This window comes from Olea europaea, chromosome 6, assembly GCF_002742605.1.
Source record: "Olea europaea var. sylvestris chromosome 6, O_europaea_v1, whole genome shotgun sequence".
In the NCBI taxonomy this organism is placed as follows: Eukaryota; Viridiplantae; Streptophyta; class Magnoliopsida; order Lamiales; family Oleaceae; genus Olea; species Olea europaea.
In genome coordinates, this window is record NC_036242.1 from 17,039,914 (window position 1) to 17,184,092 (window position 144,179).

General features: G+C 33.8%; 7 protein-coding genes and 2 pseudogenes across 7 annotated transcripts; 5 read left to right on the forward strand and 4 right to left on the reverse strand.

Annotated features, from left to right (window-relative positions):
- Positions 1-3,538: 3,538 nt before the first annotated feature.
- On the forward strand, positions 3,539-5,042 carry LOC111396022. The gene has a single exon (XM_023022266.1). The coding sequence runs from the start codon at positions 3,702-3,704 to the stop codon at positions 4,803-4,805; it is 1,104 nt and encodes a 367-aa protein (XP_022878034.1). The 5' UTR covers positions 3,539-3,701; the 3' UTR covers positions 4,806-5,042.
- Positions 5,043-6,140: 1,098 nt separating this feature from the next.
- On the forward strand, positions 6,141-7,020 carry LOC111396023. Its single transcript, XM_023022267.1, has 2 exons — positions 6,141-6,687; positions 6,770-7,020. Exons 1-2 carry the CDS (start codon positions 6,240-6,242, stop codon positions 6,826-6,828), a joined length of 507 nt encoding a protein of 168 aa, XP_022878035.1. The 5' UTR covers positions 6,141-6,239; the 3' UTR covers positions 6,829-7,020.
- A 14,177-nt stretch (positions 7,021-21,197) lies between these two features.
- On the forward strand, positions 21,198-24,318 carry LOC111396024 (shikimate O-hydroxycinnamoyltransferase-like). Its single transcript, XM_023022268.1, has 2 exons — positions 21,198-21,724; positions 23,222-24,318. Exons 1-2 carry the CDS (start codon positions 21,311-21,313, stop codon positions 24,215-24,217), a joined length of 1,410 nt encoding a protein of 469 aa, XP_022878036.1. The 5' UTR covers positions 21,198-21,310; the 3' UTR covers positions 24,218-24,318.
- Positions 24,319-33,953: 9,635 nt separating this feature from the next.
- LOC111396025 lies at positions 33,954-49,306 on the reverse strand (annotated as a pseudogene).
- Positions 49,307-51,529: 2,223 nt separating this feature from the next.
- On the reverse strand, positions 51,530-53,668 carry LOC111395226. Its single transcript, XM_023021218.1, has 4 exons — positions 52,699-53,668; positions 52,530-52,617; positions 51,668-52,439; positions 51,530-51,564 (listed from the first exon to the last, which is right to left on the reverse strand). The coding sequence occupies exons 1-4, from the start codon at positions 52,899-52,901 to the stop codon at positions 51,530-51,532; spliced, it is 1,098 nt and encodes a 365-aa protein (XP_022876986.1). The 5' UTR covers positions 52,902-53,668.
- A 1,940-nt stretch (positions 53,669-55,608) lies between these two features.
- On the forward strand, positions 55,609-57,472 carry LOC111395227 (pre-mRNA-processing factor 39-like). The gene is made up of 3 exons (XM_023021219.1): positions 55,609-55,834; positions 56,364-56,531; positions 57,319-57,472. Exons 1-3 carry the CDS (start codon positions 55,773-55,775, stop codon positions 57,470-57,472), a joined length of 384 nt encoding a protein of 127 aa, XP_022876987.1. The 5' UTR covers positions 55,609-55,772.
- Positions 57,473-62,625: 5,153 nt separating this feature from the next.
- Positions 62,626-63,696, forward strand: LOC111396520. The gene is made up of 3 exons (XM_023022935.1): positions 62,626-62,821; positions 63,113-63,217; positions 63,314-63,696. Exons 1-3 carry the CDS (start codon positions 62,744-62,746, stop codon positions 63,665-63,667), a joined length of 537 nt encoding a protein of 178 aa, XP_022878703.1. The 5' UTR covers positions 62,626-62,743; the 3' UTR covers positions 63,668-63,696.
- Positions 63,697-113,898: 50,202 nt separating this feature from the next.
- On the reverse strand, positions 113,899-114,977 carry LOC111395228 (annotated as a pseudogene).
- Positions 114,978-126,799: 11,822 nt separating this feature from the next.
- Positions 126,800-128,176, reverse strand: LOC111395229. Its single transcript, XM_023021221.1, has 3 exons — positions 127,859-128,176; positions 127,358-127,750; positions 126,800-127,207 (listed from the first exon to the last, which is right to left on the reverse strand). The coding sequence occupies exons 1-3, from the start codon at positions 128,174-128,176 to the stop codon at positions 126,800-126,802; spliced, it is 1,119 nt and encodes a 372-aa protein (XP_022876989.1).
- Between the last annotated feature and the right edge of the window lie 16,003 nt (positions 128,177-144,179).

Consider the following 144,179-nt stretch of genomic DNA (forward strand, 5'->3'; position numbering starts at 1 on the left):
TTCAAAGGCCATGTATTATTTATAGAGTTATACTTTTTCAGAACAATAAACTATTTGTAATTGACAGATATAAGCGTACTAAATTCATAAATCATACTTTTATCAAAAAGAACATAAACAAGATAATTAATCAAACAGGAAACATAAAGCAAAAGAAATCAAGTTTGATATGAACTAAAGTATGAATTAATGTGTACATATAATATTTTAGACCATTAATTGCGATATAATTCATGACAACACATGGACAGGTTTCGGTGAGCTTATTACAGAGAAAATATTTTGGAACATGGACAGCACTAATTACAAAACTTACAATTGCGAAACTCACATGCATGTATTCCCAAAAACTTTTAAGTATCACATTGATAAAGAAACATGACATGAATTGACTTGAAAAATTAACGAATGCTGCAAGATGTGTAAGTATACAAGGCACGAAATGATTTTTTTTTTTTCAATGATTTCTACAAAGAAAAATGTGAGAATTTTTTTTGGGGGAATTGTTTCTATAGCAACGTATGTATAGAAAAATTCACATGTTACCAAATTAATTTTGGTACACATTATAGATGATTATAATTTAAAATTACTTTATCTATAGTATGAAGAATTAAGTTTCATGTTAATAACGTGTTACGAAAAAAGAGAAGAAAAAATAAAAGATAATGTACTTGTGTGTGTTTTATTAGGAATTAAAGCTTCATATTTATAGAGAAGAATTATGGATACAATGATAATAATTTCTAAGGTTGTAGGGGTATAATTGTCATTCATGAATAAGTTTAACATTTACTATACAAATTAAAATGTACCTAATTTTTTAACTTGATTATGGCCCAAGGCTTGGCCACTCCCGTAAATGGAGGAAATTAGGCTCAATACGATTCAAAAGTTACAAAATTGAATAATACCATTTAAAACTAATTAAACAATTTAAAACATAATTAATGCTCTAAAAATCTCAAACCTCAAAACGTAAAGAGAGAAACATGGTGGCATTTTTTCAACCTTTTCCCATTTTCATGATTGTAACCGGTAGAAAATAGCAGACATGGATCGTGGAGCTCAACTGATAGACACCTTGATGTTAAGGACGGCGCCACTATTGTATTCCGGCCAGCATAGCATATATCGGCACGTCTCTTCACTTTTGTCGAGCACTAGAGCTTTCTCACAAGTTTATGGCAACTCCACCATTTGTCACAACTCCTCCCCAGCCGCAATCACCTCTGGGCGGATCGGCTTTGCCAACTTCCAAGAACCGCGGAGACCGACCTCATAGTTCCAGCAAGAAATAGCTTTACCAATTTTGTGAATTCCTAGATATGTATCAAGTATAACTTAAATTCTTTGCATGGGAAATGTTCGAGAAAATGACATTGGAATTTTTATGTTTGGTTAGTGATAATATCTGCGTATTTTAAGAAAGGTTATATCGACACAAAAGGGATATTTGATCTGATAAGTTTGAGGAACTTGATTATTTGGAATTCATTGATTTCTAGGTATATGCTAAGGTTTGAGAAATTAAGGTAGCGGTTGGTTTGGATTTTCATTTTCAAAACGATTTTTAGTTTTCCCTGAAAACGATCCATTTTTCACGTTTTGAGCGTTTTTGCAATTTATAACTGAAAACGCTCAAAATGATAAAAAGTCGTTTTGCGTTTTCAGTTATAAATTTTAACTCGTTTTCAAAAATTCGTTTTCGAAAACGACGGACCAAACGCGTTTTTCACGTTTTCGAAAACAAAAAACGGAAAATGGCTCAAAAACGGCAAACCCACCGCACCCTAAGGTTTCTATATATTTCTATTTCTTCATTTTATAATCTGGAATTTTTATCAGTGATGTGAAGGAAGAGGTTAGGATCTATGAGCTTAAGAAAGATGATTTCCCTATAAAATTGACCAAATTTTTTGTGCTAGAATCTTATCTGTTATTCTTCTGAACAGTAATGGAGAATTTTTTGGTCCATTTTTTTCAGATGTTCCTGCAAATTCCATTTCCTCATTGATTTTAAATCAATAATGTTTCAAATAATCTATATCTATAATCTCATTGCAGATCAGTTCAATTTTTATGTTGCTCACTCTTTTCAATTGCTTCAGTTGTAAGTTGAATAACAAATTGTTTTAGATATCCAATTTGTGATGCTTGTAGAGACAACTAAACTCAAGAGTTTCAACACTCGGATGCTTTTGTGGTGCCCAAGAGATTGTTCATGGAGAGGTACGCAAATGTGGTTTTTGGTCTCCATTTTATTTTGGCTGGTATAATCGATTTCACTACTAATTATTATTATTATTATTATTATTATTATTATTATTATAGGAGCAGTTGAACATTGTTGGAGTAGCAATGATTATTATAGCAACCAAACAAGCATCAAGGGCTGGTGACACAATTTTACACATTATAACCATTAATTCCTTTTCAAGCCATAATATTTGAATTGAATCGTACTCTTTTCATCGGGATAATTGAACTCAACAACACCAATGGAATATGCTCCTTGTTTTTCTCAACAAAGATTGTATGTATTAGTGAAGTATATATGTTATGCAATTTGAATAACTTGGTTTTTATGTTGGATGGGAACTTATGTCAACGTCTTCAATAGTTTATTGAAATTTAAGATGTCGAGTTTTGATTATGTCACTTTTTTTTAGTGTTCGACACTTTTTTGAATTTTCATCACTTACAACTTACAAATTCTTGTGTTCATATTGTAATTGATGTGCTTGTGATTTAACTACCAATGTTCGTCATATATTGAAATTGTGTCAATATACTGAAATTTTGTGTCAATTTATTGATAAGTTGGCTATATTGAAATTTGTGGATTATGATTTGTCGCTTTTTTATTTTCTGCCACCTTTTTTTTTTGTTGGAATTTTGTCATTTTTGAGTGTCACTTTTTTAATCCGTGTAACTTTTTTTTTTTTTTTTAAATTTGTTTAACTTTTTTGAACTTGTCATTTTTTTTTTAAAATTTCTATCACTTTTTTGAATTTTTGTCACTTTTTTTTAGTATTTGTTACTTTTTTCAGTCACCTTTTTTATTTCTATCACTTTTTTTAGTGACAAATATAATTTTTTTAAATAAAAGTGACATTGTCTTAAATTTTTTAATAAAAAAGTGATACTAAATTTTGAAAAGTGACGTTGTAACCCAATGTCACTACACAATTTTTATAAAAAAAAAGTGACATTGTGTCACTTTTTAATTTTACACAGTATTTTTTTACTTCCAAAAAAATGTTTCATATAATTTTTTAAAACACTTTTAATTTTAAAGGTATTTTTGTAAGTTGCCCTGTACATGTAGTGTACCACCCATCACCTGTGAGGTCGGCCCATTCCAATGCGTCGGCCCAGAACAAAAGAGTCCGAGTCTTAAAAAATTAAGTTAATCAACTGTCATAATCAATATTCAATAGACGAAAAAACCAGTTGGGGCCTAGGGCACGTGCACTTGTACCAATATTTCCATTACGTTATCCTTTCATAATTCATTTTAGAATCATAGGATCACCGTTTGTTTCTCATTATTGGATAAGAATCAGATGGCTAGGATTTTAACATAATACTACAAAATTCTCTTAACATTCCCCCCTTCCATTCTTGAAATTGCTCACTGCAAATGGTATGAATTTGATATCAGATTGTACAATTTCCCAGCTTGATTGTGTTGTATAATGGCTTTCTATGGCTACAATGGTGATGTCGGTGAGTGCAATTGGACTCCCTATGATACTTCCTCTGATTATGAATTTTATAATTCTTCTTCGTATTATGATTCTTCGGTAACTCGAGCACAAGTGAATTACTCTATTTATGATAAACACGAGCCTGATTTGATCCAATATGAGTCGATTCAGTATTATGAAAACAAGCCTGATTTGATCTCGTATGAGCCGATTCAGTATTATGATTCTTCCAATGGCAATTACTATGATGCTTTTGAATCTCGATTTGATACAAATTACTCCGTCTATAGTTACAGTGAGCCTAAACTTGTTCAGTATGAGCCTCATCCTTATGCTAGGGTTTATTTTTCATCTGCGACAAAATCCCAAGTCTATAATTCTACTGAAGAATTCAATGAAATTGATGAATTTGATGAATATGATCCAACTCCTTACGGTGGTGGTTATGATCCTTCGGCAACTTATGGCAGCCCTCTTCCTCCGTCCGATCAAAACTGTTATCCTCGTTCAACTCCACAATCAGAAGGTGCAGCTTTGGACGGTTTCTCATATAGCTCAATTCCTTCACCTTATGGGGGAAACGATAAACAAATTGCAATCAAAACTGATCCACAGCCCCAAGGTGAAAGTGTAGATAAGATTGCCTTAGATGGTGTGGGCAATGAAAAAGTTAAAGAATTACCTGATCCACCACCCCAAGGTGCCATTGATGGTGTGGGCAGTGAAATTGGAGAATTAGGCGTGAACCGAGGCGATGAATTGCCTCTATACAATCATGATAATGGATTTGAGAATGGGCAATTTGGGAGACAAATTCCATATGGTTCTGGTTTGGAATGTTTGGATCTTTGTGACAGTTTTTTTGGATACTGGCCTTGCCTAGCCAAAGGAGATCAGAAAATGAATGAAATTTGCCCAGTTTGTGGTCATGGAGGAAGAAGGAATCCATGGGAAAGTGCTGCAGATTATCTTTTTGGGACACCATTAGCTTATGATGAGAGGAATGATGGAAGATACCAGGATACTGTGTATAACTATGGAGGTTATTATCATGTGCAGCAGCCTCAATATGAAAGTTCATGGCTGCATTAAGTTCATTCAACACATTTTCAAAGTTTTATGTCTATATATTTCTTTGTTACCATGCTTCATCTGGATAAATTCCTCATTGTTTTGTCACGAGTTAACTTTGTCAATTTTTTTATGCATAATCGGCACCAAATCCTGATAAATGAGGATTACCGTATGTTTGTAGGTTGTGTTTGTGAAGAATTTAGTTGTATTGGACTTTTGAGTACGACAAAATGTAAGGATACAATTAAGGATTCACGTGACCAACGTGTAGTTTGTTGTCATCAGTCTCACACGTGATATACAATTGAACTAATGAAAACCCACCTCGTTGGTGAAAGTCGCAAGTTAATAACCTGATTCTACAACATTCTTGATTTATACAAAAAGGTAAATTTAATTACAATGAAAATAAAATAATTAATGCAGAATGAAGTGAAGAGGAAGATCAATGTTAGGACAGACACAATACATTATTAGAGAAAGTCTAAAAAGTCTTAAAGAGAAAGAAAGTGGTTAAGTAGAATATAATTATGAATCATATCTCCATTTTAATTAATTTATAATATAATCTTAAATGCTTTTTGATTTATTCAACATACTCTTCTTTGTCGCCTTGTCCAAGATTTATGCCAGTTTATGGAGCCTCTTATTTTAAATTTGACCCAACCTTGCTTCTGACCCTGTAATATAAATGCATGCATGTTTAGGCTAAAATGATTGTCAATATGTAGACATCAAAAGAAAGATATTATGCAAATTCTCATATTTAAATCGAAGAATAATGTTAGTTGTACAAAATTTAGTTCACAGAATTTTTACAGATATACACTTAACGATTTTTCATTTGTTCATGACAAAAAACACACGCAAAAAAAAGAAATAAAAATAGATTCAATCAAAAACTTCCAATGCAGAATCTGGAACACTTCTGTAAGGCACTTTTTTTTTTTTTTTTTACATATGATTTTTTCCTAAATCGAATTAATTTCAATATGTGAAGAAGAAGAAAGTCATAAAAAGTAGGTGTAACCTCGTACTCTCCGTCAAAGCATATGCAGGAAAAAAAATGTGAAGCTTCTTCTGAGTACTGACACCATCCTATGTTTTTCATGCACAGCCAACCTTTTGGCTTAAGCCAAATGTAAGGCGTTTGGTAAACTTGAATACTGTAGTACCAAGATTGCCCTTTCCTTCTTAATCATTTTTATCTATCTCTAATCAATTATAATTAGGTAAAATCACCTCTGGCAAGACAATGCTGCAGCTATTTCATTGAGTTGTCTACAAATAAGTTTGTTCAGCTCTCTGTATTCTTCAATAATAAGCCACCCCACTCTTACCCCACCTCTTAATTATGCATACAAGGTTAATTTAGTAAATATACATGTACACTCCACCTTTCATACCAAAAATCATGTTAAAATCTCTTGCAGCTTTCTCATTTTCACTACCATGGCTACTCTTCTCACCCTCTTCAAGCCCACCATGATACATACAGTAATTCTGAATCTACTGCTTCTCCATCCTTTAGCCACCACTTCAAGCTCCATTCATGAACTTCTCAGAAGCAAAGGATTGCCAGCAGGGCTTTTCCCCAAGAATGGAGTGGAGTCCTATGAACTTGATGAAAATGATCAACTTCAAGTGTACTTGGAGTCACCATGTGTGGCTAAGTTTGAGACCAGGGTGTTCTTTGACAGTATTGTGAGGGCTAATCTAAGCTATGGTGGACTCACTGGAGTGGAGGGTCTGTCTCAAGAAGAACTTTTTTTATGGTTACCTGTGAAGGATATAATTGTTTCTGATCCTTCCTCTGGGATTATTTTGATTGACATTGGATTGGCTCTTAAGAAGTTGTCTCTTTCTCTCTTTGAAGAACCCCCTATTTGCAATCCTCAAGGTAAACTCTCTCTCTCTCTCTCTATGAAGTAAACACGATTTGATTGTTCATTCTAGATTTTAAAATTGATTTTGCAACGCAGATGTGCTAATGGAAAAAAATCTGGCTAGGAGGAGCTCCAGTTGGAAGTTTGAGAAGTAAAAGAATAATCAATCCTCTTTATCAGTTCTAATTTGCTCTAGTTTTGTTCAAGGCATTCTTAGATTTGCCTTTGCTGTGAAACTTGAAGAACATAAATGGAATGATTTCCTCATCTAATGCTTTTAGGATCGGGAAAATCTGGAGACTAACTGTAGAACTTTGGAATGAAAAAAGAATATTTTGAAGTTGCAACTCCTGTTCATTTAAGAATCAACCTTATTTGCTTTATACAAATCACATAGATGTTTTCATTTTTCAACACTTTTTAAGTATAAAGCACGGCAATTTAGATGAAGTTCGTGAAATTCAATTAATTCTGCATACAACTCAAAAATCTCAAAATAAGATAGTCTATCGAATTTAAATATGTAGAAAGGAAGCTGGAAAACTAGGATAATGTCATCTCAGGCACGAGATTCTCTGCTTCGTCTGGTGATTCGGATGTAGCAGAAAATGGCAGCTACTGAAACAATGGCTAGTCCAACAAGAATCACATCTCCACCAGCGACAGACGAATTGTGTGTCCTAATTAGTGGGATTCCTGGACCTCCATTGGACACCCAATTAATCCCGTTTTCTGATGGCGCTGGTGCTGGACTTGAAACTGCTACTTGCATAGGCCCGAAGGCACATGAAGTTCTCAACGCAATGCCTTTCCCCATATAACCGAATAGTACAGCTAGTATAATGTAAAGAAATAGAAATCTAGCCATAATAAAAATCGAGTCCTGTAAGGGCCAAGAACTTAGTTGACTAAATGCAGGTCTGGAGTTGTGTTATATGGTAGAGAATAGACTGAGTCTTTTTGCCAGAAGATGGAGAAACTGAGTCTTAGATTCAAATCTTTGAAACACATTAGTCTTTCTTTAAGATTCTGAACAATAAAAAATTGCACTTTTTAAAAAGTATCCATGTGGTATGCATTTGAATCTGCAGCTAATGAAGGAAGGTGTTTCTTAGGAAAAGCTTATCTGGGTGGTTGATGGAATCACAAAAGCTGAAACTTTCGATTCTTCCCGAAATTTTCGAGCTGCATAACTTTCTTTACTTGGTATAAACTGCATTTTCAGGTTGATTTCTAATCTTTCTGAAAAACTTGCGACCGCCAAATATTATATATATTTTTTCACTTTTCTATGTTTATATTTAATTTTACAGAGCGTGTCAAGAGTCCACATTAAGGTTGGACTTGAAGTTGATACTCTAATTTAGTTATAGCTCTATTGTCAGTGCAAGGTACTAATCATGCAAGATATCATATTCACAATTGATTTAACCAAAGAATTTATGCTCATACTGTTCTTGTAACAATTTTCATTTCTTTCGACTCACGCTGGATTCTTCATCAATAAGTAAATATTGATCACTTGCTTGAAGCTGTTTAAACAATGCTAAAAAATCCTTTAAAAGAATACACTCGTAAAAGCAAGAATCGCATTATAATCATCTTTATTAGTTTGTAGATCAATCGTTACTCCTTTAAATTCTCTTGATGAACTGGGATAAAAATTCTTTGAGCTGATCAACATCAGGTAGGCCACCTTGGGTTCCCCGAAATTTAGTGTGAAAAGAAGTTTATAAACCTTAGTCTTTCTATATACTGCTGTGACAAAAATATTATTCTGTACTAAAGCTCAGTATCTGGTGTACTCGCATAGATGTACAAGGATTGTACCATGTAATCTACTATGAGAAAACAATATCATTTCGAGTAAACAGATGAGCAGACAAATTGTACCAAGTGACTTATTATTTATTAAAAGAATCAAACTTTACCTCCACACAGGAAGAAAACAAGAATTGCTCCTTTGGACGTGGCGACATTGATACAGTAAGATCAAATCCAAGCACACTCATGGCCTCCATTATTTTGGTAAATCTGCCTTTCGTTTTCTGATAGACGATCTTTATCCATACTTTAGTCCCATCAATGGAAGTCCCCTGAACTTGTGGCTGTTGACAGCAATAGAAAAAGAATTTGTCATGAACGATAAAAATAAAGGGAACAAACAAAGTGTAAATAGGACTATGCTACATGTACTGAATTTGTTTACCTAATCCCTTACTGACTACTCACAATAGAAGGGTGGAGACCACATTTTGGGATTTTTTCTTTTTATTCACCGGGGTCCTGCGTGCATGTGATAGGAGTAAACAATTTATTTTACCTTTGGGTATACAAATAGAATTATTCAAGAATAAAAACTTCATAGTTTATAATTAACAATCGTAGTACTTCTATCCCCCATATCGTCATCTCTTCTGCTGAATCAATCTCTTCAATTTTCGTCGTCTCTTCCTCCTTTACAAAAGTTGTATCCATTTTGAGTAGTTGGTTGCTAAGATCTTTTACATGTCTCCGTAGCTGTTCAATATAAGTGACAGCATCAGTCATTATGGTAGCTTTGTTCATCTAAAATTAATGCCAGAAGTTAAGTTAATATAATATCATGCACACATGAAAAGTACTGCTAATTAATATGATTAATCAATTTGGCAATGGAAAAGCTATTAAGATTTTGAGTCGTTGCATTTGTGATTATTGGGACTAATGAACGCAGTTCTAAGAGCCTGTCATTGAGTTTCTTGCGCAGCCTCCTCTCGGCTTCAAGGTTCTTGGACTTGTATTTATCGTCCTCATCATCTGAGTCAATGTGCTTCTTCTTCCCCATTCTGCCACCCTTTGTTTTTTCCTCATCACGTATAAACAAATCTTCAAACTCAGTTTTTACATATTCCATCGATAAGCAATCAAGAATCATTAATGGGGAGAAACAGGAGGAAGTGGCTAATTGATAATAAGAGTACAGGTGGAAAATTAGTCACTGCACTAATTTATGTTGATGTGAGGCAATGCCCTTATATAAGTGTGTTTCACAAGAGTGAAATACTGAAATTCCACGACGAAAGAGAGAGGAGAGAAAAAGAGGGGGGGATCTTCTTGTTGCAGTATCTTCTTGTTGCAGTTTGTTAGGCATCCATTCAACATACACAATTATCACAATGTTTATGGGTGTTGAGAGCTCATCTACCGCATGAGAGGGCGGGGGGCGGGGGGTTATGGAGGGTATGCCCCCAAGGTCATTGAATTAAATTTGAGAATTCTCATAATTGAAATCAAGAAAACTACTAAATGCACCCATGACTGCCCAAATGTGAAGTGTGAATGCCACAATGGGTATACGTAATACGTTCACATTACGTACTTGAAGGATAAAGATTTATGTAACAATTCTAGGCCATGTTTTCAATGATGTTTGGGTTTGTGCACTCGAGCCTTGATCCGTCATTTAGTTGAGTTCATTGTTAGATCTATTTGGAAATTCAAAGCAATTAAATCTCAAAAAATTGTGTAAGTGTTATGCCCTATATCAAATCAACTTTGGATATAAACACTTTTAATATATAATTGATGCAATTTTATGAAAGATCTATGATTTAATTAATATCCAATTATTAAATTATAAAGTCCGTGATTCAAATCCTATTAATTTGTTAATCATATTGTGAGATATAAATTACATATAACTGAATCCTAAATCATCCATGGTCGTAAATAATAATGAGATATAAATATTGTTGTTATCGATGGACCATCACATCAGTTTTTACTTGTGAAGTAAGTAGCTTATTTCAAAAGCTAAAGTGTAGTGATACTTAAATGAACATGTAGACGTTTTGTTATAGAAGAAAATATTAGAGACCTGTCGGGGAGATTTTACATGAATAATTATCTGAGTGTCAGTGGTTAATCTTTAACGCTCGGCAGTGGAATTGGTTCCTTGACTTGAGGTTATCATAGTGCTTTATGTTGACCTCGTGAATTAGACCTTCCACGTGGTCAACCGAGAGCTACTCTACGTATTTTTCCTTACGCACAACAGCAAATGGTCAGACGTACACGACCGGAACCAGCGGGGATGGTGGTGGCCGCATATACTCCGACGATCAAGTCAATGGATGGTGATCGGAACAGGGTCGGAATTGTGCAAGAAAGTGGAGAAGAGAATATATTTTATTGAAGTATGGAGTGCCAAGTATGAGAAAAATTCATTACTTTGTCTATTGACAAACCTTTGGTATTTATAGGCAAGGGGCACCGTTGAATGTGGGACACACGTATGCATCTAGCTGTGTGCGACGTCTGCTCGTAGACGTCAATTAGCCGCATCTAGAGGGAGTGGGTAATTAATTCTTCTGAGTTGTGAGTTGACATAAAGTTAAGATGTAATATCAATCAATCTATGAAGATAAAAGATGATCCTGACACAAAGATACATCTCCGAAACTGGCGGCAGAGAAGCCTCTGTTGCAAAGTGTCTCAACACTCTTCACAGTTTGGTAAGGAGAGACGCCTCAGCAATTACTTCGATGATGCTTGTGCCTCACAGCACGTCAGTTTTAAGGTTCGAGCGAGGCTAGTATCACTTCGAAACCACCTCACTTGAGATGTGGCACCTTGCTGAGTAGTAGGCATGATGTGCCGAGGTGGATTAGTGAGGGGTGTAACAGTGGTCCCCTGAAGTTTATGGATGAATATATCATTCGTGAACTTTTGATCGGCTATGTATGCCTGCCATTTTGAGTGTAGGTTTTTGCCGTATCTATTGAAGCGCTAACCCATAGGGGACAACGCGGGAAAATGGCAGAAGCTTTTGTAGCCGATGTGCATTTTTTAACCAAGGCAATGGGGTAGGGGGTCCTCTGGGTTAGTAGTTTGTTGCCTTGTATAAAACAATGAATATTTAACTGATGCATAGGAGCGTTGTGAAGCTGGTTGTTGAGAGGCGTCTGCGACCGGAGCGCTTACCCCCAGCGAACAACGATTTGGAGATGGCTAGAAGCTTTTTAAAGCTTTTGCAACGCTGCGATCGAGGTGATAACTCACAGGGGACAACGCTTGGGAAATGGCTTGAAACTTTGTAAAACTTTTGCGATGCTGCAACTGAGACGATGACCCACAGGGGACTCCGCGTCTGGAGGGTTGAACCTTTTTAAAGTTGATAGAATAGCTCATCTGCGACCAATGTGCTGACCCACAAGGAACGACACTGGGGAGATGGCTTGAAACTTTGTAAAGCTTTTACAACACTGCAATCGAGGCGATGACCCACAGGGGACTTATCGTCAGGAAGGTTGAAGTTTTGTAAAGCTGATGGACGAGTTCATTTGCAACCAATGGGCTGACCCACAGGGGACAACGCTTGGGAGATGGCTTGAAGCTTTGTAAAGCTTTTGCGACGTTGCGATCGAGGCGATGTCTTATAGGGGACTTCGCGAAGGTAGAGCCGAAGCTTTGTAAAGTCGAAAGAAGAGCTCATCTGCACCAATGTACTGACCCACAGGGAACAACGCTTGGGAGATGGCTTGAAGTTTTATAAAGATTTTGCGACCCTGCAACCGAGGCGATGACCCACAGGGGACTTCACGTCGGGAGGGTTGAATCTTTGTAAAGATGGGGAGCCACAATTTGAAGTGTGCACTTTGTGATCTTGAATGATGTGACGGCCGTCGCATATTTCCAAGGAGACAGTTGGATGTGATGTCTATTCCCAGAAAAGGTTGCTGCGGCTAACTATGGCAAACGGCTGTTGAAGCTCAAGGTGACGCGTTTGGTGCTTGGTAAGAGGCACAGCTAGATCTTGGGCGTTGATCAAATTTGGCGTTTCGTTTCAACAGTCTAGTTTTGTGACACGATCAATGGTCTAGATTGATAGTATTTGAATTCAACGGTGTAGATCATTTGAGGCTTCTTATAAAAGGGTGCCTTGTTTCTATTTGTAAGTTTCTACTTTTGAAAATTCGAAACTTCCTTTGCTCTCAACTGTTCTAGCAATTTTCGACGACTTTCTTGCGATTTTAAGATTTTTCAACGACCTTCACAAGACGGTTTGGAGTTTTTCGGCAGTAGAACACTACTTTCCCTCGACTTTTGTAAGTATTTTCCTAAGTTTTTCGTCTTCTTCTTCTCAAAAAAATGGCTTCTAAGGATAGTGAGACCTTTTGGGAGGGACTTAGAAATAGTAAGGGTAGACGAGCCGAGGCTGGCCGCTTCGGCTGAGTTGTTCAAGGCTATATTAGGGGGAGAGAACATCTGGAGACGACCAAATAGCCTTGTAGACACTTCTGTGTATTGGGGGGTGTCTAACCACCCTTCAAAATTGAGATCTGTTGACTTGGATAGACTTAGGAAAGAATACATAATTCTAGATAACGTAGGTATGATATTACTAGAGCCAGATGAGCGAGCCTGTTACCCTAGGTCGGGGTGCATGGCTATTAGTGAGGTCATCCTTAGGGCAGGTCTTAGGTTGCCCATTCACCTTTTCTTTCACCTTGTTCTGATGAACTATGGCCTAACTCCGACCCAACTAAACCCGAACTCATGGAGCCAAAAGGTTGGGTCGTAGATGCTATGAAAGGAGGCCTCGTATGGGGTTGAAATGTGCTTTTCAGTTTTCCAGACCCTTTACATTCCCAAGATGGCAGCGGGGAATGATAAAACTAGGGAGTGATATTCTCTGACCTCATGGGGGCCCATACTCCATTCGTTCTCGACCTACCGAGCTCAATAAAGGATTGAAAGACTTCATGGTACTGGGCTTCTGGACGGTGGGATACGATGGAGGGAGACCCCCTGGGGCCCTTAACAGTCCCAACTAAATATTCAACACTTAGTGAGTACTGGAACATTTGCATTTATGTTTATTCACTTCAGTTCAGATTCTAACTGTTGTTTGGTTCTTGTAGGTGTTCTTCCTCAGGTGTGAGTTGTCCATCGAGGTGGAATGGCTCTCGGTTGGGCACTTGGAAGGTCCATTTCACGAGGTCAACACTTTATATGAAGACAGTCATATTTTGGTGATGGATGTTGCTCTGTTAATTTTTTAGGTATATTCTCAATGGACATTGTGGCTTTCTGATTTCACTAATAAAAGTAATTCCTTTTGAGATAGTAGATTTTGTTTAGGCAAATTTTTGAAAAAAAAAAAATCAAATCCAAAGCAAATTATAGATCCAAAGAAATAGGGGTAAGTGGCAACAACATGAAGAATGCTAAACTAGGGTAATTATTTATTTATTTATTTTTTCGAAAACTTTGAATTGACGGGTTGTAGGAACTTTAGAATTATTCAATCAGAAATTGGGAAAGAACATTATTTTTATGAAGGATTCTGATATTAGGATTAGGCTCTCATAACAATTATTGAATTTAACGATAATCGTGTTAAGAAACAAGAATCACAAAATTAGTTGATAAATCGAATTCATACTCATAGAAGACATTGTGGATATGAATAATAACAGTTAAATCTTCCATTCCTTGCTTCTTACAAACTATTAGCCATCAATAAGGCAAATTAATAAAACAATATGGAGAGAAATGGAGAGCTAGTATTTATATAGGAAATTATTGAGCCGTCCCATTATGACTTAAACTCTAACTAGGCTTTATATATATTTTCAGACCCACATACTTAAAATTACCACATCATATAAAATATATCTCATAAGGTGTAAAACGGTCAAATTGATCACTTAATATTTTTGGCTCAATTACAATATCATTATGAGCCAAACATCTAACCCGTAATTTTTACAATCAAACGTGAAGTCATCTTACGTAACATACATGTGGCGATTAGTGATTTGATACAATGATGTTGTAGTTTTTTTATTGCATTATGTATCAAATCATTAATTTCCACATTATGACACATAGGGCGATTATGGTAGTATAATTGTAATGATTGAGTTTTTAAAATAGAGAGCATCTTATGTTTAAAGTACAAGAGACTATTCAAAATAACATTTTCAAATAGAGAGTTATTTTGTTTCTCCAAATTTAAAGAGTCAAAATTCAATCTTTTATAATTAAGTGCATTCAAATTATTTTAATTTTCAAATAAGGAAAATAATATAATAATTTAGAGGAATGCTAATGAAAATAGAAATTAGAGAAAAATAATCAATATTTTTTAGAATAGTAAAATTAAGTGTGAAAGATAAATAGACTATGGACTTACTTAAGAAATTTTATTCTTTAAATTTATAGTTGCTCTCTAAATTGAAAACGTGCTACTAAAAACAGTCTCTTGGAGATATTTTTAGCCTCTCTAACTAATAGCTCAGACAAAGCGTTTTTTCTTGACAGCAAACGTGAAGTTGATCGCTTAATGCTTGCATTATTATCATTTATTTCTTTCCCTGCTCTAAAAATATTTTATTTAACTTTAGTTTATTAACTTTTTTCTTTTTTTAAACGGCTTTTATTTGACTTTAGTTTCATAGTTTTAGATGACTTCATCTATACAAAGTCAAAAACAACTTTATCTGATAAAGATTTAAATAAGATTTATATAATGGTAATTTTGAGACTTAACGTATTGTTGAAAACTTTATAAGTATGTACAAAGTTTCTATGAATCTATTAAACAGAATTTGTCTAGTTGAAAGTTGAAAAAATAAAAAAATGAAAAATAATATATATATATTGTATTTCAAAAATCTGAAATTGTATAATTGATTAATTGTAGAAATTATTAAGTAAATATAATATTTTATAATTTTGAATGCTTAGTATGTATTATTTTAATTATTAAATGATTTTTATAATGATTAAGTTTATAGAATATCATGAAAATGCTCTTAACCACTCTAGTTGATAGATTGATAAATATCTTGGCTAAACTTTGTAGTTAATTATATTGGACTTTATTTTTAATACAAACTTTGGAGCTAGTGATTCTTTAATTATTGAAATTCAACCTTACATTTCAAAGTTAAGCCATCCAATTTTGAGATAAAGGAGAAGGCTCTAAATTTTATATATTATTATAGGACAAGGGTCAACAAAAAATAAACTTTCTTGGATCAACAACTTGAATTTATTTCAAGGATAGGTCCAACTAATTTGAAAATAATTTTTGTGGGCACTTGAAATTATATAATAATAAAGTCTTGCAACAACCACCAAGAATAGGATAATAAATTGAATATACCCTAAAAATAGCCAAGAATAAATATATAGTGACAGGAAAAATGATGACATCTATAAATGACTAAGAAGGCATTCACGACATAATCAAAGCACGAAATATACTTAATGCTTGCATTCAAAGCTTATCCTATGATTAATAACTATATCAAATTGAATCATAGTGTAAAAGTTAATTTCAAGGAATCAACGTCCATTGACCTATAATGGAAATATCTGAAGAAATTACACCATGATGTAAAAGAAGAAAGGGAAACCATTTCTTAATGTTATCCACTACAAATTTATGGGACGATTGGGTTACAATGAAATCGAAGAAACAAATAGAGAATATGAAAAAGAATAAAAATAATAAAAAATTGTTTTCTACTTCTTATATTTTTGTTAGAATTATGAACTGAATGTAATTGAAATGGAAATAATAAATGAATGGTAATGAGTGCGTTTTGTGCATTTCTTGGGACTATATTACTAAACTTTTATGTTGTCAAATTATTAATTTTTACTTAATTTGAATTTATTTTATTTTGTTTTTAGTTATGGAGTCATTTGAAGCAATTGGAAAGTGAAGAAAGATAAATTGGCCATCGGATGAAAAGTTTGAGAGATCAAATTCCATACTTTGAAAATTGAAGGGATTAAATTAAATTGAAGAAGACATGTGTGTACAATTGAATGGGCTAAAAGACTAAATTGTATTATTTGGACAAAGTGAGGCGTCGATGAAAAATATTATTTTAATTGGGCCTTGGAATTGGGATGTTAATGAAATTCTAACTGGACCTGGAAATTAATTGGCATGAATTATGGAAGTTAGAAATTCTAAAGAGATTAGATTTCTTCTGGGGAAGAAAAGACAAAGACAGAGGGAAGAAAAGAGATTATATACACGCAGACACGCAGAAGCCAACATAAATAGGAAGAAGAATATATACATACGCAAAGGTTGAACCCAACCTTGAGGGGCCAGCCCAGCCCCGCCCTGTCCCGCCCCTCCCCTAAAGTTTTGTGAGGGAGGTAAATCGCGGGATATGTCCCAACAAGTGAGGGAACAAGAGTTGTCTGTACACTGCTTCTACAAGGAATCCAATTTCATAACTCAGGAATCAAACCCCCACACTGTGACTGTCAGCAAAACATGAGATAACCTCACCGCAGAGAAGAGCAGAGGATCATAATTGGAAAATAATTCCAGACTTTCGGGCAATAATTTGTGCAAAAATTTTGAAATTAATCGCCTTCTTTTAATTTTTTGATAATGTTGTTCAACTTTTATTTATTTTATTCGGACATTATACTAGGTTAGATTAATTTAATGTTAGGATTATGATGAACCTTTTATTATGAAACTTTGAATTTCGTATCTTATTTATTTTTGACATTCAAAGCATGTTTTCAATTATTGAATAATTGATATGAATTTATTTTTCTTTACAATTAATATGCGCAATAATTGTGTGAGTTTTGTGGATTTTTTACTTTCGAATGATTGAAAATTAGTTAGGCATAATGTCAATTGTCATAGAGTCCGACATGGGGGATATAAATATACGCGCTATGCTTTACGTGTTCTTTAAATATTCATAAATTTTTAATGCATTTTTATATATTTGCATTCTTATAGAAGAACAATGTTATATTTACCTACACATTTTTATTGAATCTTTTGCCTACACTCACAAAAGGAGGTGGGTCCCACAAGCTGTAATTTTTAAATACGTGGGGCCCACGCACATGTGAGAGCAGGGCACCAATTAAATAACCCATTTTTGTTACATATTTATTTATCCCCTTATAGAAATATAGTCGAATCAAGTATAATGATATGTTTAATTCTAATCGAAAGATATCGTTAAATTTCAGAATATTGATCTTTATAATTGAATCGTGTTGTCAAATTGTAAGATTTAGGGTTAAAGGGAATTGATATGATGTGATTCGGGATCCTTATAAGCTTTTCATTACCATATATTTATAAAACTTGTATTTAATTATAATATTGCATTGATTTTAATTAATTTGGTTCTGCATTCATACGTAATCTAAGTGGTTACATTTTAATTATAGAAAAAATCATAAATTTTCATTGTTTCGGTTAAAACTAAGTTAATTCGAATTTGAACTAGCTCAATCTCTGTGAGTACGATAATTAGACTAAAAATTCATTTCACTACTTTTCAATGAATTATATACTTGCAATAATTTCAAACGTATTTTTGTGAAAAATAGTAATTGATAGATTATGATAAACACATTTTGCATACAAATGAGAAGAGATGGCTAAGTGCCCACAGGGCATATCTCCCAGTGGCAAAGGGGTGGGCGGATAGGGCTCAGCGCGACAGTGTGCAGAGTTCGATTCCCCGCAAGGTGAAATTGGCTTTGTTGCAAGCGGGAGTTACCATATGAGTTAATAGCCTTGGCCTATCCATGTGCTCTCCACCCTAGCTCCTGGGAGGCACATCCTGCGATTTACCTCCTCTACAATAGCCCAAAACAGGGTCGGTGGGGGCCCCTAAGGTTGGGGTTCAACCTTTTTTGAGAAGAGATGGCTAAGTAGATTCAAATCATCTGCTACTCTTGTATTGTCCATTCGAATCCAGTCTACAGACTTGACCGGTATTTATGTACTTGTTAAGAAAATAACTAGTGGTTATAATCTTCTATCTTGTCATGTCAATACAGAAAATTTGAAGTTGTACTGAAACTTCAAAGTTGCCATTGCTTGCATTAAAAAAGGCCCTTAGAGTTTTGTGAAGAAGGTAAATAGTGGGATGTGTTCCAACAAATCAAGAAATAAGAGCTGTCTGTACATTACGCTTACAAGGAGTCCAATTTTATGTCTCAGAAACTAACTCCCACACTACAACTGTCAGCAAGACGTAAGATAACCTCACTCTCGTCCTTTGCACCACTGGACAACACTCGGGGCACCATTGCTTGCATTATATGAACTACAAAAAGATGCCTAAGTAGTTTTAGTCTACATCATCTACGTACTTATTTTAGTAAGCGCAGGTCTTTTATTACTTTTCATCATTTACTCCCATTTTCTTTAGTAAACGACAATCTTCTCCTATCTAGCAGGAAAAGAGACTGGTTGGCACCTACCAAATTTATCATTTTCCTCTCATGTTTTTGTATCGAATTTTATTTTTCTTTCTGTAATATTGTACTTATGTGCAATATCTCGAAAAATTCCATTCCTTGAATGGTCAACATGCATGCACACGTCTGAGGGTCCCGATATTTAATTCGTAGGAGTTTAGTTCCTATTTGATAGAGATTTTTTAAAACTAATTTTTTTTTTTAAACTCGTTTCCAATCACAGATTTTTCTAATAAAATATTTTTGCGCGTGGACATATAACTTCTTCGTATTTTTTTTATCACACATTCCAAAAAATATATTTTTTAAAAAATTTATTCTCAAAAAATCTACATCTAATAGGGTCTTAGAATTTTTCAGTAAAAATGGCGTAACACAACTCAACATGAACAAAGGGAAAACCCGTGAGCCGTTGTGAAATGCAGTCGAAAGTCCCAGTGTGATTTAATATTATATTCATCTCAAGGCTAAGGTGAAGTCAATCAAAGTTTTTAGTAAGACTAAGTCAATTCATTGCTTTAATCTGTTTTTCACACACACACACACACACATACACACACACACACACATATATATATATATATATATGTGTGTGTGTGTGTGTGTGTGTGTGAGAGAGAGAGAGAGATCGATAATTAAAATGTAAAGGGGTGTTCTCTTTGTATTTCAGTTTTGAGTTTTGAATTCATTTTGAATTTTGTGTTTTGAGTGTTTGTTTTGAAATTGTTGAAAATACGTTCTTTTTGTTAGTTTCTCAAAACAAAAAAAATGAAATTTTTTTTTTTTGAAATTTTGAGAATCACCACAACCCCACCTTAAAAAAAAAAGGTGTTTTCCGCGTTTTCAATTTTTTCAAGTTTTACACTGAAAACGCCTAAAACGACAAAAAAGTCGTTTTGTGTTTTCTTCACAAATTTTTTTTTTCGTTTTCGAAAACGGGAAAGAGAACACGTTTTCACCGTTTTGAAAAATCGAAAATAGAAAACGGCCCGAAAACGATAAAGAGAACATGGCCTAAACTTTCATGCAATAGCACCATAAAAATAGCATATCTGCTGCATATGCTTAAAAAGAGAAAAGTAAGTTTTATTAGTATAAAAATAATTTTTAGAATCGTCTTTGGAAGAATAACTTTAAAGTAATTTGTCTTACTTTTAAGCACAATTAAGTCTCTATTTGATGACAATTATTTGGAATTTTCAATATTTTTGAATAATGAATTTATGGAGAATGTACAGTTAAAAAGTAGAAAATTTTTTGGATTTATGTGTAAAATATTTTATTGTATGAATATATGATTGAAAATAAGTATGTAAGAAAAAAGAATTTTGAAATAAAGAATGTCAAACAGGTGCTTAACATGTTTTTTGTGTTAGTCGTAATCCCTCATGACCTGAACTTTTGGAAATAAGGTTAGGCCACGCATTCCATATCATGGATTGTCTACCTACACAAGCTTACTATAAAAATGTGTTTGATTGATTTTTTTTTTTAATATATAAAAAGGTCATTTTTTTCTCCAAAATTCTTAATTTTGGGATGTTTGATTGATAATTTTTTTCATGAAAAATATTTTTCAAATTTTGGTCTTGTGACTATATCTTCCTTAAAAATAAGAAAAAACATTTTTTTTTTAAAGAGAGTAATGGTTATTATTGTTTAGGTAATTATCTCTCTCATCTACCCACTTTCTCATAACTACCTACCAATAAAAAATGAACAAGTATAATATTTTCTATGTTAAAACTAAATCAATCAAACAAATTTAATTAATATTTTTCATACAAATTAGTTCTAGGCAATCAAATTGCCTGAAATTTATTTTCTCCAAGCTCACAATCAAATGCAACCTTAGAGTTAATTTTGTACCAATTCTTTATGTGTGTGTTATATATAAATAATTATTTCTTCTATTTGCTTGTGCACATTCATTATCATTCACATTCGACATTTATTATCGTTTCCACTTTATCTTGAAAGGAAAAAATATTGGCGTAGAATGGACGTGGTTGAGATGACTTTTGAAAATATCGAACCAAACCTTCACATTTCTTGCCATAGCTCGAAATAATGCAGTAGCAAAAGCCTAATTTTGGAATCAATAATTTCAATATTCGTTATATCACAACTTTGACTGTTTATAGAATAACTTAATTGATTTTGTACCCTTGTGACTATAATTTTCATTAAAGAGGACAAAGTGAAATACCCAATTTTAAGTAACTGGAGGTTATAAATAGACATAATGTCCTTCTATGGAAAACACCTCTCTCTACAAACTCTTCTTTGAGTTGTGACTTGTGACAACCACGCTTTTTCATTCTTAATTTAATCGAGTAGTAAAATCTACTTTGTTGAGAAAGTTAAGGAAAAAAGATGATACATGTAAAGAGAGATTTCGAGGTGAAGTTGAGCAAGAATGAGGTGGTGGCGCCAGTATTGCCTGTGCAAGAGAATAGGATGCCACTTTCCAATCTCGACTTGCTCTTGCCGCCGATGGATGTCGGTGTTTTCTTTTGTTATAAAAAACCCGAAAATTTTACGTTCGAATCAATGATGGTTGTTCTTAAGAAGGCCTTGGCACAAACTTTAGTATCATACTATGCATTTGTAGGCGAGCTTGTGAAGAACGAGGCTGGGGAGCCAGAAATTCTCTACAACAACCGGGGTGTCGACTTCGTCGAAGCCTTGGCTGACGTAGAAATCAAGGATCTTGATTTGTACAATCCAGATGCAACTGTGGAAGGGAAACTTGTACCAAAGAGAAAGAAAGGTCTGCTGGCCATTCAGGTGATTACTTTACTGAAAAATGCTCTTATGTTTGCATTTACATTTCCAATTTTAACAATTAATTCATGTTAATTGGCTCGAGCGAATTATCGCTTTTGCATAATCCTAAATGTATATTTTAAAAATGTGTCTTTCTATCTTCATACGTGCTTTTAGGTCTTGATAAAGATCTCAAGACCTGAATATTCATATTTTTTACAAAGCATTTGTTCTTACTAGAATTAAATTACTATAATATATTCATTCAACTCTTAAAACAAATTTATAGTACAATATTGTTTTACAAGTGGGATCAAATGTTGCAAGGCTGGCTGGAAAAAAAAATGTTTAGGATGGCAATTTTTGTTTTGTTTTAGGTTTGTATTGTTACAAATTGTGCTACGATTATATTAGATCAAAAAGTTACCATGTAACACCAAAACTGACCATATATAAATTATAAGAGTCGTGCTGTGCACAAATTATAAGAGTTACAGCCCCCTCACATCGGGGGTGGCACGGGCCCCACAGCACAGTGAGGAGGCTGTACAAACAGGTTCTTCCAACTTATAAATAAAAAGAATTAATTACTTTGTACGATAAAATAAAGTTCTACGCATTTACATGGTGGACAAACGAACAATATCAAGTTCATTTGATGTTGCTGAACAGTTAAGGTTATGTAAAACATCAATCATAAGAATCCTAATGGTCCTAAAAAATTTGAATATTTAGGGGCTATGTGATAAGAATAATTCTACTTTGAATAATTCTACTCCTACAAAGTTGGTGTACGAAAGTGGAGTGTCAAAGTGTGTTGGCAAAATCTGGACCCTTGATTTCAAATGATTTAAAAATCTATTTTTGAAATGATTTGTGTAGATTTAATTTTGTAATCTAATTTCGTAAACCCCCTTTATTATCGTAGCATAGCTCATGTGATAAAGTACTTAATAAAAGTTCAACAAAATTTTGAGAAAATTTGATGAAATTTGTAGATAAAAAGTTGATAAAAATTTTGAGTCTCATGAAATATAATTTTAAATTTGAAATTTGATTAATTAAAAAGTTAATAAAAGTTATGTTTTTTTTTTTTTTTTTTCAAATTTATCTCGAAAGCTTAGTATTTATTATTTGCACATACTCATAGGCCATAGCACATAAGAAGAATAAGAATTAATAAGTACTGAAATTTGTTGATTCATCTTAAAAAAATCAGACCATTTTAAATGTTTATTTATTGTATCTTTATTTGTACTAGATTTTTACTCTTAACGTAGATATAAAATGGTGGCTTATATGAGAACACCAATATCGATATTAGATTATTCCTTGGGGTTTAAACGTATCGTTTGTTCATTTGAACTGAATGCAAATCTGTTATATATTGTTTATTTTATTTCATTTTTATTTTACAGTTAAGTTTGTCTTAAGTTAAAATGTTTACTTATAGGTAAGAAAACTTATTTATAAAGAACTTACTTTTACAAAATTCTTATTATCTCATTTTGATGGCAGGCCACGCAACTGAAATGTGGCGGAATGGTGGTGGCGTGTACATTTTCTCATCGGATGGCAGACGCCTACTCCGCCAACATGTTTCTCGTTTCATGGGCAGAGATGGCTCTCTCCAAGCCATTAACTCAAATCCCATCCTTTTGCCGGTCAATTCTTTTCCCTCGCCGCCCCACCATTTACGACGTTTCGGTAGACAACATGTACGTTCCAATATCAACTCTGCCGCCGCCGCCGGAGGCGAACGATCAAGGTTCCGATGCCGATGATGATCAAATAGCAATAAGTCGAATATATTATATCCAATCTGATCGAATCAATGATCTCCAGTTATTGGCTAATGCTGATAATGGCAGTAGCAGTTCTAAGCGAAAAAGGACTAAATTGGAGGCGTTCAGTGCCTTCCTGTGGAAAATGATTGCTGCCGGAGAATTTAATCGAAATGATAAGTTTTGTAGACTGGGAATTGTGGTAGATGGGAGGACTAGATTGATCAATGGAGACGAAAATCAAGCGAAATTGATTGAACCATATTTTGGCAATGTTCTGTCAATCCCATTTGGGGAGAAGAAAATTGAAGAACTGAAGGAAAGGCCATTGAGTTGGATTGCAAATGAAATTCATGAGTTTTTAGAGTCTGCAGTCACAAAAGAACATTTCTTGGGGCTAATAGATTGGGTGGAGGCTCATCGTCCGGAGCCATGCCTGGCCAAAATATACTGTTCAGGGGCAAGTGAGGAGGAGCCGGCGGTGGTGGTGTCATCGGGGCAGCATTTTCCGGTGAAAAAGATGAATTTTGGGTGGGGAGAGCCTTGTTTTGGCTCGTACCATTTTCCATGGGGAGGAAAATCTGGTTATGTTATGCCAATGCCAAGCCCAAAGGGGAATGGAGATTGGATTGTTTACATGCACTTGTTGAAAGGGCAGTTGGAGTTGATAGAGACTAATGCAGCTAATGTGTTTAGTCCTTTGACTTGTCAATACCTTTGCTTAGACTGATTTTCATTGTGTATTCAACTTCCCACATTCCTGATAATTTGATAAGTTCATAAGAAGAAGAAAATAAAGCTGAAATCTTTAATAGTCTACTTTAATTTAAATCGTGTCAATTTACTCATAGCCAGTGTTCTAAATGACGACATTAAGACACAATGCATGGTGAAAACGTTAAGCCAAGCGACTTGGCGCCTTACATGTCGGTCAACGAAAATTGTTGACCGCTAAGGTACGCCTAGGCGCAATTATGCGCGTCTTGGCGCGTATTTTCATCCTTTTTTTATTTTTCAAATTTTGAGTTAAAAAATTATTAATGGTTATTTTCTTCATTTGCACTAATTTGAAATAACCATTTAGAGAGAGAGAGAGAGAGAGAGAGAGAGAGAGAGAGAGTAAATTTTGTAGAGAACAAATTTCTATTGCTAAATTCGCTCTACTTGATATGAAGGAAAGCCTTTCTTCTTATACAGAAGTCCGGACCTCAAACAATTTTTCATTATACCTGAGTCTTGAAACATCTTGAAGGAATCTTGAAAAACAGCACCCATTTGTCTTCTTTTGAATAATTAATCCATCTTTTGGAGAAGTAGAGAACAACATCTTGAACATTTCATCTTTTGACTAACTTTAAAAAGTAGAAGTTTTACTTTAATAAAGTTGATTTTGAAATGCACATCTTGAAAAGAATATCCTTTGATTGGTAACTCGAAAATTTCTGAATTCATCAAGAAAATTAGGTTTTTGTAGTCATTTGATTCTTACATTTTTTTTATGTGTAAGAAAATCATCATAACCTAAATTAATTAGGTCATTACCATTGTTTGTCTCTTGAGAATTTTGAGATTCTTGATCTGAGTCTTGGGTACTTGATTTTTTAGATCCATTTTTAGAAATCTGTTCATAAATTTCTAATAATTCTTTTGGATCTTTACACTTTGATAGCATTGAAATTATCTTTTGTTTTTCAGTCAAAAAATCTGCTTGATGATCTTGTTCTTTCTTTGAGAATTTTGAAACTCCCAAATTTCTTTGTTCTTGATCAATGATTGAACTGTTTTTGGACAACAATTTGTCTCTTTAAATTTGGACCACCATTTGACTTTGAATCTTCTGATAATTTTTTGAGTACAGAATTCATCATTGTGATTTTGAAGCAAAAAGAAATTCCAGCAAAAGATCCAGGAAACTTTCATATTGAATGAGAATTGAAACAAAACATTTTCATGAGGTTTTAAAAATATTTTTGCCTCTCTTTTGAAGTATTCATATCCTTGAAGAGTAAGACTGGGCAAAATTTTCTCTTCAAATCCATGATACACAAACCAAGTTTGAAACCATTTCGAAAAATGAGGACGACAATTTTGATTAAAAAGAATAAATCATGAATGAGTAACAGTTCTAAAGAAAAAGAATCTATACCAAGCATTCAAGTAATCAAAATAATTGAAAAATTCAAGAGTTGAAAAACTTGTTAAGGAGAGCTTGAGTCTCTTTTCTTTCCACGGGTCTTGTCCCCAGCCTTCGTAAGACAATACCCTAAGGATACTGATTTTTGAATACATCGTAACTTCTTTATTTTGAGGATCTGGAGTATGAGAAATTATGGCTGATCCAATTTTCAAGTGGATAGTTTCATAATATTCTCGGGATTTTTTTACATTTGAAGGCATGAACCAGAAATTTTTTGGAAAAATGTTTGGAAGACAATCTTCCAGGTTTGAGTATCTATTGAGCCAAGATATTTTCATATCAAGGCAATTTTCAAAGATACTTTTGGCAGAATATTGAAAATTTTGAGGTGGGTTAATTTGAAGAAGTTTTCCAAAACTTTGAACGGCTTTCTTGTAATTTGAAGGGGTAGTTTTTTTTTTTTAAGCTTATTTTGGTCAGGTTTCTTGATAAAGGTAGAGAGGGTATTTGAAGAGGATGAAGCTTCTTGAACTTCTTTTTCAGAATGATCTTTTGAGAGATCATTAATTGAGAAAAATGGAGTATAATTTTTCTTTCTACTTTGCTTCCTTTGAAATGTATTTTGATCTTCTTCTTTAAGTTGCTTCGCCCAACTCATTTTCACTCGTTTTATGAATGAACTCTTATATGAGGAAGTTTGCCAAGAAGTTTGTTTTTCCTTGTATATAAAGGATTTCAAAATCGAAACAAGACAAAATAGCCTGCTATCTTTCAAAGATTTGTTTAGAAATAAGATTTTTCACATCTTTTTTGTAAAACATCTTTTGAGACTTTGCAATCAGTTTTCAAAATATTTTTTTTTTGATAAAGTCGTCTTGAAATTTTAAAATACACAGTACTATTGAAAAAATTTCTTTTTTGATAGTATAGTAATTCTTTTGAGGGTCAGTCCACACACCACTGTGGTACCTAACTAACTGTTCTTGAGATGACTCTAGTGGGATTTGTTTTAAAACACCACCATATCCAATATCCGAGGCATTTGTCTCAATGATAATTGATGCTATTGGGTCAAGTATGGAAAGACAGGGAATATTTTTGATTGCTTTTTTGACTTTTTGTACAACAACTATCTGCTCGTGACTCCATGGGTCAGGATTGTTTTGTAATCTTTTGAATAATGGGGCACAGATTTGACGAATGCTTTTGACAAAATCAGCCACATAATTGACACAACCTAAAAAGCGTTGCAAACTTGTTTTATCTATGATTTCATTTGAAAATTTGTCAATGAAATTAAGACTTCTTTGAATTGGAGTTAAAGTACCAAAATGAATGTAATGTTCAAGAAAACGAATTTTTGTTTGAAATAAAACAATTTTACTAGCAGAAACTGTTAAACCTTTTTTTGACAATATGAATGAATGTATAAATATGCTTAAAATGTTTTTCTATACTTTCAGAAAATATAAGAACATCGTCAATATAAACAATAATGAAACTTGAAAAGGGATTGAAAATATCTTCATGATTTTTGAAATTCAGAGGGAGCATTTTTTAGACCGAATGACATAACTTTTCATTCGTACTGTCTTAAAGGAACATTGAAAGCAGTCTTGTATCTGTCTTTTTCTTTAATTTGAATTTGCCAGGAGCCTGACTTCATATCAAATTTTGAAAAGATGACAACTTTACAAAGACGATTTAAAAGATCTTTCTTTTGAGAAATAGAATATCTAATCCATTGAAGAGTAGAATTAAGAGGTTTATAATTGATAACTAAACGAGGAACTCCTCACTCAATTTCAGGAAAATTATTGACATAGAATGCTGAGCAACTCCAAGGAGACTTGCTTGGATGAATTAAACCTTTGTCAAATAAATCATTAATTTTCTTGATACAAAAGTCTAACAATTCTTTATTCATTTGAATAGGGCGGGATTTTGTAGGAATATTTGATTCATGAAAATCAGAATTGTAAGGAAAAGAAATTACATGTTTCTTTCTATCCCAAAAGGCATTTGGAATTGTTGGACAAATTTATTTTTCAATTCTATTTTGAAGTTTTGAAATTTTTTCTTAAAAAGAAGATTCTTGCAATCTTTTTTCTATTTTTTGAAATTGTATTTTTTTAAGAAATTGAATATGATTTCTTTTTGAATTAATATTATTGATAATTTTCAAAATTGCAGTTTCTTTTAAAGAATTGATATCTTTATAAGAAAGAGGATTTGTAAATTCAAAAATTATCTTTTGACAAAAAACTTTTGTAGTTAATCCTTTATAATCAGCTTTAAAATGATAAATTTGAACAATAAAAGGTGTACCAAGAATAACTTTTTGATCTAAATCTTTTACAAGATAAAAATTATTTTTGAAACAAATATTTGAATTACAAACTTGAGCTCTTGAAATTTTATGATTAATATTAAGCCTTTTACCATTAACACCATAAAGATACTCAGTAGTTTTTTCAGAATATTTTGTTGGAATCAAGCCTTCTTTGATACAATTTTGATCTGCTCCTGAATCAATAAGAATATGAGTGGTGAATTTGAATTCTTTATTGATAACAACGGCCATATTGCAGTACCATTTTTGGAGTTGAATTCGATTAATAACATTAACCGTTTATTCTTCAGATTTAAGAATTTTGAAATTAGAATCTAATGAATAATCAGATGATGAAGAATGTTTCGAAGATCGTTTGGAAGAAACTTTTGATTTTCCTTTGAATTTTGAATAAAATTCATCATTTAAATCTTTTGCTTTCATGCAAACAACTTCCATATGAATTTCTTTGACTTGATTTTCAAGAGATAAGATTTGAGTTTTCATACTCTTAATCTCTCCTTGAAGATCGGGAATAGAAGGTTTAGAACCCATTTGAGTTTTCATACTCTTAATCTCTCCTTGAAGATCGGGAATAGAAGGTTTAGAACCCATTTGAGTTTTCATACTCTTAATCTCTCCTTGAAGATCGGGAATAGAAGGTTTAGAACCCATTTGAGTTTTCATACTCTTAATCTCTCCTTGAAGATCGGGAATAGAAGGTTTAGAACCCATTTGAGTTTTCATACTCTTAATCTCTCCTTGAAGATCGGGAATAGAAGGTTTAGAACCCTTAGAAAATTCCTTCTGATCACGTTTGAGGATTTGATTGATATTAATATCATCAAAATCTTGTTTTGAAGTAGAAGGTAAAAGAGAGGAGAATTTTTTCTTGATATTAGGATTATCAATCCTATCAATAATATCTTGTGTAACTTCTTCTTCACGAGATAAAACATTTATAGTTTTACAACCACATATTTTTTTATCTGACTTTGAAGATGTATCAGAAGAATGAAGAGAAGGTTCATAATCAGAATCTTCTTGATTAAGAAAAAACTTGTTCTAATTCTGAGTTAGACTCATTATCAGAACTAGTTTCAAAAAGATTGAGAAGTTGGATTTTAGTATCTTCATCAATTTGAAGATTACTAATTTTATTTTTGAGTTGACATTTAATGGAATAATGACCAATCTTATTACATTTCCAGCAAGTAACACCTGAAGAATTTTTTGAAAATCTTCTTTTATCAAAAAATTGTTCAGAATAATTTTTTGAATATTTTCTTTTAGAAAATTTCCTATTTTGAGAAAAAAATTTGGATTTTGAAGAAGGAGGAATGACCTTTTCAAAACTATATTGTTCACAGAAAGACCCAAGTTCTTTACGACTTTTTAATTTTTCTGTTTTCAAATTGGCTTTGAGTTCTAAGTCATTACATAAACTTAAAGCTTCTTTATTGATATAATTGATAATTTCTCCATATGTAAGTGTTTGAAGATCATCAAATTCTTAAAAAATAGAACTTTTTACTCTTTCTGCAAAGAGTTTTGGAATACCTGAAATAAATTTTTCTTTCCAAAAAGATTGTTGACAATCTTCTCTAATCATGATACGAGATAAAACCATATCTTTGTACCATTGAAAATCTTGTAATTTTGGACATCTTAAATTTGTCAAAATGTCATTTTGCATTTGAACAATATTTTATGGAGTACCAATAAAATGTTTGATTATAGTTAAACGAAGAACGGTAAAACTATCACTAATTTCATTACTATTTTCATTATGAATAATATTATTATTTTCATCACGTTTGACAGCAGAAAAGATAATGTCTTTCTCAGTTTGAGAAAGATAATTATCCCACCATTGACCAAGCTATCCAGTAAATCCAAGAAAAATATTATTTGTAGCATCTCTTCTTGAAGTGCCTTTTGCAAGATAAGTTTTATAACACATGGTCATTTGTCCCATAAAATTGATGATTTGATATTCTGTAAGTCCATCAAGATTCCACTCGACACCAAAATTACCGTCATAAGTTCTTAGAAGATTAGCTTTTTCTTCAAAAAGCTGGTCTAGAAATGAAGGACGAGGATAAAATTTTGGAATATTTTGATAATCAGATTTTCTCAATTTATTAATTGAATCAAATTTTCCATCAATAAATTGAGATTCAATTTCATCAATAGTATTGATATTTTTGGAGACATGAAATTTTTTTAATTGAGTGGCAAGTTCATAAAGAATTTCACTTTTAGTTTGAAGAGTAGAAGATTTTCCAAATGGAGGAATAATATCATTGCTTTTGAAAATTGAAGAGGAAGAGGATGATGGTTTTGATGAATTCTTATCTTTACTATTACTTTCTTTAGATTCTTTAGAAGAATCTTTTTGAGAAGTAATATTCTAATATTTAGAATTTGATTCTATACCCGATTGAGCTGAGAACACATAGATTGAAGAACAACATTAGTATAATTGTTCTGAAATTGAATATTTTTGATATCCTTAGCAACAATCTGAGATTCATCAGATCATTCTTTAGGAATCCTTTTGAGGGGAGATGCAAGGATTTCAATTTTTCCATGGAGAATAACTATTTCTTGCATAGGAGGATGAATTGATTGGAAGGTATTTCCTTCTGGAGTTTTCCAAATATTGTCACAAGTTTTTGAAGTAAAAATTTTTGTTTTTTCTGGCTTTTTACCAAAAACTTTGAATTGAATCTAATCGTAGAAACTTAAATTAGTAGAAGATTTAAAATAATCTTCCCAATATGATTCTTTTTGTTTTGAAGAAAAACTTTCTCGAAAAAGTCTTCTAAAATTTTTGAAACAAATATCTTGATCATATTTGAATTCTTTTCTTCTATCAATTTCAGAAAAAATAACATTACATTGACTATAAAGGTTAGAAGGAGGAACCATATCAGAAAAAGTTGGTGATTCTAGTTTATCATCATCTTTTTCATATTCATTTTGATAATGAGGTTTTGAAATAATAGGAGTAAAATCTACTCCTTTATATGAAAATTGAAAAGATGATCTAGGTTTCTCTTCAGACCGAGTAGAAAAAGATTTAGCAGAATTAGATCTTTGAATCCTTGAGGAACAACCTTTGAATAGTATCTTAGCTTTTCCATCTAGAAAAGTAAGAATTTGATTTGGAGTTGTTTGAGATAAAGCAAGAACAGGTGCTTGAACATTATCAAAATTTCATTCAAGTCCACGAGATTGAAGATTTCATGGAATTCTTTTTGGAATTTCAACATTTGAATGAAAAGGATTAACTTCAACTAAAAGACTTTCATCTCTTGGCGAAGAATGAAGAGTGCCAATATTGAGTTGAGTATTCATAAGCTTATAATATACTCTGTATATTACAGCAAAAGCATCTGAACGATTGTCAAATTCAAGATTTTTAGCTTGAATATGAAGATTGAGAGAATTTAAAATTGCTCCATCAGTAAGTTTGATAGAAAAATCTGGATAACAATTTGAAAATACTGGACGACTTTCAAGAATTGATTCAAGAAGTGAAAGCATTGAATTTTCAAAATTGAGATGTCTCTTATCTCTAAGAGTAAAAAGAATTGGAACATCAAGACCAAGTCTAAACAAGGGCTCGACAGCTATTTGAACTAATCCAACATGAAGATATTTGACTTTCTTCTTATGAGATTCAATAGAATCTTTTGTAAACAAATTAATGAAAACATTTTGACTATTAATTGAAACAGTTTGTTCAATAGTTTTGATAACATAATTTGAGAAAAATCAAAATTTCCTATTTCATAGATGGCATGTTTATCCATCTTTGGAATAGTTCAATTTTGAAATCGTTGTTCAATTTGAGCAATATGAAGTTCATGAGCATTAAAATCATTTGACGCATATGATGATGTAGATGCATGATCAATTTCTTCTTCTGTTTGAAAAATATTTGTTCTAATCTCATTTGGATGCCAAACTTTTAAGAGGGGGGGGGGGGGGGGGGGGGGGGGGGGCGGGGGGTTCATGCCATATTTCATATATACTAATGGATGCCAAACTATAAGCTAGCTTGGCTTGGATTAGCTGATTTGTTATATATTTATTCATTCTCGATGTAATTTAATACAATAAAGATAATTTTACAACTAAAGTTTGATTTTTGAGAAGAATTTGTGCATTATTTTGATTCATTACTTGAGGCCATATTGTTCTTTCAGATTATTTTTGGTGTAGTAGGAATTTACAAGAAAAGGTTCCAAAATAATCTTGTCGCCAATTGAAGGTTTTTAATTAGTGTCTTGTTCCATTATATAATTTATCAATTATGCCCGTGGCTAACTGAAAAGTGAAGAAAAGTTTATATTTAAATTATTATTCTAAAAAGCGTAAAGTGTGACTAAGCGTAAGACTTGGTTTCAAACTTTACGAGCTTAGACAAGGCTTAGTGTTACTTATTTTTATTATCTTTTGAAATACTTAATCATTCTAAAAATTATTTAATTTAAAATAATACATACCAAACATGTAAAATTAGTAAATTCTATATTTACTTAATAATTCATACAATTAATCAATTATACGATTCCCAAGTTTTCAAATTGTAAAAGTTAAACTATTTTTTATAGTCATCTTTCAACTAGATAAGTCCTACTTGATAGATTTATAGAAATTTCATACACCCTATTGAAGTTTTCAAAAATATGATATATTTCAAAATCATAATTACATAATATAAATAGCACCGTAACTTAAATCTTATCTACATAAGTATGGGATGAAGTCATTTTAAGTTGATCGCTTAATTCACTCTTACTGTCAAAGCAAAGCGCCCTTTCCCACTTTTTAAAACACTACTTATAATCCATAGATTTTAATGTAAAATTTGCATAAGTTATTTGCTTGATTCATTCTTACCGTCAAGACAAAATGCTTTATCCCCGCTTCGGGTTTAGACGCGCACTGCTTATTACGTAATTCTAGGGGAGGGTGTCATGTTAACCTACTTGATTTCTCATGTTTTCAATGACTTAGCTATATTAATGCATCTAAATGTAAATTACTTTATTCAATTGTTTTGTACTGAGGGTGGCCCACAGTCTATAATCAGAGGTCACTCCAAGTACCAGGTCATACCGGTGGGGCCCGACATGTTGACATCTATTTTGGCCTAGTCTCCCGGCTCAAACGTTGTAATTGTCAATTAGTAAAAGTTGTAAAATCTGATTTTAATTTAAATCAAAGTCAAATAATTAATATTAAGCACATTTTTTATAGGTTCCATAATTTTTTAACTACAAATTTCAAAAATTTCTATTATAATCTACTAAAAAATCTAATTTTAATTACTACCAAACACTCTTGACCAACTTCTCTCTTATCGTAGGCATCGTTAGCCTAATCTTAATTTGGGAGGTGATATGCTTAATTTTCATATTCTATTATTTTTTCTATTTATTTTATGATTGAGGTTACATCATGATGACAACCTACAGAAAAGGTAGAGCAAAGCTACACTTATAGAAATGGCGGCTACAGAATTGATACAAAACACACACATGCGTCTGTAATCTTTTTGTGAAAAATTGTTCTGTACATCCAATTTTTTCCGAAAAGGTAGATGAAAGTAAGCAATTTAATAAGCAACTTCAAAGAAAGGAAAGTTTGTTTAATTCAGGTCTTCCTTTTACTGATTGGAGTTTGTTTAATTGAAAATGACTTATTTGCGCAATATTCTTTTGCAATTAAAAGGTCGAAATTCAATAGATAAATAGCAGAATTTAGTGCAGCAAGCAAGCAACTTCTTTACAAGGAAATTATGTTTGATTTTAATTTTATTCACTTATGAAGAACGTTCTAAATAGCATAAAGTGCAATTAGATGGTGATGCCATGTTTCAAAATTTTTACGAGCCTAAATGGGTCTAGGAGTAAAAAGATGTAAAGCATGACTAGAAGCATGACTAGACGACAAAATCAAACTTTGCGCAAAAATCAGATCTTCACAACAACAAACACATAAAGTCATTATAATTTTGGTCTAATGTTTCACAGTAATCTAAGTCATCATTGTTAATAACTTATTTCTTATTTGCTACCAACTTCACTTATTAAACTGACATAAATATTAATTACAATATTACATTTTTTTTCCTGTCATTTTTCCCCTCAGATGAAAGGTTGGAAACTATCAATACGTTTATCTGCATTTACCAAAAATCACATTCAGCATAATTTACCAAAAATCACTGCTGATTTTATCGTGCATCGGCTTCTGTAGGAGTGACATTATTCAAGGAACTATTCCTCTTTTGTCTCTGCTGAGAAGATCCCGTAAATGCGGTTTGCTTCGGCTCAGGAAGCTCGACAATTTCACTGCTAAGCATTGATAGAACGGCAGAAATATTTGGCCCATCTTTGGGACGTTCTTGGACACACAATAAGCCGATGTGTATGCATCTCATGATCTCTGCACGGTAGCTTGGACTCAATATTCTTGCATCTATTAAAGCGACAACATCGTCTTCGTTCCACAGCTTCCATGCCTGAAATTTTTATGTGTGAGTCTTGACAAAGAATCATATGGGGGTATTTTAGACATAATACTGACATATAAAAGAAAAAAAAATCTCAGTTAACAGATGTTTGTGTATGTGTGAATGCTAGTTTTGTTTGGTGGAGTGGGGAGAACTGGAAGATTAAAAAGGTAGTTGTGCAACATCGACCAACCAAAAAGATATTACTTTGACTGCGGACATGAGTAATCCACAATGAATAGTAATAAGAGCGTTGGTTATTCACACGAGATATACATTTGAGTTAATGTAGTTCGGGAATGCACAAAGATTTAAAAATTAATCTGAAAATCATAAGCTTTTCAATTGGAATTTCGTTGAAGATCAGCATAACAACTTGTTCCAAAGACTTGTCAGCAAAAGAAAAAGACCATGGAACTTCCAATGTTAAAATGTATCATCACACATCCATTACTGAATTCAAGCTCACGTGTTCATCGCAAGATCTGATCATTGCTAATGTGCAACTGAGGTGCTATGCAAATTAGTTATAACTATATTTATTCTTTGATGCCTTGCACATGTAATCTATTTTCCTTCATTTCTTGCTCACCACTCCAAAGTGGCTATAAATATTGTATCATACTCGGTGTAATTCATTCTGTGAGTGAAAATACAATTATACCTATTATTCTCACTACTACTATATCAGTTTGTAATTCAACAATATTCTCAATTTCAACTTGGTATTAGAGCCTGAATGGCTAACACCGAATCCAATGACAATACACATTTAGCCCAACCAACCTCAAGCACATTGATGCCTTCAATGTTGGGAGGAAATCAATTGCCTTCATTTGGGATAAGTCTCTCTCAAGTTCCGCCGGTGAAGCTTGACAGGAACAACTTTCTACCATGGAAGAACATGGTGATGCCCATCATCAAGGGGCACAATCTTAAGGGATTCATCGCAGGAACGAAATCCTATCCACTGGAATTTTTGGCTACTCAAACTACAGGAACTGCTAGTATCACTATCGAAATGACACCGAATAATGAGTATGCAAAATGGATGTCTACTGATCAACTATTGATGAGTTGGCTTTATTCATCAATGACTGTTGAGATTGCCATGAAAGTAATGGGAGCTACAAACTCTTGCAACCTCTGGAATGTTGTCCATGAAAGTTTTGGAGTAATGAACAAGTCCAGAGTACCTGAACACAATCAAACAATTAGCAAATAACTTTGAAATTGCTGGAAAAGGCATCCCTCACAATGATCTTGTTACACAAGTGCTGGCTGGACTAAATGAAGAATACACACCTATAGTGGTTCAAATCAACAGCGAAGAGTTCATCTGTTGGACTGAGTTGCAGTCTGTGCTAATGACCTTTGAGAGTCGAATTAAGCATCTTAATGCTCTAAAAACTGGCCTAGCTTATGTTAACTTGAGTCACACCACAGTTAATTTTGGGGCACAGATCAAATGCTAGAGGCAGATCCAACTATGGAGGAAGAAGCTATTACAATAAAGGAGAAAGAAGCAGAGGCAAAACCAGTAGACAAACCGAGAACAAAGGACCATGTCAAATATGTGGTTTGAGCAATCATTCTACAGAAAGATGTTTCAATCGGTATGATGAAAGATATATGGGGACAAGGCCTGGACATAACTATTAGAACAATTCCTCAAAATCAGCAGCTCTTATAGCTTCATCAAGCACACTCTCAGATCCTGCTTGGTTTACAAACTCAGGAGCCAGTCACCATGACACTACTGAGAAGAAGAACCTAGCTGAGGTACGTGAGTATGGTGCTTTAGGTAATGGTAATAAAGTCACTATCTCTCGTACAGGTAAAAATTGGCTGAATACACTCAATGACAAGTCACTAGCCCTTAACAATGTTTTACTAGTACCATCAATCAAGAAAATTTTGATAAGTGTATCTCAATTAACATCTGACAACAATGTATTTATGGAGTTTCACTCTGATTTCTGTGTTATTAAGGACAAGCAAATGAAGGAGGTGTTGCTGGAAGGAAAGCTTAAAGATGAGTTATATAAAGTTGAGCATCGAGACCTAGCCAAAAGAACGTTCAATTTGGAGTTACCCTTTCCAAATAAATTGAACCCCTCAACATTTGTTGTCAAAACCAAAGTATCTAAAAATACCACTGAATATGAGTCTAGATTAAAACAATGGCATATGAGACTTGGACATTCCACAACCTCTGTGACATCACAAGTGCTCAAAACTTGTAATAAAAAGTTCAATGCTAATGAAATTCTTCAGTTCTGTGATGCTTGCCAACTTGGTAAATCACACTCCTTACCATTCAAACTATCTGCTTGCACTAGCCCTACTCGATTTAATTCACATAGACGTATGGGGTCCTGTGCCTATCATTTCCACATTTGGTTTCAAGTACTATATTATCTTCATTGATGACTATAGTAGGTATACATGGATCTACCCCATGAACATTAAATTCGAGGCACTAAATTTGTTCATTCAATTCAAAACTATTGTTGAAAACAAATTTGATAGAAAGATTAAAACTCTCCAATCTAACTGGGGAGGTGAGTTTAGAGCCTTCACTGAGTTTGATCTATAATCTGGTATTGATATGAGTCTCTCGTCCCTACACCTCAACCCAAAATGGTAGAGCCGAGAGAAAACACGGACATATAACAGAAATTGGTTTAACTCTTCTTGCTCAAGCAAGCCCTTGCACTATCGGTGGGAATCTTTTCACACGGTCTCTTATATTATCAACAGAGCGCCTACACCAGTCCTCAACATGAAAGTACCTTATCAAATTCTGAACAAAGAACAAATTGAATATAAGTCACTGAAATTTTTTGGCTGTGCTTACTTTCCCTGTCTCAGGCCATATCAAAACCACAAGTTTAGCTTTCACTTCATAAAGTGTGTGTTTCTTGGTTTTAGTAACTCTCACAAAGGATGTCTCAGTCCAACAGGAAGAATATATATTTCCAGACATGTAGTTTACAATGAAAATGCCCTTTCAGTCTGGCTTCCTCAATAAAATAACTGAGTTACAAAAGTCTAAAACCATCATTCATTATCTACCCTTTCATGCACCTCTAAACAACAATCCAACCTGCTCAATTGATGAAGCTCATACTGATGCAACTCCAACAGCAACACCTTCAGAGTTTGAGCAACCAAAAATGCTTGAAAACGTGATGATCTTTGAGGAGAATGAAAATGAAAACATAGAGATTGATGTTGAAGGCACACAAATGGAAGGACAAGAGAAAATTGTAAATCCTCAATTATAACAAACTGGAATAGGTAATGAGCAAAACTTCAGTACGACGGATTAGGTGAATCGTTATAGAATATCCTATGATCACCAGAGGCAAAGCTAGTATAATTAAAGCAAAGGTGTACTCAACTCAGTGCCAGCAAGAAACAAAGTGAATTGGAACATAACAATGTAGCTGAAGCCTTGATAAACAAAGATTGGAGGGAAGCAATGAAAGATGAGTACAATGCACTGATGAGAAATGAAACTTGGGAACTAGTACCATATTTGATCTATCAAAAGGTAATAGGAAACAAGTGGGTTTTCAGACTCAAACGAGATGCTGATGGAAGAATATTGAAGCAAAAAACAAGACTTGTTGCCAAGGGATTCTTGCAAACACTAGGGGTAGATTATCGTGAAACCTTTAGCCCAGTCATAAAGGCATCTACTCTAAGGATAATCCTTACTCTTGCAATCTCAAAGAGCTGTAGCATCAGAAAAATCGACATCAACATTGCCTTCCTAAATGGGAAACTAACTGAGGAAGTTTATATGAGGCAGCCAGAGGGTTTTATTGCCAAAGCAAACCCCACATTTGTTTGCAAACTGAAGAGGTCTCTTTATGGACTCAAACAAGGATCTAGGGCTTGGTATGAAAAGCTGAAGGAAACTCTTCTCGATTGGAACTTTTTAAAGTCAAAGATAGATAGTTCATTATTCTTTTGCATGAATCAGAACCATGTAATTTTTACCTTAGTATATGTTGATGATATAGTGGCCACAGGCAATGATCAGAAGGTGTTGTAACGCTTTATTGAAAAGTTGAATACACAGTTTGCACTAAAAGATATGGGAGAACTACATCATTTCTTGGGAATTGAGGTAAAAAGAGATGAATCAGGTGTGTATCTCACTCAAACCAATTATACAAGGGACCTGCTAAGAATATTCAATTTTGAACATCTCAAACCTTGCTCAACGCCTATGACAGCAAGCAAGATTATCTCCAGAAGTGAAGGTGAAAAGATGTTTGACCCTTCATTGTATAGAAGTACAATTGGTGGACTTCAATACTTAGCACACACACGGCTCGACATAACCTTTGCTGTGAGTAAGATGAGTCAATTTTTGCAAATACCTCAAATGTTCATTGGATAGTAGCTAAGAGAATCTTCTGATATCTAAAAGGGACTATTGAGCAAGGATTATGGATTCAAAGAAGTTACAAAATATGCATTACTGGTTTTGCTGATGCAGATTGGGCATAATGCCCTGATGATAGGAGGTCAACAGCCAGTTATTGTATATACTTAGGGGTACATTGGTGGCTTGGTCTTCAAAGAAACAACATGTTGTGGCTATAGTGATGACAATTTACCTCGCCTCGCCTCGCCCCGCCCCGAATGGGGCTAAAAAACCCACCTTGTGAAACTTTTTTTTTAATTAAAAGGTTAGGGTTCAACTTGCTTCAAATAGAAGGATGTGACCTATTTTCTAGTATCCTCAATTGTACAAGTCTTATCAAACTTGACTAATTCATATATATCATTATGCTACTTTGTCAAATTGATATTATATTGATAAAAATAAATATAAAAAGATATAACATGTTCAACTAAACAAATTTGAAAATCTATATATTGTAATAAATTAAAGTGTGTAGGGTTACAACTTTTGTGACAATATCAAAGGAAAAACCACAAAAAATCTTGTTCATCCTAATAATCAATGTTGTGTACCAATAGCGACCATTATATTTAAGATTTATAGTATTTATTTTGGATATTAACTTTGTCAGCTTGAATGTTATCTTTATTTTATTGAACTCGAAATTTGAAAAAAAAAAAAAATAGGGCAAGAAATGGGGCAAGCCCATGCCCCGCCCCGTTGCCATCACTATGTGGCTAGGTCCAGCACATAATCAAAGTATAGAGTCTTAGCAGAAGCAACTGCTGAGATAACTTGGATTGAGTCACTACTTAAAGAAATCAACTTGCACTCAGTCTCACGTCCTGTACTGTGGTATGATAATCTTGGTGCTAGTGCCTTGGCTTCAAATCCTGTTTATCATGCTCGAACTAAGCATATTGAGTTGGATATACATTTTGTTAGAGACAAGGTTCTTGAAGGCAAACTGAGGATTCAATATGTTCCATCATTAGATCAGATTGCAGACATGTTAACTAAACCCCTCTCACAAACCAGATTCCTCATTCTTAAGGACAAGCTTGGAGTTAAAGAATGAACTCCAGTCTGAGGGAGGATGTTAAAATGTATCGTCACACGTCCATTGCTGAATTCAACCTCACGTGTTCATCGCAAGATCTGATCATTGCTAATGTGCACCTGAGGTGCTATGCAAATTAGTTATAACTGTATTTATTCTTTAGAGCCTTCCACATGTAATCTGTTTTCCTTCATTTCTTGCTCACCACTCCAAAGTGGCCATAAATATTGTATCATACTCGGTGTAATTCATTCTGTGAGTGAAAATACAATTATACCTATTATTCTCACTACTACTATATCAGTTTGTAATTCAACAATATTCTCAATTTCAACTTCCAAGATTTTTTACATTATCTAATTTTAAAGATACCAAAACGTTGGAATATCGAATTCAGAATCTTTAAAGCACCAGGGAATTGAACTACATGATGCCCATCCTGGAACAAAGTCAGTTGATAGGTATTCAAGTGCATTTTCCCAGCCCAAAAACAAAACTGAAATTCTGGAAAATACATGCACGCAATCCCGAACTTTCCAAACCCATTAACAAATCAAATTCACCTGAAGCCGATCAGGTTAAGTAGAAAACTAAAAATTCCATCGACAGATGCCCAAAATTACTTGCGCCTATTGGATATTATAGGCAAGAAAATAGGAGGCTTTTTTAAGTTCAGATAATCAGATTCAGAGTAAATTTATTGTCAGTCAGGTGCTGCTTGAGCATAACAGTTCTTTTTTGTCAGTCGAGTCGAGCATAGGCACAATGTAGCTTCATATAAAGCTTGTACTGGAGCTCTAGCCCCCACTTCGACTAACAACAAAAAACTATCTTAACTCCAAAAAAACAATAGAAAAAATGAAAAGGTAAAAGGAGAGACAATTCAAACGAAAAAATCTCGTGTCCTAAATACAAATTGGGGAAATTTAAGTTGACCATTTTCAGTCAAAATATCAAGCGATAAATTTAACTTACGTATCCCAGAAGGCCCAAAGAGCTCTCATGCTCATAGAAGCTCATGTTCTTTCTTCCACTAACAATCTCTAGCATCAAAACTCCAAAACTGAAGACATCAGATTTTTATGAAAATCTTCCTTCCATTGCATATTCAGGGGCCATGTATCCATTGAAACAATATCATGAAAAAATATTGAAATTACTTTTTAAGTTATTGCATTAATCATTCAAAGCTAAATGAAAACTCATGGCAGAAATAAATGAATATTGGCAACTCAAATTGACCAAAGGCAAATATATACTTACTATGTTCCTACCACTCTTACAGTGCTGGCATGATCTTGGTTGCCTTCAAAAATTCTTGCCATGCCAAAATCTGAAATTTTTGGGTTCCAATCATTATCCAGCAATATGTTACTTGGCTTCAGATCTCTATGAACTATCCGCAATCTAGAATCTCTGTGAAGATAAAGAGGCCTCGGCCTATACCTTCAATAATGTTGAAACGTAGTCTCCAATCTAAGATCTCTTGTGATGGATCTACATGGAGAACACCCAGAGGAAATGAATGCATTATCTATAAATTCTGAACCCACCCCATTTTAACATAAATCTATGTAGACTGTGTTGTAATCAAATTAATTTTGAAATTTCAGAGGAAGGGATGAATCTTGCGCTGACCAAAGAGATGTGCATCCAAGCTTTTATTAGGCATGTATTCATAGACCAGCATCTTCTCTCCCCTTTCAACACTGCATCCCAGCAGTCTAACGAGGTTCCGGTGTTTGAGTTTAGAAATCAACTTCACTTCATTCATAAATTCTATCATCCCTTGTGTAGATACTTTTGAGAGCCTCTTGATTGCAATTTCTCTACCATTTGCCAATTGTCCCTAAATAGAAGCAACAATTTTAGCACCTCTAAATTCCATGAACCGTGATACTTGAGATGGATAAGGAAGAAAAATAACCTTGTAAACTGGACCAAAACCGCCCTTTCCAAGCTTGTTAGCATCGTGGAAATTGTCTGTCACATTTGCAAGCAACTCAAATTTAAATAATGGTAACTCTTCGATGCTAGCATTGCTTATATCATCTTCACGAGAAACATCAACTGAATCAGATAGGCCTAATCGTGTCATTGTGTTGCCTGATTCAGGAGAAAAGTTATTAAGTGCAGCTGCATGTAAATGCCTTGTTGAGTGAAATTTCTAAACATTACCTCTTGGTTTAGTCATCAATTTCCAGGAAAAGAATATGATAGTGGATCTGGAAATCATACCAACAATAACCATAATTATTATGACTAACTTAAAGTCTTTCTTATGACCTGCAACAAAGAACAACCATCATGTTGAAGAATAAAATCTTAGTTGTTCTCAGCAGTAAAAGAAGAGTTAATTGTTCCAATGGTAACTAAACTTTGATTCATGTCTTTGATTAATTATTGAAGCTCACAATGTCGAGTTTTGATCACTGAACTTAAGTTAATATCTTCAATTGCTTGCTAAACTTGGGCTCATGTCTTAAATTGCTCACTGAAATTTAAAATGTCGAGTTTTGACCACTGAACTTTGGAATATGCCGTACGTTGAGTTTACAGTTAATAATGTATAGCATTTTTCAAAATTCAGTGAGTAATATATAATATTTTTCAAAATTCAGTGAGTAATATACAATATTTTTCAAAATTCAGTAGACAAAACTCAGCATTTTAAACTTTAGTGAACAATCGAAGACATGGACCTAAGTTCAATTACCAAAACTCGACATTTTAAATTTCTGTTGGGAAAACACCTCCCAAAGATAGCCCAAAGATCAAACAATGCTTGACAATTTGAAAAAAAATCCAAACCACTTGAAGAACAAGAAAATGAGGAAGAAATGATTTCAATGGAATATATGAAGAACAATGTATTTGGATTACTTGAACAAGCCTCAAGTTAACCCCCAAGAAAGAAAATAACTTTGAATTTATACCCAAGATGAACAACCTTCAATCTTGTAAAATTCTCTCCAAGTTTTCTCTCAATTTTCTCTCTAAAATCGGGCTCAAGGGTTATATCATAATGAAGAGGCAAAAAATTGGAAGTCTATATATATATACCGGGGCGCCTAGGCGCCACTTGAGCCCGATTTTAGAGAGAAAACTTGGAGAGAATTTTACAAGATTGAAGGTTGTTCATCTTGGGTATGAATTCAAAATTATTTTCTTTCTTGGGGGTTAACTGAGTGGCGCTTAGACGCCCAGTTTCTTCTTCGGCAGAAACTGGGCAGCGTCTCCAGCGCCTAGGCGCTGCTTCCTCTTCACAGCTTCTTCTTTAGCTTCTCTTTTCACAATTCTCCACCTCGTACATCATTTGATAGACCTCAAATTTTGGATGAACACAAGAAGGATAAGCAAGCACCAAAAATTCGGCTGCATCATTCAAACCATGATTGCCTACGTACCCAAAACTCGGGATCAAGCCTCTGTAGTTCACCTCCACCTTCATATACACTCCACCTCATTTCAATCCCGCCCCGAAGGGCCATGCCCTCTCGGACATATCAACACGGACTAATGTGAAGCAAGTCCAAGCAATGTTGAAACTTGCTACCCGTTACAACTTTGGTTAACATGTCAGCTGGGTTCTCATTTGTGTGTACCTTCGAGAGTGAAATATCACCTTCCTCTATGACATCACGCACAAAATGATACCCGACGTCGATATGCTTGGTTCGAGCATGATGAACCTGATTCTAGCCAAGTGAATTGCACTTTGGCTATCACACCACAAGTCCACACAATCCTGCTCAATCCCCAAATCATCTAGAAGACCCCATAACCACAATGCTTCCTTCACTCCCTCTGTCATGGCCATATACTCGGCCTCTGTAGTAGAAAGAGCAACTGTAGCCTGTAACATCGATCGCTAACTAACTGGGGCACCATGTATTCAAAACACATATCCAGTAGTAGATCGTCATCTATCAGATCACCTGCATAATCCAAGTCCACAAACCCACTTATATGACATGCATCTCCACCAAAACATAAACCCGTATCCGCGGTACCTTTTAAGTACCTCAGGATCCACTTCACAGCTTCCCAGTGTGCCTTCCCCGGATTCGCCATGAATCTACTGACCACACTCACTACCTGTGAAATATCTGGGCGTGTACACACCATGGCATACATCAAACTGCCAACTGCACTAGCATAAGGCACACGATCCATGCGTCCCTTTTCTTCCGCTGTAGTAGGAGACTGTTTACCAGAGAGCCTGAAATGTGGAGCCAATGGAGTCATCATCGACTTTGCACCTTGCAACCCGAACCTAGCAATAACCCGCTCAATGTAGCCTTTCTGACTCAAGAACATTCGCCGGTTCGTCCTCTCTCTTCTAATCTCCATACCCAGTATTTTCGTAGCAGCCCCCATATCCTTCATCTCAAACTCTTTACCAAGTTGAGATTTCAACCTATCTATCTCCACCTTGCTTTTGGAAGCGATAAGCATGTCATCCACATAAAATAGAAGATAGATATAGTTACCTCCTCGAAATTTCTGAATATAAACACAACAGTCATACTCACTTCTAGAGAAACCATGCTTTAGCATGAAGGAGTCAAATCGCTTGTACCACTGCCGAGGAGATTGCTTCAATCCATATAGTGATTTTCTCAAGCGACATACCTGACGTTTCTTATCCTCAACCTTGTAGCCCTCAAGTTGATGCATATAGATCTCCTCATCCAAGTCCCCGTGCAAGAAGGCGATTTTGACATCGAGTTGTTCCAGCTCAAGATCATGATAAGCAACAATACTCAATAGCACTCGAATGGAAGTGTGCTTAACCACCGGAGAAAAGATCTCATTGTAATCAACTCCCTCTCTTTGTGCAAACCCCTTAGCCACTAACCTTGCTTTGAATCTTGTACCACCAAGCTTGGTAGGATCCTCCTTCTTTTTATACAACCACTTGCAACCAATAGCTTTCTTACCTATGGGCAATGGGATAACCTCCCATGTTTGGTTCTTGTGAAGTGATTCCATCTCTTCTTCCATTGCCGCCAACCAACTCTCGCTATTGTTGTTTAAAATAGCTTCCTTGAAAGTGGTAGGCTCATCATCCTCCACCGAGAGTGCATACTCAACCAAATTTGTCTGCCCATAGTGCCTCAAAGGCTCGTCTGACTGCAACTTTAGAACTTACTTGTAAGTACGGCGTGGCCTAGAGGAAGCCAAGTTATCTGCAAGCTGCTGCTGTTGCTGTGCCTGTACATTCTCTTGCTGAACCGCCTCTTGTTCAAGCCCATCATCACTCTCATCTTGAGTGTCTATATGATGCTCCTCTTGAACATGCCAAGAATCAGGTTGATCTCTAGGTTCTATGTCAACAACTTGAGACATTGTAGTCTCAACCTCATCACCACCGGGCGCTGTAGATTTCAACGAAGCTATCATGGAGTTCTCATCAAAAGTAACATCTCTGTTGATTATGAACTTAGAATCCTCTACACACCAAAGGCGATAGCCTGTAACACCTGCCGCATATCCCAAGAATATAGCCTTCTTGGCCCTCACATCAAGCTTTCCCTCGTTGACATGATAGTAGGCTGTGCATCCGAATGTTCTGAGTTTCTCATAATCTGCATGTTCTCCTGTCAATACCCTATAAGGTACATCTCCATCTAACCTTGAATGTGCAGATTAGTTCACTATGTAGCAAGCATTTTCAACCAACTCTGCCCACCATTCTCTGCCCAAACCAGCATAGGATCGCATACACAACGATTTCTCTTGAAATGTGCGATTTAGTCTTTCCGCGACCCCATTCTATTACAGTGTATTTCTAATTGTCCAGTGTCTCACAATGCCTTCTTTACCACAGAACTCCTTGAAAGCACCATCTGTATACTCAGTACCGTTATCAGATCGCAGTGTCTTCAATTTCTTTCCTGTTCTGTTTTCAACCATTGCTTTCCACTTCTTGAAAGTGTCGAATACCTCATTCTTATGCTTCAAAAAATAAATCCAAGCATATCTAGAATAATCATCAACAAATGTAACAAAATACCTGGAACTGCCTTTGGAAGTGACAGAAGCCGGACCCTATACGTCCATGTGCACATAGTCAAGAATGCCTCTACTTCTATGTTTGCTTGGCTAGAACTAAACTCGGTGGGCTTTATCGTACACGCAATGCTCACAAAAATCCATGCAAGGCTTCTTCAAGTTCTTTAGCAAACCTTTCTTAACTAGCAAATCTAGCCCCTTTTCAGACATATGCCCAAGCCTCCTATGCCATAGCCGAGTGTACTCACATGGGTCTCTACCACTTCCACTTGTTCCAACTGCTACATCTTCAGTAACTGTAGTACCCTGAAGAGCATACAGATTTCCTTCATGAATACCCTTCATCACAATCAAAGAACCACGAACAACCTTCTTTACTCCATTCCATGTTACAATCTTGCAACCATCGAAGTCTAAGGCACCAACAGAGATAAGGTTCTTCCGCAAATCAAGAACATGTCTAACATCCATCAATGTTCTAACCACTCCATCATGCATCTTGATTCTAATTGAACCGAGCCCCACCATTTTACAAGAATGGTTATTACCCATCAACACGGTTCCACCATCAATGCTTCTATAGGCAGTAAACCACTTCCTATTTGGCCACATATGGTAAGAGCATCCAGAGTCAAGAATCCACTTACCGGAGGTTTCTTCATCACAAGAGATGGTGTAGCACTCATCGCTTTCCCCTCCCGAGGCATAGCTTACCTCTTGCTTGACTTGCACTTTTTCGTTGTTGTTGTTCTTGTTGTTCTTCTTCCAACCCTTTTTGTTATGATAATTCGCCTTGAAATGCCCAAGCTCGTCGCATTTGAAACAAGACCTTTCCGCAAGAGGTCTAGAACTCAATCTAGATTTTTCTCTCTTGCCCTTTGGTCGCACATTGCTTCTACCCCTTACAAAAAATCCTTGAACTTGCTCCTTGTTACCAATGGTAGACATGACACTAGTTGCAATCTTTCGAAGATCATCCGCTAGAAGTGACGTTCTAGTGTCCTCCATCACAAGTTTATCACCCACAAGCATCAATGTTTGTACTAGGTTCTCGTAAGACATTGGCAATGAAAGAAGTAGTAGAATTGCTTGATCCTCATCATCTACTTCCACATCAACGTCCTTCAAGTCCGATATGATCCTATCAAACTTGTTTACGTACTCCCGGATTGGTGTACCTTCATCCATCTTGCAAGTATACAATTTGGATTTCAAATAGATCCGATTTGTTAGAGTCTTCATCATGAAGTTCGCCTCCAACTTTGTCCACACCTCCGCCGCCGTTACCTCACTATCAACCAAGAAAGCAACATCTCTTTCAAGGCAAAGAATGATAGACGTTCGTGCCTCAAGATCTAGCTCTTCCCAATCCTCGTCCGACATATCAACGGGTTTCTTCTCCTTTCCCGCCAATGCCTTGTGCAACTTTTGAGAAATCAACAAATTTTTCATTTGCATTCTCCAATATGAAAAATCATTCTTCCTATTGAATTTCTCTATCTCATACTTTCCAATCTTCACCATTCCTCTAGTAGACATGATTTATTCACTTGTTTACCGAAAATAAACCACAAAAGTTCACTTGGAAATTTTCACAAACACCTTGTGTGCACAACAAAGTTCAAGCGACTCACCAAAAATCGAAGCTTAACCACCTTGATTTAGGAAGAAACTCTGATACCAAATTGTTGGGAAAATACCTCTCAAAGATAGCCCAAAGATCATACAATGCTTGACAATGTGAAAAAAAAATCCAAACCACTTGAAGAACAAAAAAATGAGGAAGAAATGATTTCAATGGAATATATGAAGAACAATGTATTTGGATTACTTGAACAAGCCTCAAGTTAATCCCCAAGAAAGAAAATAACTTTGAATTTATACCCAAGATGAACAACCTTCAATCTTGTAAAATTCTCTCCAAGTTTTCTCTCAATTTTCTATCTAAAATCAGGCTCAAGGGTTATATCATAATGAAGAGGCAAAAATTGGAAGTCTATATATATATACCAGGGCGCCTAGGCGCCAGGTTTCTACCGTGGCTCCTAGGCGCAGAAACTGGGCAGCGCCTAGGCGCTGCTTCCTCTTCACAGCTTCTTCTTCAGCTCCTCTTCTCACAATTTTAGTGACCAATAAAAAATATGGACCTAATTTCAATGACTATTGGAACAATTAACTCGTAAAATAACAATCAATAACCTCATAGGGACAAGAAGATGAGCACAAAATTTTATGCAACAATTACCAAATTCCGAAATTGCCAGTCGAATGAAAAGATCCGAGCCTTCAGAGAATTTCTGAATGTTAATTAAGCTTCCAGTCCAGAACAGACAGCCAATACCAACGTCGTGAACATAGGCTATGCAGGAACAATTCGTCATGCACAGACCTTCACATTCAGATTCCTGAACAGGCTCCCGATCTCCATTATCTGGAACATTCATCATTTCTAGCTTCAAAAACCTATCTTCTTTGCTCCCACTATTGGAGCTATTGTTTGTTTCACACTGCAAATGTATCCTCCTCACGCATCCACTTGTCCAGTTCTCTGCTTTCCATTCCCCATCGTCCTTCGGATAAAACCCTTTCAAACAGGTACAAATAGGTGAGTTTTGTGGGTCGCACATCCCAAATGGCCCACATGTGCCATTACCACAAGAAGTAGTAGCCTTCTCAACTATGGTAATACTGCGACTTATTTTCATTGCTGTCAAGAATGAGCCCCAAGGTTGCTTAAAACTTTCCCATATTTTAAGTCCACTCGAAGATTCTATCAAAACAAGATTTCCAGAATCCAATAGCTGGGCAGTCGTATTCATCTTAGTATTTTTAACATTTGATGACCAAAGAATTTCGTTGTCCCTATTCATAACCACAATATTCCCATCTTTATATATCTTCACAGTACCAGAAGAATCATTCAAAGCTTTATCCCTATTCGCTACCCACACCACAGAAGGTTCAGAAATATTTTGGTTATACCAAATACCTAAATAACGCCTGGAGTTATTAAAAGGACTGAAAAATCCCAATTTGAAGTGCTTACCCTTAGACACTAGAGTTTCAGGGTCTTTAATAACTAGATTTGCTGTAATGTTGTCTCTTGATGTGCAAAATCTTAAAGGGCAAGAGAAAAGCACAACAAGAATGCATAGAACAAGAGAATTCAGACTCTTACCCCTGATCATGATCAAGCCAATGATTCTTGATTCTTGCTCTGATGAATCGATTTCTGATTACCAAGAGCAGAGAAATTATCCACTATTCAGTTTTGAGGGTCTAGCAGAGTTAGATAAATTGGCAGAGTTTCTGTACAGAAAGAGGTAGTTATATATTTCTAAAACTCATTAACAATAAATTAAAAATAATGACACTAATAATAACTGAAGAATTACCTAAAGAAATAAAGGAACAAATATTAGAAAAATTAATAATAGAATCAATAAAAGAAAAATATATATATGAGAAAATTATTGATATATATTTAGATGAAGAAATTAATTTATATTATAAAGAAATAAAAGTACGAGTACAAGCGATAATACACATCAAAAATTAAATATATTACTTTTAAAAATGAATAATTTACAAGAAGAAATAGGAAATATAATGTTAATACTAGAAGGAATGAGAATACCAAATAATAGACAATTAGCAAGATTAAAATGTGAAAGACTAATACTTGAAAGCAGATATTTTACTATAGTAAAAGAAGAATTAGTTGATCCAGAGATAGTTGAGAAAAGATTTAGAAAAATAATAGATAAAAATGAAGATAAAAGATGCAAATTAACGTATGAGTTAGAAATAAGAAAAATTAAGATGTCAATAAGTGAATATATGGAAGAATTAAAATCATTAATAAAAATATTAATAAATGATGCACTACAACAAGTAATCGATTTCGCGACAAAAAAATGTTGTCTCAAAAAATGAGATTTTGTCACAAAAGTAATTTAGCGACGATAATACGTTTGTTGCAGATTTTGTGGCTCTATATGAGTCACGCAATGTGTTCTGCGACACCTTTCGATAGTTCATCGCATTAACAAAATCACTACACTATTTGTCTGACGCAGAAAATACGAAATGGCGTCACAATATTTGTAGCCATATTGTCGTCGTAATGTATATATGTCGCAAATAATTTAAAGGGCGACAAGTTAGTTTGTCACAACGAATATTCCAATAAAGTTTTTACGAGAAATATTTTTGTTGCGAATGTTGAGTCACCGAATATATTTTGAGACAACTTTCAATCATTCATCGCATTAACAAAATTGCAACATTACTCATTTGCTGCAGAAAATATGAAACAACAACATGATAGTTATAATTATAATATTGTCGCAATGCGTATATGTCGCGAAAAAATAAAAGGGCAACGTGATAGTTCGTTGCGATGATTATTCCAATAAAGTTTTTACGAGAAAAATATTTGTTGCAAATATTCTTTTAAATGTGTCACTTTTGCTACCTATTTTGTTTTGCAACACCACCTGCACGCAGTAATATATTTTCAATAACAAGTAATATTTATCGTGAAATATGTTTTACAATGTATTTGATATGTCGCAAAATGTATTTTAATATATTCAATATTTGTAGTACAATATTTTATGTAACAAGTGATTTATGTATTTAAATATATATTGCAACACAAATGGTCCGTTGGACCATCATTTGTACAATGAGTATAGTTGTTGCCAAACTTATTTCGTAATTATTCATATATGTCATATATTTTATTTAATGACATATAATATTATTACGCAAAGTATTTTGTGACAATGAACTATTTATATGTCAAGTTGTGCTCGTAGTTAAATTTAGTCAGCAACACAAAGGGTTTGTCGCTTCAACGATGTACAAATGTCGCCTAATTGATTTTATTTTTATTTATCTATGTCGGAGATTCTATTTTAAACACACAATTTTCGATTTCTTTCATCACAATGGAATCGTTATTGTTGTGCACATTTATATGAAAATATAACATAACTAGAAATAACTAGTGACTTTATGTAGAGCACACTTCAACATATAATTATTAAAATATAATTGATATAAAAAAAAGAAATAAAAAAAATCATATCACTATCAACCAAATAAATATAGATCAAGGTATTATCTACAAACTTGGTTACCTCCAAAATCAAAACAAATACAAATAAACTATAGTACTAGTAATTTGAAGGTCGAGCCACTTTCAATGATTTGACAAACTTGAAAATTAAAAAATAGAACTAGGAATGTGGAAGAAATAACAAAAAAACTCACGTGACACCCAAATAACATTCTTGACTCAATATACGCTTCCAACTCTCTTTGGTTAAATGAAAATTCCTGTAAAGAAAAGCTCCACAAATTTAGTCTAACAGGTACATATAGAAAGTAATTAATGAAATATTAGCTTCAAAAAAACATTTCAAATATCTTACATTGAATATTAGAACAAGATCAACAACCATCACAATAAGTAATCAATATATTTCAGTAGCTGACTACTCTAACCTTAAATGTGAATAAAATTATTTTCAACTCTCAGATGATACATCATCAGTACTCGAATCTATAGAGGGAAGGAAAAAATGTAGATAGTCATTAAGAAAAAGAAAAGAAAAACATTACGCCAAAAAAAAGGCTTATATATATATAAAGAATGTTTTACTTACCAATATCACTATCACCATCACCGTCATCATCTTTACCATCTATAGATTTCTCATCTTCACTGTAATATTCATTCAATGTATCATCTTCCTCTTCCGAAGTATCATATATAACATTATTCATATTTTTATTTATTGTTTCCACATCTATTTGTAATGCTTCATTTTCAATAATATCTAGATCAATATCTCCTCTATGGCACACTTGAGTGCCAAGATCTTCCTGCTGTATTGGCAAGACAATATTTGATGATTCATTTTCCTGAAATATTACTTGCTCACTACTGCCATCATTTTTTTCTGGAATGTCCCATATGCCTCTATGTTGTACCTTTTCCACTACCTTCCACTGTGGACCCAACAAAAGATCATCCATATAAAATATTTGTTGTGCTTGGATGCCAAGTATATAGGAATCATCCATGTACCATTTACGATTCACATTGATAGAAGTAAGATGGTAATCTATGATTGTTCTTTTTTGCTTTGGATTATTATCGTACCAATTACACTGGAACAAAGTGACGCGGTAGTCGAAAACGTATACCAACTCAATAACATCACACAGTATACCAAAAAAGTTGGTGTTATCATCTCTCGGAACCATTGCTCCACTATTTTGCGTTGTACGGCAATCATCTTGATCTTTAACAAGGAATCTTACCCCATTAACAATACAACCAGAATAAGAAAATATTCTAAAATCTGGTTTACATGCTAATGCATACAATTCTTTGCATACAACCGAATCTTTTTTATTATATAATCTCGTTATCTGTGTAATAAAAACATATTAATTAATATACCTTCTGATACGAATGTTATGTTGCATTAATAAATAGATAAGATATATATTATAACTTACATGTGAAGCAAACCATCCAGGAAACAATTCTTCTTGTTTTTTTTCCAAATTGTCATGATTTTGTTGTTCCAATAACTCCATGTGCTCACTACAAAAAGAACATGCAATTAAATACTATAACATATTAGTAATTAATAGCAAACATTTTAAAAGTTGATTAAGAACTTACTCTAAATATTGTCGAATTTCATCACAATTATTTAGGACATGCCAATGCGCTCTATCAATTTCTTGTTTTGAAAGTAACTTTGGTTCTGCATGACCTAATAGCCTAGTATTTTGAGAGAAGACTGACAAGCTTGTAGATGTAGTCCCACCATTGTCATTGCGCTCAGGTTGATTAAATCTTGTTTCAATGTTATTGAGATACATCGAGCAAAAATTTAAAGACTCGTTAACAATAGATGCTTCAGCAATTGATCCTTCGAGTCGAGCTTTATTCTTAACATAACTCTTATATCGACCTAATATTTTGTCATCAAATATTACATGAAAAGTTTTTGAAAACAATAATTCAATGAACAAGTATATATGCAAGAAATATTATCAATTACCTTTCAATTGGATACATCCATCTAAATGCAACGGGACCTCCAAGTTTTGCTTCTTCAGGTAGGTAAACAGCTAAATGAACCATTACATCAAAAAATGCCGGTGGGAAAATTCGTTCTAGTTTACATAAAATTATAACAGTCCCTTCTTCCAATTTCTCTAAATCATTTATATTCAATGTTCTTGAACATATTTGTTTAAAAAAACAACAAAGCTCTACAATTGCAGTACAAACCTCCTTTCGCAAAAATTTTCGAATAACAATGGGAAGAAGTTGTTGCAACAACACATGACAATTGTGAGTTTTCAAACCTAAAATTTTGCCTTCATTTTCTCGAACACATTTAGAAATATTTAATGCATATCCATCAGGAAACTTCACAGATTTCAAGAACTTACAAAAGATTTTTTTCCCCTAACGTTAATGTGTAAAAAGCATGAGGTTTCAAAAATCCATTACCATGTGGTTTTAAATGCAATTCTTTTCTAATGTTCATATCTTGCAAATCCAATCTAGCCTTATCTGTATCTTTTGTCTTCCCTTCAACATTCAACAATGTTCCAACAATATTATCGCACACATTCTTCTCAATATGTATTACATCTGAATTGTGTCTTAGTTTCAATTTAGACCAATACTCCAACTCGAAGAAAATGCTTTTTCTTGTCCAGTTTATCTCATTTGGAGTTCGTTTCCTTTTCCTATCTTTATTACTTGTGTGCTTTCCAGGTTTTCCACACCTCAGAGCCAGTAATTGCTTTAAAATATCATCTCCTGATAATTTTTTGGGTGGTGGTCGTAGTTCCCATTTAACATCATGTAATTTACTTTTTCTCCAGGGATGGTTTAGTGGCAAATAATGTCGATGACCCATAAAGCATATTTTAGTACGTAACCTATTCGAAGAAGTATTTTCATTACATATTGGACAAGCTTTGTATCCCATAGTGCTCTATCCCGATAGATTTCCACAAGCAGGCAAATCATTAATGGTCCACATTATAGCAGCACGCATAGAAAACATTTGACCACTATAAGCATCAAACGTGTCAACACCAACTTCCCATAATTCTTTCAACTCATATACTAGTGGTCTCAAATAAACATCAATATCTCTTCCTGGTGCATGTGGCCCTGGAATTAGCAATGACATCATAATAACAGGTTCTTTCATGCACTTCCACGGTGGCATATTGTATTGTACTAGAACAACAGGCCACATGCTGTAGGAATTATGCATGTTTCCAAATGGATTGAAGCCATCTGTTGCAAGACCTAACCTAACATTACGAGGATCTTGCATAAATTCTGGGTATAACTTGTCAAATTCTTTCCATGCCTCACCATCAGCGGGATGTCTTAAAACACCTTCTACTTCAACTCGGCCTTCTACATGCCATCTCATATCTTTAGCAGTATGTCTGGATATGAATAATCTCTGTAATCTTTTTTTCAATGGAAAATATCTCAATACATTTTGAGGCACCTTCTTTCCCTTTCCAAAATTAGGTTTGTATTGTGGTTCATCACATTTCGAGCACCTACTGGCAAATTCACGCTCTTTCCAAAATAATACACAATCATGCTTGCATGCATGAATAGTTTCATAACCCAATCCCAATTCACTTAACATTTTCTTGGCATCATATGTCGAAGTTGGTAATCCAATATCTTCTGGAAAAACCTTTTTTAGTAATTCCAATAACATGTTAAAAGATTTGTTACTCCACTAATTCAAAACTTTTATATGCATTAACTTCACCATAAAGTTCAATAATGACATTTCTGAGCTAGGAAACAAAGCTCGTTGGGCTTCAGTTATCATCTCCACAAATTGGTTGCTCTCTTCATTAGGCCTTCGAGGCGAAAAATTATGATTTCCACCATGTTCTTCCTCCTCCCAAGTTTGGTTAGCTTTAGATGACATGGGAGCACATAGATCGTCTAACATATCATTCATCTCATCAACATTTTCTTCTTCGTCCAATTCAAATGTATTTCTTACAACACCCTCTATATTATTCTCAAGTTCCTCTCCATGAAAAATCCATCTCTCATAACTTACAGAGATTCCAAAGTGGTATAAGTGAGATTCTACCACATCTAGTGACTAAAAGAATGCATTTTGACAATTTCGACATGGACAACGAACCTTATTGTTCTCATCCAGACATTGTTTTGCTACCTCCATAAATGAATTAATACCATCTAAATATTCTTCACTTAATCTATTACGAAGTCGCATCCAACTCCTATATCCATCATGTATATCACTTGCCTAGACCATAAAGGATATGTAGTTAATAATTTTTAGAAAAATAACAAATATACAACTCAGCAATAATAATAGCAGTTTGGCAGAAAAATAGCAAGTATTCAGGTTTCTGGAAGAAGTAGCATACCATATATCTTTAGGACAAACAATTATTGTAGATAAGTGAACAAAAAGAAGAGTAAGATGCTAGAAGTAATAGGAATCTAACTCCTGTTTGGAAAATGACTTACCTCTCTCCAATTTGCAGGCAAACATTTTGAAGATTTAAAAAGTTTATGATGCATTTTTAGCTGAATTTCCATTATGTTATGGTTATTGGAAGAAATATGCTGATCATGAGGCACGCCTTAGCTCGGTCGACAAAGTTGCAGAGGTTTATGAAAGAGCTGTTCAAGGAGTTACATACTCTGTTGACATGTGGTTGCACTACTGTGTTTTTGCCATTAGTACCTATGGGGATCCTGACACTATCAGAAGGTAATTCTCCTTGTTTGTTTTCTTATTTTTGGCCTTTGTGTGTGTGTTTGTCCTCTATTTCTTTATTTTAATAGCGTTGAAGTGATCTTATGTTTCTTTCTAACGCAATTAAACATTTAACAATAGTGATTACTGACATGTAAGGCGAAAAGGTTTGTTACAGAATTCAATTCAGACAGATAGTTGTATGATGTGAAAACCTTGGTTTTGGTGCTACTATATTAGTAGCCATCTGGGTTTATACACGGCCTCATCACCCCTTCAGTTGTACTTAGGGTTATGTTGTTCGTGTAATTTTTCATGAAGTTTTGCCTTTTTAACCATGGCACCTGAGGAGCATCAATAAATGATGGTCTGTAAGGATTCTGTAAGATTATGTTGAGGAAGGTAAATGCAGTGTATTGGTGCCTTTGTTTGGAATTGTTTGAGTCTATCTTTGAGATACTAGTCCTCTTGTATGCATTTATACATGACTGAATGACCTACATGCCTATTGGATTTCATAATCGTTAATCTGGCTGTTTTTCAGGCTATTTGAAAGAGGATTAGCTTATGTTGGAACTGATTACCAGTGCTTTCCACTTTGGGATAAATACATCGAGTATGAAATTTCTCAGCAAGATTGGCCATGTGTTGCCAAAATTTACACACGGTTATTGGAGATCCCGAATCAGCAACTAGATCGCTATTTTGAAGGGTAATTTTCTGGCTTAATTGTCAAAATTTTCATTGATGATCGTGCTTTCCTTTTTTCCTGCTTTTCAAATATCGTACTGGCTTGGTGGTTGCGGTTTGAAGGAAGATGATTTGCTTGTCAATTCATCTTTTTATTCCAGTCTGCATGTATGCCTTGGAGGCAGCAATTTATATTGTCTCGTGCCACTTTTAACTATACATTACTAGCAAGAGTAGGTCGGTATCTTTGGTAGTCTGATTTGAACTCTGTTGGATATGCCACTGGTATTTCCTTACTTAACCCATATTATTGTTCTGATGAACGAGGAATTTGTTGCTATGTGCTGTGATTCCAGTTCTAGGATGGGCATTAACCTTATAACACTTCTCTGTCAATCTATTCAGTTGTTCATTGTTTAAAGACAAAAACTTAAGAAGTCCATCTCACTATATCTGCAACTGCAAATGTTCTGAAGAAAATTTTTCGGTTTTGTTTCCCTTTGTTGTATTCCTACATTTAAGTTTTTGTCTCGCTGACCCAGAAGAAAAAAGGGAGAAATGGGTTGAGGGAAAGGGATAAATCCTCCATTTTTGTTGTTATTGAAGAGTGACCACTCATTGCATGTCTTGGCCACTACTCAACCATCTAGTTATGCTTTTATCTTCTCCTAGAACAGACTGCTTTAGTTGAATGATTTATTATTTGCGTAGTATACATCTAATTGGTATTAGTTTCTTTAAACCGTTATCTTGTTTATATGTCTTCTCATTTTAGATACATCATTTTAGTTTGTCACATATTGTTACAGATTTAAGGAGTTAGTAGCCAGTCGGCCTCTATCAGAGTTGCGACTCCTGAGGAAGCTGCTGCTACAAATTCAGAAGCTGATGATCAAAATGCTGAAGGAGAAGATCCTGCAAATGGTGCAGAACAGACTTCCTTTCAACACATCTTGTTACTAATTTTGCAAAACAATGTGGCTACAGTTCCTATTATTCATTCACCTTCAGAGGATGGATTATACTCGTAGCTACTACATCTAGCTGCTCTTTCCGCCGTACTAAAATGTAAGGAACATAATCACACAATCTTATATGTGTAGACTTAATATTTTTTGGTACCCTATATAGACTTAATATTTTTTAGTTATTGCCAGCACTTTCCAAATGCTAATTTCTGAAATCCCTGTTGGAATTTGGGTTCCCAGAATTGAAGAGCCAAATGTTCAACCATTGGCTGTGTTGAGGCTGAGTGCTTCCCTTAGTGATGCATTGAACTTGTTAACTCAAGGTGTACATTTAATTCATTGGAGAGTTGCATACCCAAATTCCTTTTCCAGAAATTCTTAATAACTGCCAGCATTTTCTTGTATTTGTTTACTATTATATTCCTAAATTCAATGCTCTCTGTGTACACCTATGTATTTATACAGTATTTATCCAAAATATGGTTAACTCATATTTATCTAACTATATGAAATTCAAGAATTCAGTTTCCTGAAACCTCAAGAATTCAATTTCTCGAAACCTCAGGAATTCAAGAATTTAATTTCCAATGTCAAGAATTTTAAATACGTTTGTTTTTGTTAAAATAATGTCCAAATCAAATTGATTCCATTCGAATTGGTCCAAGGCCCTTTAAAATAATGTTTGTTATTAAGGCCCAATTTTCTCAAATAATGCATTTTAATGCCGATGTTCATTTATGCTTTACAGTCTTGATCCTCTTCAAATACTAATTTGTAGAATTTAAACATAATGATTTTTTTTTAAATAGAAGTCAATTAGCGGTCATAAGTACATAATGATGAAAAATAAAATCAAATTGCTTGGAATGCCTATGTCCATAAGAAATTTCAGAGCTACTCGTTATGAGTAATAGAACTCTACACAAAGTTTTCCCCCATTATGAAAATGACGAAGAAACGTAACTTCAATTCTTTCAGAATCTTTAATCTATCCCATTTTTGACAAAGACAATTGGCATTTCATATGAAAGTGCAGCCCATTGCTACTCCTTTGTCCAGGCCTAGATAGAGTTTACATAAAATTAATTTTAATTCAAAATTACCCACCAAGTAAATGAAAATATAGAAAATATGGATATGTATATATCTATTTCCAATTCACAACTCCTCTCCTCACGTTTCCTTCTTGATGAGGTTCGTGTGGAAGAATAAGCACTTGCATATTTGGAACACTTGGATTGTCGGTGTTCGAAGAATTGAGCGTAACTTTTGCATATGGTGTCCATTTTGGGCCTATAAGTACTTTTCGGAAAGGTAGTGACCATTTTGAATTGAACTCATAGTTTTGCTATGATGTATAAGGGATTTTGGCCGTTTGAGATCGTTTGTTGGGTCAAAATCGCGTTTCATATTTATTAGTTCATTTTTTTTAATATTTCTTATTTTTGCGCTGTAGCCCAGCCCATTTAGGGGCTGTTGGCCAGTAGTTTACCTAATTCTTTTCATATTTAAACCCCCCCAAAAAAAATGTGCTTGTTTTCTTGGTTGTTGAAGAAATAAAAAAGTTATTGTTTCTTGCATCAATCCGTAATGTTGGCATAAGCTAAGCACGATGCTTAGTAGAAAAATTGTAAATATGTATAGTTATGTACTTTGTATCATAAAATATTGTTGCCCTAGTTTGGACTCTTCTAGCAATGCAAAACAAGGAATTCAAGCGATGGGCTTGAATTCCTACATCAACTCTAATCATGTTAAGGCTATACCTAGGCTCGAACAACGGAGTAGCAATTGGTTGTCAGTTTCGTATGAAATGTCAATTGTCCATGTCAAAATAGGATAGATTAAAGATTCTGAAAGACCTGAAGTTATATCTCTTTGTCATCTTTATCACGGGAGAAAACTTTGCACAGAGTTTGAGGGGACAATTTCTTGGTGGGTAATTTTCAAGTACAACTTCTTCGAGTGTACCGTTTGAGGGCATGATCTACATTTTTAAATTAATAGAGTATGTATTTTCATGAATCGAGAGTAGCCAAATTTTCATGTACAATTTCTTCGAGTGTACTGTTTGAGGGCATGATCTACATTAATTTTAAATTAACTAGACCTATTTAATAGGCCTTAAATTACTATAGGTTCGTTTGTCTAAAAATAATAATAATAATAATAACTGGAACCGTAAGCTGTGCCTATCAAAGCCAGCACATGACAAAGATTCGAAATCAATGGGCTTGAGCACGTACTCTTGCAAAACATTATACATATCCTTTTCTCATAATAAAAATGGAAAAAAAAAACAAAAAACAAAATTTAATTAAATATTATTCAATTCATATTTTTAGACGAAATAAGTAATTGCCATACAAGAGTCTATAAAGATCTTGAGTTTGAAATTTGGGTAACATATATACGCCATGAAAACACATAAAATCTAATTAATATTTATTGAAAGAAATAGTTTTGCCAAACGGATTGCACGGGTTTTGAATTAATTTCTATAACCATTATTATAAGTAAGGTAACATATGTACGCCATTGATTTCTAAACATAAAAAACTATTATTTTATATATTTATTCTTTGGTTACAAAATTTTATCTTGAAAAGTTTCCCATAATTAAATTCCAACAAAAAGTCCACCTACTTTTTTTTGTTCAAAACAGTTCTATTAGTTGTAGATGATTTTCTTAGGATATAATCTTCTAATATATTTCTTTTTCTTTTTTGGGGGAGAGAAATATTCTGTTCCAATTTTATAAATATCTTTTCAAATATATTTGGACTCTATAAGAATCCTTTTATATAAATTTTACTTTTCTTTCCTAAGGGTAGCTAAATTAGTTGTGTACAAGATTTTGTTTTCAATTTTGGCTCTTGTATTTGGAGGGAAATTTTCAAGTTCCCACTCTTTTTTTCCCCCACTTTTCGTCAACATCTTTATCTTTTTATAAGATGTGTTTCTCATTTTTTAACTCTACATTCTCATTTTTTAGTACTCTGTAGACAAGGTATTTTCATTCAATCTCCAATCTAATGATTCTTTTTGTGTGTTTTCATTTTTTTTATTTTTGGTTTTTGAATCTAATATATTTGCATTTCTTGATTTCATGTTGATTCATTTCAAATTTCCATTGGTCGTTTGTCAAGGATTGCTGATATACGTATTCACAACCTAGGTATGTTTATATCCCTTTTTTTTCATCTAATGTTTTACAGAAATTCGTAGTTTTTGCTTGTTGTGGAGATTGTATAAATCTTTTGGTGTTCCCTTTTTTTTTTCTATTACATGCTTGGTGTTTTGTTTGCAATATAATTTAATTTACTAGAAAAATAAATATGTGAACTGAATATGAAAAACATTTTTCAAAAGGAACATAAAATTTATCATCATTATTAGTCACATATGAAGAATGTTTTTCCGTGAGTTTCAGATCCTAAATCTTCCGAAAATCCGGTTACAACCCGTTCAATTATGGATTGACCCGACCATTTCCAACTGGAAAGAGGAAGTAAATAATGTTTGCCTCTTTTTCTATGGAACCTTATCGACAACTGCTTTCTTTGACCTGTATATTATGTTTATTATGACTGTTTTACTATATCAATCTTTATAGATTCATAAAATTTAAGTTGGTCGCAATGCTTTGTCACCAAAATGTTGCCAATAACCTCTTAGATGGGCCTATACCAGATAATCTTAGCTCTTGTACAAATCTGAATAGCCTGTAAGCATCTGATGTAGTCTTGTGTTCTATTTTCATTTTTTATGAAATTTCACCTTGCTGGATTACTTGCTGAATGATTTGATGACAGTAATGTGCATGGTAACAAATTGAATGGAACTATTCCCCTTGTATTTCAGAAGCTGGAGAGCATGACGTATCTGTGAGCTCCTCGCACATCTGTGTTTAAAAAAACTTCGTTTGCATGTATTCGTTGTTGTGTATCTGGAGATTGATGTTCTCCAAGTATAAATTTTGTATTTCTTGATGTTGTATAGGAATCTATCCTCCAATGATATTAAGGGCCCCATTCCAATTGAACTTGCACGAATTCGAAATTTAGATACTTTGTAAGTATCTAAATTCAGATACTTACAACTATAATAGTGACATTATAGTTGTGCAAAACAAATTCAGATCTACTTGTTTGGTCGGATGAATTTTAATAGAGGGGGAAATAATGTCACTTCAATCCTCGTAGAGAGAACATTTTATTCTCCAAATACCCAAAAAGTAGCAATCTGTTATCTATCTTCCCTCCCACCCCCACCCACTAAAATAAGCTATTATTATCAATTTTGTCTCTTGGTAGACAATGGCTTTTCAAACAAGAATTGGCAATAATGGAGACACACTTTTTTGGTTAAAAATGATCTTTCTCTCTCTCTTTTTGGTTTTCCTTTGTAGATAATGGCTTCTCAAACAAGAATTGGCAAGAAAAATAGAGTTTTTACTACATCTTATTAGCCATCATCGGAGGTCTTCTCGTTAAAGGCATCATGCAAGGGTCCATTAACCCAAACTACTCTTCAAGCTAATATCTCTTCCTCATTGTCTAAGACTAGTAATGTTCAAGTTCCTACTCCATTATCTCGACCTCTCCGAGTTCCTGTCCCATTTTCTCAGTCCCAGCCTCAACTTAATTCATCACAAGCAACCACATTGACACATGAGAACATCCTCAATTCCAACGGTAATAATTAATCTTTATGTTTATGGTATAAAATCATCCTAATGTATATATTTAATTGATAGGATCTCATTTTTTGTTTTATATATTCTCATCATTTGAGCAATTTATTTCATAGATTCTCATTCTTTGAAGTGGAAGGGACGTGGTCCTACAAGAGGCAAGGGCACTGATGAAATCGTGAGTGCAGCTGGAAAAATATCATTGGAAATTTCTAAAAAGATGGGAAGAGCTATTGGAAATCAGCAAGCACGTTTGTCTAGTGAGTGTGGCTACGTCGTTCGATCATTTGCTCCACTTTGTTACAAAAGGTAGATTGACATATCCAATGAAAAGAAAAATAAATTATATGATCGAGTTTTGGTAAGTCATAAATTTTGTAGAATAGTTATTAGTTTCCCGTACTTAAATAAATATTATACACATTTCATTTTTGGTAGGCAAAATTCAAGCTTGATTTGACAGTTCAGCATGTCCATAAATGTGTGAACGATACTTTAGCGAGAAGATATCATGATTATAGATGTAGACTCAAAGAGAAATATTTCAATGGAAAAACATTAGATGATGCAATGAAGAATTGTCCAACTGACATAAAGCAAGATGATTGGGACTGGTTGTGTCAATATTGGTCTACTCCTGAATTTCAGGTAACTTTTATTAAAAATACAGATACTTGTAAATATTTAGAATAACGTAATTTAGATGTTATCTTAATAGAATTAAAAATGATAAATTATAATAAGGAGTTAATTATATTTATATATAATTAATTGCAGGCACTATCTACATGCAATTTAGCTAGCCACTACTACATTAAATATAATCATCGTAGTGGATCAAAATCATTTGTTGCACGCCTTGACGAAAATGTGATATTTTCTTTTCTTTTATTAAAAAATAATAGATTTGTGTAACATGATATATATTATTTCAAACAGAGATCAATTACTAAAGACAACACACAAGGAGAAATAGAACTTTATTATGACACTCATTACAGTGAGAAGAAAGGGTGGGTAAACGATGAAGCACTAACAAGATATGTAAGTATATTAACAATTTATTCATTGTTATTGACATTTTATATATATTCTATTATTAACATATATTCCCTCTTCTTTCTCTTTACTCATATATAGGAGAGGATGCTTCAAATTAAAGAGCAACTTGTTCCAGAAGGATCTGAGGCCCCCACTGAACTTGAGATTTTGCAAGAAGTTTTAGGAAAATCTAGAGGTTACATTAGAGGACTTGGACATGGTCCAAAACCTGCCACAAGCTACTCTGCTCATTTGACATTGGTTGATATTGAATCAATAGCCCTTCGAGAGCAAATACAAAAGCAGGAGCAAGAACTATTGGATATGCGTGCCAGGCTTTCTCAAATTGAGGCACTAATGCATAAGTTCGTATCGAATCAAGTCGACATATCTCCACAACAAGCCGAACCAGCAACAATGTTTAGCATGCCAACGCCTACTAATAATATATGAACTATAATTTATTTATTTATTTGCTTTAATTGTTGAGACATTTATTTTTCTTTATGGATTGGTTCAGTCTAGTATTTCTATTTTTTATAAGTTATTATGTGATTGAAAGTTTAATAGTCTAATGCATTTTTCTTAAATTTTTTGGGAATAAATTTTTTTAGAAATTTTATACAGCTTTTATTATAAAAATTTTGTTCTTCATAAGAAATAATCAAAAAATTTAAAAATTTATATTACATATTAAAATTTAGCTAGACGAAAAAACAAACACTTATTACAAAAAAAGATAATAATAATAATAACAGTAGAAAAAAGTTACAAAATAAAATAAAAAAGACAGCAAGTAAATAATGTTACAAAATAAAATAAAATAAATGGATGAAGTACATCGTAAAAATTTTACAACAACGTATATTTGAGGATTTTTGCAGCATGCATTGCACGTTGCAGTATTCTTCAACTCTACGGAAATATTAGAGTCTACAATATATGGGTGAGCATTGTAAAAAATCAACTGCAATATCTTTTGTCTGTTGCAAAAAAATTATTTTCTTGTAGCCTTTTTTCCTCCAACTATAGAATTTTTAGCAACGAATATTTTTTTATCCCCAAAAGGAGACCCTATTGCATCACAAGCATTTTGTTGCAAGAAAGAAATGTTTGTTGCCATAAATTTCCCACCAAAAATATTTTGGCGCCTTACTTCCCTCATATTTTTGGCGACATTATTTATTATTTGTCGCAACTTCCCACATTTCACGACAACTTTTTATATCGTCTTATAATTTTTGATACTTATTTTTTTCATCACATTCTTTGTGACAAACTTTAAAAATGTGTCGCGTTAAATCACTTATTGCAAGAACTTTTTGTATGTCGCAAAAAAACTTATCGCGAAATCATAGTTTTGTTGTAGTGATGTAAAAGATTTGAGAAATGAAGTAAAAGAAATAAGAAACGATATAAATATATTAAAAATTGAGATTAGAGAATTAAAAGAAAATAATAAGAATAAAGATAAGAAAATAGATAAAAAAAACTTATAGAAAAAGAAATGACTCGGATAGGAAAGAAATATATAGAAAAAGAAAATATAGTAATAGAAACAGGAAGTATGGATGATGAATTTAGAAAATATATATTACCAAAGATATTAGAAAAAGAAGAAACTAGAGAAAAATCCTTAGGAAAATTAAATGTAGAAGAAAAAGAAGATAAATAAAGAGTTAGAATTGTTAATAGAAAATTTTGATCAATTAAGCTTAACTGATATAAGTGAATACCAAGTTTTAATGAATACTGGAGGAGGACTTAATCCAGCAGGAACCTCTAAACAGGAATTACATGATACAAATAAAAGTTATGCACCTATATATAATAAATCATATAGATAATTTTATGACAAAGTAAGAGATAGATAATCACCCAAAGGAAATAAATATCAGAATAGAATTGAACTAAATGATAATTATGATAAACCAATCAATCATGGAGGAACAAAACTAGATTTAAATTGCAAAATAGATACTAAAAAAGCCTTATTAACTTGGGTAGATTCGATGATATTATTCTTTTTATATAACAAAGATGATACATGGGAAAATACTGAAAGAAGAATAGATTTCTTAATAGCATCCTTTGAAGGAGATGTTAGAAATTGGTGGGAAGAAATAAGAAATGATACAAAAACATTAATAAAAAAAATGTACAAACAGAAATAATCAAATCAGATAGATAAGGTATAGAAAAATTAGTGGAATATATTTCAGATGAGTTTTTAGGAGAAAATTGGATAAGAAATGCTGACGAGGAATCAATAAGAGAAAAATATAATGCTAGAATAAAATTAATAAATTTAACAATATGTGATATGTGTAAAATTAAAGAATATACTTGTGAATTTAGAAATTACTATTATGTTCAATTTCATAGTAATGAGAATCAAGAAGTATACCAAGACATGTATTATAATAAGTTACCAGGTTCATGGGGAATATATTTTAAAATAAAATTTGAAAAATATGTTAGAGATAATACTGGAATACCTAGGACTTTAGGTTCAAGAATAAAATTTTTATTTGAAAGACTTGCATATATATGTCAACAATGGCAATTAATGAAAAAATCAGGAAAACTAACTAAAATATGTTGTGAAGATATGGAAAGTCCTGTGCAATGGAGATGTAATCTTGAAAAAAGAATTAATAAAAGAAAATATAAAAATAACAAATTTAGAAATTTTAATAAAAAATATATAAAACCTAAAAGAAGGTATTATAAAAGAAAAAATAACCCTTATAATCAACAGAAAAATAAGAATTATAAGAAAAATAAAAGCCAATGTAAATGTTGGAATTGTGGAGAGATAGATCATATAAGCCCTAATTGTGATAAAAAGAAAGTAAGAATATTACAAAAAGAATATTTAAAAATAAAAGATGAATTAAGTGAAATATCAAATATTGAAGAATATTATGATCAGTAAGTATATATAAGTGAAACAGAAAAAGATGGATCAGGATCCGAATAAAGAAATTGAAGAAATAGATGGTAATAATATAAATATACAAGAATATGAAAGAATAGAAAGATATGGATTAAAAGTCACTTTTGACAATAACGAGTTTAGAAAATTGCAAAAATTATCGTTAGACTTAAAAATAGGAAAATGAGAAGTCTTTGGTAGGATTTGGAAAAGAGAAAGAATAGCAATAAACGAATATCACAAAATAGAAAAAACCATAGATGTAAGAACAACTTATGGGCAACATAAATTAAATCTTTTAACAAGAAATACAATTGATGAACTATTAACAAAGATTAGTAAAAAACAAAGTGAAAAAATTCAATATGTTTATTTAGCAGGAATACAAATAATGTTTAAATCACTATTTAGAGAAGGGATAGACTCACCCTTAACTATAACTTTACATGATGGAAGAATAATAAATTTAAAAGATAGTCATTTAGGAACAATAGAAGGAAATTTAGCATATCAAAAAATTATGTTTACATGTTACCCAAAATATTGTGTATCATTGAAAGATAGAAACTTTAATTAAGTTTTAGGACTACATTTCAAGTTTCATAGAGATGATATTATGCAACCAGGTGATCAAATTATGACTATAGAATATAGAGTTTTATGCACATTTACTAATTCTAATTATGGGAATATTTATTCTAATAAACAATATATTGAAGTTCATAAAGAATGTAAAGATATTAGTAAAATAATAAAACCAAATAAACAAATAAGTTTAATTCCAGAAGAATATGAATTTAGCATAGCAAAAAATAAACCTGAAATAATAGAATTAAATGAAGGAGAATGTTCTAATAATATAACATTTAAAGATGGAAAATTAATCAAAAGATCAAAAAGTCTTAAAATGCCTAATAAAAACCAGTTAGAAGAAATCAAAAAAATAAAAGAAATAAAATTATATAGGAATGCTGGAAACATTAAAATAGAAGGAGAATATTATAATGGAAGAGAAAATATAAATGGACCAAATATATTAATAGATACAGGAGCCAGTGAATGTCATATAGCTTCGATTAGAAACAAATGACTAATAACTCATAAAATTGAACCATATAAGTATGTAAATTTTGATGGATAAGTACATATAACAGATTTAGAAGTTAAGGTACCAATAGAAATAGGAGGAATAGATCTCTTAGTACTATGTTATATAGATAGAAGTATGGATATAAACCCTCATATACTTTTAGGAATGAGTTTTCTAAATGGATTAGAAGATTATAGTATAAAAAGAGAAGGATTATATATTGTTCATAATGGACAGACTACATTATGTAAAAAATATTAGATGAATAATCAGATAAGTTTCCCATTAGCTGTGTATATACAAATTACTATTGCAAAAACAAATATAACAACTCGTGCTTTGATAGATACAGGAAGTGATATAACAATATTTAAATTTTTTTTAATAAAATCACGGAATAATAAATAGCAATATAAAAATAACTGGCGCTACTGGAGAAAGTACTCAAATAATTAATAGTGCTGATAAAGTTAATATAATTCTTGGAAGTAAACAAGTAATAATAAACAAAATTTATAAATACGATAAATTATAATGTGATATATTATTAGGAAATGATTTCATACAACAATTTCAATATTATAAACAGAATAATTATATGATAATGTTACAAACACTTTGTGGACACTTATTAAAAATTCCTAAAGAATTTAAACCTTATAGAGTTCAGTCAACCCAATGTGGTGATAAATGGGAGAAAAAATCAATTCTTAATAATGAAACAAAAAATAAAAGAATATTATATACGAAAGTTCTAAAGACAGGAATAGAAATGAATATAAAAAAAATCATTGAACAATTAGAAAAAGTTTATGGAGAAAATTCATTATTATTTTGGAAATCATATCACCCAAAAGTCAAAATAGAATTAACAGAAAACGTTATAATAAGAGTAAGACCAATGATTTATACAATAGAAGATACACAAGAGTTTAAAAAACAAATAAAAGAATTATTAGAACAAAAACTTATTAGACCTAGTAATGGACCTCATAGTAGTCCAGCCTTTATGTTATGAAACACTCTGAACAAATTAGAGGAAAAGCTAGAATGGTTATAAATTATAAAAAATTAAATAAATATACTAAATTTGATAGTTGCTTTCTACCAAATAAAGAAGTACTAATAAATATTGCAAGAGGAAAACAATACTATTTTAAATTTGATTGTAAATCAAGATTTTGGCAAGTAAAAATGGAAGAAGATAGTATACAATATACTGCATTTAGCACACCTCAAGGAAAATATGAATGGTTAGTTATGTCATTTGGTTTAAAAAATGCACCATAAATATATCAAAAAAAGATGGATAATATATTTAAAAAGTTTAATGAATTTCTAATAGTTTATATTGATGATATATTAATATGTTCTAATAATAAAGAACATAGAAATCATTTAATCCAATTTATTAATGAATGTAAAAAAGAAGGAATTGTACTATCTAAAAAGAAATCTATAATAGAAAAACAAGAGATAGACTCTCTTGTATTATCAATAGGTAAAAGAGGGATAAAATTACAAACTCATATATCCAAAAAGATAGAAAGTTTTTCAGATAAATTAGAATCCAAGGAACAAATTCAAAAATTCTTAGGATGTTTAAATTATGCAGAAGAATTCATTGAGAATCTTTCTAAGAAAAGACATAAAATCCAAGTTTTATTTAGAAAAACAAATACTAAGGGATAAAATGAAGAACATACAGAAATAGTTAGATCATTAAAAGAAAAATGCAAAAATCTACCAAAATTAAGATTATCAGATGAAAAAGATAATTTAATTATTAATACTGATGACTCAGATAAATATTGGACATCAATATTAAAAACAGATCTTAATGAAATTTGTAAATACTCGAGTGAAACTTTTAATCAAACAGAAATAAATTATACTACTCATGAAAGGAATTATTAGCGATTATTAGAGGAATAAAAAGTTCTCGTTGTTTTTATTATCCAAGAAATTTATTGTTGAACCTGATAATTCTCAAGTTGCAGGATTAGTCAGGAATAAGTTACCCTCAGAACCACAATATAGAAGGTTTCATAGATGACAAGCTTATTTAGCATTCTATAACTTCGATGTAATCCATATTAAAGGAGTTAATAATTTTCTTGCAGATTTTCTCAGTAGAAAGATAAAATTTGCTAATGGATAAAGTCAATGCCATGGAGTTATACTAATCCATTCTACATATATAAGAAAGGACAAACTTTCTTAAAAAAGAATCTGAAGATGTAAGTTCTGGAACAACCCAGATTTCAGAGATGTTCAACTCAAATATGAATATATTATTGAATATCATTGCTGAACATCATAAATATGCCATTGAACTTAAAAATCAAGTTGATGCTATTGCAGCACAACTGAAAAATATACTGTTTCAAACAGATATACCAAAGAGCTCAGAAATGAGTTTTTCAAATCAATACCAAACAGGGACAGCTGAAAATAGCAGTGGACCTAGACGTGATAACATACCAACTGATAATAAAGGAGATTCCATTTCTGTATCATCAACCAAGAAAGTTATGATACATGGAGATAAAAAAGATATCAAAACAATCAGTATCATAGATCAAGAAGATAAAATCCCTTTAGATCCAAACGAAGAAAAATATGCTGATGAAATAAAAATAAGTGATTCATATTTCATTTCTCCGGGAAATAATGTTTATCCCAAAATAACAGCCATGGAAGGAGGTGACTCTTCATTCATAAAAATCATGACAGACTATGGATTCATGTATTTGATTTATCCAGGAAAAGATTTTATTGAAATCTCAAAGTTCGATGAGATATTCATTAAAGAAGTTTCAAGATTTGCCAAAGGAAGGAAGATATTTTTAAAATTCTATTCAATCAGTCCAGAATATGATGGAGTTGTTTACTATCTAGTTGAACACATAATCTCAATTGGCTATGTTGCAGCCAATTTCCAAATTGATGTTACGGAGAATAACAGAAAAGTCCCAAAAGTAACAAAATCATGGATCAGACATAGAAGAGCATTTGGAATTAAAGCCATCTACAACATTGCCAAAAACTTGTTTGATAAAAAATTCTCATACCTATGCGAATATGAGAATTGGATGCTGGTATCCAATGGAGGATATGCAAAATCAGAAATTTTAAAAGACTATATTACAAGATTTGATATACATCAATTTTCAGGATGTCCTACCACTATAAAAGAATCCTGCCAGTTAAGGGAGTGCCCCAACTGCATGTGAAGAAATGTAAGAAGAGGACAAAGCACCTTTTGACAAAGGTGTATGAAGGGCAATAATACTACATGTGAAGACATTCAAGATAAGGAGCAATAATAGAAAAAGATGCTCTTTGGATAGAAAAGTTGGACCAACATGTGAAGATGTAGGCCCAAGGGGAAGAAAATAGAAAGGCAAATGTACCTTGCTGATGTATTCAATGATGTAATAGAGTTTCAAAAACTTGTATAAATAGAGACATTACCATAGAAGAAAAGCATCTCATTCTATCTTGAATTCTCGAGCTGTAAAGCAATAGCCTATTCTCAGTTTTATAAACCAGTTTTTTTGGAAACTCCTTGTGCCAAAATAAAAGTCTTGTATCAATCCTAATAGAAATAAAATTCCAATATCTTGATATCAATATGAGTTTCTAAATCTTTTTCCCATAGATTCTTGAAAGATCAAATAGAAATTTTCCTTCTTATTTTAGCAAAAAGAGAGTTTTCCTTAACAGAAGTCTAGAGTTTTATTCTTTAAAAGTTGATATAGTGAGAGCAAGTAGCTGAAACAGTTACAATTCCGTGAAGGTAGGAGGCCGTTGAAGAAAGCAATTTACAAATTTAGAGCTCGAAGGTCACTCGATTCTAAGAATACAGATCTAAATCAAACCTAAGGTAAAACTATTAAACTTTTGCTAAAATTACAATGAATCTTTTAAAGGTCTTAGAAGAATCGCACGGACAATTGCATGATGATTATTTTGATAAATGTCAGGATATACAATTGAAGGATTAGATAATTTATTAGAAATGATGTTAGAAGAAATAAAGAATATTATATCTCAATTAAAAAATCCAAATTTACCATTTGAAAAATATAGTGCTTTAATTAGAAAATATGAGATGAATGTTTCAGATTATTCTTATTTATTAGATCATAGAATGATTTTATATTCAAATATCCAAAATAGAGAAAACAAAGGATAAAATGTTTAAAAGATTTGGACATATGTTGCAATATAGAAAGAATCATTTCATTAAGGGTAATATAGACATTTCCATAAAAAAGAATAGTAATAGGCCAAATAGAAAAATGTCCCATTAGTTCGGTGCCTTAAAATTAATTAGAATTAAAATTCTCGTATTAATTACGTCTAATACATCGAAAGTCCAAAGAAGCCCACAAATTGATTTTGTCATTTTTATTTTTATTTTTTGCTTTTTGTGTTAATTTTGAGTTTTTTTGTCATTATTTTGAATATTTGTGACATTTTTAAATTTCTATCACTTTTCGTTTAATAATCTTTCTTTTCTTTTTTTTTGCAAGACTGAGTTAATTATAGCATAGAAATACTCGGTTCAAGAGCTATAACATGTCACTTTTTTACATGATACTTTTTTGCTTTGATATATCTTTCATCCTTCAAAAAAGTGACTGCCATGTAATCATTATGGCACTTTGTTGGATAAGGCATAACAAATTTCACAGTAATAACAAATTTCACAGTAAAGATAAGGGTATTAAATTAGTAGTTATCATTGAAAAACACAAAATTAACCATGGAGAAATCAAAATAAAATAAAAATTTCACCCCTATTTGAAGGGAATTAAAATCATATTTTTAGTAAATTTTGATAAAAGTTGATGTAATATATAATTGAAAAATTGTCGATCTTATAAAATGTGTTGTTAAAATTAATTATTGATTTTGGTTTAAATTAAAATATGAAAATTAATTTTCACATATTAGGGGCTTCATGAGAGAGAAGAAAAAAATGGAAAAGAATCCCTTTGCGATTCAAAGAGTTGTCGTTCTTATTGATGAACCCCACTAAACACTAATGATACATCCCTAAAAATTAGAATGAAAGATTCCTTGCTTTCTTCCCTTTGTTTAGAGTCTACGTAATTATTGATGCAAGTCCAGAACATCCATTTTTATGGCATAAAACTTATTCAGATTTCCTTTTACCCGTAATTAAAGCATGATTAATTATGATATTTCACAATTATCCAAATTTTGAGGGTACAAGTAGCAAGCACGTTCATTGCACGTCTTATATATCAGATGAATGATATGTATAATGATTTTGAAGCATTAATACTTTTTTTAAGGTAATTGATGTAATTGATATAAAGGAAAAATTAAAATTGTTAAAAACCAGCTATGAGTTGACTCCGAAAAATGTACCTTCATCGTTGCCAACAGATCCTACCTCCTATCACGTCCACATAGCTCCTTCCTGCACATTTGGAATGACACAAAGTGTGAGCTTTTATAGTAGATTAGGGTGAGTAAGAGCTATTGGATGAAGAGACACATAGCATTATCTTGGCGGCTGGAGCCTCTTGTTATAGGCATCAATCAGTCAAACTTAGGCTCAAGTGCATTTAATGTTATGATCACTTATAGTCCTAGGATTTGAAAGACTAGACTTGACTTGTTGATTGAGCTAAGCCGCCTATACAGCGAGTTGTCATATCACCCAAGATAAGTGTGTTTTTGCACATTTATTTAATACCTAAATATGCTTATAATTAACTAAATGAATGAAATTCTACATACAATTAAGTAATATTTGCTTTTGTGGGCTAAAAATCACCCATGTAAAGATAACAACGCAAAAGGGGGTGGAATGGACCAAAATTAATGCAAAATTGTAAAGTTGGGGACCAAAATGTACAAAGGTAGAAAGTGAAGGATTTAGGATGTAATTTATGGATGGCAAAATTGAAATGAAGTCAAAATCTGAGGACCAAATTGTACAAAATCAAAGTTGAGGGCCTTGAGGGTACAACTATCTCAGGGCTAAGCTGCAAATGATACTAAAATCTATTTTTTTGGGTTGTTGGATAGAGACTCGACACATAGGTGCAACTGTTCCAGTGCCTAGGCACTATCTTTAATTAAACCCCTGTTTGATGCCTATTACTTGAAAATGAAAATGGGGGGAATAGTATTTTTTAGAAAAATGAGTGATTGAAAAAAAAAAGTTTTCAATTTACGTGTAATATTATTTTATGGAAGATTGTGTGGTTGAAAATAGGAGAGAGAAAAATGAAATGTAATGTAATTTAATTTAATGGAGATCAAACAGGGGTTAAAAAAGGGTTGGGACCTTTTTGCACTTTTTTTAACTTCAGGGACTTGAGCTATAATTTATCTAGGGTTTTTAAAATAAAACCAAGTCTGCTGGACTTGTCTTCTACTTCTTCCTAGCCGGTTTCTGCTTCTTAAATTTATTTTCCTTTCTTTCTTTTTATTTTCTTTCTCTTTCTTTACATTTCATTTCTTTTTTTTTTTCTTTAATTTTTCTTGGCATTTTGAAAGTGAAATCAAGAGCACAAAGGGGAATACATCCAAGGATTTGGAGATATATTTGGAAAAGTCATAGCCAAGCTTTAAAAATGGTTGTATCTATAATTTTTAATTTTCTCAATTATTTTGCCATATTTGTAATGTGTTGTGTAAAATATTCTCATTTGATTGATTTATATAATATGGGCTAAGTAATTATGATAATATTTATGGTAGTAATTTAATCTAACTTTAATTAATTTCAACGTTCGCTCTTTAATGTTAAGTTATTTATTTTCATGTGCTTTTACTATTGTTATTATTGTATTTTCAATTATGTGGCCAATGAATGATTTTGTTTAGTGAATTGTACATCGTTCGAGAGAAGATTGTACACTTTAGATCAAATAGTAAAAATCTTAGGTTTGTTTAGAGGATAGATACATACCGCTAACCCTAGGTGATCCTTTGAGTTATTTTTTACAAATATTTAATAAGATTGTTTGATTTTAATCGACATAGAGATATAGTAGGTTAGACCAACCAATTAGGATTAATTTCGCTCGAAAGAGGTAATTAAGCCCTCGTTTGCCCCCTCCCCCCACATTAATTTTCAATCTATTACACTTTATTTTTTTCTCTCCCATTTTTAACTACACAATCTTTCACAAAATAATATTACATGTAAATCAAAAAAAATTTCTTCTTTTTCAACCACATTTAAAAAAAATATTATTCAACTCATTAATTTTTCCACGTAATGGGGGCCAAACAGGAGCTAACTAAAATTGAAAAATTGAGTATAATATCATAAATGAGTGGCTTGTTAATTGGCTTATGGAGAAATTAATTAGGCGACGGTTAAATGAAATCATGAATTCCAATCACGTTTTCTTCCGAAATTTCCAAGATTTTTATATTTTCTAATTTTCTAGATTTTTAGTTATTTTCCTAAACCAAATATTTATTGTGTGTTTATTTTATTATTAGAATTAAATTAATTAAAGTTGTGTAATAAAAAGTATGCGTTCATCAAGTGATCAATAACCTTGATTCAAAAAGTTTATTTTATTACTTGAACGCGACCCGTGCACTTGCGGTGTATGATTTTAGTGAACAAATTTTTAGCGTCGGTACTGGGTAATGTATTTACTTTGATTACCACTTTAGTTAATTTTAGTTTTAACAATTTCTTTTTATTTATTTTTAAGTGCTTTTTTTTTTCTATATTTTGGCTAACCCCTACAATTTTAATCTATCTTGTATTTGTATTTCCTACCTATACTTTTCAGATATTTGCATGATTCTAACTTGGTGAAACATCGAAACTTTTGCAATGGATAATATTTATTTTGACTATGGATATAAGCTTGGAGGTCTATGATATGAAATTTGACAAGCGATGCATTGTACAAGGCAATGCTTGTTTTCGTGCACCGATACCTCAATGTCTAAGCTTCTTTGGTTAAAATAATATTTGAAATGTCGAAAACTAGCACTGGACAATTTCAATGGTAGTTACATGCTCATTGGAGATTATGTACCTGATGATTGGGATGAGGACATCAAAGTTTCGAAAGATGGTCCTCCATGTTTGAACGAGGGGATACTTGCAAAGTATTACAATGAACTTGCCAAGTTGGATAAAGAAGACATGTTTGTGAGAGATTACAAATATTGGGATAGATTTCAAAAGTGGGGGTATAATCCACTCAACAGGGTTAATAGGAAAGACTTGCCATTGACCGTGGAGTTTGAAGGTGGACGGGGCATTCAATCCGATGAAATATCAACCATTGAAGGAGAGCTTGAGGAGAATGAAAAATCAGTCAGACTTAGGCTAAACGAAGATGTGGCAATCAATGAGGAGAAAACCGACTTACATACCTTTGACTTGGTTTATTGCCAAGATATTGATTTTGTGAATAAACCCGATGAGGAAGTAGAGATCTTCATAGGTAAATTTGAATTGGATGGAATGGGCAAGTCATATTATATTCTGGAGATCAAATGAAGAGTAAAGTAAAGCCAAAAGAAGAAAAATGGGCATGCCATATAAAGCCTTCTTTAGGTGCTAGTGATTTAATTGTCAAAGTCGAGTTAAAAACTATAAAAGGTGCTTGTTGGGAGACAACCAACTTTTTAATTTTAAATATTTTTATTTAATTTTATGCATTTTCTTAATTTTATTTGATTAGCTATACTTTTTTTTTTTTTTGTAGGTAATTTCTGAAGGCCCACATATTTGTGGCTTCTCATAAGTTTGGGGATAAATTGTGTACAGAAAGATCACTTGTCCATGCTCATTGAAAGCATTGTAAATCCAATTCAGGCGTTGGTACCTCTTCACAAATGTTTAATCGGAGAAGTCTCGTTAACCTCCCTCTTCTTTTTTATCTTGTTCTTTACACATTGAGGACAATGTGGGATTTAAGTTTGGAGGTGGTTGTGCTTAAATTGGTGATGTTGTGTCGACATGTTAGATAGCCTTGCCGACTTAGGATTTCTTGATGTTTGAAATTGTTATGGATTCATGAGCTATGCATGACCATATATGCTATTTTTGCCAAAAAAATTGCTTATCCATTATAAGATCTTGAATTTCTTTAAGCACAATAGTCATGATTAATTGTTATCTAGATGCAGAAATTTTTTTATTGATAGAGAGACTTTTGAATTGGTAAGAACTAGATTGTGAGTTGCTTGAAAATTTATATCAACCTATATCAATTTCTCTTTCACTTAACCATATTGTGAGATAAGTTTTTGGGTGGTCAAGCCAGTGAAGGAAAATATCTAGAAGTGTATGATTCCGTGCATGTTGAAAAATATTTGTATGGAGTGTCTTTTGCTAAGTATAAGCTAGGTAATGACCATATGCTAGGAATCTAAGCCCCATTTTTCTTGTACTTAAAACAAAAACAAAAAAAATAAATTGTTATTGCACTTGTTGAATCCTAGGCCTCACTTCGTATCCTTCTTTACTCGAGTTATTAAGTCCGTAGGGGTATCTTAAAATCTAGTACCCTTTGGCCTAAACAATCGAGAAATTATCGATCTAAAACTCGCTACAAGGGTTAAGAAGAAAGCTTAAGGGAGTGAGGTAAAACATGAGATTTGGCTAAAAAAGAATTGTTGCTGTGCAATTGTATTTGATATTTGAGCTTAGATAACTAGTGGGTTTGAATTACTTAGTATAAGCTTAAATGTCGAAGCACTCATGTAGTAGAGAATCATCACATTACTGGAGATTGATATTGCTGATTAGGCTCAACCGAAGAAGAGTAGGAAAAAAAGAGTGAGAACAACCTCTAGATTTACACCCGAGGAAAGAAAATGAAATATGAAAGAAAATGAAATATCTATTTTAGTGTGTGAATCTCACAAGTGAAAGGAAATATTTGACCACAAGGGTTCGGGTTGGAGCCAATTTGAAAAATTTTCCGCGTTGACAACTTTTTCCTAATTTAGATAATGATTGAAAATGACTTTGCACACACACATTGATCGAACATGGATAAGCTTAAATTTATTTTATTAGAATTATTTAGAGCATATTTGTGAATTGATTATACAATTTCACACTCATTGATATTTTTGGCAAGCTATCTAATGCGTTGATCTTTATCTTACGTTACACGATTGTGGTAGTTAATCTTGCTTGGGACAAGCAAGAGCTTAAGTTTGGGGATATTTGATATCTGTGTTTTTGTACATTTATTTAATACCTAAATATTCTTAAAATTGATTAAATGAATGGAATTCAACTCACAATTGGGTAAAAATAGTCTAAAAATCACCCAAGTAAAGAAAACAATGCAAAAGGGGTGAAAATGGACCAAAATTGTAAAGTTGGGGACTAAAATGCACAAGGCAAAAAGTGGAGGATTTGGGATGCAATTTATGGAGGGAAAAAGTGAAATGAAAGTCAAAATCTAAGGACCAAATTGTACAAAATCAAAATTGAGGAACCTGACGTGCAATTATTTCAAGCACTAAGTTGGAAATGATACTAAAATCTATTTTTTTTGGGTTGCTCGACAGAGACTCGGCGCCTAGGTGCCATTGTTCCGGCACTTAGGCCCCACTATTCTGACAACTAGGCACTACCTTTAATTAAAAAAAGCGTTGGGACCTTTTTGCACGTTTTTTGAAATTTCAGGGACTAGAGTTGCAATTTCTCTAGATTTTTTGAAAAATAAAACCTAGTCCGCTGGACTTGTCTTCTGCCTCTTCCCGGCCAATTTTTGCTTCTTAAATTTATTTTATTTTCATTCTTTTTATTTTCTTTACTCTTCATTTCTTTTTCTTCCTTTAATTTTTCTTGGCACTTTGAAATTGAAATCAAGAGCACAAATGGGAATACATCCAAGGATTTGAAGAAATATTTGGGAAAGTCATAGCCAAGCTTTAAAAGGGTTGTATCTATAACTTTGTATTTTTTTTTTCAATTATTTTGTTATATTTATAATGTGTTGTGTAAAATATTCTCCTTTTATTCATTTATATAATATGGGCTAAGTTATTGTTATGGGATTTATGGTAATAGCTTAATTTAACTTTAACTAATTTCAATGTTTTCTCTTTAATGTTAAGTTATTTATTTTCATGTGTTTTTACTATTGTTATTATTACATTTTCACTTATGTGGCCAATGAATGATTTTGTTTAGTTAATTGTACATCGTTCAAGAAAAGATTATGTACTTTAGACCAAATAGTAAAAATCCTAGGTATGTTTAGAGGATAGAGATATACTGTTAACCCTAGGTGATCCTTTGAGTTATTTTCACAAATATTTAATCTGATTGTTTGATTTTAATCGACATAGAGACAAGTAGATTAAACCAATCAATTAGGGTTAATTTAGCTCGAGAGAGGGGACTAAAATTGGAAAATAGTGTCTAATATCGCAAATGAGTGGCTTGTTAATTGGCTTGTGGAGAAATTAATTAGGTGACAATTAAGCGAAACCATGAATCCCAACCAAGTTTTCTTCCAAATTTTTTATATTTTCTAGATTTTTAGTTATTTTCCAAAACCAAATATTTAATGTTCGTTTATTTTTATTGTTATAATTAAATTAATTAAAGTAGTGTAATCTAAAGTATATATTCCTCGAGTGATCGACAACTCGAACTCAAAAGGTTCACTTTATTACTTGAACATGACCCGTGCACTTGCTATGTATGATTTTAGCAAACAACCCACTTGTTACAAAATCTTGTATTAAGATCTTCCCTAAAGATGCCTCTACTTTCCTCACCTAATTCATGGGAGCTTGGCTCCCCATTGGGGTTCAGTTAATAGGGGTCGACCATGGGTGCTCGGCTATGGGGGCTCTACTAAATTGATACACGTGCAGAATGATGTGGATTATGTGCCTAAGTTCTCTTGTAGTGCAGTTACCATTTGACAATGCTTGGAGTCTCATTGGAAAATGATGTGATCCAAGAATCAAGCTCGAAGAAGACCAGTGTGGAACATGACTCGTTGATAATCGGAGGCAGGCCGATGACGCGATCACGGGTAAAACAAGCGATGAGATTGTTTGTTCAAAAAACAATTGACAAAACATTGTTCAGGATGCAAAACGAGGCAACTTTCTTGTTGGGGTCGAGAGTCGAAATGAATTGGATCAACATGATACAAGGAACAAAAGTCGAAGACCAAAATAACAACTATGCGATCACATAGTTGGCGAGCAGTTTCCTTTTTTGGCACGAACTTTCCTTATTTCATTAGAATTCTATTACAGACAATATTCTTGTAATCTTTAATTTTGTTTTAACCTAGGATTAAAGTTTTATTCCTATTAGAATTAGTTTCTAGATTTTCAGTAGAGTTTTATCCCTATTAAAATTAGTTTCTAGATTTTCTACATATAAACAGGTTTATTTTCATTCTAAAACACTACACAACATTTTTTTTGGAGAGAATTCAATAAAGAGAGGCAATTTGCTTTGTTCAAATCGTTCTTCATTGAACAATTGGAACTTATCAAGAGTTACAATCTTGTGGCGTTCTACAATCCGGGTGGGGGTCTTAATCGTGTAATCAAGGGGTCTTTCAAGCTTTGATCTTGTTGGGTTTTTTTGTTTATTGATTCGAGTTCGAACTCTCAAACCTCTTAATTGGCTTTTCTAGGGTTTTAACAATATAGTTGTGGGTTTTCGTAGTCAATGTTGCTACGGGGTTTGCAACAGTTGGTATCAGAGCATAGCTCCAATTTAACAGATTATATCCTTAGTTTTCTTTGTTGAGTCTTTGTTATTTGTTTTTTCGCATTTTTGTTAGTTTTCATTCCGGTGTTCTTTGTTTCTTCGTCGTTCGAGTCTTCAATCCATAAAATTATCTTCAAATTTTGTCAAGGTTGTTTCGGGTTATTCTAGCGTCCAAAATCATCTTGTTTAATTTGTTGGTAGTTTAATTCATTGTTTTTGTTCCAAAAAAAAAAAAAAAGAAGAAGCTACTGTTCCAATACTGTTCCAGAAACTAAAAAAAAAGGTGGAAAAAAATTGTTCACGGTACTATTAAAAAAAAATTCTATTATTTTTTTTATTGTTCAATTTACTACCAACAATCTTTATTTGGTCGAGTCACATTAGTTTCTTTCATTCAATCAAAGTCGGGTCAATTTTATTAAAAATTCTTTGAGTCCTTTTGTTTCACAATCTTCGGTTCACATTTGGTTGGGAATTCCATGGGTTTAAAATTCTTTGAATTCATTTTGTTCTTTGAAGTTATTTTTTTTTTTCCAAAAAAAAAAAAAAAGAAGAAGCTACTGTTCCAATACTGTTCCAGAAACTAAAAAAAAAGGTGGAAAAAAATTGTTCACGGTACTATTAAAAAAAAATTCTATTATTTTTTTTATTGTTCAATTTACTACCAACAATCTTTATTTGGTCGAGTCACATTAGTTTCTTTCATTCAATCAAAGTCGGGTCAATTTTATTAAAAATTCTTTGAGTCCTTTTGTTTCACAATCTTCGGTTCACATTTGGTTGGGAATTCCATGGGTTTAAAATTCTTTGAATTCATTTTGTTCTTTGAAGCGCTTGGAAGAAAGCATTGAGTGGTAAAAGGCATAGTAGTGAGACTAACAGAGAAAAAAAGCCATATTGTGTGATTTCCAAGTGAATACTGATGAGGCTGATAAAATCTCTAGTTTTAGGATGTTTGAACTGCAACGGATGATTTTATACAGCAATTTGAAAGTACGTTTGGGGATGTGAGAGATAGGTTGGATACACAAGAAGTTTGGAGGATAAAACAGGAAGCTTGGATGACAAGGTTAGATATCTCGGTGGCTAACCTTAGTAGGGAACAACTAGTAGAGGTGTCGAATGCTTGGGGATTGGGTAAGCGATAACCTAGGAAGGTAAGGGTTGAGGAATATGATAATGATCTGGATGAGTATGAGGCTAATGACGTTGATTTCAACTGCCTCAATGCCCAATATGCTTTGTGCTCAAACTCCATTGGTAGGTGCTATACTTTTCCAAAGACTAGTCGGTATGTTGACATCCAATTGGCGTCTTGTACACGGTGCGATAGGCCCACAAGGCATCATCCAATTTTTTGGACCAATCTTTTTTAGATGAATTCATTGTGAGCTCCAAAATTCTTTTCAATTGTCGATTAGAAGTTTCAACCTGTCCACTTGTTTGAGGATGATATGGTATGGCTATTCGATGTTGTACCCCCTATTTATACAGTACTACCTGGAATAATCAATTGCGAAAGTAAGTTCTACCATCACTTATAATGGCCTTTGGTGATCCATAGCAGTTTTGCATCATTTGTAAGCAATACTTTGGCTTCCATCCATTTGGAGACGTAGTCCACTACTACTAAGATATACTAGTTGTCGTAAGAAGATGGAAAAGATCCCATAAAATCAACCCTTCAGAAATCAAATATTTCCACCTCCAGAATGTTTTTAAGTGGCATCTCATAACAGGTTGATAAGTTACCTATTCTTAGATACTTATTACATGATCTGTAGAAAAACTGTGGCAATCCTTAAACAGTATTGGCCAAAAGAACTAGCACTGAAGCACCTTTGCTATTGTTTGGTGGGGCCAAAAAGTCCTCCATATGCTAAAGCATGAAACATTGAAAGGATAGGTTTCATCTCATTCTCTGGTATACATCTTTTGATAATTTGGTCCGCATCTCTTCTGTATAAGTTTATGGCATCCCAATAATAGAATTTGGCTTCATTTAGCAGCTTTTTCTTCTGATGGTAGGTGAGGTCTAGATCCATATAGCCATTAGCTAAGTAATTGACAATGGCTACATACCATGGTGCTTTATCCACTTGCAATAACTGTTTGTTTGGAAATATCTCATTGATGATCATCTCATCTAACTTTTGTGATTGCTCTAACTTCGTTAAGCGATCTGCTACCTGATTTTTTGTTTACTTCTTATCACAAATCTCGATATCAAACTCTTGCAGTAACATAACCTATCGAATCAACCTAGGTTTCACATCATTCTTCTCAAACAAATGCTTCAAAGCAACATGGTCTTTATAAATTATCACATTTGAACCAATCGAATAAGAACAAATTTGTCAAACGCAAAAACCACTGCTAGCATTTCCTTTTCAGTTGTTGCATAGTTGATCTAAGCATCTGTCAATATTTTGCTGGCATAGTAGATAGCATACAATACTTTTCCCTTACGTTGCTCTAGCACTGCCCCACTGCAAAATCACTCGCATCACACATGAGCTCGAAAGGTAATTCCTAATCTGGTGCCACTATTATAGGTACTTATGTCAATTTTTCCTTCAAAGTGTTAAAAGCTTTTAAACACTCATTAGAAAAAATCAAATGGCACATCCTTCTACTGCAGGTTGCACAGCAATTTTGTAATCTTTGAAAACTCTTGAATAAATGTTTTGTAAAATCCTGCATGCTTCTAATGCCCTTTACTGAATTAGGTGGCTGTAATTTCTTAATCACATGTATCCTAGCTTTGTCCACCTCAATATCATCTACAGAAATTCTATGTCCTAATACTATTGCCTCTTTTAACATGAAATGACATTTTTCCCAATTTAGCATCAGGTTTTTCTCTTCACACCTTTGCATCACGAGAGCTAGCCAATCCAAATAGTCATTGAAGAAATCTCCAAATACTGAAAAATCATCCATGAATACCTCGATATACTTTTCCACCATGTCAGAAAATATGATCATCATGCACCGTTAAAAGGCTGCAGGTGCGTTGCATAAACTAAACTGCATCATTCAAAATCTCAAAGTGTTGTAGGGGCATGTGAAGGTTGTTTTCTCTTGGTCTTTTGAAGCAATAACTATCTGATTGTACCCTGAATACCCGTCCACAAAGTAGTAATGAGAATGACCTGCCAACCTCTCCAACATGTGATCAATGAAAGTCAATGAAAAATGTTCCTTTTTGTTGGCATTGTTTAGCTTCATATAATCTATACACACTCTTTACCCTATCACTAATCGTGTTGGTATCAGCTTGTTGTTCTCATTTTTCTCCATTGTGATTCTACTATTTTTAGGGTAAATTATTCATGCATCCAGCAATTCAGCACTTCTTTTCTCACCACTTCTTTCAAGGTTGGATTTAATCTGTGCTGTCCTTCCACCGATAGTTTAGACTTGTCCTCCATTAAAATTTTGTGCATGCAAAGAGTCGGAGTGATTCTTCTGATGTTAGCTTTTGTTCATCCAATTTCCATTTTATGCTTTATGAGTACCTCCAATAACTTATTCTCTTCTTTCTTTGTCATATCATTTGCTATAATTACAGAAAGTGTTGTAGAGTCTCTCAAATATGCATAACGGAGATGTGATGGCAATGGGTTTAATTCAAAAGTGGGAGCCTTTTTTACCGAAGGTGCCAGTGATGAAGGATTGTCACCAAGAGACTCATATTACTAATGTCTCATTCCTATTAGTTGTTTGGCCAAGTTTACATCACAGTTAGTTCTTTCTGTACTTGCTGCCTCCGATTGTGCAATATCTTCTTCACATAGAATTGTTTGATGTTAGTCTCAAATGTATGTACCACAATCTCTTCAAGAACATCCACTTGGAAACAGGTGTCTGAGAGTAATGGATGTTTCATCGCCTTGAGCACGTTGAAGGTGACTTGCTCATTGTCCACTTGAAGAATTATCTTTCCATTATAAACATCTATCAACGCTCTTTTGGTATCCAAGAGGGGACTTCCCAAGATCAGAGAGATGTTTGAGTGCTCCTCCGTACCCAAAATGATGAAGTCAGTTGGAAAATGAATTTTTATCAACTTTGACAAGCGAATCTTCAATAATCCCATGCGATCGTTTGATTGATCTGTCAGCTAGTTGCAAAGAGATTGTTGTAGGTTCTACTTCTCCCAATCCAAGAGACCTGTAAACAAAGAGAGGCATCAAATTAAAATTCGCACCTAATCACATAAAAAATGCTCAAAATATTTAGAACCAATGGTACAAAGTATTGTGAAACTCCCTGGGTCCTTTAACCTAGGAGGTAGCTTTTTCAAGAGAATTTCACTGTACTCCTTATTTTGGCATATAGTCTCACGTTTTTCCAATTTCCATTTGTTAGACAGGATCTCCTTCAAAAATTTTGCATACATGGACATTTGGGTTATTGAATCTACAAACGGGATATTTATGTGCAGGTTCTTGAATATTTCCACAAATTTAGCAAATTGCTTGTCTAACTTCTTTCTCTGTAGCCTTTGTGGAAAGAAAATTGGAGGTACGTAAGCTTTCATGGGGCTTGGTACTCTCACTATGGATGTTTCTTTCTATTCTTTCTCCTCATTAGTGTTTGGTACATACTCTTTTTCTTTATCGACTTCTTCAACCATTATCTTTCTGTCTTTTCTTTCTGATCTCTTTCCATGTATCTCTAGAAGTTGTACTCCACTTTTTGTTGTAATAACTTGCACTTGCTCTTTTGGCTTGACCACTGTGTTGCCTGGTAATGTTCCTTGTGGGCGTTCTGCAAGTTGTTGAGTTATCTGATCAATTTGTATTTTCAGATTCTTAATGGATGATTGTTGATTCTGAAAGTTAGTGTTAATTTGCTGGAACACCTTGATTGTCTTCTGCATATACTAGTTGAATAGTTTCCTAAACTTGATTTTTTTCTCATGTTGGGCATTGTTTGAATTGTTTCCTTGTTGATTATCGGACATTCTGAAGTTTGGGTGTTATCGCCATCCTGGGTTGTATGTTTGAGCAAATGGATTAAAATTACGAGAGCCATTCTAAATGAAGTTAACTTGTTTCTCTAGAAAGCTCATAGATGTGCAATTTTCTGTCAGATGATTAGCCCAACAGTTTTTGTGTGATGGCCCTACCATCACTGCATGTGCTCATTTTGTTTGTGACTTCACCAATAACTCTACTTATTTTGTCAATGTTGTGATCTACGCATTGGTGGATGCTGTGCTGTCTACTTCATACATTCCCCTTACATTTGGTGGTACCATTCTTTCTGATGAGAACATTGAATACGTGGCGACAATCAACTCAAACAAGTCCATGGTTTGTTGAACTGATTTTCCTATAATTGACCCACCAGCAGAGGCATCTGCTTGAGATTTTGACAGTGGTGTAAGTTCGGTGTAGAAGTACTACACCTGATCGCCTGTAGTAGTCCCATGGTTTGGATAATTTCTCATCAGCTCATTAAATCTATTCTATGCCTAGTGGTAGCTTTCTCCCTCTTTCTGTTGAAATGTTTGAATCTCCAATATGATTTTAGCTACTCTTCCCGGTGGGAAGAATTTGTTGCAATACTCCAATGTAGCATGAGGCTCAGCATCCAACACTGGTCAGTTTTCTGGTCAGTTTTTCCATGTAGTAATACTCCCATGAGGCTCAGCATCCAACACTCCAATGTAGCATCTCTAAGTGTAAATGGGAATAATCACAATTTAATAGCATCTTTATTAACTCTCGAAGCATGGAAGTTCTGACAGTTCCTAGGAAATCTGGAGATATGGGTGTTTCATAAGGTAACCCGTAGAATTGGAGAGTGTTGCTCATCAAGTTAATCCAATTGGCCTGATCTGAAAATTATTCATCCTAAAATCTGGATACACAATACTGGAGCACGTGGGTGTTGCTATAGGTGTCAGGAACATTGCGACTGGCAAATCTCCTTCATTTATTTCTTCTCACTCATGTTGCTATTCCTGTTGTGTTGCTATTCTTGCGGCCACTTGTCTAATTGGCTGAATAGGAATAGGAATATGTTGATCATTAGCCATTTGATGTCGCTATTTTTGTTTGTGGTCTTTGCGTTTTCATTTGAAAGTACATTTTATCTTCGAATCTAACGGTTCAAGATTGTCGTTTTTGGCACATACATGCAACGAACACAATTTTCTGTAAATAAAAGAAAATAAAAAAATAAATAACAATAAAAAAATAAAATAAATTAAGATTAAAAGTAATAGTTCTTGGTAATGGTGCCAAAAACTTATTATCGATTTTATTTCTGCAAGTGTACGGACTGTAAAAAGTGGACCTAAGAGTCCGGATTGTCGATCCCTCGAGGACTATACTGTAGCACTTAATTCAATTTTTCTTTAACCTCTATTTGATTAAAACAAATAAAGATTTTTATATTTGAGTTTTAATCTAAATACTAGAAAATAAATAGATGCATGAACGATTGGTTTAAAAATCAAATAATGAATGGATGTTAGGGCAGAATAATTTCACCTATTGATCATCTTTACATCATAAATTAAGACTTGTAGAAAATAGGGTTTTCGTCTGGACTCCAAAAAAGGCAAAAATTGCGCCATATTCTTTTTGTAGGCCGTGCCGTGGCACCTGGGATGCGGCACAGTAGCACTGCATCGAATTCGGGTGATACCAACTCACTTATGCTCCTTCGCGCTGCAGCGCCGTGAACCTGGTGCTGAGGCTCAGTTGTTTTGGACATCTCAGTGCCCTAAATGTGGCACCATAGTGCAAACACTCTGTTCCTCTTTTATATTTTGGGCATCTTGGTGCCACTATTTCGTTGCCGAGGCGCTACTCATCCAACATTTGTGCTTTTCCTCTTTTGCCCTTATATTACTAATTTCTTGTCGATCATGCCACTAACTTTATTTGATGAACTTTGTCGCGTGTTTCATCATCTCAACAATCCTACAAAACAACATTCACAACACGTCAAAACATTCAATGCTTGAAAAATCTAGCTTACAATCTATTGATAAATATTTCATTAATGAAATGATATGATAAAATATGACATGTATGGCCACCGGTACAAATGATATGATATGATATGAGCTCTTACCGGTTTAAAGATATGATATGACGGTACCATTTATTTTGATATATGAATGATAAATGTTATTCGGGATTGTACAAATATTTGTATCCTACTGAGTATTCCCCATACTCACCCTTTTTTCCGTACCTTACACGTTAGTATGGGTCGTGTCGGAGTGCGGCGGTTCAATGGTGTGTTTGTGCCTCATTTATGGAACAAAACTCTAAAATCTAGCACGTAACTTTGTTTATTTTATTTTAGTTGTCATGGACTTTTGTTTACAATTAAATTATCGTGAATATTTATTTTTATATGGACATGTTTAAATGGGCACTTTTAATTAGATGTTGTAATTAAATTGTTTGATTTCTCTTTAGCACTATTTTACATTGTTGATAACAAAATTTTATATGCCATTAATTATGTAGGACAGAAACGTAACTTATGCATGTAACATTTATTGCGAGAATGTGGTGAAATTGGCCATATACTATATTCCCAAAGCCTCTACTGTCCCTGCAATAATGGTCTAATTCATCATGCAAGTGATCCAACATTTTCTATGAATATATATGATTATGCCATCTACGTTTCGCATTAATTTTCATGATTAAGGAATAATTAGTCATATTATAACGGCAAATTCGTCCCCTTCTTATCAAATAAATTGTGCACATTAGTTTTCACGTTTCTGCATGGTTATATGGAGTAATTTAGCACTAAAGTTGAACTACATACAATCTAGATATTATACGGTAATTATACTTTAATTAAGGGATAACATTATTATAGACCCATTTTTTTAAAAGAAACGTTTGGTAGCGACTTAAATTTTATGAAAAGATTTGGGACGCTACATATGTGGCAGCCATTTTTAACCCTTTTGAATTAAAAAAAAAATTAACCTAAATGAAAAATTTATTAATAACAACTTTTTTAAAGTGCAATAACTTAGATTTCGTTTATCCGAATCAAATTTTTCTTGAGCCTAATAGGTGTAATTAATTATGAGCTTTCCATGAGCCCAATGTTGATATACTTATATTAGTCCTACCAAAATTTAATTATTTGACCCAAAAAAATATGAATTTAAAGCACATTTCATTTCATTCCTCAGTTTTTCAAAATATAAAAACAAATACATTTTCATTCTAAAATTTTCGGGACGTTACCATATGTGTTCACCATTGAAAGATGCGTCATTAGTTGAAAGGCTACTTTATAAAATATAGTAGCATTGTTTGAACAAAGACAGAGCACAGGACTATTACAGAAGCATGTATGTAGGCTATGTGGTTGAGGGCTTTGATTGGTAAAATTAGTAAAGACTTACAAATTTGTACTGCCTATTGTCATAGTCAAGATGTTATCTTTTTGACAAAGGATTAGATGTTTCACAGGAGGACAAAGTACATTGATATGAGGTATCACTTTGTGCGTAAAGTAATTGCTTATAGAGATATTATAGTAAGCAATTTTAATACCAAGGAGAATCTCGCTGATATAATGACAAAACAACTTCTTATTGCTAAGTTTGAGCACTATTTGAACTTAGTTGGTATTTGTTATTGATTTAGCCCTCGGGCCTTCTTGGGAAGAGGTGGAGTAGTTGTTTGGTAATTTATGGAAGAGAGTGGTACAGTTCTTTGCATTAGAGTTTGGTCCAAGGTAGAGAATTATTGAAGTGTGACCCAAATTCTACTAGGTATTGGTATTTTGGTTGAAGAAGACTTCAAGATGTCAAATTATGGACCAAGGAAAAAGTCTCAGCGTATTCTCACTCGCTAAGCAACTGTCTTCACCTCGAGCACTCAAAACAGAAGAGCTAGTACTCGCTTGGTGCCAACTTACTTCTCAAGTGATGGGTCATTTAGGCCAAGGCCTATTTCATCTTTTAATGCGATTTATAGAATTTTAATCATTCTATAACTCTATTTTTAGGGTTTATATGAAGCACTCACAGCTTGTAAACCTAACACAACATTGTTATAATCTTAAGAGAGCTTTAGATATTGATTGAGAGCATTGAGATCTAGTGTAAACAATGTTCATTATTGACTATAATGAAATACTCCTCCTCTACTGTGGTTTTTTTTGAGTCTTGGATTTCCATATAAAATATTGGTGTTCTTGTCTTGATTTATTTCATTATTGCCTTTTATCTTGCGCTTATTTCGTAATAGAATACTATAAAAAACTGATCTAAATATTGTTGAAAATCCTATCTTGAATGTTTTCATTAGAATGTCACATTACTTAATCTTGATAATATCCTAACCTTATGTCAATCTTGGAAAATATCATAGCTTCCTTCAATTGATCGAACAAATCTTCAATTCTTGAAAGACGATACTTGTTTTTGATGGTCAAATGATTTAACTCCGAATAATCTATGTACATCCTCATTGATCTTTCTTTTTTCTTCACAAAAATTATTGGAGCACCCCATAGAGAAATGCTTGGTTGGATAAAACCCATATCCAACAACTCTTCCAGTTATAGTTTCAACTTTTGCAATTCTCTTCGCGCCATTCTATAAAGAGTCTTGGATACTGGGCTTGCTCCTAGTACTCAATCAATTGGAAATCTAATTCCGAAAACTCTTGCTTGTTGACTAATTATAGGTCCCGTTTATCCAACTAGACTCATAAAGTTACAATTACGAAGTGGTCTCACCATTAAAAAATGTCCTAAAAGTCCATATTTAAATCCAAAGTTTCTGCTTCAATTTGTAAAAAGATTTTAAAGTGAATCTCCCTTGAAGGAAAGATAATGGGTTTGAATTCTGGGGGCTCAACAGAAATCCACAAGGGGTAAGATTGGCTAGGTTCTTCCAAAGTGGAAAGTACATATGATGTAAAGACTTGAGCACAAATGCTTGTGTCATTACAAAAAAGCACGTTTTTTGTAATGACTCAACCTCTATGTTCAAGTATTGGTACCAGGATTCAACTTAAGTCACTATTAAGAGAAAGGTCATAGGTTCGAATCCTAAGACACTATAGAAGGTTATGAGAGGTAAGATGGATTTAAACTCTCCAAAAGTGAATAGTATGCGAAAGGATGAATGACTTCTGCTATAGCAGTAGTGGATCACTTCACGAAATGAGCAAAAGTCGAATCCTTAGCAAAAATTATAGAGCAAAAGATCACTGAGTTCATCTGAAACTCTATCATTTGTAGGTTTGGTATACCCCATTTGATCATCACATACAACAATAAACAATTCAATAATTCAAGGAATAGGTCTTTTTGTAATGAGTTAAAAATAAGAAAATACTTCTCGACCTTAACCATCCCCCGGCCAATGGTCAAGTAAAGCAGTCAACAAAATAATTAAGCATATTTTGAAAGTTAGTCTAGACGAATTAAAAGGAGCATGGGCACCAAATAAACTTGGTTCATAAATGCTATTCCCCTTGGCTTTTGGAGTGGATACAAAGATCTCCATCGAGATAGAGGCCCCTTCATTTCGAACTATGTACCACATCAAAGAATGGAGACACGAGGCTTTACGAGTAGGATTGGATCTGCCTGAAGAAAGGAAGAATAACGTCGACCTAAACACTATTATATACAACCAAAAAAATGCCAGATATTACAACCAGAAAGTACACCAAGGAGAATTTGAAGTTGATGAACTTATGTTAAGACACGTGCTCCTTACCACTAGACGACCCAACTCTCGGTCATTAGGCCAAAATAGGGAATGCACATATAAAATAACCAAAATCCTCACAAAAGCTCGCACAAGCTTGTAGACATGCAAGGTAGGCTACTCATACATCCAAGGAATGGGAAATATCTTAAAAAATATTATTAGTAGATATCATGACAATGATCATGCATGATAACTATATTGTCTCCCTTTTAATGAAATATCAAAATCCTGATAACAATTAGCTAAAATTTGGAAAGGAATTCAAAAAATTAAACAAAGATTTCCTGATAAGGACTACTCACAAGTAGCTAGCCACAGTTTAGAAAAGGAATTCCAAAATAAGAACTATTCCAAAGTAGTCCAGAGCTGATGTCTATGTACTGCAACATTTGGCTGGTTTTTCAAAGGAAATTCAAAAGGGACCGTGAGTTTAACATATTAACTACATAGATCAAAACAGAAAAAAAATAGAGTAAGAGCTAGTCATAATCAACAAAAGGCAAAAGTAACTCAAGGAAAATGAAAATAACTTCATTTCATTAAAAAGATAATAAAGAAATAAATCATAAATAAATAAAATAAAGGGTATAATGAAAATACAACAATACTAGGTAAGTGGAAGATCTCCTTGAGTAAGAACAACGATATTGGGGTAAGGTTCGATGTTTGAAGTAGGCTCATCAGAGGTCTCAGTTGACATTTGGGCCAAAATTTTCTTCTAGTCAGCTAATGCTTCAAGGAGGAAACCAACGTCAAAACCCTGATCTCATCTTCTCTATATGTTTGAACATCTTGACCAGCTCAATTACATAGGCATCTTAGGCTAAATCATCAAATATTGTAGACTTCTTTCCACTCTTTGACCGTCGTGTCAGCTGACCACCTTTTTATCAGCTCATTTTTGTCTCCGAAGCCTTCTTTTTCTCTAATTTGGCATGGTCATTGTCCCTCTCTCCTAGATCTTTATAGCCTCAAGTTTTAGCTTGAGGTCTACTTTAGAACGTTCCTTGCTAGCCAAGGTATTTTCCAACTCCTTCATTCTCTTAAACCGCATCTCACTTTTGTTCGTATGATTAGCTTGCTTAGCTTTAATAGCTAGCTATGTGGCACCATCTCCAATTCCAATTTTAGCTGCAACAAGGATTGAAACGGTAAAAAAAGATATGAAGGTAAGGAATGGTTGAGTAAAGAAAGAATACCTTATCGAAAAATCTCATCATATATAGAATGGATCTATGATTCAGCACCCTCAGCATTAATGCAAGCTTAGCGAGGACTCATCTGGTCTAAGAAAGATTGCTTATTCCCATCCAGCACTTCATCTTCATCACTAAGATGGTAGAATTACTCTATAGAAGTGGAAGAAATTTTTTATTTTACCTCTTGAAGATAGGGTTGTAAAATGATAAAGGTGAAAGAAAAGTTGAATTTTGCCTTTTTAACGGGTAAGTCATGGTTAACAAATTATTCTTTGCTGCTAAGAAGAGAATTCGAGCAAGTAAATCTACGAAGTCAAGTAAGGAAAGAAAGCCTATTGGTTGATCAAGTTCAAGTTTGATTTTTCAACTTCTAAAGGAGGAATTGAAGTTGTATTTCTCAAATGACAAACCGCATTACAAAATCTATAAATAGGCGTTAGGATATGTGCATTCAATGAGTGTGTGTGCTAAAAACAATTGAGCACTAAGTGAAGACTTGAGAAAGATAGAGTTTATTATTGAGAGAGATTGAGAATTTCAAATACATTGTAACTCCTCTCTGAAACTCGTCTTGTAATCCTTTGCTTTTGTTTTATAGTAAAGCCACATTATTTCTTGAGTGAAATCTTTGTCCAAGTTTTACTTTATCTTGGGCAATCTTCCTTAAAAATTAGTGTTAGAGCACTAGGTTATAGCAAAATTAGTGAAGCCTGTGAAGCTATCAATGGCAGTTGTGTTCAATAGTAGCTGAATTGTAATAATATCAACGATGGCAGAAAACAGAAAGTTAAGATAAAAAAAAAAATTCAATAGATCGAACCTCAGATTGTGAGTGATGCAGATAGCAGATTATCTCTACTAAAAAGATCTTTACCTTTCTTTTGAAAAAAGCATAAATATTAGAAATGTCAGAAATGACATTTGTTGGGAGCTTTATCATAAATGTATGAAAAGTGCTTGCAACATATAAAGTCCATCTTATCAAGAAACTGTTCAACTAGTAGATGTCCGTAGGAGAAGTTGCAATAGAGCATATCAATGATTTTATTGCACTTATAAGTCAATTAGAATTAGTTGATATCTCATTTGACGATGAGGTCAAAGCATTGGCACTGTTATCAAGTTTTCCAGAGAGCTAGGATCCTTTGATTGTAGTAGCAAGCAATTCCAATGGGTCGGAAAAGTTGAAACCAGATCATGCTGTAGATTTGGTTCTTAGTGAGGATACACGCATAAAAGATGGTAGAGAAACCTTGGGTTTAGTGTTAGTGACTAACGATAGAGGTAGAAAGCCAAACACATGTGGCAACCACAAGCAAAACACAAGTTGGTTGAGAAATGGTTGATTACCATCTCAACCAAAATTCAAAGGCAAATGTTGGAATTGTGAAATATCTGGTCATATAAAATAAGATTACAGAGCAATAAAGAAGCAAAAAACAACAAGGGAGACAAAAACTTTGTTAATGTTTTGGATCTTGAAAATTCTGATGCATTGTTGTTAGTTGTGGATGCTCATGGAGAAACATGGGTAATTTAATTCGGCTGTGCCGTTTCATGCTATTTCATGCAAGGAGCTGCTCTAGGCAACCTCGTAAAATGTATCTTGGAAATGATGAGATTTGCAACATAGTTGACAAAGCTGATGTTTAGATATTTCAGCTTAATGGAACCATTCTAAGAATCAAAGATGTCAGACTTCAACATATACTCATCATAAATGAAATGGAAAGCTTCATTTCATTAATATAATTTTAATCATTTTAAAGGAGTACTTCATGAAATTAAAAAGAAAGCAACTAAATAAAGTAACTATCTCTAACTTTGATCAACCCTAAACTCTACTAGCTCCATCGCTGTCCTCATCTTGAGATTGTAAATCTTCAACCATTATGAAAAATCACTATCGTCGTTCAAATGATGGTGTCTAACTTGTGCTTTCCACATTTAGCTCGACCTCTTTATGAATACTTGAATTGGAACCTTTTCTATACCCCTGTGGAAGCCCTAGATCTCATCTCTAGGTTAGTTGCAATTCTAGCCTCGTAAAAGGCAATGTCAAAATAAGGTGATCAACTCTCTTATGTTGACTGATTAAGTACATCCAACCTCAACCCATAATATATGATCTTTATGAATGTGCTGGCCAAGGTAGTGCGAAGTGTTTTTTAAGTAGCGTGAGTATTCTCGAATAAATATTTTCCTATGACTTGGGTTACTGACATATCCCATCACCTTTGTAGCAAATCTTAACATCCTAATCATCTGTAATATGAAGCCCACCAAATCATGTTCATTTCATTTGGTTTAGTTCGATTTTTTTTCAAGCTCTTTGCACTAAAACATACTTTAATTCTTCTCTTGAAGTAAGGGACATTTACATGTGAAGAAAATTTCAAGCATGCTTGCGAACTCTGATGACATTTCATGCTTCAAATTTAAATAGGATAGTCGTATTCATTACAGGTGTAACACAGGAAAACCATGGTCGAGCAGCCACCTTCCAACCCTCTAAACTCCGGCCAACCTCCCCTAAAACTACCGGATTTACATACCATTGTGAAGCCCTCAATTCCTTCTTCAACTACCATACAAACGCCAACCCAAAACTCAACCAAAATCGATAAAAAATTTGCCTCAAAACTAGATCTGCCACAAACTGCTTCGGTCGACACTTCCACCTCCGACGACACCCTCGGTCGTGCACTGCCACTGGTCGACTATCCACCCTGAAATGACTCCCGCCATGGTTCCAATTTAACCAAAATAACACTCCATAATTCTGATTTGATCTATGAAATCCCGCCAGCCGCGAAGTCTGCCCCAACAGGCGCCAAAAATTGGAAAATCTGACGCCGTCTAGTTGAACCAATGTGGCTAACCAACTGGGCTGTCCTCCTCTCCCTATGGCATACCTTGCCCAACCATGGGTCAAGGCCAATTTCAACCAAATGTCGTTGAATTCATGGATGAATTTAGGGCTCTAAGCGAAAAATTTGGGACAAAAGAATTTGATGAATCAATGTTGCTTCAAATAATAAATTCGGGATGCAGAACTTCAATTCAAGATGGAGAAACTATGGGTCAACAATAAATTGTGCTAATTAAGAACAACAAAATTGATTTGAATCCCTTAACAGCTCATGCGCATGAAACTATTTTGTGTGATCCGATTGATGTTGTTTCTGAGGTTATTGCTCCAATACTTACCTACAAATGAGGGTCACAAGATCATGGGTAACCTGACAATTGATATGAGTGATGACCAATTGAATCCTAATTTGATCTCCCAAGTTAAGATAGTTGAGCCCTCTTCAAATCCAAATACCATTGATTTGGTTGCTACCCATGACAAGGTACCACAACAAATGAATTCTACTAATTCTAATGCACCTTCGGTGCCCATGCCTTATATCAATAGCTTGGCAAACCAGACAGCCAGTTTTCAGCCATCTTCATGGATTAAAATCAGAGCAGATTTTACAGCCTCACTTCATTCAAACGCATCTGAAAATTGCCCTCAGTAGGCCCAAAATATTGGGACCCATCCTAGTCAATGCTCTTCCGGTGCTTCGAGCACTACTCAGGGTTCTCGCTCTTATGTTGTAGGTGTCAATAACAGACCAACTATTACTCAAGTAGAAAGGAGTAGAGAAAATATTTTGCTAATGTACTTCATGCTTCCCAAGAATCTAGAGATCATAGCTTGATTTCCAAGGAACCATACATCCATCATAGAGAGCTTGCTATATTCTTTGATGAGTAAGAGGAACAATTTTTGGCAGAGGCCTACAGGTTTATGCTTGTAGGTAAATTTGTGCATTGCAAACCTTCTACGATCAAGGTACGTGAGAATTTTATACGCTTTGGTTTCACTGGTAATTATGAGATTGGACACTCGAGCCGAGCCCGAGCCCAAAATTTCGGCTCGCGAGCCGGCTCGGCTCGGCTCGTTTACATCCCTATATACACATTATTATTCACATGGCATATGAGGATGATTATTCACGATTGTTTCTGAAACCTGCTTGATATATTGATGGATGTCCTATCCGGGTCTTTAAGTAGACCCCTGTTTTAACCTACGACATGAGGTTCCTATTACTTCTGTCTAGGTTTCATTTCCTTTATTGCCTATTCATTTTCGAGTCAAGAGTGCACTTTTTGCTATAACTAAGTCAATTGGGCCCCCTCTTTGTATTGACGAAGCAACTTTTGACCTTGGAAGACGTAGTGAGGCACGACTATGTATTAAGGTAGATTTGGAATGTAAACTTCCCAATAGAGTATGGTTAGAGAGGGAGAAAAGGGAAGGATATTGGTAGCCTATTATATATGAAAAGGTTCATATCTTTTGCTTTCAATGTAAGCACTTTGGACATTCGAATGAGAGTTGTTCTAGTGGTTCACATCCTATACCTCATGCTGTGGGCACAATTGTCAGTGAATCGAATACTAGGCCTATTCCAGTTATGGCCAAGGATAAAGGTAAGGTGAAGGACGTTGGAATTGGGCCTCGTCAGAGATGGACTCCGATTAAGAGGAATCAGAAAAGTCAAGAAAGTACATTAGACGTTATCCCTCATCCCAACCAGAAGAATGCTCACTCTATTGCTTCCAGTGTCCCTATCACTATAGTTAGTACATCATAGGCTATGTCCACACATAAGGCTCTTCTTTACTTTATAGCTCTATCAATTATTAGCTGATGCAGGAGGATCCGAGTCAAGTGATGCTGATTTGTCAGATTGCACGATGATGGCGCTAAGATACCATGAGATGGCGGATCGGCGCAAAGATGGAAAGTAAATCACCATTATTTCCTTAATTGGGAGATTTTGACGCGTCTTTGGTAATTTGGCCATAACTTTGGCTACGATTATCGGAATCGCTATTATGACCCCAATTCGGAAAGCTCTCTTCGGCGCGCACGTCGTGACCACCGAGCTTTGCTCGGTGGAAGTCAATTTCAAGCCCAAAATCCACTGTTTTCCTTTTCAAAATTCAATTTTAAGTTATTTTTTACTATTTATGGTAATATTTAGTTTCCTTTTTTCTATATGTTAGAAAACTCGAATTAAGCCAAATTTTTGGCAACTTACTTCTTTTACTTAATATTTTATTTTGGTATAATTTCGGGATTTTGCCATTTTTGGTAATTTTCCAATAATTTCGTATTTCGCAGCTATTTAACTCGGCTTGTGGGTTCGTTTTCAGCATTCTGCGTTATTAATAATATTGAGTTGAATTGAGAGTATTTTCTCTTTTTTTTGGGCATTTTCTATCGTTCTTTTCTTGCGAATCATCTGCTACAACAAGCCAATAGGATAATCATTATCCTATCCGGCGTCATTAGCACTACCGCTCTACAGATTACTACTTCCCTACCATTTGAACAATTAACAGTTGCTCCCATAATACTTAGAGTTCTCTTGCTTTTACATCAGTTATTCATTCTGGTATTTAGACTTCGGTCCCCATGAATAGTGCTTCTAAGAATGTGGGTTCTACTTACTTTGATCCTATCTTGGTGGATATGTTAGAGAGGCCACAAAGTTCTACTGGTTTAGATGGCTCGTAATCTCCACACAAGGTCAGTAGAATTCAAAGGATTTATCTCATATTGAAGTCCATTAGCAGGGTCCTTATCGTAGATCTTCTTTAATGACTTGGCAGATATGGTTCATAGGATAGAGAGGGATGGCTTTATCCCAGTTGGTCGGAAGTGAGATTCAAGAATCACTAACATTTCAATTCCTAAGATGGTGATTAAGAGTCAGTCATAGGATACCTCTTCACGAACATTTCGATGAGAGCCATCATTTGGAATGTAAGAGGTGTAGCTAGTATAGCTGCTTGCAGACACCTGAAGAAACTTATCCAACTTTATCAAGTACATATTTTGATCATTTTAGAGCCTATGGTCTTGGAGAGGATTTTGATTTTTTTCATCACCATTTGCACTTCAACTCCGGGGTTCAGAATGAGTCGAATAAGATTTGGATTTTCTGGAATGTGGGTAATACCATTACTGTTATTTATGATCAGATTCAGTTATTACACGTTAGAGTTGAGGATTCCAGATTAGCGCGACCTATTTATTAGACACTTGTATATACATCTTGTAAGGCCTCTATTAGGAGGGACTTGTGGGGGTCTTCACCAAATTTCCCTCTCCATAGATGATCCTTGGTTGATTGGAGGAGACTTTAATGTTATTGCTCATAAGGGTGAACGTACTGGTCATAGTAGGCGAGATTGGGGCTTTAATTCCTTCTTTGATATGATGTTGGACTGTGGATTAGAGGATGTAGGTTTTCTGGGTCTCAGTTTACTTTGACAAATGGTAGGGTCAGTAAGAGATTAGATAGAGTTTTGATAAACTCTACAGCTGCAGATTTTTGTAAACAACTTATTGTGACGTATCTCAATTGGACTTCATCTGATCATTCACCGCTACTTCTACATTGGCTTTCTGATGATGATTTGGGACCTAGACCATTTCCATTCCTCAATGTTTGGACCAAGCATCATGACTTCTTAGCTTTTATTTCTCAGAAGGGGTTACTTTTTACTCATCTTACAACGATGGTTGCTTTTAGGTAAAAGATTTTCAGGCTGAAACAAGGATTATGGTGGTGGAATCGATGAGTATTTGGTAGTGTTTCAGTGAGTAAGGGATGCTGAAGCTAGGATCGACCAAGCAGGGATAGATTTTGAGGGGGACCCTACACCAAAACTCCGTGATTTACTTCATCATACACAGGCTGATTTGAATCGGACTTTAGCTGTTGAGAACGGTTATTGGAAGTAAAAGGCCTGTTCTCGTTGTGTGTGTGAGGGGGATCACAACACCCAATATTTTCATGCGATGGTGCAATGACGACGAATTAGATCTCGAATCAGGACTATCATGACTCAGGGAGGGAAAAGCTTGGGGATCTTTTTTTTAGGATTTATTATCTGCTCCATCACATTCATTGAAGCCCATCCGTCTTGATATGGGATACCCAAAATATTAATAGAGGTAGATAATAAGATACTGAACTACCTCCCTTTGATTGATGAAATGCGGGAGGCAATTTTTAGCATTGATGTTGATAGTGCCGTTGGCCCAGATGGATTTTCATCCTTGTTCTACCAGAACTGTTGGAATATTATACACGATGATGTGTACAATGCAGCTATTGAATTTTTTTGGGTGGCCACTTACCACGGATTTTTTCTGCTACATCTATTGTTTTGCTCCCGAAGAGGGATAATGCTTGTCAATGGATAGATTACTGACCTATAAGCCTATGCATGGTGTTTAAAAAGCTTATTATAAAACTGTTAAACACTAGATTGAGTTTATTACTACCACATATTATTTCTCCTTAACAGAGTGTTTTGTCCTTGGTCATCTTATTGGAGATAATGTATTACTGAATTAGGAGCTTCTACACACATTGGATAATAGAGTACATGGAGGAAATACTATGCTAAAGCTTGATATGGCTAAATCATATGATCGTATGGATTGGGATTTTATTTATGCTATTCTAGAAGCATTTGGTTTTAATCAGTTGTAGATACACAGGATCAAATGGTGTATCTTGGAATGTCATTTTTCAGTGCTTCACGTGGACTCAGGTAGGGAGACCCTATCTCTCCCTCCTTATTCATTATTGCTACGGATTATTTCTCTCGTCTGCTTACTCAAAGGTTTCATGCATACCCTAGTATGCAATATCGCTACTGTGGTAATACTCTTGTCTCTCATCTTGCTTTTGCTGATGATATAATTATATTTGCCAATGGTTAGAAAACGTCTATTAGAAGGATCATCGACTATTTGGAGTACTATGAATGGGTCTCTAGCCAATTGGTAAATAGAGATAAGAGTGACCTTATATTGCCCAGAAGGGCATTGAATATTCAGATACGGAGACTAGTAATATTAATAGAGTTTTCTCATCAACAACTACCATTCATATATTTAGAAGTTCCTTTTGTTTAAAGGGGCTAAGAGAAGCATTCTTTATGATGATCTCATCATGAAGATCAGGAGTAGGATTTCAGGATGGGATTCAAGAATACTTTCGTATGGTGGTAGAATCACTTTGCTAAGATCAGTTCTATCCTCCTTACCACTGTACCTTTTTCAGATTCTGCGACCTCACAAAGTCGTACTGAAAAAGTTGGAGAGTATATTAGCTAGATTTTTATAGAATTCTAAGGATCAGGAACAGCGGTTACATTGGTGGAGTTGGAAAGTGATTTGCATCACAAATGACGAGGGTAGATTGGGCTTTAGAAGACTACAATATACAGTAGACACATTCTCCATGAAGCTTTGGTGGCCATTCAGGTCACAAAGTTTCCCTTGGACTCAATTTTTTTTAGGCAAATACTGTAAATGGACACATCCATCACTTGCAGCTGTTCCTAATTCAGCCTCTCATGTACGGAAGAGATTTGGACAACGCGCCGACCCACATATTGCATGGCACCTTGGGATAAGTTAGATTTTTTGGCATGATTGTTGGATGGGAGATACTTCTTTGGCGTCCATCTTCCCAAACAGGCAGCACACATTTGTAAAGGTGCAGAATTTCTTCAATGACGATGGATGGGACTTTGAATGATTATTACAGGCTATTCTACCAATTATGGTAGAGCAGATTGCAAACATTCCATTATGTGTTGATGCCCCAGATCGCATTTTTTGGAAAGCTATATCAGGTAGTAGATTTACCACCAAATCAGCATGACAGTTGATCCGTTCTAGCAGACCAATGTAGGATTCATTTCACCTACTTTGGAGCCTTATCATACCTACCACAGTATCGTTCTTCTGTTGGAGATTATGACAGAATTCAGAAGATGATTGGTAGTCAGCTGGCTTCTCGGTGTCAATGCTGTTCGGAGATTGAGACCATCACTCATTACTGGTAGTGATATATCAAATAAAGTCTGGCAATATTTTTTGGAATGTATTTCAGATTTCTATGATTACGGGTGATAGCGTCGGACAAAGATTTTTGAGATGGTGATATTCTGGTCAGTTTGTTGGGAGAGGACGCATTCGCATCATTATTCCTCTTCTAGTTTTATGGTTTCTATGGACCGAAAGATATGAAGCAAATCATAGTGATGTTTGCATGAGATCAAGAAGAATCATTAGGATGGTATACTGTATGATCTCACTCCTTCACAATGGAGGATTATTTCGACCATTAAATTGGCATTATGATATATAGCTTGCTCCACTCTTTGGGATTACTATGACCCTCCCTCTATCTCTTCTCCCTATTATGGTGTGGCAGCGTACTCCATCGGTCGGATTTGTCAAGATCAATACTGATAGATGCATTAGAGATGGCTTCGCGAGCGGGGGAGGCATTATAAGAGACTACGACGGAAATTCATAAAGGCATTCTCAACATCATATGGATAGTGTATGATATTAGAAGTAGAACTCAAAGCTATTCTTGATGGGATATTACTAGCAAAAGGGTTTGGATTTTCAAACATTTGGGTTGAGGTAGACTCTAATGTAGCCATTCATTGTATCATCAAAGGTGGAGGACCATGGGCTATTTAGGGCATACTGAGAAAGATTACAGAAAACACTCCTTTGATAGAGATATAGTTTTCCACATCTTCAGAGAGGGAAACCAGGTTGTAGGTGCTCTTACTATAGAACGATGGAATCACCGACAATATCCGGTATACTGACCATCTGACCTACCACGACAAATTAGGGCACTCGTACAGATAGATAAACATGGACTGCCCAACATTATAACATGATTTATAAGTTTAATTTTATTCTTATATTATTCTTTCTTTTGTATTTAATTGCATAATTTCTTATTGTAAGGGAAGCGGAACTTCCTCTTTTATAACTTTACATTTATTTTGCTTTTAGCATTCATTCCCATTGTAAGGGATACTTCCTCATTTACTTCTTTTTGCATTTTCACATGTAACCACGGTATTCCTCCGCCACAAGTGAGGGTATATTAATAAAATCTCGAAGGTACCGCCCTCCTTTAACCAAAAATAAAAAAATAAAATTTAAATAGGATAGCTAACATGCAAGACAAATTCTTAATTAAACATTTTCAAAAATAAACTTTGGCTAATAAATTTGATCATGCTATGCACAATACTATAAAGTCTAATACACAAGATCAAATTTATTTTTTTACATACCTTTGAATTGGCAGAAGAAAGTCAATTGCTGTGCATTAGTAATCAAGGATCGATCTCTTATTCATCCTTTTTTAATATCTTAAATCATTTAAATCATGTTTGTAACAAAAAAAACATATAAAAGATACGTTGTATATATGTTCATGCTTGATTAGTTTCATAAAACAATAATGTTTGGCTTTCAAAAAAGGAAAATCAAGTTCAAATCTCATAGTGAGAAATGTTGAAATTTAATACCCTACAAAATTCGGTGCATAAATAATATTGTTGAGAGGGTTATATATTTAGAAATTAGACCTAAAATACTTTATATTTCTCAAGCTCTTGTTCCGACGATTAGAGTCCCTAATTCTCATCTCAAACAGGATCTAAATCTGGGGAAAAAAGGTGCAGGCAGCCTACTTTCATAGACTATAAAATGTCACTCATTGGTCATCTTGGAGAGTCCTCAATGTGTCTCCTATGAGTTGAATAAGCCACAAAATTTTTTATTAACCCTAAAGGTTTAAAATAGAACAATGCCCTGTGTACAGGGCTTTGTTTTATAGGGGTCTTACCGACCACTCACATGGGGGGCCTCGATGCCATAAAAAATGAAAAAAAAAAAAAATCGACCCCACCCTTGTGAGGGATCGATAAGACCCTTCTAAGTGTTAGGCATGTACACCCAACACTACTCTTTAAAATAAGTTCAAAACACAGACTACTTCAGCCTTTTTTGAGATTAGATAGTTCCAGCAATCTTATGCAAAAATGCATTTCACAGAAAATATAACTCCATTTATGAACCGAAAAATTATGATAAAGCTAGACTCATAAATGTACAATAACATATGGTCTCACCATTAAAAAATGTCCTAAAAATTCCATATTTTAAATTCAAAGTTTAATGATGAATCAATGTTTTGAAAGCCAGCACAACCATTGACTTGATAAAGTTAAAGGGTCATGGGTCAAACAGTTGAATCTAGATTGAAGTGAGGTCGAGATGATAATTAAAATAATTGAATAATTTATATAATTAAAATTTTCTATTAGTGTTTTAATTCTAAAGTTCATTAAATAATCCATATAATATATAATTAAAGTGAGAATTAAATGGACCAAAAATATTACTTTAAGATGCAAAAGAGCACATATTTTAAAATCTAAATCCTGCCATCTTCCATTTAATCTAGGGCTATGTTAGTTTCATTTCATTCCAATTGTACAATGCGATTTCCTCTCAGTTTTCCTACAGCGGAGGCTGAGACTCTCTCTCATCCATCGATTTCTGTATAGTTTTGGTGGATTTCCCATTTGCTACTTCATTTGTATAATATATATTTTCATTTCTTTGTAAGATTAGTTTGGGTTTTGAATATTTTGACTGAAATGGAATACAAAGACTTCACCATAGAGATGGAGAGGACTCTGATAACCATTGGTCGACCAGAGACATAGCAGTGAAGCTTTGTTATGTGCCTCACCCCTTTTTTCTTTTTACAAAATATCAACTTCAGCACCTAAAAAAACATATTGGTTTCTCGGTTCCAGTTGAACAAGATAGTTCACCGGATTTTGTGCTGGTTTCATTTTATCCAGCTTTTACTCCATGACCGAACTTGAATTTCGGCCCGATTCTTGGGTTTTCTGGTTGAACCGGTCGGTCCAGTCCAATTTTCATTACACTGGGATGAATAGAATATTTCCATGACTAGTTTTAAATTGTACTAGCATACTTCAAATGGAGAGTGAGTAGGCCTGGGCATAAAATCGAAAAATCGATTGAAAAGAACATATTCGAGTCAGTTTGGCCTAGCAAATAGATTCTAATTGGTTGATATAAAACCACTAACATGATGGGTTGGGTCGATTAACAGTTAAGGCTCCAACCTAAACCAATTATAAATGTTGAACATGACTAAATCTTCAATAACCTCTAGCGTCAATTTTCCTTGGACATCAATCAAAGCTCTCCCAGTTGCCATGAAAAGGCCAACTAAGAATTAATGATTATTGTCGATCTTCTTCCGTATCCAAAACCACAAAATCCGCCAGAAAGATCAAAATATCAACTTTAACCAACACATCTTCAATGATTTTCTCAGGGTATGTAATGGACCTATCAGCTAGTTACGAAGTGATTTTTATTGGTTTCATTTCTCCAAGGCCCAACTTCTTGAATATAGATAGTGGCATCAAATTGATGATATCTCCCAAGTCACATAATGCCTTATCAAAAGTAGAGCTGCCAATTGTGTATAGAATAATGAAGCTCCACGAATCTTTTAGTTTCTGAGGGAGCTTCTTCTGGAGAATGGTACTATATTCTTTTGTCATATTGAATGTCTCAAATTCCACCAACTTTCTTTTATTTGTCATCACTTCGTTAATAAATTTGGCATAATTTGGCTTTTGTACCAAAGGATTAGTAAAAGGAATATTGATGCAAATATTCTTAAAGACTTCCAAGAATTTTTGATATATACATATATACATAAGGCATTCTCCGGATAATTCAAATCGAAGCAATTGGATGTCCAACTCGGGCCGATCAATAGAAATACTCCACCCTTGTCATATATTCCATACATCACACTAGATAGATATCATATTCATGGAATAGGATTCACTTTCAAGATGCCTTGGTGGTGAAATGGTAGACACGCGAGACTCAAAATCTCGTGCTAAAGAGCGTGGAGGTTCGAGTCCTCTTCAAGGCATAATATTGAGAATGCTCATTGAATGAGGGCTTCAAAATGGAAGGAAATCTGGAATAAGATTAAGTTAGGCCGATATTTACTCTCTGTTGCCTCTACCTCAATTTTTTGCTCTTCAACATGATTTGAAGCAAGTGTAGGACCCATAGTCTCTGTAGGCTTGCTCTCTTCAATCTTTTTACCACTCTTCAATGTGATGGCATTGCTGTGCTCTCTTGGTTTGACCTCAGTGTTGAGAATTTATTGCAGCTACTAATTGACCAATTGTACCTCTAGATTCTTTACTGTGGTCCCCACGTTGATCATGTGAATTTCGATGTTGTTGAGTCTTGGCTCGTCCTTGTTGAACCTTGCACTAGTCTCTGAAATTGAAGTTCCTAAATTATCCTCTAGTGATAGCTTTCCTTTAGAAGCCTGATTATTGAACCCAAGTCGAGGTTGTAGCACATTCCTAGTGACACCATAGGATAAATTCTCATGGCTTTTCAATCTTGGATGATAGTTATTTGTTGAGTAATTTCCTCTTTGGTCGAAGTTCCGGCCATTCACAAATTGAACTTGATCATTCTCCATCTCAGTCTCTTGGTATAGAGTAGAAACATCCATAATGGAATCTACTTTCTGCTTAGTCCCCTATGAAGTTAATGCAGCCATATGATTTGTGAGTAAAGGCATCTGAGCTATAAAGGTTGTAATGGGATACTCCTATCCCTCATATTATTTTTAGTTGTTTGTATTTCCTTTTTTTTAGAAGTGATCTAAAGAATATAGATTTCTATACTCTATTTATATAGAGTGTGGCGATTCTATTATTGGCAAGTAACTTTCTTTGCACTTGAATGCTCACTTGGTCATTGGTAGCTGTTGGTCGCTATATCATCCAGCAAGAAGCAAAGAACATCTACTATCTTGGACATCAAAGTACCTTCTATTACAGCATCAACTACTGTCCTTATCAGACCATTCAACCCATTGTAGAATATTTCAGTTTGCATGCAGTTTGATAACCATGCTAATAGTATCTGCTAAGTAGATCTTTGAATCTCTCCCAAGTTTTATAGAATGGTTCTAAGTTTTCTTGTTTAGCCAATTTCACTCCGTAATTGAGCCGTCTGGGAAGGGAGAAAAAACTGTGAGGAATTTTTTAGCTAAACCCTCCTAAGTTGTGATGGATCCATTTGGCAATGATTGAAACCATGCTTTAGCTTTATCCCTCATGGAAAGGAAAAATAGATGAGGTCTGATGGCATCTTCAGTAAACACCATTCATCTTCACGGTATTGGAAATCTCAAGAAAATAACCAAGATGAGCTTTTGGATCATCTGATGAAGTTCTTCAAAAATGATTTTGTTGCACCATATATATTAATCCTGGCTTTAGTTCGAAGTTATTTGTAGCCACTACCTGGCGTGCAATCCCATAGTAGTTGTCATTGTCAATTGGTCTGACATAATCCCTTATAGCCCATTGTTCATTAACTGCTTGTGCTTCCTGCTCTACCATTGTTTCATTTTCGTTCCTTTGTTAGCCCCTTAGATAATGGAAAGTGCATTTAGGTTCAGGATCAATGGGTAGTAGTTCGAGAATCCTAATGTAATTTTACTCTTTTCTTGAGCACCAAGTAAAAATTAATCCCATATTTCAATTCCAATAGCTTAATTCTGAATTAAAATCTAGAAATTATCGAGTTTGTGGTTCTTAAGTGGAACATGCTTCAAAGGTATTATACTTTTTCTTGAAACTATAATTTTTTAGGTTATGTTATTCTAATATCATGAATAAATTTCCTTCTCTTGAGTGTTAAGATTAACTAGCATTAAATCATTCAATTAGTGACCAATTAACTGAAAGCATTAAACCAATAATACACATAAACGGAATTGGAAAATCTCATTGAAATAACTAAAGTAAATCAAACTATATACTCAAGTTTAGGTTAGATCAAACCCTAGATGATGAATTTAGTTAATGGTAGAAGATAGAATTCTATCATGACTAATAACATAAAAACTCTTTTGAAACTTGAATTAATTTCCCTTCTTGATTAATTTTTTTTCCTTCTTTCCAGGTTGAATTATTCATAAAAAGCCTCTTTCAGATTGGTATTTATGCCTTCTTGAAGCCCTTGGAAGAGTTGGATTAAAATTGGGCTTTAAAATGAAATTAAACTTGAAAAACCCTAATTGTATGTAGTGTGGCACCTAGGCGCTGACTTTCAGGAAAAATCAATAATGCAGCACCTAGGCACTCATGTCATCTTCGGTTGTACTACACAGCTTTCAATAATTTTATCATAAATTTTTTTCTCTCGACATCTGATTGAGATAATTTAAAGTGCATTGAAAAGATAACTCAAAGGGATACAAATTTACTTTAAATAGCCTTTTCCAATTCAGACTTTTACTATATCAAAAATTAGTCTCAATCTCTCCTAAAAATCTAGAACATACTTGTGCGGTATATATATATATATATTTCACTCATTTTTGAATTTAAATTGCATCCTCTTGACTCCTAACACTCTTCAATTATCATTTTTGGTTCATATCAACTACTAAAAAGTTGTAATTGAGTCCTCAAACTTTAGATTTTACCATTTTTTGTCATTATTCAAATTTTTCTTTCAATTTACCCTCCAATCATCAAGTTTCAACAAATCAACGTCACTTTCCCTTTGTTCATGTCAAAATCGCTCTTTTCTCCTATTTTCTCCAAGTTTTAAAGTATCAAAATTAATTTACCTAACCTATTAGACAACACAAAAACACATATCAATTGAAACTCTAAGAATAAAACGAAATATCATGATTAAGTAGCATTAATATGATGAATGAAACATACTAATCACTTTCCACATCATGTTTGACTAAAACCATAATTGGGATGAACAACATAATCTAGCTATGGGTTTTTAATTTCAACCTTCAAGAGTTTTGTATTTAATTGTCTTATGTGTTGATTTTACTTATATTTTTAATGTTTTCAATTACTTGATCACTAATTCATTAATTTGTAAATTTTTAAAGAATCAAGAGCTAAGTTAGAAATTTAAATCACGTAATAAAATCTATTAATTGGATAAAAGGCAGAGATACACTTACATTATTGTCGCGGTCAATTATTGAATAATTAGGTGATTGAATACAATTAGTTGAGGCTCATTCAGTTTTACATAGAGATATAGTTAGCTGACTTGACTAGATATTATTGTTTAAACTTGAGAAACATAAACTGATTAAGCTAGTGAATTAGACAAAATACAACCTTACGAATGAGTCTGGAGAGGAGGAATTAAAGAGAATAACCATAATGGAATCAAGAGTCCTAACATTCTTTATTCATACGTAGAAGCCCTAGTTTTTTATTAATTGCATACTTTAGAGATTTACCTTTCTCTACTAACAACCAAACCAACCTACTCCAATCTACAACCAATATATTCACCTCGGTTGCTTTTCAATTTTACCCACAAAGGACAAGAAAATGATGATAATTTTTGGCCACAAAGGCAAGAAGAAAACTTCGCAAAGGTAGGCTATAAAGAGACCACAAAGTACACAAAGTAATCAACTGATTTTGGACACAAAGGGGGCAGCCGAATTTCCTTTATGTTTTCTCACAAATCACACACTAGAAAATATCTAGGGTTGTTGCCTTATAAGTAGGCTAGGATAGGCTTTTGGTTGGACCAATAGGAAAGTTAAACGATCCAAGATTCAAGCCACCCAAGAGGGAATACAATTGGACGGGTAGAGCCTTTGGAATTGGTTGTTGGTACTTATTTCATTCATCAGCCTTGGCCTATGAAATATATTGTCCCACGTTAACATCATAGCTCAAGATTTATTGGGTATAAAAAATCCAACAAATCTCCACCTTAATGCTCAATAAATCTGCAAGCAATCAAAACACAGAGCTTATACTTGCATAATCAAGGTAACCAATTAAATTGGATCACAGACCTTATCTCATGTTTCCTACCAGAAATACATACTATACATGCTCCATATACTCACCAGGGTTAAGGTAAAAATATCCAAGTAGAAGCAAATAATCACACAAATCCATCAAGAACAATTAAACATGTAAAGAAGATATAATATAGGATAACACGTATAGATGCTTTTAAAAACACGTTGACACATAACTATAGATTAACACTAAGTTCATCAACAAACAGCCAAGATATATGCAACAAATGCATAAATGATCCATAAAAAAAAATCTCACTAGACTTATCCTATCTTATTCTATATTGCTCATACCTCGAGAATATATATCTCCTCTCATTGCCCACCATACTCACTAGACTGATCACATAACTCATGTCTAACTTGTAAGTCACAATAGATCCTAAGTTCTCGGGATAATTCTCTATCACCACATCACTTCTTCCGACCTAAGTGGATAATAGGTCTCTACCTAATAGATGTGATAGATGTGCCTCTCACACACTCCACCTGATCAGGGTCTCTTTACAAATAGATGATTCAAGACATTTAATCACCTCACTACTCGTGATCCAAATGTCACACTCCATATCCCCGGTACAAATTACAATGTAACCTTAGGCATCTATGCTCCACCTCACCAAAAGACACACAACTTACTGTTAATGCATCCTAACCCACTATGCATGCCAACATTACACCAAGTAATCATATTACCTCAAATTCAAGCAAATACGCATATTAAACACATTGAAATGCAGCACAAGATTATGCAACAAAAAATTAGACAATCACACACATGCAGAAAATGATCACACATAGATGCACATGCAGTAGAGTGATTTACTCAATAAACTTTGCTAGGGTCATCATGATCCAATGACAACATTCGCTCCACCTCTCTCCTTATCTTTCCTTTTCCAATTTTACCAAAGTTAAAACATATTTTATTTTTCGCACTTACCTTAGACCTACGCATGCCATCAATACCAAATAATGACCACAAGTAAAGTATAGACATAATTCACAAAGATAGTCAAATAAATTTTTCTAAGGTCACATGCAATTCTAATAGAGTAGACAAGGTTGACAACAAATTCACAATGAATTTAAGGAAAATAATTCCTAGGTCTAACAACAGGGAATCGTTACCCCTTCACGGTAACTTCAAACCTAACGTCATCCAACACAATAACTTCTAACGTGAAAAATAAATAATTACCCTACACAATATTTTTGTAAGATTAGTTTGGGTTTTGAATAATTTTAAAGAACACAATATTAAGGGAACCACATCTGTAGGTCCGTAAATTATGAGAGATGCGAATTTATCATCTTAGGATCGCCACTGTTCATCCCAAAGCTTCCAACAATTATAGCAACATAAAATGGCACCCAGCACCCGAACGACCAAGGGCAAAATCATCCAACTTTCACCGTATTTTTTAAAACTGAAATCCGACAGCACTGCAATGTCTACCTCATTACCTGGAAAAAATTATCTAAAGGAGCCACCTTAAGATTCAGCCTTACGTGCCGCACAACTTCTCTGCTCGTGCGCTTCATGCACCATCGGAGAATCTCACACACGGGTCACTTGGTACATCTCTATCTGCACGTCACGCCGATGGTCTCCGTTTCTCCAAATTCTTTCTGGATCGTTCGAAAATTGCACAAACATATCCAATTTTTGGGCAATTTCTGGATAGTTTCTTTGACCGAATTTTTGCTTCATTTCAACTTGTTTTCTGGACATTTTCTGGTATGTTTAAAAGCCAAAACCACCATCTTAAAGTTCTAATACCAATTGTCGAAGAAGCTCTCTTCAAAGATCTTCAAATCAGTTTTTTTTGGGGCTCTAATTTTGTAAGATTAGTTTGGGTTTTGAATAATTTTAAAGAACACGATACTAAGCGAACCACATCTGAAGGTTCGTAAATTATGAGAGATGTGAATTTATCACTTTAGGATCGCCAAAGTTCATCTCAAAGCTTCCAACAATCATAGCAACACAAAATGGCACCCGACACCCGAACGACTAAGGGCTAAATTTTCCAACATTCACCATATTTTTCAAAACTGAAATTCGACAGCACTGCAGGGTCCAACTGATTACATGGAAAAAACTACCTAAAGGGATCACCTCAAAATTCGCCTTACACGCCGCCCAACCTCTCTGCTCGTAGGCTTCATGCTCCGTTGAAGAATCTCACACACTGGTCACCCTAGTGCGCTTCTATCTATACGTCATGCCGATGGTCTCTGTTTCTCCAAACTCTTTCTAGATTGTCCGAAAATTGTGCAAACAAATCCAATTTTTGGGTAGTTTCTGGATAGCTTCTTCAATCGAATTTTTGCTTAGTTTCAATCGATTTTCTGGATGTTTTCTAGTATGTTTACAAGCCAAAACCACCATCTTAAAGCTCTAATACCAATTGTCGCAGAAGCTCTCTCCAAAGACCTTTAAATTGATGTTTTTTCGAGTTCAGTCTAACGTTATCTTTCTCTACTAACAACCAAACCAATCGGCTCTGATCCATAACCAATATATTAACCTTGGTTTCTTTTCAATTTTACCCACAAAAGGACAAGAAAATGGTGATGATTTTGTGGTCACAAAGGCAAGAAGAAAACACTGCAAAGGTAAGCTATGAAGAGACCACAAAGTATACAAATTAATCAAATGGTTTTTTGACAGAGGGGTCGATTTCTTCTCTTCAAAGGGGGGTAGTTGGATTTCCTCTATGTTTTCTTACCTTATAAGTAGGCTAGGTTAGGCTTTCAGTTGGACTAATAGAAAAGCTAAACGGGCTAAGATTAAAGCCATCCAAAATGGAACATAATTGAACTGGGTAGAGCCTTTAGATTTGGTTGTTTGGTACTTATTTCATTCATCAATCTAGGTCTATGAAATATATTATCCCACGTTAACATCATAACCCGAGATTTATTGGGTATCAAAAACCCAACATGTTCTATTAATTAAATAGAGAATTTGTTAATTAAATATATTAAGGTCATAATTCCATACTATTTGATCACCAATTATCGAATTAATTGATCATGATTTATTTCTCGGTCATGAATAAAAAATATTATAAGTCACAAATTATTTTATGGTTACAAATCCAAAAAAATTATCGGTTGCAACTTATTCATTGGTCACAAATCACAAGTTTTATAAATCACTTTTCAATTTTTTAGGTTACATATTATTTATTAGTCATAAGTTATCGATCATATTGGTCACAAAATATTCAATTTATTGATTATAGTCTCAATAATTGGTATCAAATTAACTAATTTATTGGTCACAATCAACCAAATAATTGGTTACAAATCCCATCCTTCAAAACCACCACACCACCTCCACAACCGCAACTATAGCCACGAAACCACCTCCACCACAACCAACATTACAATTACCACCACCCAACCATCAAATCATCACAACCACTGCCAATTTGGTGGGGTCAAGTAGATGGAGGTAGGTTTGGTATATAAATTAATTTAATTTTATAATTTTATTATTAATATTGAATTCATATCTAATTTTATATAAATGAACTTCAAATCTAATTTTTGAAATGGCAACTTAAAAAATCTGGTTACGTATAATCTTCACAATTTATTTTCTCTTACCACCTGGGTTGGGGGCAGGACTGTGCTCCTTCTGCTAGATCCATCTCTGGAACGCAGTATTGGTATGAGAGTCCATGCAATAGCTTAAAGTTGTCGTTTTGATCATACTAAAGCAGGTACAAAGGAATTTCAATGTGGTTTCTATTGGCCAACACTATTTAAAGATGCTCGAAGTTTTTGCGATCATATAATAGAAGTCAATGTACCGGTAATATTTAGATTGACATGAGATGCTGATGAATAACATTTTGAAAGTTGAACTTTTTGATGTTTTGGGCATTGACTTCATGGGGCAACTTCTCCCATCTTACTCAAATAGGTACACCATTGTGTCAGTGGACTATGTAAAGGCAAGGATGGTCATATGGTTTATAAAAAAACGGAAGATATGAAGCACCCTGGACCATGATTAGCAATGTTTTGGGCATTGACTTTATGGGGCAACTTCTTCCGTCTTACTCAAATAGGTACATCACTTTTGCAATTGTTTATTTTAGTCAATACTACATATATATATATGGTGCGCATGTGGGAAAGGTCAAAACATCGTAAAGCCACTTGAAGTGGATCTGGGAACTAACAGTATATTCAAACATTATGAATAAATCAGTTATTCAAACATCAAAAATTATTACAAAGACGCATTTTATGTTCTCATGATATCAAGCAGTTTCGAAGAAAGTGGAAGCTTTACATGAATTAGACAACACATCGATCACAAATGCTTATATTAATGCTCTAACGAATTGCAATGCTAGGTTGGGAAATTGTCGATTTGCCTATGCTGGAGCAACCGATTTTTGTAGAGAAGTGGAAATTTCTCATGTCACCTTATCTAGGATTGGAGTCTCCATTAACGATGCCACTCTTACAATGCTCGGTGGACGATGATTTGGGACTTCTTTCACACTACTTTAATAAAACCCTCAAAGTTACTTTTAATATTTATGAAAATAAGGAAAAACATATCGTCCAATTATATATGAAAATGAGATGGGGTTACTTGCATTTTATAGAAGACTAATTCAATGTTCATCGAATGCAGTTTGAAAATATATATTTTTTTCATCCAACTTGTTCACTTTTGTTATTCAATCACCATAATGGAATATTATATTTAATGTTTATATAAATCAACCATGATAAAATACAAACTTGGAAGGGAGGTGATCTAACCTCCAAATAAATTTAACTAGTCCAACTAACTGCGAATCAAACAATTAGAAAATTCAAATTTTTAAGTTTTTTATGCCTTGTTACCGTCTTTATCATAAACGATGCAAAAATGAGATATTTTAGTGACTCGGCTCATGATTACTTTCGTACTCACTCTCCGTTTGAAGTTTGCTAACGTAGGTTAAAACTAGAAAATATTCTGTTCATCCTTAAATGCTACTTTATGTACATATCTTCTGTAATTTGTTTATTATTTTCAAATTTGTTTAAATATGTTACTTATTTAAATAAAAATAATTTTGCTATAGTAAGAATTCACCCAAATCCTTCTAATTCAGGGCACGTCTTTAGTGTGAATATGAATCTATAAATTCCCATTGATGACTCATTGGCTAGCAAGTCTTTGAACAAAATGAAGATGATTTGTTCATCATCCACTTTGAGAAGCATCTTTTCTACATAGACATCAATGCAAGGGCCGATAGCCAGAAAAGGTCAATCCAATATTATGGGAATAACTACATCCTGCAAGAACAGTCGAAATTGTAGGCCGTTTATTAAAGAATTCTTGTATGCACAATAGTGCAATGTGAATGCACCTCACCATCTCTTCTTGGAATCCGGCTTTGTATATTGTTTGATCTATGATGGTCAAACCGTTGTCTTCACTCCATAATTTCCATGCCTAATGCAAATTTTCATATATAAGATCCTGAGGAATGTTTGAAAACACAATTAAAAAAATAGGGAATATTACAAGTGGCTTAACCAACCCAAAAAGGCTAAATGAACATTTGTGATTGTAGAAGTTGCTGTTCTTTTTTCCACTCACGATTTCTAGCATCAAAATGCCAAAACTATAGACGTCAGATTTTTCAAAAAATCTTCCTTCAAATTGCATATTCTAGCGCCATATATCCGCTGCAACATATGATAAATTCATGTAAGTTTGAATCAGCCGATATTAAAAACAAATGGAATGTTCACAGTATTATTTACCAAACATGCTTTTAAGGGGAAGAATACTTTCGTCAATTCAACAATTGCTTACTAAGTTCCTACGACTCTCCTAGTGTTGGCTTGATCTTGGTTGCCTCCAAATATTCTTGCCATTCCAAAGTCAGAAATCTTTAGATTATAGTCGTCATCCATCAATACGTGACTCGGTTTCAAATCTCTATGGATTATCTTCAATATAGAATCCCTATGAAGATAGAGAAGGCCTCGCCCAATACCTTTAATGATACTAAAACATTTCTTCCAATCAAGAATCTTTTGCTATGATGTGAAGAATATACATGAATAAAAGCAAATTATAAAAAAACTAATAGTAGAAGATGTTTTGAAAGGATGGAGAACAGAGTTAAATTTAAACTAACCAAACAGAAACTCATCTAAGCCCCCGTTTGTTTCTCATTGTTTGCCCATTAAAATGAAAAATATGACCGTTATCCATCACAACAAGCCTCCATATTTGACTCTATTGTGTGGAGTCCGTAACGACTATATTTTTCATTTTCATTTTCATTTTTATAAATGAGAATTTTCTCTCCTTTCTCGACACAACATCCTAGTAATTTTACAAGATTTCGATGTTGGAGCTAGGACTCACGTCCACTTCATTCGTAAATTCTTCCATTCCTTGTCCAGATGCTGCTGAAGCCTCTTAACTGCAATTTCTTTTCCATGTACCAATTCACCCTGCATTCACATTAACAGCAATTTCAGCACGAGAACTATATAAAATGCAGTAATCAGCGCCCTTGGTTACAAAAAATTACCTTATAAACAGGACCAAAACCACCCTTTACAAACATATTGTCATCATGGAATCGGTCTGTGGCATTTGCAAGTGTCTCGAACGTGAATAATGGAAACTCTTCAAGATTAATTTTATCCATATCATCTTTAATCAGTATCCCGGCAGAATCTGATGGATATGTTTGCCCAGCTTCATATAACTTCGCATCAATTTTTCCTTTGGCTCCTGGTTCCACAAGGAAAATCAATATCTTTAACTGACAGATACATATATACATATGTAAATCAGCTTTTTGTCTTTGTGCCCATCTGGACAACCCAAATATCAAATGACTTAGCTTAATCAATAACGAGTTCATAAACATTATAAGGCAATTTATCAACAGAACTCGAAGTACCTAGTTCTGAAGAAGCTAGATGAATGTAAAGATCTTCACCAACGTTAGAAAATCGCTGAATGTCAATCAGTCCTCGGCTCCAGAACATACGACCCAGATTTGTGTCGTGTGCATTGGCTATGCATGAACAGTTCATCGAGCAGAGACTTCTACATTCCTCAACCGTCCTAGATGGTCCCCGTTCAGTAAAATCTGGCACTTTCATATACAGGAGTCTCAAGAATCCGTCTTCTTTGCCACCATCACTTGTATTATTATGTTGATCACAGAGCAATGGTTTCCTCCGCACACATCCGCCAGACCAATTTCCTCTTCCCCATTCCTGGGAATTCTTTGGGTCAAACCCTCTCAGACAAGAACAAATAGGTGAACTCAGAGCATTACAACTCCCAATTGGCCCGCACGTCCCATAAACATCACATTCTTGACCAGGAGGCAACCATGTAATATCCTATTTCTCTGTCCTATCATTCCACAATCTTTGAACCAAACTCCCCGTTGAATTCAAAGTAATTCTCATCAAGAATTTTCCCTCTGGCGTAGTGAAATTGTAAGTTCCTGGAAGAACATTTCCCACAGTGAATCCATCATTGTATACAGAATATAAATCATGTACACCAATTAGAATCTGACCATTCCATGGACCACTTCGCCAGTGTGGACGGTTCCCATTCCAAGTACAGATTAGAGGAATATTCAGAGCCAGGAGACCCGTTGAGAAATTTCCAACTTCTGGATCCGTCGGGGTTACCCTGCATTTATGTTGTCAACTAACCACAATATAGGCAAAAAAGTATCGGACGGATGTCCAAAACATTCCCACAATGTACGCCCACTTGAATTATCTCGCAGAACAATATTTCCAGTGCTCTAAAGCTGGGCAATGGCATTAACCAAAGAGGTTGTAACATTTGATGATCAAACAATCTCACTTTCTCCATTCTTTAGTACAACATTCCCATCTCGGGATATCGTTACACTGCCGGAAGAACTTGGAATAGGCTTGTCCCTGTTGGCAACCCATATCACTGTTGATTCAGAAACGCTGTAAAATACACCAAAGTAGCGGTCCTTGGTGGTGTTATCGGGGGAGACGAATCCCAATTTGGAGACGTTGCCTCTTGATGATATGGTGTCGGGGTCTTTTAGGACAAGATTTCTTGTAATAGTGTCTGTCTCTGCACAAAATCCTAAACGAGGAAGACAGAGGAGTGTGAATAGGGACTGAAGAACAAAAAGTGTAAGGATTTGGCTATTGATGGTTAATTCAACGATATTTGTGGGACAAAAACCCATTCTTTGAGAAGTTTGAAGTTTTCCAAGCAAATTATCGCTGCTGGTTTTTTTGGGTAAAATCTATATTGATTCTCGTTATATATAAGACCATTGAGAGAACTTGAAGTCAAATCTCAGTAATTAGACCCGGATGTCAAGATATTCCGTCAATGGTTATGACATGCTTTTCCCTTTCCTCAATTTCCTCAGTAGGATAAACTACACGGTGGTTCCATGGTCGGGCAACATCGGGGCATGTTACTCGACGGCAAATGGAATAAATAAATACAAGTGTTTATTTTTCAAAATTAGTCAAATTCCCACTGATTTATGATTGTGAAAAACTTATGTAGGCTATGTTGAACATCACATCTGATTAATAACCTTGACTCTTTTAAAAAATTCTCACCATTTGGCTCTGTTTGGTAAAATTTATTATTTGATCCTTTTTTCCTTTTGTACAATGCAAAGTTATTTGATTTATGAGTAAATTAGCTTTAACTTGATCTGTTGATTTGGACATTAAAATAGTGGAGGGATGCGTGTATAAAAAATGAAAAATTATTGACTGTTAATGTTTTCTCTTTCTTAAAATATGTTGTTTAATAAGCCAGCGAAGGTTCTTTTCTAATTTGCGCAAATTAGAAAATTATGTTTTAATGTAGGTGATAATAAGTAAAATTTTGCACTTATTCGAGCCACCAGAAGCAAACATTAGAGTGCTTTTATAGTTTAAATACTTAGTTATGTGCAATTATTGATTTTTTACGAGAAACTCGGTATTTGATTTTGAAAATATGAAAATAAACGAAAATTGACCAATTAGGACTGAAGGAGGACGAATTTGAAAGTTAGGGACTAAAGTGTTGAGATTGGAAGTTAAAGGACATATATTATGATAATGAATGACTTGGGCTAGAGAAGAAAATGGATCCAGGGATTGAGTTGTATAGGTATTGTAAATTGACCCTTGAGACCGCAAGGATCTATAGCCACGATCACAAGAGGTTCAATTAATGAGCCAACAGCCAGATAGATCCTACCATGTGATTGAAGAGTGAATTACCAAAATGGTCATTGAACTTTGCAAATAAATTTTTACAGGGTCACTGAACTTTAAAAATCATCCAATTCATCACTGAATTTTGCAAAAGGCTTCCTAAAAATCATCCAATTCATAACTGAATTTTGCAAAAGGTTTTCACGAGGTCACTGAACTTTAAAAATCACCACATTTATCACTGACCCCTAGGAAACTTTTTTGCAAAGTTCAATGATAAATTGGATAATTTTTAAAATTCAGTGACCAGTTGGGTAATTGACTCTGTGATTGCACCTCTTAACAGTGAAGTCACATGGTCAAAACGAGACCCCAGAAACTGATCTCCTAATTTGACTAAACTTCTAATTCAAGACATCTAGGGGTTTGATTATAGACTAATTATAAGGATATAAATAGTACTCCTTTTGTCCCATAAAGATAGTCTTATTTTCTATTTTTCTCCCTCCTAAATTATAGTACTATTTATTATTTGCAAGTATAGTAAACATATTAGTTTCTTAATATACCCCTATTTAATATGCTTTGTTACCAGAAATATAATTTAATTACCATGAATATTGATTGCATTAACGTAGGGGTATATTAGGAAAAATGTTAGTAAAATTTATTATTTCAACAATATTAATTGAATCTTCTTAATGTTTGTGAAAAAAGATATAGGACTATCTTTATGGAATGGAGGGAATACATTTATTCTTCTCAAAGGAAGATGCATTATCGAGGCACAATACATAATTGCATTTGTAAATTTCAAGATTCTTGGCGAGAAGTCATATTTGAAGATGGAATATTGTCTATTTGTCGGGATATTTGCAACAATCAAGCAAATGCATAAGATCTGTACAAGTTTGTGCCGCGAAGATCAATAACTGTTCGAATATCTTTTCTCTTTATTTATTGCAATTGAACCAGACAGAGGTAGACCAAGGAAATGATGTGGGGTCTAAAATTTAAAAATTCTAAATAAGTTCATGGTACAAGAGAACGAGTTTACGAGATTACGCTCATTACATTCATGACAAATAATATCAGACACTCAATGAAATACAAGCGTAATTCTCACCATATGATGTCTCACTAGATATTCGTATTTTTCTTGCAAGATACAAAATCAACGCTCACCTTAGAAAATATAAATTGATAGAAGCATATAATCATAGGCAAACGACATATCCACCAATCAAAACTAAACAAAATACTTAAGGAATTTTACAACTATTTGTTCAAAATAACTAAAAGTTTTTGTCTAAAAAGCAACTGAAAATATATTATTGTACGTCACCATTCTCAAAATACTATTTGATGTGGGTATAAGTCTTTTATACCAACACATCCCATAGTGAGTGAAGAATCCACCCAAAGTTGGGGGTCGGGGGGGGGGGGGGGGGGGGGGGGGGGGGGGAAGGAATTTCGAGTGTAAAACAAATTAGTTTTTTTCATGTCCATGTTTGATTCAACTTCTATAATATATATGTAATTTTATTACTCATAAATAAGTTCTTATATATATATATATATATAATTTTTTTTTATTATAAGATTAAATGTAAAGTAAGTTACTTATTTTGATAGTAACATCAATTTCATGATCAAAATATGTAAGTTTCTTTTCTTATAAGTATGAAAATAAGTTATATGTGAAAATATTTTAAAACTAAAAAATCTAATTACTTTAAGCTTAGCCAAACATTAAATGTTGCTTACTATTAAAATAAGTAATTTATTTTAACTCTAATCAATACAATTTTGTTATTATAAAGTTTTTATATAATTGTAAGAAAGCATTAAATAAAAACCTAGTTTGGTAATAAAATTGTTCACATTTCATTAATATCATGAAATAACATTTGGATAATTGGACTTGGGTTGGGACTCAATATGAAATTACACTAAACATAGATATTTGGACCAATTTAATCATAAAATTTGTTTGTAAAATTTTCATATCTAAGAAATTAAGCATGATCCATTTAAAAATTAAGAAACAACATTCAAATTTCAAAAGTCATATACTAATTAAATTTTATTTATTAAATAATTAATTAAAAATATTTCTTTATTAAGTAAACATATTTTTATTAATTAAATATATTAAAATCACAATTCTATACTATTTGATCACAAATTATTTCCTCATCATAAATAAAAAATTATATATAGGTCACAAATCATAAATATTATAAATAATTATTGAAATTTTTAGGTCACATTACATATTAGTCACAAGTTATCGGTAACATTGATCACAAAATATCCAATTTATTGATCATAATCTCAAATAATTGATCACAAATTAACTAATTTATTAGTCACAATCAAACAAATAAAGTTACAAACCCAATCCCACAACCGCCGCACCACCATTACAACCACGACCATTGCCTCGACCACTGCCACTGCAACAAACATCACAACCACCACTGCCCAACAACCACCTCATCGCCACCACCGTCACTATCAGCTCCAATCTGAAATTGACAAATAGAAACAGATAAAGAACTCCAAAAGTCAGCCTCATCGCACCATCACCACCACCAACACCAACACCACCTCACAATCTGAAAACATACAAAAAGAAATAGAAACCAAAAGCCACATCACCTCGTCGCCATATTGCCGCCACCACTAATACGACCTCTCAAACAGAAACAGAAACAAAAACCAAGTAGCTGGCACAACTCACTGCCACCACCACCAACACTATCTCACAAATAGAAACAAAAACCAAAAAGCCAGCACCATCTCATTGTCACTATAAGTATTATGCCCTAGGTCCAATCTACTTTGGACATAAATACTTTTATATATAATTAATGCAATTAAATGGCAGATCTATTATTTAATTAATAGACAATTAAATAAATAATAGAGTCCGTAGATTCAAATTTTCGTAATTTGTTAATTACAAGGAGTTGTAATTGTGAGATACAAATTACATCTGATTGAATCTTAAATCATCTGTGGTTGTAAGTAATAACGAGATACGGATATCGTTATTACGGATAGACCATCACGTGTGGCATTTCTTACTTGTGAAGTAAGTAGCCGATCTCACAAGTTAAAAGTGTGGTGACACTTAAATGAACACGTGGATGTTTTGTTAGAGAACAAAACATTGGAGACCCGTCGAGAGATTCCACATGGATAACTATCTGAGTGTCAGTGGTTAATCTCAAACGTTCGGTAGTGGAATTGATCCTTTGACTTGAGGTCGTCATGGTACCTTATATGAGGACAGTCATACTTTGGCGGTGTTGGATGTTTCTCTGAAAAGGGCCGCTAATACGACATCGTTCGAGTACGTCAAGAATCGTATGAAGGTTGTGATTGATCAATAAAGGATTCGTCACTCTTAGATAATAGAAGATTATGATCTGCGTTTCATTCAATTAAGTCGATGATGAAATCCTTGGCCAAGGTGTACTCATAAGTCGAAAAGGAGTTTTCGATTTATATTGACTTAATAGTGGAGTGAAAGATATGATCGATAATCGAGATTGACACAATTCCATATCTCGTAATTGATTGGATCATATTGACGAAGGGATTATAGTTTCACGGTAAACTAACGAATTTGGTTTTGTCATACCACGTGACATTTTCCGTCACATGTATTGCCCTGACACATTGCTGGATGTTAATCAGGGACGGCGAGTGTGAATTGACGATAAATTAAAAGGATGTTTTAATATATCAATTTTGATTAGATCAAAATAATATTTCACGTCGTTAGGCATCGTGGTTGGGAACCTAATGGATCGCACACAAAAGAGAATTGGAAGATTGTAAATTGTCAATTGGTTAATTTAACAATCGTTGGATAAATTAATTAATTGGATTTGTTATTTATATTCCCGAATTAATTAATTGGATTAATTAATTCACGGACCAGGTTTAATTAATTGGATTAATTAAATATTGGACTGGACCGGGCCGAGTCCGTTTGGGTTTATATAAGTACATAACTAAGGTTTGAGGTCCATATGATTTTCATTATTCTTGCTGGTACAAGAGAAAACCCTAGAAGCTGCAATCTTATTCTCTGTGTGGATCACCATTGGAGGCTGGACAATTGGACAGCTGTGGTGGCGAATCAAGGTTGTGGAACGAAAGGAAAAGCAAAAGGATTGTAGATCTGAAAAAAGGTACAATCTTATCACAATTTCTATCTAAACACAAAGGCGATTCTTGGTGGGAATTGAAAATTATTTTAAATTCCGCTGTGCATGTATAAGTAGATTCCCAACAGCCACACCGTCACAATTACCTCACAATCTGAAATAGTAGCAGAAACAAAACACCAATTGGTGTGGCTTCTCTGTGCTTGGCAACGAGAGAGCGGCGGCACAGCGTGCACTGAAGATAGGATGGGAGAGTGGCGACGTACGGCGTGGCTTGGCTTTGCTTTGCTTCACAGCAGTGAGCACGGTGCTTGGAGGTTGTCCACCACGACGACGATTTACATTTGAAGAAGAAGAGAGAGAATGGATTGATGTGGAGAAAGCATGTAAAGTGGAAACTAATTAGGATTTACATTGAAATTTGGTGGGTAGAGTAGATGGAGGTAGGTTTGGTATATAAATTAATTTAGTTTTAGAATAATATTATTAAAATTGAATTCATATCTAATTTTTATATAAACAAACTTTAAATTTGATTTTTGAAATTGTAACTTAAAAAAATCTGGTTACATGCAATTTCCACAATTTCTTCTCTTACCATGTGGGTTGGGACAAGACTGTGCTCCCCCTGCTAGATCTACCTCTGGAACCTAGTGATATTCTTTATCTTTTCTTTGTATTTTTATCACAATCATGAAGGGCTAATTGTTTATCTTTTTAGGATGAATGGTGTAGTTCAGGTTATTTATATTTATTTAATTTTAAGATTTCATGTCCATATTATCTTGTGCTAATTGCTTATTTTGTACAAGAGACAGCATATTACATTACTTAGACTCACAACTATAGATAGAGTGACTACAGTTAGAACCAAATCAAGTTGAATGACCTGATTGCTCAAAATTAGAATTTAGAGTCCAATTGCACGTTTGTTTATTATTTGACAATTTATCAACTCCCATGTCTTCACCCAATGTTTGTTTATAATCATAATGAAGCAGCCCTTCTCAATTAGTTTACGACATGGTCTCACTTAAAAGAAGGCAATATGCATCATATGTATTATACCTAAATAAGCATTGAAATAGTGTTTTTAAGTCGGAAGTTTTTCTATTTATTTATATCACACATGCCGTACATAAATTCTCTCATCTTTTGGTACAAATTTCACCATTTCTCGTATAACTCAATGCATTCTATTACCATTTTTGTGTTTGAGGATATCTGACATTTCAAAGTTAGAAACTGATAAAACAATGAAATACAACATAATGACATGGGGGAAAATGTAGTATCTTTCGTCTTTCAAGCATTGCAGTGATACTAAAATGTTGGAACAGCCCCTCGTACTCATATGGCTTTGGGAAGAGGAGGAGGAGGAGAAGAAGAAGAACACTTCAACTTTTGCGTAAATGCAGGTTGCTCTGGCCAAGGTAACTTATCAACATAACAGTTGATATATTCAGTCTGTTAAAAGGGAATTTTTGAACACACAATAATCCATTAGGTATGCTTCTCAAAATCTCTTTCAAGAATCTTGGCATTGTTGGGTATTATTGCTAACAAGTATTTGACTAAGATTGTGATAAAAAAGGAGGCAGAAATCATGTGGCGAACATTCATTTAGGCTCGAGCAAACAGAGGAGGCGCTTTGTAGGAAATAGAAGTGGAATTAGGAGGAGGAAATGATTTTCTATTCAATTGTGGACTTACCTTCAACTCAAGATTATATAGGTATTTATAGGACTTCCTATCACATAAGTTCATCCCCTCAATTTAATTCTACTAATTGCACCACAATTTACTAGGTACACATTAATTAATAATACATGCATACATGAACCACAATTAACTAGGTGCATATTAATTAATAATACATGTATTTCAAACTCCTAAATTCATGAAACTAAATTAAATATGTTAAATGCATGTTTATTTTTCTAACCCCCCCCCCCCCTTAAACATGAATTTTGCATACTCCAAGCAAGCTTCTTAATGCCTTGAAAGTATTGAACTTGAGAGCTTTGGTGAGAATATCTCCAATTTGGTCTTGAGACTTCACAAAATTAATCTTCACTACCTTGTTTGCAACGCATTCACACACAAAGTGATATTTGGTATCTATATCCTTGCTACATTCATGAAACAACGGATTCTTTGCTAAAGCAAATGGCTAATTTGTTATCCACACTTACTTCAGTAGGCTATCTTTGTGCAAAATGAAACTCATTCAACAAATTCCTTAGCCAAACTGTTTGTGTAACACAAGAACTGACAGCAACATACTCAGCTTCACAAGTTGACAGAGTAACAATTAGTTGCTTCTATGAGCTCCAAATAAAAGCTGTGTTACCCATGTAAAATACAAATCCACTGGTATTCTTTCGATCATCAATGTCGCCACCCCAATCACTATCACCGAAACCTCTAAGTCTGAAAACATTAGAGGCATAATAATGTAACCCGAAATCAAGAGTATCTTTGATGTAACGTAAAATTCTCTTCGCAGCTTTCAAATGTGCTGTCGTTGGAGCCTCTATATAACAACTAACCAGTCCTACTCCAAATAATATATCCGGCCTTGTACAAGTTAAATATTTCAGGCTTCCAACTAAGCTTCGAAACAAGGTTGGATCTACCTTTGCACCATCATCATATCTAAAAAGTTTGATGTTACATTCTACTGGAGTGTTAACTGGATTGCAATTACTCATGCTGAATTTCTGTATAACTTCTTTTGCATAATTTTCTTGTACGATGAAAATGCCTTCCTTTGTCTGCTTCACTTCTATCCCAAGATAATAGGACATAAGTCCTAAATCTATCATCTCGAATTCACAGCACATTTTTCTCTTGAATTCTTCAAACGTCTTTGGATTGTTGCCTGTAAAAATTAGATCATCGACATACAGACAAACAATCAGAACACCATTAACATTCACTTTAATGTAGAGAGCATGCTCATAAGGACACTTGGTAAAGCCATTTTCCTGAAAATATTTATCAATTCTACAATTCCAAACCCTTGGTGCTTGCTTTAGGCCGTAAAGAGCTTTCTTTAATTTCAACACTTTGTCCTCATTTCCTTTTACTACAAAGCTAGGGGGTTGTTGCACATAGACCTCCTCTTCAAGATAGCCATTGAGAAAAGCTGACTTGACATCCATTTGAAAAATCTTCCACTTGTTTTGAGCAGCCAAAGAAATTATCAGTCGTATGGTCTCTAACCGAGCTACTGGAGCGAAAACTTCTTCATAATCGATGCCTTGATGCTGTTTGTATCCTTTCATCACGAGTATTGCTTTGTATCTTTCCACCTCTCCTTTTGAAGTTTTCTTAGTTTTGTACACCCATTTAACTCCGATGGCAGCATGTCTCATGGGAAGAGTTGTTAATTTCCAAGTATTGTTATTCTCAATTGCTCCGATTTCTTCATTCATGGCTTTTCTCCATTTCTCATCCTCAACAACTTCATTAAAACTTATGGGCTCAATATTTGCAAATAGATAGAAGAAAGTAATATCATCAATTCTCTCGATTTCTCGATATTTATCATCAAGTCTTCTTGTACGCAAAGGCCTTTTACTTGAACCTCCTTCAAAAACATCAATTTCACCACGTGATGGTGATGTTGGAGGAGTGGTAGTCTCGTGTATTTCTTCATTGTCATCTTCTTCCTCCAAGAAAGGAAGAAAGTCATAGTAATCTTCATCAACATGTCAATTCCATATTGCTTCCTCATCAAAATCCACATCTCTACTAATAAACAACCTCCCATAACTTGGATATAGAACTTGTAGCCTTTTGTTTTTGAATCATAGCCAACGAACACACTTTTTACTCTTGTCATCAAGTTTCAAACGCTTTTCATCAAGAACATGGACATATGCAATGCATCCAAATACCTCCAAATGAGATACTGCTGGTTTTCCCCATTCCATGCTTCAAGTGGAGTCTTGTGGGCTAAAGCCTTTGTGGCACACCGGTTCAACAAGTAGACAGCACAATCAACAGCTTCTGCCCAAAATTCGTTTGGCATTTTCTTTGTCTTCATTATGCTTGTTGCCATATTGAGAATTGTTCAGTTCTTTCATTCAACAACTCCGTTCTGCTGTGGAGATCTTGGAGCGGTTAGGAACCGACGAATTCTGTTAGCATCACAGAAGTCTTGAAAATTTCTGGAAGTGAATTCACCTCCTCTATCTGATCTCACAGCCTGAATTTTAAATCCACTTTTTTTTTCCTACAAGAGCTTTAAAATTCTAAAAGCATTTAAACACCTCCAATTTTTCTTTTAGAAAATACACCCATGTTTTTCTACTGAAATGATCAATAAACAAAAGAAAATATTTGTTCTTACCAAAAGAACATAGAGTGATTGGCCCACATACATCAGTGTTTATCAATTGTAGTTGCCTTGAAACTCTTGATTGAGATACTTTTGGAAAGACCTTTCTTGACTGCTTACCAAAAAGACACCCTTCACAAAGCTGATTAGGCTGATGTATTGGAGGCAAACCTTTCACCATTCCATTGCTAGCCATTTTTTTGAGCCCTCCAAAATTTATGTGCCCAAATCATAAATGCCACAACCATGACTAGTCTTTATAACACGACGTCAAACACTTAGCCATATCAGTTTGTATGGACAACACAAATAAATGATTTTTCAACATAGGTACTTTAGCAATCAAATTTCCTGCATCATCCTTTAAAAACACATTGCAACCTTTTATGAACAAAACATAGCCTTTCTCCAATAATTGACCCACACTCAAAATATTACTCCTCATATTTGAAGCATAATAAACTTTTGAAATAAATTGGTGATTTCTATCTTTCATATGTATCAAGATTTTACCTTTCTCCTTTACTGGTATTTTGGAGGAATCCTCGAATGTGATATTGCCACCAACCTTCTCATCAAGCTCTATGAACAAATCTTTGTTCCCAAACATGTGATTACTAGCTCCAGTATCAAGGAACCAAGAATATTTTTCTCCTTGCTACAAGTCCTTGCAAGCTATTAAAAGAGTAGACTCTATCTCTTCATTATTTTCTATAACTTCTTCATGAGAAAGGTTAGCTTTCGCGCCATCACCACTTTTACATTCCCATGAATAATGTCCAAATTGATGACACGTATAACATTTAACTTGTGACTTGTCATACCTCTTTTGATATGGTCTTGCTCCTCCTCTGCCATGTCCTCTTGTTGAGTTGGATTGATAATTTTCATCTCTACGTTGAAATGAAATATGGTAACCTCTTCCTCCTTTTCCAAAGCCTCGTCCTTTGAAACTTGTATTTTCCTTTTCTTCCTTGTTTATCAATGTGAACTTTGATTGTAAAACATGCTCCAATGGCTCCTTCCTTCTTCGATTAAGCTTCTCTTCATATGCTTCTAATGATCCTCTTAATTCTTCAATTGTCATATCTTCCAAGTCCTTTGATTCTTCAATGGCAGTCACGATGTGGTCAAATTTCTCACTAACTGATCTAAGGATTTTCTCAATTAACCTTAAATTAGTCACATCTTCATCAAGCCTCTACATTTGGTTTACAACAGTCACCACTCTTGAAATATAATCCGACACCTTTTCGGATTCCTTCATTTGAATAGCTTCAAATTCACCTCGTAGATTTTGGAGGCGAACTTTCTTTGCCTTCTCCTTTCCTTTGCAGGCAATTTGAAGCATATCCCATAATTGTTTTGCTGTAGTAGCATTAGAAATCTTCTCAAAAGTGGCCTCATCCAATGCTTGGTGAATAAGAGAAACAACCTTTTGATCCTTCCTCTTAGTATTTTGTAAAAGATCCCTTTGTGCTTGGGTGAGAGCAGCTAGATCGGTAGGAGCCTCATAACCATTCTCCACGATATCCCATGCATCATGTGCACCAAGTAGTGCCTTCAGGCGGATGCACCAGTTATAAAATTTCTCTTTGGACAATTTTGGAACTTGGAAGGTGATCATGTTGGTATTTGCTATTGTTTCTAGTATTGTGGCTCTAATACCACTTTGTAGGAAATAGAAGTGGACTTAAGAGGAGGAAATGATTTTCTATTCAATTGTGGACTTACCTTCAACTCAAGATTACATAAGTATTTATAGGACTTCTTATCACACAAGTTCATCCCCTCAATTTAATTCTACTACATGCACCACAATTGACTAGGTACACATTAATTAATAACACATGCAAACATGAACCACAATTAACTAGGTGCATATTAATTAATAATACATGTATTTCAAACTCCTAAATTCATGAAACTAAATTAAATAGGTTAAATGCATGTTTATTTTTCTAACAGGAAGAAAAAGCTTCTTCAAAAAGTTAAATTTTATTTTTGTGAGGAACCATATTTATACTAGAGTGGGGCATATCAAATCATTCGAAGATGTATACCTGAATATGAGATGAAATCGATATTAGCATGAGTTCGTGCATCAACTTATAGAGGTCATTTCAATCCTTCTAAAATAGTAGCAAAGGTGCTTCAACGTAGTTTCTACCAGCCAATAGTGTTTAAAAATGCTAAAAGTTATTGCAGATGATGTGTTGTGTGCACTAGTAATATATCAACCGGACAGAAGATGACATTGAGCAACATTTTGGAAGTTGAGCTTCTTGATGTTTGGATATTGACTTTATGAGACCAATTCCTCCATCATACTCCAAGAGGCTAATCATTTTCACTGTGAACTGTGTGCCTAAATAGATAAAAGAAAAGGGCTTCCTTATCCATGATGCCATGGTGATCGTATGTGTGCGGTATATAAAAAATTAAATATACAATTGATATGGAGTTCTCATGGCCATGATTAGTGAGGGTAGAACTCACTTTTGCAATTATTTATTTAATACAATTCTACACATGTATGGTGTGTAACTTCAAGTGGCCATTGCTGCTAACCTCAAACAAGTGGATAGATCGAAACAACTAACAGGAAGTTGAAAGAAGATCTTGAAAATAATAGTAGATTCGTCTTGCAAAGATTGGTTCATAAAGTTGGATGATGTAGGCATACCACATGGCTTCCAAGATACCTATCGGAATGTCTCCATACCAATTGGTGTTTGGGAAAATATGTTATTTATCGATTGAATTTGAGTACAAGGCTGATTGGACGCTCAAACATTTGGACATAGATTTAGAAAAAGGCTGGTGAAATAAGACTTTTTTGGTTGAATGAGCTAGAAGAGTTTAGGTGGGATGCTATGAAATCATTGTAATCTTCAAGGAGCGTACAAAGTATTGGCATGATAAGAATATTTATCAAAGAGCACTTAAAGTCGAAAATCATGCACTTTTTTATAACTTCAGATTGAAGCTCTTTGGGAGTAAATTGCAATCTAAATGGCCCGACCTCCCTTAACAATTGTTAGGTTTTAGTTTTGTTTACTATTCTTCAGAGAAAAAGATTATTATAAAAGAGTTGTAAAAGTCAAGGAGTCTGTTGGGATATTTTATAAATAAGCTAGGAGTCTTTGGGTTCAAGTATGGAACATGGAGAAGGAGTCGCCGAAATTACGCTAGCCTCACGCTAAGCTTATGCTCGAGCGTCCAAAGTAGAATCATCACACCGCTTGTCACTTGCCTAACGCTAGCCTAGCGCTCAAGCGATGGTGTTACATGTGAAACCCTGGTTCTCATTTTTCAAAGGTTTTTTTTGATCCATACTAACTATGAAGTTTCACTATTCCCTGGGATTGGGTTCGGGCCTTTCCTATATAGCTTAGGTAGAAGGCGAATAAAGGACTCCTTCCAGGGGCTTGAGACATCAATGAGATGCCACTCTAGAAGAGATAGAATTCTAACCTTGCGTTAAGACTGACGGGCCATAGGACAGTCTCAGGTAGATAGTTTCTATGGGACATAGGCCTCCCAAAAGGTAACGAAGCCGTGTAAAAGTTTCTTGAGGCTGGATGGAGATTGGCCTTTCAATGCAAAGGTAGAAGGGAGTTTAACTGTAAGACTCAACCATCGAGCAAGGACAGAGTTGGCTTTAGTGATCTGACAATTTCGAGTGAAAGGGCCATCACTCAACGGATAAAAGTTACTTTAGGGATAATAGGTTGATCTTTCTTAAGAGCTCACACCGACAGAAAGTTTGGCACCTTGATGTCGGCTCTTCGCCATTTGGGGTTGTAGTACATTCCAAGGGTTGGGTTGTTCGCATATTAAAGCGGTCCATAAGCTAGATTCAGAACGTCATGAGATAGTTCGGTCCATGTCTAGTGTGGGCATTAGATCATTGAGATGACCTTTCTGTAAGTGTTATGTCCTATGTCCAATCAATTTTGGACATAAATACTTTTAATATATAATTAATACAATCTAATGGCAGATCTATTATTTAATCAATAGACAATTAATTTAAATAATAGTGCCCGTAGATTCAAATCTTCGTAATTTGTTAATCACAACGAGTTGTGATTGTGAGATACAAATTACATATGATTTAATCTTAAATCATTTGTGGTCGTAAGTAATAACGAGATACAGATATCGTTATTATGGATAAACCATCACGTGTGGCATTTCTTACTTGTGAAGTAAGTAGCTGATCACACAAGTTAAAGTGTGGTGACACTTAAATGAACACGTGGATACTTTGTTGTAGAACAAAACATTGGAGATCCATCGAGAGATTTCACATGGGTAACTATCTGAGTGTCAGTGGTTAATCTCTAACGTTTGGTAGTGAAATTGGTCATTTGACTTGAGGTCTTCATGGTACCTTATAAGAGGACAGTCATAGTTTGGCGTTATTGGATGTTGCTCTACCAAGGGCCGCTAATACGACATCGTTCAAGTATGTCATGAATCGTATGAAGGTTGTGAATGATTAATAGAGGACTTGTCACTCTTAGATAGTAGGAGATTATGATCCGCATTTCATTCAATTAAGTCGATAATGAAATCATTGGCTAAGATATACATAAGTCGAAAAGGAGATTTCAACTTATACTGACTTAATAGTGGAGTGAAAGATATGATCGATAATCGGGATTGACCCACTTCCATATCACGTAATTGATCGAATCATATTGACGAAGGAATTGCAATTTCACAATAAACGAACGAGATTGATTTTGTCATACCACATGACATTTCCCGTCACATGTATTGCCCTGACACATTACTAGATGTCAATCTAGGACGGCGAGTATGAATTGATGATAAATTAAAAGGGTATTTTAATTTATCAATTTTAATTAGATCAAAATAATATTTCACGTCATTAGGTATCGTGATCGGGATCCTAATGGGTCGCACATAAAAGGAGAACTGGAAGATTGTGATTTGTCAATTAATTAATTCAACAAGCGTTGGATAAATTAATTTATTGTGTTGCTTATTTATAGGACTGAATTGATTAATTGGATTAATTAATTCACGGATCGAATTTAATTAATTGAGTTAATTAAATATTGGACGAGGTTAAGCCAAGCCCATTCGGGCTTATATAAATATGATTATGGTTTTCAAAAATGGTAGAGATTTTTTTTATTCTTCTAGCACAAGAAAAATCCAAATTCTACAATCATGTTCTCTGTGTGGATCATCATTGGAGGCTGAAAAACTAGACAGCTGTGGGTCGCGAATCAAAATCGTTGGAGCAAAAATTAGCAAAGGAGTTTGCAGATCCCGAGAAAAGGTATCACTTTTATCACAATTCTATCTAAACACAAAGAGATCCGTGGTGGGAATTAAAAATTGATTTTATTTTTTGCTGCGCACGTTAAGTAGATTCCCAATAGTGGTATCAGAGCCTACTTTGTGTTTGTTAGAAATTGCTTAACATATTGTGCAATCAAAAGTTGGTTGTTTCATTTTTTTTTTAGTTTCTAGCAATTAATAACTCTCAATTTTTATTTTTATTTTTTTATTGAAATCTGATTTTTAAAAAATAAAAAATAAAAATAGAAAAAAGTGGATCTAGACCAAGGCCGTAGTAGCAACCGGCGACACACAGCAGTGTTCTGCATAGTGGCATCCAATGCCACTGTACGCCTGGCAGCGTCGGGCGCTGTTGCTATTGTAGCAGCAGCGCCGACTGCTAATTACAACAACGCTGCCAGGCGCTGTTGCTATTGTAGTAGCAGCGCCGACTACTAATTACAGCAGCGTCCAACGGCTGTTGGGCGCTGCAGCCTTTAGTGAAAAAGGCGCCGATAACGATCGACGCCTCCTTAAAGGAGAAGATTGGGTGAATTTTATTCCTTTAGGGTTTCTGCTGAATTAGATTTAAAATGAAGACAAGGCTCCATCTGAAATTTTGGAAATTTCAGGCCCTTGACTGCAATTTCAAAATAGAGTCATTTTGCAATTTTTAAAATGCGGGTTTGTCATGCAATTTTTGAAATTGAGGGACTTGCTTTTAATTTAATTCTTGGGCCAACTTGCAATTTTCAAAAAGGTTTTGAATTTAAATATTAAAATGGTTTTAAAGTTGGGTTTTTATTTATGTTTGACCCATAATTTTAATTTTGACCCAAATTAAAATTTTATTTAAAATTGACAACTTTTTATATTTTCGTTAAAATATGATTTTAACTTAAATATTAAACCATGACCTTAAATTGAATTTTATTTTATTTAGGAGTGTTATCCTAGATTAAAATATTAATTAAATTTAAATTAGAGTTGGACTCTAATTTAATACTTAATTAAAATATGATTTTAATTAATTACTCACCCGAATATATTCTAGAAATTAGAATTGGATTCTAATTTAACATTTAATAAAAATTTGATTTTAATTAAATTGTCTTACCTTAAAATTTTCCTTGGAATTAGAGTTGGACTCTAATTTATATTTAATTAAAATCTGATTTTAATTAAATAATTCACCCTAGTATTTCTTGAATTTAGAATTGGATTCTAATTTGATATTTAATCAAAATTTGATTTTGATTAAATCTTCCCACCCTAAATTTCTGAAAATTTTAGAGTTGGACTCTAATTTGACATTTAATTAAAATTTGATTTTAATTAAATATGTTCGCCCTAAAATCTTGAAATTAGAGTTAGACTCTAATTTTGCTATTTAATTAGAATTTGATTTTGATTAAATTCAATCGCCAACTCTAATTTGATATTTAATTAAAATTTGATTTCAATTAAATAATCTTGTCCTATAATTGTGGAATTAGAGTTGGACTCTAATTCGGTATACAATTAAAGTTTGATTTTAATTAAATATGCCGCTGATTAAATAATTGATTAATATGATTAATTAATTATTTAATTGTTCCGATCCATTTGTCTAAAAGAGCTTAGACAATCTTGATTGCAAGAAATTTGAAACGTGTTTTCATATAATATTAGATATTATATAGGCATACATTTATATGATGAATGTATTATTAAGGGACGATTATGAACTCGACCATGTGGATGTATTGAATGGTTAATTTTATTCTTGTCGTTTTATGAGCTTGAGAGCTCTTAATTGTTTTGGGCCTACGAGCTCGCCGTTATTGTTATTGTTATTTTGGGCCTATGAGTCCAATTTCATCTAGGCCTGCGTGCCAACTAGTATAGGATACAAATTGCAGCTAAGCTAATTGAAGACACATGGAGAGGAGGAAACCATGAAGATAGTGCATTGATACTGATCAATTCGATACTCTCTAGGAATTGACCAACTAATCTTCCTTATGGCCCGTAAAGATTACATAGTAAAGTCCATAGTCGTCCACACTAAATTATATATATGTTTATTTATATGGTAGATGTGTAATACAATATATATCATTATATCAATGTTGATGAGATTTTTAAATTCAAAACCCCTCAATAAAATATCAAGCCAATTTATTCGCCTTCCATCATTATAGTGAAAAATCAAAGTCCCAAATCATCTCAGTTTGTTGAGTATACTGAAGGCTGGTTTATTAGGGATATGTTTGACACTGTGAAATATTTGATATTTTTGACTGATGGGTTTAACTTATCTAATTTTTTTTAGTACACTCAAGAAGATAAATTTTAAAGGCATATTAAGCTAACACGTAAGATTTGTGAAGACAAAGAATTGTTAGCTTAATGATTTGAGAATTGTATGGAGATACAATTGATAATAATATCTACCCAAATGTTATATTAAGGTTTGTTGAGTACACTCAAGATTTTGGTATAACAAATGGGGTCCCAACCCACTGGGAGTCAAGTATGGATTCCATAAATTTATGTGAGAGGGTCATAAATTTGAGTTAAATAGTGGAAGCATAATTAATTTAATAAAAGTCCATGTTAAATTAATTGATGTATTTTATATATTATTCATTTTCTTTTCATCATTTACATTTATATTGAATCTTGAGCAACCATATGTTTTGAGTGGCATATTGGATGCCAACAATCAAATCAAATTTTCTTGATTGACACTGCAATCTAAGAATTGTTCTCGGGCATGAGAAAATTGGTTATGTCTTTGAGTAGCCCTTTCCAGAGACACCTGCTAATGACTTGATTAAGGAAGATGTAGCTACTGTAATAAACACAGTGATGACGATAGTACTACAGATATATGATACTTGCAACTATGTCACCTGAGTTATGAAAGCAACATGAGAGAATAGATGCTAACACATGATTTTTCATTTCAAAGAGTTGTATGATAATAATCATGTGTGGGAGAATATGAGATTTCCAAGCAACTGTGCCGATGTGAAATGATAGAGGAATCTTCAGTCGATGCTCAAACACTGAAGATGATTGACGTTGAGAAATGTCTCAACTGAGTTCACTCATAAACCATGAAAAAAGTAGTGAGTTGGTTCTGCAATCTCTGTCAGAGCAATCTATTCACAACTAATTATGAATTTAACGTGAATAAGTTCAAATGCACAATTATTTAGTTGTTGAACATGCTTATGACTGTTATGCCCAGTATCAAAGTTAGTAGTGGGCAAGTCATTGATTCCTCTAAGGATATTAAAAGGAAGTCTAAAGGGGCTTTGAGAAAGCATCCAATATGGCTAATACGGTCAAAGCGAAGGATAATACCAAATCTAATGACCCTTGCTTTCATTATAGAATAAAAGGTCATTGGAAGAAACATTGCATGGTTTACGTTTGCTTCACAAGTTTCTTAGGTATTTGGTACCAGATGTAGCTCTTATATTTATACAAATATGAAGAAACTAAATAGAAGTAGACCATTGCAAGGGGGAGAAGTTAACCTACACATTGAAGATGAGCAACAGTTGTTGCATTACCTGTAGGAGCATACTTCTTGTCGTTGCCTTTTGGTTTAGTATTGGAATTAGAGAAATGTTGCTTTGTATCTATTATAACTGGAACATTAAAATGAATCTCATGTTCAGACATGAACCATTTTAATGTTAAAGACAATTGTTGTTCCTGCCTATCTTGATTAAGATCTTAATAGCTATGGTAAGCTACAAAAATAACATTTATATTCTAAACACTAGGCGTTCTATAATGGGTATAGAAGTTAAGATCTGAATAATACCTAAATCTGGCATTGCAGACTTGGTTATATAGATGAAATGTAATTTTAAAATTACATAGAAATATTTACGTAGAGTCAATTGATTTTCAATGGTTTGACAAGTACAAAACATACATGTTTGGCACAATGACCAAATATTTTTTTACTTGAAAAGGAATAAGTCTGCATAAATATTAACATAATACATGGTGATGTATATGGACTAGTGTCAATTAATGTCAGACGAGGTTTCTCTTATGTCATCAATTATCATGCATACTTGATTAAATTCAAGTATGAAGTTCTTGAAAAGTTCAAAGAACTCAAGCTAGAAGTAGAGAAATAAATAGGTAAAGATACCCTCACATTAAAATCCGATCAAAGTGAGAACATCTTAAAGATAAAATTTAGATATCTAAAAGAGAATGAGATTCTCTTGCAGTGAACTCCTCCATATACACTGCAACATAGTGATGTATCTGAAAAGAGGAATAGTAAACTATTAGATATAGTGCAATTAATAACAAGTCATGCAAATCTCCTAAAATCGTTTTGGGGTCATGCACTGATTGCAGTGTACTACACACTAAATCATGTGCTACCTAAATTAGTTAACAGAAGTTCATACAAGCTGTGGAAAGGCAATAGTCCCAATTCATCTCATATGAAAGTTTGGGACTGTGACACTTATTTGAAGCGCATTAAATCGGATAAGTTTAAGAGTAAATTCAATAACTACATATTTGTGGGATATCCAAAACAGATATTTGGATATCAATTCTATTAACCCATTGAGAAGAAAGTCTTCGTCTCAAGACATATTACCCTTTTAGAGAAAATATTTACTCTATGAGATGACAGTGGAAGCAAAATAGAACTTGAAAGAGTTCAAGAGTCCACATATATAGTTAACTAAGTAGATGAATTCGAGTTTGATCCCATATCCGATATGGGACATACTCTTGTTCAGGAAGTAGAGACTCCCGAGGACCTGTCGGTCTATGTGAATCTAGTAGGATCATTCGACCTTCAAGAAGGTGCGAATCCATGATTATTAATCAGGCATTGTTGATTCAGGACGATGAATCTACTAATTGCACAAAAACAAAGTCAAATGTTGACTTAAAAGAGATAGTAAGAGGCCATGAAACTCGAGATGAACTTGACGTATGTGAACAAGGTTTGGACCTTGGTCGACACTCCTGACAGGATAAAACCAATAGGTTGTAAATGGTTTACAATAAAAGGTTGACATGGATGGGAATATCCATACATAAAAAGCAAGGTTAGTCGAAAAAGGTTAAGTGTTGACCTTAACGAAATCTTTCGTCTCTAGCCATGCTGAAGTTCATTCGGATTTTGATTACAATAGTTGCATAGCGTAACTATGGGTTAAAGCAAGCCTCTTGGAGTTAAAATCTTCAATTTGATAGAAAAATCAAAATGTTTGATCTTATCAAATATGAAAGCGAATTGTGTATTTACAAGAAGATAGTGGGAGTATTGTTGCATTCCTAATATTATAGGAAACGAAATCCCTATATTTCAATCGTTAAATTAATGGTTGGTAAAGGATTTTTTTATGAATAATATGGGGAAGCAACTTGATCTATAGAGATAGATCTAGAAGATTGCTCAACTCATCTCAATCTATACACATAAAATCTCGAGAAGATTTTACGTAGAGAAATTTGTTTACTCTTAAACGGTGTGTTAGAAAGGTTCCAAATATGAAACAATCGTTGATTCAATAGTAGAAACCTAATACATGACTACTTCAAAAGTAGCAAAGAGTTGTAATATGGATCAAGATGTTCATTAATGAACTTGGAGCAGCTCCTAATATTGTTGATCACATGTCATTGTATTGTGATAACAATAGGGCCATCGCAAAAGCGAAGAAACTAAGGTCTCATCAATGATCCAAACATTTATTATGACAATATAATCTCATCAGAGAGATAATTCATAGAAAATGACTAAAGAGAAGAACGAATTTTCACATTTGACAATATTGCAGATCCACTGACAAAGAGTTATCGTAGCATAAACATGATTGTCATGTAGACTCTTATAATGTTGGATACATAAGTGATTGGATATAGTGCAAGTGGGAGTTTGTAAGTGTTATATCCTAGGTCCAATCAACCCTGGACATAAATGCTTTTAATATATAATTAATGCAATTTAATGGCAGATCTATATATTTAATTAATAGACAATTAAATTAAATAATAGAGTTCGTAGATTCAAATCTTCGTAATTTGTTAATCACAAGAAGTTTTGATTTTGAGATACAAATTACTTATAATTGAATCTTAAATCGTCTGTGATCGTAAGTAATAATGAGATACGTATATCGTTACTATGGATAGACCATCACGCATGGCATTTCTTACTTGTGAAGTAAGTAGCTGATCTCACAAGTTAAAGTGTAATGACACTTTAATGAACATGTTGATATTTTGTTATAGAATAAAATAATGGAGACACATCGAGAGATTCCACATGGATAACTATTCGAGTGTCAGTAGTTAATCTCTAACTTTCGATAGTAGAATTGGTCATTTGACTTGAAGTTGTCATGGTACCTTATATGAGGACAGTCATACTTTGGCGGTGTTGGATGTTGCTCTGCCAAGAGCCGCTAATACGGCATCGTTCGGGGTCTGTCAAGAATCGTATAAAGGTGGTGAATGACCAACAGAGGTTTCGTCAATCTTAGATAGTTAGAGATTATGATATGCATTTCATTCAATTAAGTGGATAACGAAATCCCTGGCCAAGGTGTATATTGACTTAATAGTGGAGTGAAAGATATGATCGATAGTCGGGATTGACACACTTCCATATCTCGTAATTAATCGAATCATATTGACGAAGGGATTATAATTTCACGGTAAATGAACAAGTTTAATTTTGTCATACCACGTGATATTTCTCGTCACAACGATTGCCCTGACATATTGCTAGATGTCAATCTGGGACAGCGAGTGTGAATTAATGATAAATTAAAAGGGTGTCTTAATTTTTCAATTTTGATTAGATCAAAATAATATTTCACATCATTAGACATCATGATCGAGAACCTGATGGGTCGCACACAAAAGGAAAACTGGAAGATTGTGATTTTGCAATTAATTAATTCAACAAGTGTTGGATAAATTAATTAATTGTGTTACTTATTTATAGGTCTAAATTCATTAATTAGATTAATTAATTCACGGATAAGATTTAATTTAATGGGTTAATTAGATATTGGATGAGGTCAGGCTAAGCCCGTTCGGGTTTATATAAATATGATTATGATTTTCAAAAACTGTAGAGATTTTTCATTATTCTTGCTAGCACAAGAAAAATCATAATCCTACAATCTTGTTTTCTGTGTGGATAACTGTTGGAGGCTAGATAATTGAACAACTGTGAGTGGCGAATCAAGATAGTTGGAATAAAGAATAGCAAAGGAGTTTGCCAATCTTGCAAAAAATGTATCACTTTTATCCCAATTCTATCTAAACACAAAGAGATCCAGGGTAGGAATCGAAAATTGATTTTATTTTCCACTGCGCGCGTTAAGTAGATTCCCAACACTTTCCCTAGTACTAGAGGATCGTGAAGGACACATCTCTAGTGTACTAGTTATCATGCCCATGATAAACGTTGGGTAGTCAAGTGCAGAGTGAATAACTACTGAAAGTATCTAAGTAGTAAGCCCACCCTAAGATGAGTGCTCTCATATTTTGACTTCCCCAGAGCTTTCGGTAACACAACGGAGATAGCAATAGGTTTTCTACCCATACGAGGATCAAGCGATAAAAGTTTTGAGAATTTAAGAGAAGGTCACAGCGAGACGAGCCTTTTATCATTACGATCGGTGTCAAGTGGAAGTGTAGTGATGTATGCAGCTGAGGCATCCTAATAGACCGGTAGACTTGAACCTTGTTCATACATGATCTGATTAATTCGATCAGGCACTCGCCATCTATTCTCATTTTTCAAATCCTTGACAACACGAAAAATTATTGTTCAACTTTTTGACAAAATGAAAAAACCAAAAGCTCTGCCCTCCATCTCTATCCATCCAATGGATTGAAGGGCAGAAGGCCTTTGGTGTCCCCTCTAATCAAGAATTGGGGCCTCACAATCACTAGTCAAAAGGCTTCTCTCTCGTTTATTTCTTCGTTCATGGTTCGATATTCTAGTATCCAAGGCATAGAGGAACCACACCAATCCATCCCAAAGTTGGTGGTTAAACTCTACTGCTGTGATTATACTATAGGGGAGATCTTGCGAAAAAATAGCTGGACTCCAGGATAATAAAAAGCTTAACACTTCTCATTCTTATTCCTTTTCAATGAAAAAGATGAAAACTCAAAAGGTCATCTTATTCGAAATCTCAATTATGACATGTAATGCCCCGACTAGCATGGTTCAAAATTTCAATAGTTTAATTGTACTTTAGCCATAAACTTAATAATTAACTATACTTCGAGCAGAAAGCATAAAGATTTAATTTAAGAATTTATTTAAATATTATATATTTGTATTTATCTTTTTTTTTACAACACAATTTAATACTAAAAGAAAAAATTTCAAAAATGTCTTTAGAATGATTTCTATATATGTATTTATTGTTGATGTGAACATTAAAGGCAAGAAATAAAAACAAATATTGCTGTCTTGTTTTGTATCTCAAGCGGTAATTGTCAAAATGAACTCGTTTGCATGACTATCGACTTTGAAACTTCATAAAATTTTAAATGAAAAGTAGGAAATACCTTATACTATGATATATCCAAAAATTGACTTCCATTGGTAACACGTGTTATTAAAATATTTTTCAAACCTCGTAACAACTCAGTTGGAAGGTAAACCAGTGCAGTTAACTTAAAATGACATAAAATTCCACAGACATCACAATGACATGATTTTCAGCTTTATTGAATAGCTAATCGATGAGGTTATCAAATCCCACTAGTTTCATCCAAAAATTCCAAATAACGACTGAGTTATGAATTTTTTAAACTAAAGGCGAAAACTAAAAACAGCAACATTATCTAGTGTAGTTTACTTTAAGTGACATATAAAATTCTACTGACATCAGATTGACATGATTCTAAGTTTATTTAGTAGCTAACCTATGAGGCTATAAAACGCCACTGGTTTTGTCAAAAAATTCCAATTAACGCTTGAGTTACAAATTTTTAAAATCAAGGCAGAAGCTCGAATGTCAAAGAAGTTGCATATCGACATCTCTTTCACTAAATATTTAGCATAAACGCCCCCATGCCAAGTTCTTGAAGGATATTCTTTTCAACCAGAGGAATATGGAGGAACATGAATTGTTTGCTTAATTGAGAATTGTGATGCAATTCTTGAGAAAAAGTAACCTAATAAATTAAAAGATTCAGAGAATTTCACTATACCTCATACTTGTTTGTTTTAGTTATTTTGAGCACACATTAAGTGATCTAGGTGCAAATATTATTTTAATGCCCTTAACTGTGCATATTAAGCTTGGATTGGGAAAATAAAAACCAACCATAATGTCGCTTCAACTTGTAAATCAATCTACTAAATATGCTCAGGGTATCGTTGATGATATATTGGTAAAGGCAGACAAATTCACGTATCCGACTGATTTCATCAATTTGAATATGAAGGAAGATTCAGATATGCCCATAATATTGGATTGACCTTTTTCAAATACTGGTAGGGCATTAATTAATGTATATGTAGATAATATCGTTCTCAACGTCGATGATGAACAAATCATCTTACTACGGCCAAAATATATATATATATATATATATATATATATATATATATATAACAATCAAGAGATATTTACACAAAGTAGAATTTACGAGTGAATCAATATTTTGAAAACTGGCACGATCATTGACCCGGTAAAGTTAAATGGTCAAATCGGGGTTGAACCGGCTCGACATGACAATTAAACTAGCTAAATAAATTATATAAATAAAATTTTCTATTAGCATTTTAATTCGAAAATTCATTAATTAGTCCATATATAATTAAAGTGGGAACTAAATGGGCCAAAAATTACTTTAAGATGCAAAAGAGCCCATATATTTAAAAGTCTAAATCCTGCCATTTTCCATTTAATATAGGGCTATGTTAGTTTCATTTCCTTACAATTGTACTGTGCAATTTCCTCTCAGTTTTCCTACGGGGGAGGTGACGACTCTCTCATCCATCGATTTCTTGTATATATTTGGTGGAATTCCACTTCATTCGTATATTACATATATTCATTTCTTTGTAATATTAGTTTGGGTTTTGAATATTTGAATGAAATGGAACACAAAGGCTTCACCATAGAGATGGCGAGGGCTCTGGTGACCATTGGCCGACCAGAGACATTGCAGTGAAGCTTTGTTATCTGCTTTGCCTCTTCTTCTTTTTACAAAATATCAACATGTAGAACCTGAAAAATCCATATCATGTTCCCCGGTTCCTGTTGCAAGGGATGGTTTACCAAATTTTGTGTTGGTTTCTTTTCATCCAATTTTTACCGTATGATCGGACTGGATTTCAGAGTCATTCTCGATTTTTCCAGTTGAACCGGCCGATCCAGTCCCATTTTTATTACGCTGGGATGACTAGAATATTTTCACAACTAGTTTTAACTTGTACTAGCAAACTTCTAAGGGAAAGTGCGTAGGCCCAGGGAAAAAACCGAAAAATTGATCAAACTGTTTGATCCGAATAGACTTAAGTCAGTTTGGTCTAGCGAATGAAATCTAACTAGTTAATATAAAACCACTAATAGGATGCGTTGGGTCGATTATGGGGTTAAGGCTCCAACCCAACTATTAACCGACCCGACCTAACCCAATTATAATTTTTTAGTCCTAGTTCTTAGTGAAGTTTTAGTGTTTCCAATTTTTAAAGATTTGTTTAGAGTTCTAAATTTTTAGTATACTGCATTTACGTGATTAAAGCCCAACTTAAAAATTAAATAAACCAAAATTCAATACCTGATATTAAAAAACACGCTCAATTATCTTTTCATCTTCTCTGTGGTCCCAAAAAATGTGAAAAGTGAATACTATCAAAATCAAATTGTCCCCATCGTCAGAGTCATTGTCCTTCGTCTCTACCGCGTTCTCAACCTATTGCCTCTCCATTATTGAATATGACGGACTAGAGGTTTGACCGTTCAAATGGAGACAGGTAGAGTTTTTTATTTGATATGGTCAAGTATAGAAAATAAATGGGTAAAATAAGTACTAGAGGGTTTACCTATTCTAAATGAAAAGTCCATTAAAATTTATTGGTGAATGACATTTGTACCCGTGTAACCCTAGAAATTATTACCATTGTATTCCTGATTCTTACCTATAAATATAGGGCTTTGATTTTCAATAAGACACACAAAAAGTTTATTGAGTTTTCTCTATTCTCTTTTCCTCTCATTTTATAAAACGTTATTAGCACGAAACTCTTAGAAGGTAGTAATTCTTTTTCATAATCATCTATCACGTATGTCAAAATTAATTTGATAATACGTGAATTTTACATATACATATATTGAATCTGCAATACGTGATCTCATCTTTCTTGATCATTATATTTTCTTTGTACCTCTCTTTGAATTAATTAATGTTTTTGCCTTTACATCAATCCACGTGCATTTTTATGGAGATATATTTATGTTAAATCAATTGATATGCATTAATTCATGTTCCTATACTCTCCTTATATTTAGATTAGCCCTTTACGTTCTACACATGCTTATAATTTTTTTTGGTTTAATTGGTCAATGTTCTTTGTAAGCAAGCTTCAATTCCAGATCTCTATTTTGACTGATTCCATACATATATATAATATACAAATAACAAATAATTGTATCCAACTCATCTTTTATCTCAAAACCATTGGTTTCTGCAAATTTCATGCCTTAATTGGTTAATACTAATTCAATTCTTTTAATTGCACATAATTAGAATTTCGTGCCATAATATGTGAATAGTTTTCTACATGTCACCAATTTTTATTTTTTTGTGTTTCATTCGACTCACGTTATTAATTCAAAATAATATTTTACATGTATTTGTTTATTAATTAATGGTGAGCAATTGGATGTATTATCATTTTTTATATGTTTAGTTATGAAACATTACATTAAATTTATTTTTAATTATTGTTGCTCCTGAAGTAGCACAACATTATAATTAATATTTCAGAAGAATATTAATCATAGATCTATTTGTTGTTGCTCTAGAAGTAGCACAACATTATAAGAATATTATTTGCTCCTGAAAAGAATAAATTATAACTCTCAATATTCCAGAAGAATATTGACATATTGCACTTGAAGAAATAATAGCAAAATATAATATGCTCCATAAGTAGCATATGTTTCAAAAAACATATTATTTCAAATTAGTGCTTATCCCTAGAGGAAAACACGTAACTTAAAGTCATGTTGATATTGACTATTTGATTAACATGTGATGATTAATCATATTCTTCGAAA

What these genes read in the sequence shown, in the direction of transcription:
- LOC111395227 (XM_023021219.1), top strand. Translation starts at nt 55,773, where the DNA reads ATGTGGTTGCACTACTGTGTTTTTGCCATTAGTACCTATGGGGATCCT. An exon ending in GATCCTGACACTATCAGAAG is followed by an intron (nt 55,835 to 56,363) that starts GTAATTCTCCTT and finishes GCTGTTTTTCAG; the next exon opens with GCTATTTGAAAGAGGATTAG. An exon ending in CTAGATCGCTATTTTGAAGG is followed by an intron (nt 56,532 to 57,318) that starts GTAATTTTCTGG and finishes ATATTGTTACAG; the next exon opens with ATTTAAGGAGTTAGTAGCCA.
- LOC111396023 (XM_023022267.1), top strand. Translation starts at nt 6,240, where the DNA reads ATGGCTACTCTTCTCACCCTCTTCAAGCCCACCATGATACATACAGTA. An exon ending in CCCTATTTGCAATCCTCAAG is followed by an intron (nt 6,688 to 6,769) that starts GTAAACTCTCTC and finishes TTTGCAACGCAG; the next exon opens with ATGTGCTAATGGAAAAAAAT.
- LOC111396024 (XM_023022268.1), top strand. Translation starts at nt 21,311, where the DNA reads ATGATACATGTAAAGAGAGATTTCGAGGTGAAGTTGAGCAAGAATGAG. An exon ending in AAGGTCTGCTGGCCATTCAG is followed by an intron (nt 21,725 to 23,221) that starts GTGATTACTTTA and finishes TTTTGATGGCAG; the next exon opens with GCCACGCAACTGAAATGTGG.
- LOC111396520 (XM_023022935.1), top strand. Translation starts at nt 62,744, where the DNA reads ATGAAGAATTGTCCAACTGACATAAAGCAAGATGATTGGGACTGGTTG. An exon ending in GGTCTACTCCTGAATTTCAG is followed by an intron (nt 62,822 to 63,112) that starts GTAACTTTTATT and finishes TATTTCAAACAG; the next exon opens with AGATCAATTACTAAAGACAA. An exon ending in ATGAAGCACTAACAAGATAT is followed by an intron (nt 63,218 to 63,313) that starts GTAAGTATATTA and finishes ACTCATATATAG; the next exon opens with GAGAGGATGCTTCAAATTAA.
- LOC111395229 (XM_023021221.1), bottom strand. Translation starts at nt 128,176, where the DNA reads ATGATCACCTTCCAAGTTCCAAAATTGTCCAAAGAGAAATTTTATAAC. An exon ending in GAAAGGAGAAGGCAAAGAAA is followed by an intron (nt 127,751 to 127,858) that starts GTTCGCCTCCAA and finishes AACCAAATGTAG; the next exon opens with AGGCTTGATGAAGATGTGAC. An exon ending in AGAGGTATGACAAGTCACAA is followed by an intron (nt 127,208 to 127,357) that starts GTTAAATGTTAT and finishes AAGGACTTGTAG; the next exon opens with CAAGGAGAAAAATATTCTTG.
- LOC111396022 (XM_023022266.1), top strand. Translation starts at nt 3,702, where the DNA reads ATGGCTTTCTATGGCTACAATGGTGATGTCGGTGAGTGCAATTGGACT.
- LOC111395226 (XM_023021218.1), bottom strand. Translation starts at nt 52,901, where the DNA reads ATGTATCTCAATAACATTGAAACAAGATTTAATCAACCTGAGCGCAAT. An exon ending in CTGGATGGTTTGCTTCACAT is followed by an intron (nt 52,440 to 52,529) that starts GTAAGTTATAAT and finishes TTTATTACACAG; the next exon opens with ATAACGAGATTATATAATAA. An exon ending in TGATGGTGATAGTGATATTG is followed by an intron (nt 51,565 to 51,667) that starts GTAAGTAAAACA and finishes TTCCCTCTATAG; the next exon opens with ATTCGAGTACTGATGATGTA.